Here is a 130,810-nt window from a genome sequence, read left to right as displayed (position 1 = left end):
GCATGCAGTGAGACAGAAATGCCTCCTCACTGTGGAGGGAACCCACCACTCACGTGACCTTGGACTTATCAGAAGGTAGTGGCACAACAGTTTCAAGGGCTGAAAGAAAAGAACTGTCGATCCCCAATGCTATGCATTGTGAAACTATCCTTCAGGAATGAAGGGGACATAAAGACAATCTCAGGTGAAGGAAAACTGAGAAGATTTATCACAAGCAGACCTACCCTTCACAGTACGGCCAAACTAACCCTAGGATGTACCCAAAAGCAGATTTTTTTTTAAGCCTTGAAAAGAACCACAAAGCTGAACCACAAAGTCATTTAATCAACTTCCAAAACATAGTTACACAGTCTTTAAAGAAAGGAAGCAGACTCTGTATACTTAACAATATAACTTTCCAGGGAATTCCCTGGAGGTTCAGTGGTTAGGACTCTGCGCTTTCACTGCCCAGGGTGCAGGTTCAGGCCCTGGTCGGGGATGTAAAATCCTGCTAGCTGCCTGGCATGAACAGAAAAACAAAACACAATATAACTTTCGTATAACCCAGTGTATGGTAAATCAAAAACAACCCTGCGGTCAGGTGGAAGAGCAGAGGTTAGTGCCTCCCTCAAAGACATAAGGGAGGGAGTGGTGGTGGCCCATCGCACCCCTGCTTAATACACCAGCCTGGCCCCTGCAAACACTGAGCGGATCAAGGGTGGTTGGTGGTGGAGGGCCTCAGACTTCACCCAGCGCTAAGTCCTGTCACAGCTGCTGTGAGGGATGCATATTTTTCCTAGAACAGAATCAGGCAGCCTTTGGTCATTTCTATGCAGCTGCGGATCTGGTAACTAAGAAGCAGTTCTTCACCTAGAATGGACTGCAGTACACGTTCATACTTTGCCCAGAGAGAAATTAACTCTCCCTCTTTCACAGCACAGTCCAAAGGGACCCTTGGCATCATGACACTGGGCATAACATCCCATTTGTCCACAACGTTGATGACATCTTGCTAATTGGACCTGATGGTTAGAGGGTGGAGAGTACTCTGGTATGTATTCCATATGGTGGGACATAAGGAAGGAAGGAAGGAAAAGAAAGAAAGAAAGAAAGGGAAATTCAAAGACTCAGAGCCTGCCAAAGCAGCAACCTTTATAGAGGGCCTATTCTCTGAGGGCTGCCAAGACATACCCTGTGTAGTAAATCACGTGCCGTTGCACCTCGCAACACCTAACACTGAGAAAGAGGCACAATTCTGGGTATGCATTCTCGGCTTGTGGAAGCAGCATATATCATCCTCGAGAAAACAAGTGCCTTCTCAGGTTACTGAGAAGCTTGCAAGTCTGAGTGGAGCCCCCAGGAAGGTGGGGCTCTGCAGTAGCTTCAGGCTGCAGTACCAGGACCCCGGGTATCCAGGTGTACCGGAGGCTGTGTGAATTCTCTGCTGAGCCCCCGTGTTAGAGGTGAGGTTTAGTTAGCCCTACGGGTTCATGTCACCACATCCACCACCTGCAACAGAGAGCTAGACGCCACTTAAAAAACTGCTCCTAAGGACTTCCCTGCTGTCGCAGTGGTTAAGAATCTGCCTGCCAATGCAGGGGACACAGGTTCGAGCCCTGATCCCAGAAGATCCTACATGCCATGGACCAACTACGCCCGTGCGCCACAACTACTGAGCCTGAGCTCTAGAGCCCACAAGCCACAACTACTGAAGCCCGTGCGCCACAACTACTGAAGCCTGTGCGCCTAGAGCCCGTGCTCTGCAACAAGAGAAGCCACCGAAATGAGAAGCCCGCGCACCACAACAAAGAGTAGACCCCACCCGCTGCAACTAGAGAAAGCCTGGACGCAGCAACAAAGACCCAACACAGCCAAAAATAAAATTAATTAAAACGAAAACTGCTCCTGGCAGGCTCCTGGTTCCCAACAGACACTGACTGACTGACAAAGAGACATCAAGTGTCTGTGCAGCTGAAACTTCCCATGATGAGCCAGGTGTTGTCATTCCCACCAAGTCATTGGGTTGCAACCCACTGTTGGATGAGTGGTAAACCTGGGGCCAGGAAGAGGTCCGCAGAACAAGGTAAGTCCCACAAAGGCAGGGGTTAGAGGCACAGGATACCTCCACGGCTACCTGTCACAGTGACACCCCTCCCTCAGCTGTCCTCTGCAGCTTTACGGCCTGGGTCACGTCTGGGCAGCGTCAGGTTTGGGGGTGGTGTTGCTCTAAGCCCTGTATCTGAAAGATACTGAGGGAAAATGCTTTCACAGGGCAGACATCTGGGTGATGAACAGGATACCTTTTGTGTGTGTGGAAAGAGAACAGGGTAGAGGGAAAGATGTACACAGACCCGGGGACGGGAGCAACCGCCCTGCCTAGACAGTCAGGAGAACTGAGCGGGAGGGGACAAGGATACCCAGGAAGGAGGAATGGGTACAGGAGTGGGCACGAGGCACGTGGTCTTTCAATGAGGTATTAACGTCCCCCCCAGAGCCTCACTGCAGACAGGGTCCTTAACAGCCAAGGGGACAGGACGCCTGGTTCAGTGGATGTTTGCCAGCCTCTGCCTCCTTGCTTACACACTGGGCCTTTGAAGGATGGCCGAGGACAGAGATGGAGGCTAGTCATCAGCCTGGAAGCAGGGACTGACTGCCATTCACCGAGAGCGATCTAACTACAGATACTGCTGAATGTCCATTGTGTCAGCAGAGGAAAGGAACACTTGAGTCCTTAACGTTGCATCATTTCTTATGGAAGCAAATCAGACACGTGGTGGCAGGTTGACTTCATCCTGGTGGAATGGACACTGGTTGAGCCTGGCTAGTATGCATGTGTATGTATACTGAGACATGAAATGTACCCCCTTTGTGCTGTTTGATCAGCTTTGGCAAATGTAGAAATTCACGTAGCAACTGTCACCACAATCAACATACTTCCCTGCTGGTCCAGTGGTTAAGACTTAGCCTTCCAATGCAGGGGGTGCGGGTTCGATCCCTGGTTGGGAGTTATGATCCCACATGCCTCGCGGCCAAAAAACCAAAACATAAAACAGAAGCAATATTGTAACAAATTCAATAAAGCCTTTAAAAAAAATCTTTGTCTAATCCAAGGTTGTGGAGATTTTCTTTAATGTCCCCTTTTAGATACTTTATGGTTTTGCTATTGCAATTAGATCTATGATCCATTTCATGTGAATTACTGTGTATGGTGTGAGGTAAAGGTGAAGCTTCATTTTTTCCAAATAAATATCCAGTTCTTCCAGAAACATTTGTTAAGAAGATTATCTTTTCCTCAAGGAAGTACTCTGTTCCTTCGTTAAAAATCAATTGATCATATACGTGTGTTTACTCCTGGAATCTCTGCTGTTTATTTTTTCCACCTATCCTTATGCAAATTCCACACCGTCCACTACATTTGTTCCTTCCATATTAAGTCTTGGAATAAGACATCCAATATTATTCCTTTTCTAAATTCTTGAGCTGTTATTGCTCTTACATATTTCTATTTTAGTATCAGCTTGTCAATTGCTACAAAAGCTAGTTCAGATTTTGACTGGTGTTTCTTTGAATACATATCAATTTAGAGAGAGCTGATATCTTAAAATATTGAGTCTTTCAATCAATAAATGCGGTATATCTTTCTTTGTTGTTCTTTAATTTCTCTTACCGACGTATTATAGTTCTTAGTCTTCAGATCTTACACATACTTATGTTTATTCCTACATGTTCATGGTTTTCGGTGCTATAGTAAAGAGTATTGTGTTTTAATTGTGCTTTCCAGTTGTCCTTTGTTAATTTGTAGAATGAAATCAATTGGTTTTTGAATATTGATCTTTTATCTTGAGACCTTGCTCCTTCACCTACTAGTTGTAGAAGCTCTTTTGTAGATTCCTTAGGAACTCCTCCATACAGGATCATGTAGATTGGGAATAAAGACAGTTTTATTCCTTCCATTTCAATCTGTAAGCTTCTTTTCCCTCTCACTTGTCTTACTGCACTGGCCAATTCTGAAGAGAAGTCATGAGAGCGTCACTGTCTGCTTCCCAACCACAGAGGGAAAGCATTTGGCATGACATTAGGTAAATGTAGACCCCAGACGCTCTTCATCCGATTAAGGAGGTTCCCTTCTATTCTATACAGCTGGGCATTTAATTAATTTTATCAAATCATTCTGTGCATGTACTTATATAATGATGTGGGTTTTCTTTGTTAGTCTATTAACATGATGGATTAACCTTACTGGTTTTCAAATATTGAACCAGCCTGGCATCTGAGGATAAATCACACTTGGTTATGACATGTTATCCTTTCCAGCTATGGTTGGCTTTCATATACCAATATGTTGGGGAGAAATTTTCTATGTTCTTGAGGGATATTGGTCTGCAGCTCTCTTTCCTTGTACTGTCTTTGCCTAATTTGAGTTTGGAGTAATGCTTACCTCATAAAATTGCTGCAAAGTGTTTCTCTACCTTCTATTTCCTGGAAGAGATTGTGTAAAACTGCATTATTTCTTCCCTAAATGTTTAGTAGTACATGCCAGTGAGGCCACGCTGGCCAGGAGTGCTCTTTGCTGGAGAGTTGTTTTAACTACAAATTCAATTTCTTTAATATTTTTAAAGAATATTCAGATTATTTCTCCTTAAGTGAGTTTTGGTAGTCTATGTCTCTCACGAGTTGTCAAAATTATGGGCACAGAATTGTAATATTTTCTTATTACCCTACTAATAGCAGTGGGGTTTGTAGTGATACCCTGTCATTCATTCCAAATATTGGCAAGTTGTGTCTTCCCTCTTTCTTCCATGATTTCTCTGACTAGTGGTTTGTCCATTTTATTGGCCTTTTTAAAGAATCGGCTTTGGCGTTCATTTATTTCTGTTATTGTTTTTCTGTTTTCAGTTTCATGTAGTTCTGTCCTTTAATATTTATTACGTTTACTTTGAGGTGAGCTTGCTCTTCTTTTTCTTGTGTCTTAAAATGAAAACTTAGCTTAGTGATTAGAAACCATTCTTTCTTTCTTTCTCTCTTTTTTTTTTGGCCTTGCCACAAGGCATGTGGGATCTTCGTTCCCCAACCAGGGATAGAACCCATGCCCCCTGCACTGGAAGCACAGAGTCTTAACCACTGGACCACCAGGGAAGTCCCAAAAACCATTCTTTTTTTAAATATGAGCACTTGCTGGTCTTACTTTCTTTCTAAACACTGCTTTAGCTGCATCTCACAAGGTTAGTGTATTTTCATTTTCATCCAGTTCAAAATATTTTCCAATTTTCCTTGAGTTCCTCACCATGGATGATTTAGAAGTGTGTTGTTTAATTTCCAAATAGCTGAAGATTTTCCAGATAGCTTTCTAATAATAGATTTTAACTTAAATTCCATTAGGGTCAGAAAGGAAGTGATGTATGATAGTAATTCTTTTAAATCTGTTAAGCTTTCTTTAATAGCCGAGGATGAAGACTACCTTGGCCAGTATCCCATGCACACTTGGAAAAGGTGTACTTTGCTGTTGGCTGAGTGTGCTCTGTGCGCCAGTTAGGTCAAGCTGGTTGATAGTATAGTCAAGGTTTTCTATATCCTTGCTGATTGGCCACCTATTTGCTCTATCACTCACCAAGAGAGGAGCCTCAAAGTCCCTGGCTATAACTGTTGATTTATCTACTTGTCCTTTCATTTCTGTCCGTCTTTGCTTTATACACCTTGGAGCTCTGTGGTTTTGTGCGCACACATTTGGGATTACTATGTCTTCTTGATGAATTGACCTTTTTATCTTTACCCCTGATAATTTTCTTGCTCTAAGGCCTCTGATACATTTTATTGTACTGTCTTGTACAGCACAGCCACCAAGGAAGGTAATGTCACTTCCTTGCTGTCCCAAAGATATCCAAGCCCTAATCCCTGCAACCTGTGAATATGTTACCTTACATAGCAAAAAGGGGCTTTGCAGAGGCGACTAAATTAAGAATTTTGAGATGGGACATTATCCTAGGTAATCTGGGTGAGCCCAGTGTATTCACAAGGCTTCTTGTAAGAGGGAGACAAAAGGATCAGAATCAGGGGTAGGACATGTGATAACAGGGGTTGGGGTGATGGAAGGAAGGGGCCACAAGGCAGGGGCTGCATGCAGGCAGCCCCTTGTAGCTGAAAAAGGCAAGGAAACAGATTCTCACCACAAAGCCACTAAGAGCAAGCAGCCCTGCTGACACCTCGACTTCAGCCCACTGAGACTGACTTTGTGTCTGTGGCCTCCAGAACAGTAAGACAACACATTTGTGTTGCTTAAAGCCACTAAGTTTGCGGTAATTTGTTACAACACCAATAGGAGACTAATGCAGCCACGTAAGCTTTCTTTTGATGAATGTTTGCATAATACCTTCTTTCATCCTATTAACCTATTTATACCACTTTTAACCTATTCATACCACTGTATTAAGTGAACCTCTTGAGGACTGCATATACTTGGGTCTTACTTGCTGTTAATCCAGTCTTACAATCTCTGCCATTTAATTGTGCTTTCACCATTTATATTTAATGTAATTACTGACAAGGTTATATTTACATTTTCCCTTTTATTGTTTGTCTTCTCTTTATCCCCTCTATTGTTTGCTCTTCAAGTTTCCCTTCCCTTCCTTCTGTTTGCTTTCTGGAGTATATTTTTAGTATTCCATTATATCTATTGATATTCCAACTGAAAATCTTCACGTTGTTTTTTTAGTGGCCGTTGCAGGCATTATAATACACACACCTAATTCCACAGAGTTAATATTTTAACTCTTCAGAAGAAACATAGGGGCCTTCCCTGGTGGTCCAGTGGCTAAGACTCCACGCTCCCAATGCAGGGGGCCCAGATTCGATCCCTGGTCAGGGAACTAGATCCCATATGCTGCAATTAAGAGTTTGCATGCCACTAAGAGTTTGCATGCCACAACTAAAGATCCCGCATGCCTCAATGAAGATCCCGTGTGCCGCAACTAAGACCCGGAGCACCCAAATAAATAAATAATTTTTTTTTTTTTTTAAAGAGAAACACAGAAACCTTATCACCATACAGGTCCTTTCACCCTCATTCCCCATCATGTTGTAGCTGTTATATGTATTCATCTATATATATTAAAAGCTCAACCAGACATCGTTATTTTTGCTTTCAACAGCCATACATATTTTAAAGAACTTAAGAGGAAACGAGAAAAATATGCTGTTACATTTACTTAGATATTTACCACCTTTTGCTCTTCCTTTATTGTTGAATTTCCAAGTTTCCCTCTAGAACTATTTCCTTTCTGCCTGAAGAACTTACCTTATCACTTTTTTTAGAGCAGTTCTGCAGGCAACACATTCTCTCAGTGTTCCTTCCTCTAAGAATGACTATTTTCCTTTCATTCCTGAAGAATATATCCAGAAGAAGTCCAGGTTAGCTCTTCTTGTTTTTCAGAACTATAAATCTGACCATAGTGGTCTCTGATGTGAAATCTGTAATCGTTCAAATCCTTTTTGCTCTGTATGGAACCTGACACTTTTCTCTGGATGCTTTCAAATTTTTTCCCACTGGTTTGATTATGATTGTGATGTGTAGACATCGTTTTTATTTTATTTTACTTTTTTATTGATGTACAGTTGATATACAATATTATATGTTACAAGTATACAATATAGTGATATACAATTTCTTTTTTTGTCAATCCCAAACTCCCTGACTATCCTTCCCCACCACCCTTACCCCTGGTAACCATAAGTTTATTCTCTGAGTCTGTTTCTATTTTGTAAATAAGCTCGTTTGTATCATTTTTTTAAGATTCCACATTCCACATTTCTTGCATTTTCGTCATTCCTTTTCCGAGATCCTGGATCATCTTCACTATCATTATTCTGAATTCTTTTTCTGGAAGGTTGCCTATCTCCAATTCACTTAGCTGGTTTTCTGGGGTTTTATCTTGTTCCTTCATCTGGGACATAATCCTCTGCCTTTTCATTTTTTCTGTCTTTCTGTGATTGTTGTCTTTGTTCTGCAGCCTGCAGGATTGTAGTTCTTCTTGCTTCTGCTGTGTGCCCTCATGGGCATCATTTTAAAACCTTATCCAATTTTTCATTTGTGGAGCATCTTGGACAAGTAAATGGATGACTTTCAACAAATCTGGGGACTTCCCTGGTTAAGAAGGACTTCCAGTGGTTAAGACTTCGTCTTCGCCAGGGGGTGCAGGTTCAACACCTGGTCAGGGAGCTAAGATCCCGCATGCTTCGGTGCCAAAAAATAAATAAGTAAATAAATAAATAAAGCAGAAGCAATATTATAACAAATTCAATAAAGACTTTTAAAAAGTGGTCCACATCAAAAAAAAATCTGTAAAATCGTCAGTATTTAGCTCCTCAAAAAAATTTTTTTGTTCATTGATATCATTCTCCTTTTGCTGGCAGAGCAATGATATAAATGGCCTCACAGATCCTGGGTGTTGTTCATTTTAAAAAATCTTTGCTTCCAACCTATGCTCTTACCCCATGCCTGGAGAAAGAATTCACAGAATGAGATGAAGAGTTCTGCCCAGGGGAGGAAGGGGCACTGAGGAGGCAGAACTGACTCAGGAAAAAGGGAGATGAAAAAAGATGGTGCTGAATTAGAGGCACAAGGAAGTCAGTGAAGGGAAGTGTTTGGGGAAAAGAAAATCCAGTCCCAGGTCAGGAGGCAGGGCTGTGCTTCACTCTAAAGAACGTGATCAGTCTTCCAAGCATCTCCCCATGTGTCCCTCTCTCCTGGGGTCACCCCACTTATGACCACCCCATTGGCTCCTCCAGGCAACCAAGGCAGAGAGTGGGAGCGCTTTCAGTTCCCCAGTCTCCTGCACTTCACATCCAACCACCAAATCCACACACTGTGCTCCTTGAGCTCTTCTTAACAATGTCCCTGATCCATCGCAAGGCTCAGGACATCTTGTCTGTTTCATCACATCAGCCTCCTTCCCGGTCCTCCAATCCAGGCTCCACTCCTTACTCCAGCTCATTGCTCTCACCACCTCCAAAGGACTCTTCCTATAACCGCATCGGATCTGAACCTGCCCTGCTCAAAACCCTTCCAACAGTTCCCACCTTCGAAACAAAGTCAAGGCGCATCATCTGATATTCCAGGCTGTGAACGATCAGCCCCAGCAAACGCCGCTCTCCCTCCCGAGCCAAACTCATCACACATAACCATGTCTCCCCCAAACACACACATACACAGAGCTACTGAACAATTCTGCACCTCCTCAGACTGCCCCCTTGGCCAGTGTGAACGGAGCCATGTCCTTTCCAACCTGCCAGACCAAGAAGCCTTCCTTTTTCATTCCACTCAACTATAAATATATGTTGTTATAAGTTCGTGTAAGGTTTATAGGAGAAAACCACATAAATGACTTAAAATACTGATCACCACATCATCCAGGAGAGAGATTAATGTTGGAATTTTACTATTAATAGAGTTAATTATCAATACAGCCCTCCTGCGTTACATTTTCTATATGGGGGTAATCTTTTGATAATAGAAATCTGTTCAAACTCTCTGCTGCTTAAAATCTTCCAATTGCTTTAAAGATAAATCCAAAATACTTACATGGCGCTCAAGAGCCTGTGTGGCAAGGCCCCAGCCCTCGCCTAATTGCTCTCAGTTCTGAGAACAGCTCAAGATCTTTCTGGTCAAGGATGCCTCCACCACCACCACCACCCCTGAGCTAACTACTGCTCATCAATCCACCAGAAGGACACCTCACAACCAGGACCCAGGCTTCATGGCGTCTACCTGTTAATGAAACTCATTGCTCCCCGTTTTCTTTTTTCTTCCAACTTGTAACAGTCTCACAAGACTATAACTGAATTGTTTGCCATGTAAATATTTGCAATGTCTGTTTTCAGTACCCTGGGCCCCATGAGTCCAGGAAAGGAATCTGTCGGCTTCACCAGTGAATCTCCAGTGTCTGGCACCATGACTGAACATGGTCATTGCTCAACAAATACTGCCTTACTGGACTAGCTGATGAAAGAAAGGAACAAAATTTGCATTTACAGAAGGTCAGGAAAGGGAAGTTACTTGCCCCAGATCACACAGCCTACGTAAGAGGCAGAGTAAGAATGGGAACAGGGGTCGGGGCCGCTCCTGGGCCCGCCTCTTCTAGCCTCGTGCTCTGGGATGTTATGTCACTCTCTGGATTTGGATTCGGCATGAGGAGGGAGGACAGGAAGGCAGAGTGGGGCAGGGGGATCTGGTGAGTCTCAGATCTGGCCTGAAACATCCCCAGAGACTGCTGTCTCCTCGGCCCCATGCTTCAGGGAGAGCAGAGGGAGGCTGATGAGGAACCCAAGACGTGTCACACAGAGCCTGCACCTTGTCAGCCCCCGCGTGTCTGTCTGTCCTGCTGGCTCTGTGGACTTTGTGAGACACCAGCACGGCTGGGGACCATGGGAGGCACAGCCACGACCCCGACCCTCACTGCCCTTCTCTGCCTCGGTGAGCTTTGGGGAAGGGAGCGGGGAGGGGGCCCCTCTCCTCCCAGGTCTGAAGCTGAGAGACCCCAGGTCTCAAGAGATCAGTGGGGGCAGAAATTGTGGGGGAGGAAGGATGTGCTCAGCCCCAGATCTGACCCCAGAACTCAGGGCCCAGACCAGGCCTGGAGCATCTATGATGTGTGCTGGGGGATGGGCGCTCACAGGGAACTCTCTCCCAGGGCTGAGTCAGGGCCCGTGGTAAGTGAGGCCCCCCGGACCTCCTGCTTCAACCCAACAACCCCCTGGTCATCTGGGGGGAACACAGCAGGTCTGAAATGATGCTGACCTGTCTGGGAGGGGCCTGGGGAATGACAGCTGGGGAAACTGACGGGAAAAGGGCACCCCTAACTCTTCAGGTCTGATCCCTTTCCAGGGGTCCTCCCCAAACCCTCCATCTGGGCTGACCCAGGTGTCGGTCACCAAGGGAAGCCCTGTGACCATCTTGTCTCCGGGATCTCTGAGGGCTGATGTCTACCGTCTGTATAGAGAGAGGCCCTCTGGACTCTGGGAGGCTAAGGCCCCACAGGACTCCAGTAACAAGGCCAGTTTCCCCTTTGAATCCTCGAGCTCAAGCACTGCAGGGCAGTACCAGTGTGTCTATCACAGCAGGAAAGACAGGTCAGAGTGGAGTGACCCCCTGCCCCTGGTGGGGACAGGTAGCAGGGAGAACCCGGGTCCCCTCCCACTGCAGCAGCGTCCTTACAGGCAGAGGGAGCAGAGTGTGGGCTCAGGGGCACGGACGTCTCCCCTCACAGCCCACACCTGCGGTGAGCGGGCTGAAGGCCCCCCTTTAACCCAGCCCCCTCCCCTCCCTCTCAGCCCAGCCGCGCCCTGTGGCGGCCTCAGGAGGGGGCGTGTCCCTGGCAGCTCACAGTTTGCAGCGGGCACTCTGCACCTGCTGAAGGAGGGCGGCGCCGACCCGCCCGACGCCGGACATCGAGGACCCATGGGAGGGGACAGGCCGTGTGCCCTGTGGGCCCCCTAAACTCCTCCCGTGGGGGAACCCGCGGATGCTATGATTCTCCCAGCTCCCTGCACATGTGTGGTCACACCCCAGTCACCCTCTGCATCGCCAGGTCACAGGTGAGGGCCCCCAGCCCCATCGTTTCCTGGACCCCTGACCTGAGCCTTGTGCCCAGTGAGCCCTGGGGTGATGGGGGGTCAGGGGCAGTGGCCTCCCGGGGCAGAACCACTGGCGGGAGGCCTGGGAGGGACCAGGAGAGCTCTCACTGCAGCCCCAGTGAGCAGTGTGGGGTGTGCGTCCCCCTCGGCGCCACTGTCCCTTCTCTGCAGGGGTGTACAAGGAGCCCTCGCTCTCAGCCTAGCCGGGCTCTCTCGTGTGCCGTGGAGACAGGCTGATGGCCGGTGAGCAGCCCCTGTCCTGCCCCACGTCCTGACTGTGCTGTCAGGGTGCTGGGCCCAGAGCCACCCCTGGTGGTGTTGGGGTCCTGGGAGGGGTCCTAGAGCAGTCTTGAGATAGGGCAGTGGTCCAGGGAGAGTGAGTGAGAAAAATGGAGCGGGTGCCGGGAGATAAGAGAGACCCACACAGAGGGGCTGAGAGCAGCTGAGAGGGGGTCACAGACAGGGTCCCTGGAGAGAGGATGGTGGTCCCTCAGCTCAGGGTCAAGGGTGTGTTGGGGGTGGCTCTGTACACATCACGACCTTCCTCGCCCCAGGAATGTACAGGAAACCCTCCCTCTTAGCCCAGCTGGGGGCCTCAGGAACCAGCAGAGAGAACGTTACCCTGCAGTGTGGCTCTGAGGTCTGGTCCGATCCCCTCCATCTGTCCAAGGAGGGGTCACTCACTCCTTCCCAGAACCTTCGTCTGCAGGACACGGCTCCACCCTTTCAGAACAACTTCACCTTGAGTCCTGTGACCTCAGCCCACAGTGGGACCTACACGTGCTACAGCTCACTCAGCACCTCCCCCTCCCTGAGGTCACAGCCCAGCGACCCCTGGAGCTCCTGCTCAGGTGAGGGACCCCAGCCCTGGCCCTCTGTGTCTTCCTGGTCAGTTCAGGGTCTTGTCCCCAGCTCTGGGCTGGGCTGGGAGTGAGGGGGTCACAGAAGGAGGAGAATCAACAGTAAAGGGATGGACAAGGCCAGAGCAACTCCCTTCCCTGCACCATCCTCATCCCTGGGGTCCAGACATGTTCCAGGTGGTAGGGAAGACTCGGGGCTGACCAGAAGGGGGAAAGATCAGAGCCCCCCCCCCGCATCTCCATCCTCCTCTGGTCCCCAATCCTCGTAGCCCCTCACCCTGAGAGAATGACACAAGAGCGGGTGGCTAGCAGTGGCCTCAGTCCCCAAGGGACCAAGATCACAGGCCCTGGCACAGCTTGTGTCCCAGCGGGCTGGGAGTCGGGCAGAGATGCGGGGAGACCAAAGGGCTCCCGGGGCTCTGCGGCTGGTGGATGAAGGGTGGGGGCTCATGGAGAGGGAGATGTCGGGGCCCATCCTGGGGCAGGAGCAGTGGGCTGTGTGGGGAGAAGCAGCCCCTGGCCCTCCCCTCCTGTCCTGACCCCCAGGAGGCTCTGAGGATCAGCTTCTCCCCTACAGTCAGGTGTGCAGACGGGTGAGTGAGGGTCTGTGTGTGGAGGTGGTGGTGGGAGGAGCTCAGTCTGGTCTTGGCTCAGCCACTTCCTGAGTTAATGGCCTGAGGAAAGTTCCTTCTTCTCACTGGGACCCACTTCCCTGACTGCAAAGGGCAAGACGTCTGCTCCCACACTGTGCAGGGGGATGGTGTCTGCGCCCTCCTGCTTGAAGTCAGGGGCTTCAGCCCTCCAACGAGCGGCCGTGGGGTCAGGGAAGGACAGGGCTTGGAAGTCACCGCTCTGCTACTTCCCGGGCTTGCGATCTTAGCTGAGTCATGTTCCTCGCAGAGTCCGAGGCTCACCTGCGTGGAGGAGCCCTCCTGCTTCCTCCCTCAATGGGGAGCCCTCAGCACAGGCCCTGTTTAGAGCTCAGGAAGGCCAGAGCCTCCCGCCTGCCCCTCCCAGACACACACACCCTTGTCCACTCGGGCCCCGCGGGGGGATGCCAGGCCTCTGCAGAGTGGGGACAGATCTGGGCTGGGCTGGCAGAGGAGTAGGGATTGGGTTTGAGGGACACGTCTCTGCACTGGTGTTCTGCCTGGAGGCGACAGCATTAAAAAAATAATTTAAAAAAACACAAGGGAGCCCACAGTCCTGGGTTCCAACCCCACCTCTGCCACATCCAGGCTGGGTGGCCTGAGGCATGTGCATTTCCTCTGTGCCTCAATCTCCTCATCTGTAAAGCGGGTGGGAGTGACAGTCACTGTTGCACGACTGTTGTGAAAGTTAGAGATGAATGCACAGACCCCAGCACGAGCCTGCACACAGTAGGCGCTCAATTAAATGGCATCTTGGGCTCACTCATGACATCACTGGTGCCCCAGGTCTCAAATGGTACCTGAACGTCCTGACTGGGGTCTCAGTGGCCTTCGTCCTGCTGCCCCTCGTCCTCCTCGTCCGACACCGGGGTCAGAGCAGACGCAGGAAGTCGGGTGAGTAGGGAACGGGCTAACCCAGGCCCCTGGAGGTGGTGGGCTTAGGGCACCAGCCAAAGGGAAACCTAAGAGACGGGTGAAATCAGGTTAGAAAACTCCTCCAGCATCTCCGAATGAGAAAATCTAAAGAGATTAAATACAAGTGTACACGTATTTTATTCTTTTGTTTTTTTAAACTTACGAAATGTTTGAAAACACATACAAGTTTCGTATTTTATAGTTTAGGTTTTTCTCTTGACTTCGTTATGGAGGTGGGAGGGGATTATAATCTTATCAGTTCGTAGGCCCTCGCGGATCTTACTGTAACCCTAGAGAAGGGCTCTGGGGTGGGTTGGAGGCCGATTCCCAACTTCCTGCAGCAGCTGCAGCATCAGTGCTCAAGGACAGAGGCCGGCAGAAGAGGCAAGACCTCTCCCAAAGACTCCCACCCCGGCCAGCCTGCGCGCAGCTCCCGCACTGCCCCTCACACTCCTCTCTCCCTGCCGAGCTCCAGCCCAGCTGCTGACGTCCAGGAGAGCTTGTGTAAGGGGAAGAGGGGCCATCCTGGGGGCAGGAGACAAGGCCAGACAATGTGGGTGGGCAGTGGACACCGGGGAGTGGTTGGAAAGGGTTCTGGGCTTGGGGATGTGAGAGCTCGAATCTGATACTGTGTGGTCTTGGCCACATCACTGACCCTCTCTGGACATCTGCTGTGTGAGATGTCAGGGAATCTCGGCAAGAGATGGGACCCCCTTGTTCTGTCCCCACCGGATGCTGTCGTGGAAGACACACATCCGGAGGACGGCAGGCAGCTGGTCAGGTCAGCTCCCCCAATCCTGACCAGGGCACCCACACCTCCTTGTTCAGACGTTAAATCCAGCGGACACTGAACCCTGACGCCTCTCAACTCCTGGCAGCCTCTCCCTTCTGGAAGGACCTGCCCTGTGGGCTGCTGCAACCCCACACCTGGTCTCCTCTGACCTTCAAGGTGTTGAATGCTCAGGTCGAGCTGGCAGGGCTGAAGGTTAGGGCTAAGAGTCTGTGCCCCCCACAAAGGGGCTAAAATCCTGGGGTTGCAGAGAGGCCCAGAGGGGATGCCTTCTAAACTCCAGAGGATTCTAAAATACTCGCTCGTCCCTTGGCTGCTCCAGGTTGGGTGATCCAGCAACGTGCGTTGGTTAACGGGTGAGGATCAGCTCCTGTTCACACTGGAGAACCCTAGCTCGCTCCCAGGCTGCAGCGGGGTCCCACTGTCCCTCCATGTTGATGACGCCACACCCAATTCCTATCTCCAGTCCTGCCCTCTCCCCTGCACCAAACTTACACAACGAATTTCAACTTCCTTCACTTCCCTCCTCCCTGAGGCTGAAAGCTACAGGGACTGAAGGAAGGCAAGATTCGGAGACCAGTGCTCACTGTCTCCAGCAGAGCCCTGATGACTGAGACCACCAAGGAGTGCCTCCTTTCCCTCCCGGGCCCCGAGGCTTCCCCCACCCAACCACCCTCCCTCCCTCTCCCCCACTCCAGGCCGCAGCATCTGAAGCTCCCCAGGATGTGACCTATGCCCAGCTGAACCACTCGACCCTCAGACGGGAGACTGCAACCCCTGCCCGCCCAGTCAGGGGAGCCCCCAGCAGAGCCCAGCGTGTATGATGCTCTCGCCGTCCGCTAGCCCAGGAAGGACCCAGACCCCACGCTCCAGGGACCCCCAGGAGCTGCCCCCATAAATGCTTATACCAAACTCCAGCCAGCCTGGAGTCCTCACACGAACCACCAGGAGCTTCTGAGACCTCCTGGAAGCCAACTGCTTCCAGAACTCCATGGACATCACAGCTGATTTTATGGTCCCTACCAAGGGTCCTGACCTCAAGGACCCTACTGCCATCAACACCTTGGGGTGAGGGAGGCCTACCACCCAGCCCAAGTAGCTGCGAGGACCTGGATTCTTCTGCAGGCTCCACAGACTTCGCGAAGAACCCTGAGCCCTGACTGTGAAGCTGGCTCTTACATCACACTTGCATAACACCCACAAACCCCCCCAGACCGGGACTAGTGTGCCCTGTGGCTGCAGCTGCTCAATGCCAAGTGTTCCTCATTTCCTGAGACCAAGCCCCTTCCTTCCCTGCCTGAGGTAGCTTCTCAAACAGAGGAAAGGGGAGCCCGCCTCCCTTGGGACCAAGAATATCATCAGAAACTCCAAATGCAGGGGGAGGGGCAGGGTTCCCCTAAATCCTCTGCCTGGAAATGACTCCTCGCCCCACATGCAAATGGGTGGCTGAGAATTTCCTTCTGGTTTTGCCTCAAAGAACCTTCCTCACACTACTACTGGTCTCCCTGCTGTGATAAGTGTAGAGACATTTGTTAGGACACCGTAGCCCAGCCCTAAGAGGAAAAGGACCACCATCTCGCAGGTGGTCTCAAGCACCTGAACAAAGCCGACCCGGCCCCTCTGTGCACGTGTGGAAACCCGCTGAAGGACGCAGCCTGCACTTCCCACCACAGAAGGCTTGTGTTCAGAGCACGGAGGAAAAGAGGCACACCAATGAACACCAGTTCTGAAGTGTGGATGTCGTTTTATTATCTGACTGGAAAACTAGACTCCATCAGCCCTGGCGGGCCCGGGTGGGCTCGGGTGGGCTCAATCCTCCTCCTCGTCATCGCCAGCTCCAGCCCCGCCCTGGCCCTTCTTGGCGTTCTTCCTCTTCACGCGGCCTGGGCGGCCGCCCCCGTACGGAGAACGGAGGGAGAAGTCGATGTGCTTCTGGGAGTCCAGGCGGACAATGAAGGACGGGATGTTCACCACCTGCTTGCGGACCCTGGAGGGGGACGGCAGGTGAGCAGGACAGGGAAGCAGGACGCTGCCCTCCTCTGCCTGTGCTTTGCAGCTGACAGGGCTGGTGCTATAGAGCTGCACTGACTCTGAAGCAATAAACGGGAAGGGCTCCTGATCCTAAAGAACTGCTGTGTGTTCCGGAGAGCTTTCAGGCATCACCTAATTCACACAAACGCATCCACCTTTACATTCACACCTCACAGAAGGGAGAGAGCAATTCAGCAGTAACCCACGAGGCCAGAGCGAATGAGGTGAGGTGGCAGCATATAAACCCAAGACCTGCTTTTCAAATACACAGCTGTGCCAGACACTTCAAATATTCCCAACTGTGTGTGTCACACACTGAGCTCTATTAGCAGGTGCAGTTTCACTGTCTTCGAAGCAGCAACCCGAAAGGACTGGGGTTGTTTCATTTCAGACAAGCAACGTTGAGAGGCTCCTGCCCATGGGTCACACGGCTAACGACAGGCTGCGGCAGAAATTCAGTATGCATGTATCCCACCCACTTACTACACAGCTCAACTGGGCCTCATGAACAGGGCCCAATTTACAAAGGGTAAACTGAGTACTCAGATAAAGACCCATCTGGCCTCTGGTCTTCACTGTGGCAGACCTTGGCCTGTGGTGAACTCACCAAATTAAGGCCGACAGGAGAGTGCACTGTGGTGATCAGGGCCTGGAGTGGCTCCACAAGGGCCCACTACACAGCCGAACCCACACAAGTCAGTTAGCCCCAATGACTCCTCGCAACTGGACACCAAGGGCTGTTACCTGTCCAGCTACCTGCACGCCTCGTAGAAGCCTTCGCAAGGTGTACGGCTCCAGCCGCAGTGACCCTTGCGCTGGGCTACGGGGGGGATGAGGCTGCCCCCAGCTCCCCCGTGAGCTGTTTGTAGGGGGTCAATCTGCACCCTCAAGGGGAGCTCACACCTTCATCACCTCCAAGGGCTGCACAGGAGATAGGGACAGCGGCTTAGTGAGGGCAACCATCAGAGGGGATGGGGTGGGGAAGGCTCAGGGAGCCCAGAGGTGGTACCTGATATGGCGCTGGCGGATCAGCACACGGGCGTGGTGGATGGACTTGGCCAGGCCCAGCTTGAAGACCTGGGTCTGCAGGCGTCTCTCCAAGAAATCCTCAATCTTCAGGCCCAAGATGTAATCCAGCTTCATCTTGCCCTCATCCAGCACCCCGATACGGACGAGTCGCCGCAGCAGGGCATTGCCTGGTAAGAGGGGAAAGAAGGCCTGCCTCAGCATTCTGGCCGACCTCAGACTTGTGGGTTCAAATCCTCCACCTCCAAATCATGGTGGTGGGACAAAGTAGGAAGTAAGAGCTAATTCTGATACAGGACTCAACATGCTATTACATGACTAACGGAATCCTCACACTACCCTAAGGCAGGTGGCTACACACAACTCTGCTCACCTGGAAAAGGAAGAACCTTCCAGAGTTGTTGGGAAGAGGAAACGAGACAACCCTCTTGAAAGGCTTAGCATTCATCTGCAAAAGTCTAAGTGCTGCTGTTCCTAAACTATTCCTCCCATAACACAGCAGGGCGGCTAAGAGCTAATATTCTAGAGTCAAGAAAGCCCTACTAATCAAATGAGGTTAAACCACCTTCCGTATCTATAATATTGGAACAGTATCAGAACCAATCTTATAGGCCTGAAAAAGACTGGGCATACATTTAAGCTGAGTACATGTCATCCATTCTATCATTCTGAGATTTTCTACTAAAAAGATGGTGTGGACCTAACAATGCCTGGCATAAAGTAATCCAGCAGAGGTCAGCTTCTACCTTTTACACAACTCTACTTTCAGGAGGCCTCGCTACTTCCTGTCCATGGGCATCCAAAGCTCCACTCAGGACAGCTCGTGGGATGCTGTGGGCAAACCCCTTCCCCCAGGCTCACACTCACTGAGCTCCTCATCACCACACAGGATTATCACTAACACACTGACACTGGGGGCAAAAGCACCATTACCACCCATCCCCTCCCTTGCCCCCAGGCAAAGCTTGAAGGAAAGATGGCTCACTGTGATGACAAAAGTCTTCCTAGTAGACCAGGAACCTACCAGACCAGAATCTAAATGCAGAAACATACTATATGTACTATATACCTTTCCCAACACCCCAGGTCATAATATGCACTGAATAAATGCTGAACACAAAACAAGGATATTCTCCCATTTACAACCGCATAAAAGATGAAAAGCCTACACAATGAAAAATATAAGGCACTGATGAAAAATATTTAAGACACAAATAAATGGAAAGATATAGTTAAAATGTCCACACTACCTAAAAGCAATATACAGATTCAATGCAATCCCTATCAAAATTCCAATGCCATTTTTCACAGAAAAAGAACAAAGAATCCTAAATTTTTATGGTACCACGAGACCCTGAATAGCTAAAGCCAATCTTAAGAACAAAGCTATATACATTACAAAGCTAGAGTAATCGAAACAGTATGATATTGGCATAAAAAACACATCAAGGGAACAGAATAAAGATCCCAGAAATAAACCCACACAAATTAATGGTCAATTTACAACAAAGGAGCCAGGAATATATAACGGGGAAAGAAAAGTCTCGTCAATAAATGGTGTCGGGAAAACTGGACAGTCACATGCAAGAATGAAACTGGACCCCTACCTTAACCTGTACACAAAAATTAACTCAAAATCGGGAATTCCCAGGCAGTCCAGTGGTTAGGACTGGGTGCTTTCACTGGCGTGGCCCAGGTTCCTCAATCCCTGGTCAGGGAACTAAGGTCCCACAAGCTGTGTGGTGGTGGTGCGGGTGTGTGGGGGGGAGAAACTCAAAATGGATTAAAGACTTGAATGTAAGACCTGAAGCCAGGAAACTCCTAGAAGAAAACATAGGCAGTAAGGTCCTTGACATATCTTGGAGATGATATTTTTGGATTTGACCCTAAAGCAAAGTCTACAAAAGCAAAAATCAGGGCTTCCCTGGTGGCGCAGTGGTTGAGAGTCCGCCTGCCGATGCAGGGGACGCGGGTTCGTGCCCCGGTCCGGGAGGATCCCACATGCCGCGGAGCGGCTGGGCCCGTGAGCCATGGCCGCTGAGCCTATGAGCCTACGCGTCCGGAGCACAGGCTCCGCAACGGGAGAGACCACAGCAGTGGGAGGCCCGCGTACCAAAAACAAACAAACAAACAAAAAAAAATCAACAAGTGGGACCACACCAAAAAAGCTTCTGCACAGCAAAAGAAATTAACGAAATGAAAAGGCAACATACAGAATGGGAGAAAATATTTGCAAATCATGTATCTAATAAGGGGTTAATACCCAAAATATGTAATGAACTCATACAACTTAAGAGCAGAAATGATGGACTTCCCTGGTGGCGCAGTGGTTAAGAATCCGCCTGCCAATGCAGGGGACACAGGTTCGAGCCCTGGTCCAGGAAGATCCCACACGCCACAACTAATCTGAGCAACTAAGCCCATGCGCCACAACTACTGAGCCTGCACTCTAGAGCCAGCGAGCCACAACTACTGAAGCCCAAGTGTCTAAAGCCCACGCTCCGCAACGAGAGGCCACCGCGATGAGAAGTTTGCGCCCCGCAATGAAGAGTAGCCTCTGCTCCCTGCAACTAGAGAAAGCCCACGAGCAGCAATGAAGACCCAACGCAGCCAAAACTAAATAAATCTATAAAAAATTATTTTAAAAACCCAAAAAAACAAACACCTCAATTAAAAATGGGAAGATGATCTGAATAGACGTTTTCCCAAAGACATACAGGTGGCCAAAAAGCACAAGAAAAGGTGCTCAACATCATTAATCATCAGGAAAATGCAACTCAAAAACACAATGAGACCTTAAAACTTCTCATCACAAGAAAAAGTTTTATAACTATAAAACTAAGTGTACCTGAAACTAATATAATAATGAATTATAAATTATACCTCAATTTAAAACAGACATGATATTCAAATAGTAATATAAAAACTTACTCAAAGGTAAACAAAAGTGAGTTTGGGATTATCTACCAGTTTGGACACTTCATGCCTTTTTGTCCTTACATTAGAAAATAGAAACCTGACAATAATTCAACCTGTATTACTTCAAAAGTATATTTCATATTTACTATTAAAACACCTACATCCTTAAACAATGGGGAGGGTCATCAATACAGGAAAAACCTTATGTGGTATGAAGACAAAAATAACACCCATAAACTGCATCTTCAACAGGATCATGTCCAACTACTAAAAATTGTTACATGGGCTCCATCTGGCCAAAGCATTAACAATCAATCAGTTTTCCTTTTTTTTAGACTAATTTTATCTATCTGTTTATCTATCTATCCATCTATTTACTTTTATTTGGTTGTGCCAGGTCTTAGTTGAGGCAGGCCGGCTCCTTAGCTGCAGCTCGAGGGCTCCTTAGTTGTGGCATGCAAACTCAGTCGCGGCATGCATGTGGGATCTAGTTCCCTGACCAGGGATCGAACCCAGGGCCCTGCATTGGGAGCGTGGAGTCTTAACCACTGGAAGCCCCCCAGAATCAGTTTTTTAAATGTAAAATCCAAACCAATAAATTTTTTAAAAATGTAAGCCAGTGGGCACCTCAGTGGCAAAGGGGCCCTTGTCACTATGGCATGCGGCAAGCCTGTAAGTGCCTTAGTTTCTAATGTGAAAAATGGATGTAATACCTGTCCTCCTTAAGCTGGTGTAAGGAAGGAGTTCACACCTGTAAGGGACTGAATGAACCAGTAAGTCTTTTTATCAGATGAGACTCTCACACCTTAGTGGGAAAGGCTGCAGGACGCCTGAGAGCTTGCAGGCTCCTCCTCCCCACCCCAGGAATCTAAAGAGCTTCATTCACTAGGAAGTGTGCTACCTGATGCTTCCCTCCTGCAACTTCCACCCTGGAAAACCAAATAATCCCCGGCCACTGGCCTCTCACACTGCCCTATGCCATCTCTTGGTCACATGACTGCTTATCACCTAAGTTTCTCTGTGATTATCTCTATCTTCAGCAAGCTCCCCCTGAGACCAGAACCAGCTTCGGTCTGTCCCCCAGACTCGGGGATAAAGTCCCACCCAATACCAGTGTCCACGGGGGAGATTCCTCAATTATCATGAGGCTGTCAAAGCAGTTTATGGGTCTAGGACAAATGAAAGTGATAAATGTGTGGTAGTTAGTTACACGCGCTCCAAGCCTTTCTCAGCCTCTAATATGGATGACCACTCATGCTTAACAGCGAGGAGTGTAACAGCACTTCCTTAGCCACAGTTTGGAGAAAAATCAGACTAGCAACCCTGATTGAGAATAAAAAGTGAGGTGCCCAAGGAAGCCTGGCGGGTTTCCCAGCCCCTCCTGCTTTTCACCAGAAATCAAGATTTCCCAGGGACAGGCCAAATGCAAGTTATCAAGATGACACCTAGGCCGTGGCCAGTTTTAGAGGCAACTAACTAAAAACAAGCTGTAGACACTCTGAGTAAACTTCATGTTGTGTAAGTTTTATCCCAATAAAAACTGTTACAAAAAAAAAACAAGAAAAAACAAGATACAGAACCACCTACAGCCAAATTCACATCTGTCAGAATCACAAACTGTATGTATGTATGTGTGTGTGTGTGTACATATGTATCTTCCACACCAGGATACAATGTAGAACACACTAACCAAGTCTACTGATTACATCTTACACTTAGACACTGTTTCAACTTTTGGTGATGTTCTCTAAGCTTCCCCTGGAATCCTCATTCCATTCCCATCGCTGAACTCACCTGAACTCTGGAGCCTGCCCTCCAGTCCCACCTATGGTGGGAGGCCTCTGACCATTTGCTCATTTGAAGAAGTATTATCAGTACCTGCTATGAGGCTGCTTGTGCAGATTAAATAATGTACACCAAGAGCTTAGAAAAAGGCATTCAGTGAGCTTTCTATAATACCAGCTATCTTAATATTTTTGCCACTTGACAATCTAAGAGGTCCTACCAAAATTTGATCATGTCAATCATTCCTTCCGAAAGCCCTCCATTAACTCTCCATCTCAAAGTAGAAATTTAGAACTTTAAGAGTCTAAAAGATGATAAATTCTGTCACGTGTACCTTACCACAATTTTTTTAGTCACTGTAATTACTATACGATCTGTACCCTCTCCAAAATCACCTGGAATGTTCTTCCCTGTGAAATCCACAGGGAAGAAATCCTGTGGATTTCTGAAATCCTGTTCAGACCTTGAGCAAATGTCCTTGACCACCACGTTAAAGCAGGCAAGTGTACGCAGTAAAGCTCGCTCCCTGCTAGAACCATCCGACATTTCAGAAATTTCAGTCTACTCCCACCCCCAGTAAACAAGACACATAAGCAGTACTGTTTTGCTACACTGTGTACAGCTAGAGCCAGGTGGCCAAGCTTGCTGAGCACTGTTAGTTCTAATCAAGAGGAAACTGAAGCCCAACGTTTCCCATACACACCTTCAAACAGACGCCGCGGGTCTTTCTCATCCAGCGTCAGCAGCTCCCGGGCAGCCTTGCGGATCTTGGCCAGGGTAAATTTGACCCTCCAGACCTCACGTTTGTTCCGGAGCCCATACTCGCCTGCAAAGAATGGGCGAACAAGTTCAGTCCCACGGACTAGTGAAAAGGATTGGTAGTTTCGGGGTACAGAAAATCTAAACAACGAACGATCCCGAATTTGGCGAAGAGGGAGGGGGACACACCGGAGGGATTCCAGTAGAATGAGCACGTGGGCAGCCTCACCCACGTGTTAGCTTCCCCGGCCCGGGAAGCAGAAACTCTGCATTAGTCACTCACCGATCAGCTTCAGCTCTTGGTCGAGGCGGGACTTCTCGAAGGGTCTCCGCGGGGTCACATAGGTTTTGCGACAAACCCAGCTCCGGGCCACCGGCATGCTGGCTCTACTTGCCCGTCTGTGCGGAATGGAGAGTGGACAGTGAGGACTCGGAACAGCGCCTGCGCAGTCCCACAACTCAGCTAGAACCTCGCGGCGCCCAGGAAAATATCGCGAGAACCGTCCCTCAAGCTTTTATAACCGATACCATTCCTACTACTCTACAACCACCTTCATCTCACCTGCATCTTCTTTAGCGAACTCATTAAAGCTCGGATGGTCCGCAAGACCCTACAACCCACACCCGGAATAAAGAACACAGCGCTACACCTCACCTTCCCGCCCGCTTCGGTAACCGAGAAAGAGGCGCACGCGTCCCCCGGTCGCGCTCTTATAGCAGCGCCGCCGTCTTGTGACGCCAGCACGCGCAGCGCCCGTCTGCACCAATCAGAAAAGACGTTGGCGGGCGGAAAAAGCAATAGAGACGAGAGGTTGGGCCAGAGCGGCGTGCTAAGTTGGGAGGACCCCGTCTGTAGCTGACAAGGTGTCGGAGCATCGTCAGGTGAGAAGTGAGGACTCCTCTCCGCCCTCGGGTGGTTACTTAAGTGCCGTCAGCTAGCCTCTGAGTCGCGGTATAAAGTTGGAGTATTCACCGCTACCGCCACTAGACTTCAGCCGGCTCCGTCTCTGTGAAAAGATCCCCAGACGGTTGGAGCTGTGCGAAATCAAAGCTCCTTCCAGAAGATAATGTTATATCCATGAATAATGAAAAAAATCATTTTTCATATCAGAATGTCAACCCGAAGCACAGCCAGAAGCCAGTCTGCCCTTTTGAACCCTAAAACAAATCTTCTACTCGTGAAGCTTTGAGCCTTAGGGGAACAGGGAAAAAAATAATAATAAAGTAGATCATTTCAGAGTGGTGCTCTGAAGAAAATAAATTACTGATAATGACTGAGGGAAAATGGTACTCCAGATAGGATGGTCAGGGAAGCCTCTTTAAGAAGGTGACTGACTTTTTTTTAACTTAAGACCCAATGATTAAAAGGCTTTGTGCCTCTTTATCAAAGACAGCAGTTTACATCCTGAGGTTTCCTTTGGGTTTCCAGAACAGGGAAAATGTTCTGACACCTCTTGTTATAAACCTGGAGCAAGTTATACATTGTTTTTTGATCTCCTCAGCCAACATCTTCCTCTCAGGATTATTTCCTCTAGTCCTTTCCTCTCTGGGATAATCCCATTCACACCAATGACTGACTTTATCGCTGTTAGATAATATTTAATGAACACTCTAAATGTGCTAGGCTTTGGGCTAAACACCTTATGGGTTTTTTGTTTGTTTGTTTTTGTTTTGTTTTGTTTTTAATTCGTGTGACCCATGATTTCCATTACTAAAAATAGTAACAGGTAACATTCTGGAATATTTACTATGTATCAGGCCCTGTTCTCAGAACTTTACATATGTTAACTTACTTAATACATATTTAAGGAGGACTCTCAGAGAAGTTGCCCTCCCTGATAGTAATACTTTTATAGATGCTTGCTTAAGGAGCACTAATACTATTATCCTATTTTATAGAGGCAGATACTGAGGCACCAAAAAGTGGTTACAGAACTTGCCCAAGACTGCACAAAGTGGAAATAAATTAAGACTGACCGGATGAGAACAAGCAAAGGCTATCTATTCAGCGTAAGGGAGTCAGTCACCATCACTCATGTTTTGGCAGAGACTCAAAGGCAGGCAGAGGTGTGGGAAAGCTATATAGCAGAAAAAAAGGAAAGGCTTCAGGTGTCCCAGATTGGAGGCTGTCGTCATGGAGAAGCTAGACATGGGCAGACTAGAAGTTAGGTACCCTATGCGATTGGTTGGGGTACATATTTGGCTTTCTTTTCTTGGTCCTAAATTGGAAGTGGGGCCAAAATTAGTAGAGTTGTGAATTACTAATCAAGTCCTGGCCCTTTTGGACCTATTGTTGTAGGGGTTATTATTTGGCCCCTTGGATTGTTACTTCCTACAAGCCTGCCTTATAGCAGCCTGGCTTCCTGAGCTGTTTTTGTTTATTGAAGTATAGTTGATTTACAATATTGTGTTAGTTTCACTTGTACAGCAAAGTGATTGAGTTATAAATATATATTTTTTTCAGATTCTTTTCCATTATAGGTTATTACAAGATATTGAATATATTTCCCTGTGCTATACAGGAAATCCTTATTTTTTAATCCATTTTACGTATAGTAGTGTGTATATGTTAATCCCAAACTCCTAATTTATCATTCCTCCCCCACATTGTCCCCTTTGGTGACCATAAGTTTGTCTTCTATGTCTGTGAATCTGTTTCTGTTTTGCAAATAAGTTCATTTCGTATCATTTTTTCAGATTCCACATATAAGTGATATCATAGAATACTTGTCTTTCTCTGTCTGACTTACTTCACTTAGTAGTATGAAAATCTCTATGTCTATGTTGCTGTAAATGGCAATATTTCATTCTTTTTTATGGCTGAGTAACATTCCATTGTATATATACACCACATCTTCTTTATCCATTCATCTGTTGATGGACATTTAGGTTGCTTCCATGTCCTGGCTATTGTAAATAGTGCTGCAATGGACATTGGGGTGCGTGTATCTTTTCGAAGTATGGTTTTCCCTGGATATGTGCCCAGGAGTGGGATTGCTGGATCATATGATAATTCTATTTTTAGTTTTTGAAGGAACCTCCATACTGTTCTCCATAGTGGCTGCACCAATTTACATTCCCACCAAGAGTGTAGGAGGGTTCCCTTTTCTTCACACCCTCTCCAGCATGTATTATTTGTAGACTTTTTGATGATGGCCATTCTGACCAGTGCTGAGCTGTTTATTACAGATAAGGGGTCTGGCTTTCTGGGCAGGCTGCTGCAGGCTGTGGATCAGAGTTCTGTTTTCATATATGATCTGGCCATTGTCTATTTGTATATTCAGTCTCTCAGCAACTAGAAGTCAGGCCAGCATTGCAGCTGGGACAGTCTGGCTCCATAGCCCATGCTCTTCACCGCTGTTTTATGCAGCTGCTGTCCAGCAGACTCAGCAGTCAGTATTCCCTCCTCAGAGCAACAGTCCCACTCAATCCTTTCCTTTATGACATCACCCTGCTCTATCCAGATGCTTAGGTTCAAATTCAGCAATCCTCAATTACTAGCTCTAATACCTCAGACAAGTTTCTCAGTCATTCTGTGCCTCAGCTTCCCCATCTATAAAATGGGGGTGGCGACCGCACCCACCTCATAGGGTTATCATAAGGATGAAATGATGCAATCTATGCAAATTGCTTAGGATAGTGCTTGGCACCAAGAAAGCACTCAGCGTTAGCTACCGTTATCATTATTATTCTCTCATTGTATTTCTGTATCTGTCAAACTACCTTGCTCTTTCTTGTTTTCTTGTTTACAAGTTAGCTCCCAGACAAAAAAGTTATAGGAGGGCAGGGACTTCCCTGGTGGTGCAGTGGTTAAGACTCCACACTTCCAATTCAGGGGGCCTGGGTTCGATCCCTGGTCAGGGAACTAGATCCCACGTGCATGATGCAACTAAGAGTTCGCATGCCACAACTAAGGAGCCAGCAAGCTGCAACTAAGGAGCCCGCCCGACGCAACCAAATAAATATTTTTAAAAATTTTTAAAAATAAAATTTTTTAAAAAGTCTATAGGAGGGCAGAGACCTCATCTTTCCTGTTTTTCAGTGTCTTAGCACAGGCTTAACATATAAGCTGACAGTCAAAACATTGTTAAATGTATGAATAACTTAACTATACATGCATCATTGGTGTTTCAGAGTTTCCAACAACCCCCTCCTCAGGTTCGATTCATTTGCTAGAGCAGCTTACAGAACTGAGAAACACCTTACTTACTAAAATTAGAGGTTTATTATAAAAGGATATAACCCATGAACATCCAGATGGAAGAGATGCACAGGGCAATGTATAGGGAAAGGGTGATGACCTTCCCCACTCATCATTGCTTTAATTTGCATTCCTTGATGACAGATGATGTGGAACATCTTTTCACGTGCGTATTAGCATCTTTTTATATTCTTTGGTGAGGTATCTGTTAAGGTCTCTGGTCCATTTTTTTAATCAGGTTGTTTTCTTATTGTTGACTTTGAAGAGTTCTTTGTATATTTTGGATAACAATCCTGTATCAGATGTGTCTTTTGCAATATTTTCTCACGGAAGTTTTTTAATTTTAACGAAGTCCAGCATATCTATTTTTTCTTTCACAGATCATGCCTTTTAGTGCCGTATCTAAAATGTCATTGATGGTACTTCCCTGGTGGCACAGTGGTAAAGAATCTGCCTGCCAATGCAGGGGACACTGGTTCCAGCCCTAGTCTGGGAAGATCCCACATGCTGAGGAGCAACTAAGCCCTTGTGCCACAACTACCGAGACTGCGCTCTAGAGCCTGTAAGCCACAACTACTGAGCCTGCGTGCCACAACTACTGAAGCCCCCCCCCCCCGCCTAGAGCCCGTGCTCTGCAACGAGAAGCCACTGCAATGAGAAGCCCACTCGCCGCAACTAGAGAAAGCCCACACGCAGCAACGAAGACCCAACGCAACCAAAAATAAAAATAAATAAATGTATTAAAAAAGTAATAAATAAATAAAGTAAAATGTCATCGCCATACCCAAGGTCATCTAGGTTTTCTCCTATGTTATCTACCTGGAGTTCTATAGTTTTGCATTTTTACATTTAGGTCGATGATCCATTTTGAGTTAATTTTTGTAAAGGGTGTAAAGTCTGTATCTGGATTTTTTCTTTTTTGCATGTGGAGGCCCTCAGAATAGTTTTTTTTTTTTTTTTTTTTGCGGTACGCGGGCCTCTCACTGTTGTGGCCTCTCCCGTTGCGGAGCACAGGCTCCGGACACACAGGCTAAGCGGCCATGGCTCACAGGCCCAGCCGCTCCATGGCAAGTGGGATCTTCCCGGACCAGGGCACGGACCCGTGTCCCCTGCATCGGCAGGCGGACTCTCAACCACTGCGCCACCAGGGGAGCCCAGAATGGTTTTTAATGAGGAACTTTTGAGAGGGAAGACTCAGGACGCAGGTACTGAGTCATCAAAGTACCTTGTTGTAGAGAGAAGAGAGGTATTGGAGAAATTACAAAACAAGCAAAAGTATAGAGTGTTAGCCAGGCAGGAGTTAGTATCCTAGTTTAAATTAAAATCTAAGCTTAGGGAATTCCCTGGAGGTCCAGTGGTTAAGACTCCGTGCTTCCACTGCAGGGAGTGCGGGTTCTATCCCTGTTTGGGGAACTAGGATCCCACATGCCACACGGTGCGGCCAAAAATAAATAAATAATCTAAGCTTGCAGGACATCAAGAGTCTATCAAGTTTATTCACCAAATAGGGCAAGAAAGAAAGAAGAAATTGGGGGAGGGGTAGAAATTGAGAACCAGAGGTGGAGACTTTCAGCCCCAGAATTTTCACCATGTGACTGTATTACTGTAACGAAATCTATGTGACCAAACAAAGCTACACATTTAAAAAATCAAGATATAGGAGCTTCCCTGGTGGCCCAGTGGTTAAGAATCTGCCTGCCAGTGCAGGGGACACGGGTTCGGGCCCTGGTCCGGGAAGATCCCACATGCCGCGGAGCAACTAAACCCGTGCGTCACAACTACTGAAGCCCACGCTCCTAGAGCCCATGCTCCACAACAAGAGAAGTCACCCCAATGAGAAGCCCGCGCACCGCAACGAAGAGTAGCCCCCGCTCGCCGCAACTAGAGAAAGCCCATGCACAGCAATAAAGACCCAATGCAGCCAAAAATAAATAAATTTATTTAAAAAAAAAAAAGACTTTGCCTTCTAATGCAGGGGGCACGGGTTTGATCCCTGGTTGGGAAGCTAAGATCCCACATTACTCACGGCCAAAAAACCAACACATAAAACAGAAGCAGTATTATAGCAAATTTAATAAAGACTTTAAAAATGGCTCCCCTGGTCCAGGAACTAAGATCCCACATGCTGTGGGGCTAACCAAACCCGCATGCTGCAACTAGTGAGTCCATGGGCCACCACTAGAGGGCCAGAGCGCCGCAACTACAGAGCCCCTGCGCTCTGGAGCCCACATGCCACAACGAAAGGATCCCGCATGCCGCAACTAAGACCCAACGCAACCAAAAATAAATAAATATTAAAGATAATAATAACGTTTAAAAAACTGTTTTAAATAAATAAAAATGGTCCACGTCTAGAAAGTCTAGAAAAAAATCAATGTATAAATATTGGAAGCTGGTACTGGTAACGTTCTAGTGATTTCTTAAGCAGAAAGGCGCTATATAGATCGTTTTACAAATGCATATTTCATACGTATGTGTTTTAGCTTTTGTAAAAAATTGTGGAATAGAACATACACTTAAAGGAGGATCTAGAATACAAATGTATGGTATGAAAAGTAATTCTCAGGGCTTCCCTGGTGGCGCAGTGGTTGAGAGTCTGCCTGCCGATGCAGGGGACGCGGGTTCGTGCCCCGGTCCGGGAAGATCCCACATGCCGCGGAGCGGCTGGGCCCGTGAGCCATGGCCGCTGAGCTTACGCGTCCGGAGCCTGTGCTCTGCAACGGGAGAGGCCACAACAGAGAGAGGCCCACGTACCGCAAAAAAAAAAGTAATTCTCCAAACACCTGAATAACACCATCCAAGGCAAGAAAAAGACCACCCCTGACATTCCCCTCCCTACTCCAAAAGGCTATCCTAAAACTGCAACACTCGCTTCCTTCTTTTCTTGTGTTATTTTTATTTATGCCTTTGCATGCATCTGAAATGTCTTGTAAAAATGTTTTCAAAAGGAAGTTTAGTGCAGTGGAAGAGCTCAAAATTCGGTGTCAGAAAGACCAAGTTTGGGAATCCCCTGGCGGTCCAGTAGTTAGGACTCCGCGCTTTCACTGCTGAGGGCCCAGGGTTCAATCCCTGGTCGGGGAACTAGGATCCCACAAGATGCGCAGTGCAGCCAAATAAATAAATCAATCAATTAAAAAAGAAAAACCAGGTTTTAAATCCCAGCCCTGCTCCCTACTAGATGTGTGACCTCAGACAAGTCATTTCCCCTCCTCCAGGCCTTTTCCTCATCTGTACAAGCAGACACAAATGGCCACATTTCCCAGGACTGTCATAAGGATTCAAATCACAAACTCCACATTTATTCAACAAGTTTATTGAGACCTTTTGGGACCTAAGCCCTGTAGGAAACAGAGATGAATCAGCTTTCACACTCAAGAAACTCACAGTTGGAAATAGGTAACTATAAAAACAACACAGCCACTAAGTGCTTTGAATCAGGGGGGACATGAGAAGGACGTAGTGTTTATAAATCTGGAATCAAAAACTAACTGCCGAGAGAGGCAGGAGGGTGGTCGAGCCTCCCACTCGGAGATGAGCTTGGGACCATCTAGAAAGGCTCTTGCCAAGGACACAGGCACGTGCCCACAGGTCTCTGGAGTTCACTGCAGGCTGGCCCACTGCAGGGATGTGTAGACCACCTTACCATCAGGCTGCGGAGAGCAAAGCAGCAGTGTCTTTCTGACACTGGTGCCGAGGCGGCCAGCAGAAACCAGGTCCTGGAGTGGGATGGGGTCCCCGGGAGCCCAGCACTGAGCGATGTAGTGAGCATGGAAACGGAGCGGGTCGCCTGGGTGAAGGAGAGAGGCAGGTAGCACTTTCCAGTGGCAGGGAGCTGGAAGACACTGGGATGTCCACACAGAGGACATGGGGATGGTTCCAGCTATCACTACCAGTATTTTAAAAGACACCCCTGGACCTTGGAGGTGGGGCAAGTTGACACACATGTATAGCATAAGCTTATTTAAAAAAACAAAAATGAAAACAAATAATTGAATACATCGTTGTCAGTCAAAGCCATGAGGAACTCAAAAGGGTATCATGTAAATATCCAATGAGAAGTGACTCTAACAGACTAAAAGAAGTAAGAAAACAATTTACAATAGGATGGCGTAATAAAATAGATAGAAGAAAGGAGGCAACAAAATTCTTCTGAAAAGGGCCAGAGAGTAAATATTTTCAGTTTCTGTGGGCCATGCTGCCAACATTCAAATCTGCCACTCTAGCACCATAGCAGCCACAGAGCATATGTAAACAAATGGACAAGGCTGTGTTCCAATAAAACTTTGTTTAAAAAAAACCAGTCAGTGGGCCAGATTTGACCTGGGGCTATAGTTTGCCCCCCGATTAGATGAATGCTTTCAAGTAAAGTAGGACCCTGAGTAGGGCACTTTCCAGAAAACTAAGTAACAGGTAACGTAAATCTAAAAGAGCAAAGCTTCCAGCAATTCTACTCCTGGGTATTTATCTGAAAAAAATGAAAACACTAATTTGAAAAGATACACACACCTCTATGTTTACTGCAGCATTATTTACAATAGCCAAGATATGGAAGCAACCTAAATGCCCATCAATAGATGAATGAATAAAGAAGATGTGGTATTTATACACACACACACACACACACACACACACACACACACACACACGCACACATATACACATACAACGGAATACTACTCAGCCATAAAAAAGAATGAAATCTTGGGATTTTTGACAACTTGGATGGACCTCTATCAGCATAATAGAGGGTATTATGCTAAGTGAAATAAACTAGAAAAAGACAAATACTGTATGATTTTATTTATATGTGGAATCTAAAAAACAAAACAAATGAATAGACATAACTAAACAAAAACAGAGTCATAGATACAGAGAAGAAACAGGTGGTTGTCAGAGGGGAGGAGGGCTGGGGGAGGAAATAGGAAGATTAAGGAGTTCAAACTTTCAGTTACAGAATAAATGACTCACAGGTAAGAAATGTACAGTGTGGGAAATATAGTTAATAATTATATAATGTCTTTGTATGGTGACAAATGGTAACTAGACTTATGGTGCTCGTTTTGAAATGTATAGAAATATAAAATCACTATATTGCATACCAGGAACTTACACAGTACCATAGGTCAATTATACTTCAAAAATAAACAAAGACATAGAAAAAGATCAGATTTGTGGTTACCAGCAGCAGAGGATGGAGGGAGGGGGAATTGGATGAAGGTAGTCAAAAGGTACAAACTTGCAGTTATAAGATAAATAAGTACTAGGGACGTAATGTACAACAGGATAAATATAATTAACACTGCTGTTCATTATATATAAACATTGTTAAGAGAGCAAATAAATCCTAAGGCTTCTCATCAGAAGGAAAAACTTTTTTTTTCTATTTCTTTAATTTTGTGTCTGTATGAAATGATGGATGTTCACTAAACTTACTGTAGTCAACATTTCATGATGTGTATAAGTCAAATCATTATGCTGTACCCCTTAAACTTATAGAGTGCTGTATGTCAATTATGTCTCAATAAAACGGAGGGAAAAAATAAATAAATAAAAGAGCAAGGCTATAAGACCTTCCATCTGAGGGGATGTCATAGCAACTATAAATCAAGGCCCTCCCTGGCAGCTGGGTTTCCAGCAAGAACCTCTCCAGGAGCCAGGCACCTCTCTGGTTGTTATGACACCTCAGTCAACTGAGAAAGGAGCATCAAAATGCTTGAGAAGTTACCCCAAAATTGTTTTCCAAGAAACTTAGCATCTTTTAACCTCCGGAAGATTTAGAGTTAGACGTAGAAATATGTATTTAAGAGATTCAGACCTTGAATACTAATCTTCAGGAGACAAAGATTTTATGTATATTTGATACATTGAGTATATATTGTTTTAGAAATATTGACCTATTACAAGTAACAGGTCAGCCTTGTGGTTTAGTTTCAAATGTGTGATTGAGTGATTGATTTAAACTTATTTTAATCTGAAGTTTTAGTAAGTCTATTAACAGTGTAAGAATATAAACTTAAAAATCACCCCAGTTATAACTTATTAGACTTAAGTTATTGGCAAGATTCATAACCAGAAAGCTGCAGAACTTAAAAAATATATATATTAAATTTTAAAATGCAGTTTATAATGTTTGAAACTACTTAATTCCTTTTGTAAATGGGATCAAACATGAATTAATGGTCCCCTTAAAATCTGGTAGATTGAAAAAATTAAGTTTTATAAATTGAACTGAAAGCTTAGAAAAAACCTAGAAATTAGCATTTGTGTGTTTAGTCAGTTGAATATTCATTTGCAAAACCAAAATAATCTTTTTTTTTTTTTTAGCATACAAAAATCATCCCCAAAAAACAGTAGCAAAGTAATTAAACCATGGTTACTTATAGAGAATGGGGCAGGGAAACTGTTCTCAGCTCCTAAATCAGTCAGTTAAATTTTAGTCTGAGAAGAGAATAAGCCTGTCAACTCATCTGCAGGGAACTTAGCGGACAGTCTCCAATGAATGGCTAAGATCTGACTACTTATCAGGCAGTTCTATTTGTTCTTAAGGAGAACAAACAGAGTGATTTTCTGCACTTTTTTTTTAACCTTTAAGTTACACAATAAATTCAAAAATTAACTGATTCATCAAAAGTCCCCCTTACCTATTCCTGATGCAGATTCCCTCCCAGAACTATTAACTATTTGTCTTTGGGCTGGAGCAAATCCTTTCAAGCTTTTTTCCCACTTGCTTGATAGGATTCTCTGGCTACTTAGTACTACACTTTAAGTTCTTTTCATATTCTTTCACTAGAGCCACAATTTTTAAGACTACTTAAATAATTTGTCTGTAACTGCATAACAGTATAAAATATGATTTACTTTTTACTATACATGTTTTTTTATGAGCTGTTCTTTTTTTTTGCCCCCTTTTTTCATTTACTAAACTGCCCTTCAAATGAGCACGGATTCCCAAGTGTTTCCTGTCCTTCCATGGTTTCAGAGGCTGAGAAAATGAAACCAAAAAAAGAAAAGAAAAATGCAGAATGTAGTGGGATTGTGAAGAAATGAGTGGCAATCAGAGGTCCCAACACAAACTCACCGGGATAGACCAGGAAGTCGCCCCCGAACTTGCCAGCCGCACTGAGGAAGAAGCCTCGCTCCCACAGGTCTCTGTAGATGCTGTAGCGAAGCTCGTGGGCAGGACGGCCAGCGTGGGGCCAGTCTTTGGACTGGACACGCCAGTCCAGGGGCCTAGCCTTGATGGGCCGAGGCCTAGCAGTGGCCAGCTGGATGAGCAGAGCAGACCTGGGCAAAGGAGCCACCCCATTTGAAGGCCCTGGCTGGGGAGAGGAGGAGCCTGGTGGTGGGGGGGATCCAAGAGAGTTTGGTGAATCCAAGGGGCAAGGTTTTCCCAGCCCCAGGGAGAACCAGCCGTAGATTCCCTGCCAAAATTCCCAAAGATCTCTTCCCTCCTTCCCCTGGTCCCTGGACTCCAACTCCCACCTTCACCCGCTTCCTCATGCTCTCCAGCAGCCTGGCCAGCACTGGCCTCATTCTCTTCTGCAGCTTGGTTCCCACCGGCCTCCTGGCTCCCGCTGGTCCCTGATTTCTGTTCCAGCTTCTGCTTCTTCGCAGCCTGGCCCTCTGCAATCTTCTCTAAGAGCTCCTGACGACGGGTCTCACGGGCCTCAGCTGCCAGAGCACTTTGCTCCTGGAAGCCCTGTTCTTGCTGGCGCTTGAAGGATGCCAATGCCTGAGAAGTAAACTTAGCTGTAATCTCAGGATTCAGGCATGCCCTGCCTTAGGAAGCTAGGAATCCTGACTCCCTGGCGCCTCCCAACCTCGGGGCGCGAACCCGGGGATCCCAGTATCCTACTCTCACAGTATTCCAGAATCCAGGACTCCTAGACCCCTCCCACTTCAGGGACCTGTTGTCCCCAGCCTCTTCTCCCGCAGGCGTCCCCAGCCTCTTCTCCCGCAGGCGCCCCCAACCTGCCCCCTTACCAGGCTGTGCTGGCGGGGATCCGGGCGCGGGGCGCTGACTAGGGTCACCGCGCCGATCTCTGCCAGCAGCCGCGCCTCTTCGGGCATCAGCAGCAGCGGGAGGCCCAGGCGCGAGTTCTGGCGGGGTCCGCGGGGCAGGGCGCCGACCGTGCGGCCCCCTACTCCCAGGCGCTCCCGCAGCGCCTGCACCGCCTCGGCCCCCCAAACCAGGGAGCGGCCGTTCGCCACCTCCACCACCAGCATCCTCCTGCGGGAGGCCAGGGGCACAGCAGTCACCCACAGAGCTGCACTTCTCTCGCCGCCCGATTCGCGCCGCGGGGAGGGCTCCCACCGCCTGGCGGGGGAGGGGGGGAGACGGTCTCGGCGAAGCCCCGCCCCTGAGTCTCGGGGGTCGGAGCCTCGCTCAGTGCCGCGTTCGCCACCTGCTGAGCGGGAGGGCCAGGCTCCGCCGCCTGGGCGCGGGACTCCGCCCTCGGGCGATCCCGCCAGGCCCCGGGGCTGACAGACGAGGCCCCGCCCCGAACCGAGCCGCGGGGCCCCGCTGGGGCGTCTCGGACCCCGCGGTCAACATTCTGGTCTGGGCCAACACTGCCATGCCGGCCCACGCGCCTCGGAGCAAAGCCTGCCCCAGCACGGGCCACGCCCCCTTCGAAAGATCCATTTCGGCGTCGCCCTTCGGGTGTCCCCGTCAGGTGTCGGGACCTCCAGAGGCCAAAGCCCCGCTGAGGCCACGCCCTCTTCGGGTTGCTCGGGACTTGGCTCCCCCCCTTTCCGAACCCCCGGGGTTCGGCCTCAGGTCCCCTTGCTCTGAGTCGGGCTCCTAGAATACGAAGCCCCGCCCCCGCCCGAGCGTGACCGGTCCGTAAGTTCGGGAGTCCTCGGCTCAGCCGAACCGCAGCACCGCCCCCTCCCGAACATAAGGGGTTCAGCGTTCGGGCGTCCTCGGCTCCAGTCAATCACATAGCCTGAGGCCCCACCCCCTCCGGCCGCCTGAGCTCCCCTAGTTGGAGCTCCTGCCCCACGTTCGAACCCCACAGCCGGAAGCCCGGTCCCCTGAACACCCGCCGTCTGTTCTCCGTTCGGGCGGGCTCACCCCACTCGTGAGCGCTCCCTTCAGAATGTGGCACAGTCCTCTGATAGAACCAGCTAGTCACCTCGTAAACACCAGCTCGCAGTCCCGGCGGAGCCACCCCCTTACGTAGCGCGCCACGCGCTGCTTCCTCCACCCCCCCATGCCTACCCCCTGCGTCGATTTCGTCATGCCGCCACCTCAGCGGAGCGGGAAGTCTGGGACCCGCCCCGCAGGGCCGTATCCCTGCCTTCCCCCTAAAGTGAAACCCCCTTGAGCCCGCCCCTCGAAGCGCACCTCCCTCCTCGGTTCCGGGACTTGGAAATGGGAGGCTCCTTACGCTGGACCCGACCCCTTGGCACCACGGCCCGGGGCCCCGCGGGGCCCCGCCCCCTTCAGGCCGGGACGCTGTTTGCCACGCCCCCTTGGAATACTCCTGAGCCCCGCCTCTTTCGTGTTGCCTAAACCCGTGGCTCCGCCTCCCTCCTAAACATGAGACTCCGCCTTTCAGCCACCCAGGGTCACTTGTATCCGGACTACCTCCGAAGGGAGCAGACGCTGTGGCCCCTCCACATCCGGCCGAAGCTCTTGGCTCCGCCTACATCCGAACAGAGACCTTCAGTAATCGACTACCTCCGAAGAAAACCGAAGCTTGTGGCCCCGCCTCCAAACCGCCTCCAGACTCCGTCCCAAGGAACCTGAAGCGGAGGCTCCACCTCATTCCGAACGCTGAGCTCCAGGCCCCGCCTCTCTCCCAGGTTCGGTCGCTTCCCTCCGTGTCCGAAGCTTCTGGCCCCACCGCTTTCCGAGCCCGAAGCCCCGCCCCTTTGCATGCTCGCAGCTCGGTAGAACCGAGTCCGTGTCCAGCTGCCGACTCGGGCTCCCTGCGCCCAGTCCGGGCTCCTTCCCTGCTCAGCCCGGAGCCTGCCGGGCGCTGCACAGCCGGCCCCGGACCGCGCAGCCCAGCCGGCGCCCCGAAAGAGGCTGGGGACGCGGAGGCGTGCTGGGCGGGGTAGGCGTGGCGGACCCGCGGTAGCCCGCGGGCCAGGACTGCTCGGCTGTTTCCTGCCCGGCGGGCGGCGCGGAGCCGCGGGCCCAGGTGGGTCCGCCACGCCTGGGCCGGGGTGCGGTGGGCGCGGAGTGCGGAGGCGCCCCGGAGACCGGGAGGGGTCTGGACAGTGTGGGGTCGCTGCGGATCGGCGAGCTGATGAGGTGCGGGGGCGGTGCCGGGAGCGCGGCCGAGCTCCCGGGTGGCGTAACCGCCTGTGGCTTTGCCCGGAGCGGATCTGACCCCGCGCTTGGTGCGCGCAACGGGAGTGGGGCTCGGGAGCGGGCCCGCTCTCTGGGTTTCAGACGGGAGAAGGAACCGGAGCTCCGAAAGAGGTGGAGGCTGGAGGCCTGGGCTCCTCTGAGGCCCTCTCGGAGAGGGGCAGGGGAACTGGAGAGAAGGGTTCTCAAAGAGGGAGAGGCTGGGGGATAAGAAGAGAGGAGCTGGATTGCTGGATACTCGAAGGAGGAGGGGGCCGGGAGGTTTGGATTCCTGGGTTCTCAAAGGAGAAGAGAGCTGGGGGCCTGCGTTCTCAAAAGAGGGGTTCTGTGGGTGGCTTCCTGTATCCTCGAAGGAGGAAGGGCCTGGAGGTCGGGATTCCTGTGTTGTCAGAGGAGAGGAGCTGAGGGTAGGACTCCCTGATCCTCGACAACTGGGGACTGGGGGGGGGGGTGGATCCTTGAATCCTCGAAGGGGGAGGGGCTGGGGGCCCGGACTCCTGGGTTCTCACTGGGAACCTCTGCCCCTCCCCCAGAACATGTCGCCTGAAGAATGGACATATCTAGTGGTTCTTCTTATCTCTATCCCCATCGGCTTCCTCTTTAAGAAGGCTGGTGAGTCAGGTTCCCTCCCCAGTGGAAAATAAACGGGGGGGGGGCCCGGGCTGGGGACCCCTGGAAGGTTCCACGCTTATGCTGTGCCTTCTCCCTGCAGGACCTGGGCTGAAGAGATGGGGGGCAGCAGCTGTGGGCCTAGGGCTCACCTTGTTCACCTGTGGTCCCCACACTTTGCATTCTCTGGTCACCATCCTTGGGACGTGGGCGCTCATTCAGGCCCAGCCCTGGTGAGGATTTGGTGGGGGGAGGAGGGGGAGATGGAGGGGATGGAGGAAGCGACCTGTTTCCCCTTGGGGTCTTTCTCTGTCTCCATCTCCGGATGTCTCTTGTTTATCTCTAGATTCTCTGTCATTTGTCTGGTCTGTTTTTCTTCCTCTCCTGCCTTTTTCTGGGTCTTTGTCCCTGTGTGTTTGTCCTGGTCCTTTACATCCATGTCGTGGATTCAGGAGAGAGGAGGACGTTACTAGTCTGCTGGCCCTGCCACCGTTGGTATTGGTATTCTCTCTCTCTCTCTCTCTCTCTCTGTTTCTCCCTCCCTCTTTCTCTCTCCACCTCCCCTCTCTCCCTCTCCCTTCCTCCTCCCTCCCTCCCTCCCAGAAAAAATGGAGGATTGAAGGGTCTTCACCCTGAAGCCTCTCTTAACCCCCTTCTCATTTTCTTCTCTGTTGCTGCACATTTCTGTGTGGCTGTTTCAGTCATGCTCATTCCATACCCCCCGCCCCTCATTTTCTGTCTCTGAAGGTGGGGAGGTGGGGAAGGATTTGTAGCTGGAATCTAGGGGCGGCTGAGGCAAGATGTCCTGCACCCCTGCACCTAGCACAGCATGCCTCTTGCCTTTGCCCAGCTCCTGCCACGCCCTGGCCCTAGCCTGGACCTTCTCATATCTGCTCTTCTTCCGAGCGCTCAGCCTGCTGGGCCTGCCCACTCCCACACCCTTCACCAATGCCGTCCAGCTGCTGCTGACACTGAAGGTCAGACTCCCCTCCAGCCCTCGCTGTATGCCAGTTAACCACCCCAACTTTACCTTCTCCTCCCAGCCACTCCCGTGGGAGGCAGAGGAAGGGGGATGGTCTCTCCCACACACCCCGCCGGGGGCGGGGCTTCACCTCTCAGCTCTTCCCCGAGGTAAAGAAGTATCCAAAGTTACGTAACTGTGGGTGCCCTGTGGTGGCTGAGCTAAAGTGCATCTTTGTAGCAAGCCATTTTGCAAAGGACAGCCAGCTCTGGGGAGGTAGCACTTAGTTAAGGACACAAAACCAGGACACCACGTCCGGCTCTCCATGACCTGGGAAGATGGGTGAAAACAGATTCCCAGGCCCCACCCCCGGCGGGAACGTAAAGTCGTGCGTTCCTACTATGTGCTACGTATCAGTGAACAGAACGGTCATGTGAGGTGGTGAATGAGGTTTCCTCAGCATCCTGTGTTCCCAGCGGGAGCTGGAGAAAGAGCCTTTCAGGACATAGGGACCAGCGTGTGTGGAAGGGGGCAGGCTGAGTCCCATCAGCAGTGGACGAGCCACATGGACCGTCCATCAGGAGTGGGAAAGAGCACAGGCAGCCCAGGCCAAACCATGCAGGGCCCCGTTGGCTAAGGTGAGGGGTCCCGACTTCTTCCTGCGAGGGCCCAAGATCCACTGCAAGAGGTTTTTTGATTTGTTGCCAGAAGAGGTGGTGTGACCAGATTCACAGGTTTAAACATCCTTCCTCCCGATGCTGCGTGAGTTGAAGCAGAAAGGGCAAGATGGGGTGACGTGGGACTCTTTTATCAAAGTCCAGCTGACAAACAGTGGTGGCTTGATGCAGGCCTGTGGGGAGGTCAGTCAGGGCCCCACCAGGAAGCCCGGCATTTAGGAGAAATTGAGGGCAGGATGGGGAGAGGTCCTGGGCCCCAGGGCACGAGAGGAGGGGCAGGTAGTGGAGCTGGGAAGGAAAAAGACTTGGGTAGAGCCCCCCAATTCAAGAAGGTTATCAAGGGTCACGGCCAGCCCAAGGTGATCTTATCAATACAAGGGAATATAAACCCAAGCCTCACTCCTGCCTTCCTCCATCTCTGCCTGGGGCTCTGTGCCAACTAAACCCAGGGGGAAGCTGGGAGACACAGGCCTGTGGAAGTTGAGCTGGCCTGGGGTCGGTGCGGAGAAGGGTAGAGAGCAGATCTGAAGAAGGAGCCCGAACATATTCAGCCCAGTGGTGGAGGCAGAGCGAGAGGGACAGACTCCAGAGACTTAAGGGATTCGATTCGGGGAGTGAGGAAGGTTTCCAGCCTAAGCAATTAATTGGATGGTGGTGGTATTTGCTGATGGCAGAGACTAGGAGAAGACCCACTTTGGGGAGAGGCTAATACCGTGTTCTACCTTGGATGTGTTCAAGATACCAAGTATTAATGACAAGAGGTAGCTTTTTTCTTTTTTTTTTTGATCTCACCACATGGCTTGTGGGATCTTAGTTCCCCGACCAGGGATCATCAAACCTGGGCCCCAGCAGTGAAAGCGCGCGTCCTAACCCCTGGACCGCCAGGGAATTCCCTAGAGGCAGCTTGATGACCAGGCTTGGGGCTTGGAGGAGAAGTCCCACCGGGTTACACTGTGGGTGGTATCTGAAGTCACAAACTGCAGGAGAACCCAGAAAGATGGAACTCAGAGAAGAAAGACAGAGGGGTCCAGGAGTGAGCCCTGCGAGAGTCACCAAGAAGCCCTTACTCACGACTAGATGCCCAGAGCTGCCCGTGGAGTAGAGCCTCAGCGCCCATCTGCGCGGGGCTGCAGCAGCTGTTGGCTGCCCAGAGAGGTAGTGAAAGGGAGGTGGGTGAGAGGAAGCCCGGGTCTGACCTGTCCTTCCCTACACCCCTTCCTCCCAGCTGGTGAGTCTGGCCAGTGAAGTACAGGACCTGCACGTGGCCCAGAGGAAGGAAATGGCCTCAGGCTTCAGCAAGGGGCCCAGCCTGGGGCTGCTGCCTGACGTTCCCTCTCTGATGGAGACGCTCAGCTACAGCTACTGCTACGTGGGAATCATGACAGGTGAGCGTGCCCGCCCCGCAGGCCTGCCTCCGCAGCTCCTCACCCTCTGTCTCCATCCTCTGCCTGGAGTTTGGTGCCTGTTCCATGTTCCCACATTCCATTCCAGCATCTGCTGCTCTGAGGGTGAGCATCTATGCCCGAGTCCATGTCTGACTCTCCCGCCTGGTCCCAGGGCCCCTCCAGAGTAGAGAGAGACTGTTCTCAGCCTCAGTGATTCCTTATAACTTTTGGGGAGCAAACAGGAGATAAAGGAGAAAGATCTACATCACCCTAACATAACGAGCATTCACAGGTTATGATCCCAGTTTTAGTTTCAGAAAATATTTTTCACTAATGTTGACCTCTTAGAAGGTGTTCATTTTCATAGCAACTGTATTGAGCTATGATTACCACATTCACCTACTTGTAACCACATCCAGCTTGCTGGGTTTTAGTCTGTTCACAGAGTTGTGCAACCATCACTGCCATGTAACTTCGTCAAACCCTGTACAAAGAGCCGTCGTCTCTCAAACCTCCGTCCGCCCCCATTCCCTGGAAACCACTAATTGACTTTCTATCTCTACATATCTGCCTATCCTGAACGTTTATAAGTGGAATCATACAGTGTGTGGTCTTCTGTGACGTGTAAGACGTTTAACACTTCTGTTAACCCCACTCTGCTCCCTCCCTAGGCCAAGAACAGTCTCCTCTTTTCCAACACTGCCCCTCTGCAGCCCCTCCCTGCTCAGTGGCCAGAGGGGTCTCATGAAAAGGCATAATGATAATCCAGCGCTTCCCTGGTGGGAGAGCCAATACTGGTTTCCTGGCGCTTAGAACAAAACTCAAAGTCCTCATCAGATCCCCCAAGGGTCCCGCCCCTGCCACCCTCTCATTTCTTCTCACACCACTCTTCCTCTGCACATGCACTGCTGCACTTCCTGTCACTCCTTCATACCCAGCTCACCCCCAACCCCATCCCTCCAGGTCCGGTCTGTCTGTCTGCATCTGTCTCCGTGTATCCATACCCCTCATTCTCAGGCTCTGTGTCCCTTTCCATAAGTGTCTGTCCTTCTATTTCCTGCCGAGTCCCTTGTCCTCCCCTTTCTCCGCTTCCTTGTCCCTTTCTCTCTGGGTTTCATACCCCCACTCCCCTCTCTGCTTCTCTCTCTCCTTCCTCTCTCCCTGGTCCACCTCAGCTCCCGAATCTCTGGTCCATCTTCCCCGTCCCCCAACCCCGCCCCGAGACTGGAGCTCTCCCCGCCCCCCACGTGTACCGTGTCTGACCAGCTGCCCTGCCTCCCGCCGCAGGCCCGTTCTTCCGCTACCGCACGTACCTGGACTGGCTGGAGCAGCCCTTCCCCGGGGCCGTGCCCAGCCTGCGGCCCCTGCTGCGGCGCGCCTGGCCGGCCCCGCTCTTCGGCCTGCTCTTCCTGCTCTCCTCCCACCTGTTCCCGCTGGAGGCCGTGCGTGAGGACGCCTTCTACGCCCGCCCGCTGCCCGCCCGCCTCTTCTACATGATCCCCGTCTTCTTCGCCTTCCGCATGCGCTTCTACGTGGCCTGGATTGCCGCCGAGTGCGGCTGCATTGCCGCCGGCTTCGGGGCCTACCCCGTGGCCGCCAAAGCCCGGGCCGGGGGCGGCCCCACCCTCCAATGCCCACCCCCCAGCAGGTCAGGCGGCGGGAGGGAGGTGTCCCAAGACCCGGCAGGCCCAATCACCGCGGGCTGGCCCTGCCCCTAGCAGGGAGGATAGCGGGGAGCAGGGGGGGGCAGGTCTCCCACCTGTTGTCAGCAGAGTGTCGCCCTCAGCCACCACAGCCCGCCTTCCCCTGTCCTAAGGAAACAGTAGTCCTGATACGTACGGATTGCCCCCTGTTGCTAGCGCTTGTCCCCCCTTGGGATGGTGAATTGCTCTCTGTTGCTAGGAAAAGGAAGGTGTTACAGCAATCACACGCTGTCCCTCTGTTGCCGTGGAAGCGACACCCCAGTAACCCAGTTGTTCCTGGTTGCTCAGGGTGCCATCGTTGGGCAGTGAGGAGTAGCCCTTTGTTGCTAGGGAGAACATTCCCTAGCAACAGCACTGCCCCTTCCTGCCAGAAAGCTGCTCTTTGTTGCTACGGAAACGGCATCCCCTAAACTGCCCCTTTGTTGCTGGGAGCGAGCACGCCCCTCCCCATGGGATGTCGTCACATAACAGCCTGCTGTTGCCCTCTTTTTCTATGGAAATGGCATCCTTGACCGTGCTGTCCTCTAGCAGAGGGGAAACCATTCCTAGCAACTGCAAGTCGCCTTCCTACTGTTGCCCAGGAAATCCCCTGGTAACTATCAATTAACCTTGTTGCTGGCAAAACTAGCCCCCAGCTCCTTCATCACTAGATAAGTCACACAGCTAGTAACTACAGACCCTTGTTGCTAAGGATATGTTGCTCCTGTGTTACTAGGGAAATGGCACTCCTAGCAACCAGGAATGGCCTGTCCCTCTGTCCCTAGCGGTCATGGTCAGCTTTCAGGCTGGGGCTGGGAAAGCAGCCCTTTGGTGTAAATTCTGAGCTACTCCTTCTTACAAGGGTTGGGCAATCCCCTAGTAGTCACAAAGTGCCACCCATTGCAGGGGAGGTGGCCCCCCCGCAGAGTTCCTGCCACTGCCATAGGAGAAGGTATCCCCCAGAAGATGCCAAGCAGGAATTGAAGGCTTTTCTAAACCTTCTGGGCCCCGCCCCTAATGGATGACCCCCTTCCGTTATCGGAAGCTGCCAACGGTTCAGGTGGGCCGAGGATATCCCCCACTTCTGGGGGGGGTTGGCACCAGTGACCCAGGAACCACTGTATTACTGGAGATGACCCTTATAGAACAATCCTGGGGACCAATAGCCAGAGAAGGCCCCTTCAGGAAGCTTTTCTAAACATCCTAGGCCTTGTTGCTAAGGAATGCCCTTTCCCTAGCAACAGAGACCATCAAGGTGTCAGGCGGGCCTAAAACATCTCCCTAGCAACCACGGACCACCTCATTGTTAGGGATGCTGCTTCCCTAACAACCGAAGTGTCCAACAATTTAGGATGGACTACTTGGAGGCTTCTCTGAATATGCTGAGCTTGGTTGCTAAGGAATGGCCTTTCCCTAGCATCTGAGACCATTGGCAGGTCAGGTTGCTAAGGACTCATAGCTTAGCAACCGTGGCCCTTCCAGACTTTTCCTGGCTGTTGCAGGCCCCCTTACCAAAGAGGAGAACCCTATTGCTGATGAACTGTGCACTTCCCAAAAACGCTCAGTCTAGGCTACCCTCCCCTGTTGCCCTAGCAAACGTGATAGCCAGAGAACTGTTGCCTGGCCAGGATCCCCTCCTTAGCATCCGGGGCTGGGACAGTAGCCAGAGTCAGGAGGGGGCCTGGCTGAGCTGCATGTCTGTCCCCCACCCTCATCCTCCCCCCCCCACCCCCCCAGTCCGGAGAAAGCGGCTTCCACGGAGTACGACTATGAGACCATCCGCAACATCGATTGCTATGGCACAGACTTCTGCGTGCGCGTGCGGGATGGCATGCGGTACTGGAACATGACGGTGCAGTGGTGGCTGGCGCAGTACATCTACAAGAGCGCGCCCGCGCGCTCCTACGTCTTCAGGTGAGCCCAACTGTCTCGGAGGACGGCACAGAAGTACATCTCCCAGCTGCCCCTGGGGTCGCCTGCGTCTTCCCCTGCTGGGCCTCCACCCCTGAGGGTCATGGGAGTTGTAGTTTCTTGAGCCTTGCTCTGGCTCTGATTTGCGTTATTCCGGGGTCAATTCTTCCTCCTCTCTGGGCTTCCGTTTCTACCTCCTTAAAGTCAGCCCCGCTCCACAAACGCAGTCCTGTGGACTCAGTAGCTAGACTTTCCGGAATCTTAACCCTGCCAGTTACTAAGAAACCTTAAGGAGTTAGTTGACCCCTGTTTCCTCAACTTTTTTAATTTCAAAAATTCCCATACATGCTTTTTTTTTTTAAATTCCAAATGCTTACTTTAATTACCCTTGACTAAACCTCAAGAGATACAGCCATTTACTTGGAGCCCAGCAAGATAAATTGCTTCAGCATACTGCGAGAGGAAGCCATTGAAATAATCACTCTGCTTTGTAAACCTTTATGTAACTTCTGGCTAGTAAACATAAAAATTTAAAGAAACTGTGGGAGCAGGGGCCCCACCCAAACATGGAGTGTAGAAATAAAAGAGGAAAAGGCAATCTCTTTCCCAAAAGCAAAATCAAACACAGTTAACAATCCCCTAGCTCTTAAAGTTACCTCTTCTTTTTTTTCTTAACATCTTTATTGAAGTATAATTGCTTTACAATGGTGTGTTAGTTTCTGCTGTATAACAAAGTGAATCAGCTATACATATACATATATCCCCCTATCTCTTCCCTCTTGTGCCTCCCTCCCACCCTCCCCATATATGCATTTTTCCCCAGTTTTTTAAAATTGAAGTATAGTTGATTTACAATGATGTATTAGTTTCAGGTGTACAGCAAAGTGATTCATTTTTTTTATATATATACACACACACACACACACACACACACACACACACATATTAATTCTTTTATTTTTTTTTTGGTCTCACTGAGCAGCTTGTGGGATCTTAGTTCCCCCACCAGGATTTGAACCCTGCCCTGGCAGTGAAAGCGCAGAGTCCTAATCACTGGGCCACCAGTGTTTGCCTATCTATTCTTTTGCAGATTCTTTTCCCTTATAGGGTACTACAGAATATTTAGTATAGTTCCCTGTGCTATACAGTAGGTCCTGGTTGGTTATCTATTTTTTATATAGTAGTGTATATATGTTAATCACAAACTCCTAATTTATTCCCCCCCGAACCCAGTTTCCTCAGCTCTTAAATGGGGGTAAGGCTGTTACCTGTTTCATAGGTTGATGTGAGGAATAAGTGAGACAAAGTGTGAAACGCACTTAACGTGAGGCCTGATTAGCTTGTATTATCCTCCCTCATCTGATATTTCTTGAGTGGAGACTTTCTGTAAAGATAAGATAAACTTATCTTTACAACCTTAGGAAGTAGGAGCTCTCATCATCCCCATTTTACAGATGAAGAGACCCAGGATCCGAGGTCTGATCTTAGGCAGCCTGCCGAGTGTCACCAGAGGAGGTCAGGATACATCATGACACGTTCTTATAGTGAAGAAGTCAGTCATGGTGCCTCTGGAGCTAGACTTCCCGGGGTGTGTGATCTGATTTATGATTTAAAGATCTGCTCCGACCTTGTGTGGGAACGGGCTGAGGTGGGGGAGGGGATCAGGCCATAAAGCAGGGACTGGCCCGGTGGGCATTGATGGTATCCTAGAGTAGGGACCAGTGGCCTAGAAGTGGATTCATTTGAGAGGTGGAGGTGGGAAACAGCCCGATGCCCAGGTGATGGGTTGTGCGTGATGGTAGGGCACAGAAGGGCTGTTTCCTGAGGAGGGGAAACTGGGCAGAAGGAAGTTTCAGGAGTGGGTAGGATGAGGAAGGTAGACTTGGGTTTAGTCTCCCTGACTTTGAGGTGACTGTTAGATTTCCAGCCGGGGTTGTTGGCTAGGCAGTTAGTTGTGTGATTCTGGTGCGTAATGCAAGGGTTGGTGTAAGAAGTGGACACGTGAGCGTCAGCAGGTGTGGATGATGCTTAAAGCTCTGGGGCTGAGCCTCAGGTCGAAGCACAGAGTGCGCCTTCGTTTAGACCAGGGATTCTCCATGGGGGGGGAGCAATTGTGCTGCACCCCCAGGGGGCACTGGCAATGTCTGGAGACGCTTTTGTCACGATGGGGATGTGCTACTGGCATCTAGTGGGTGGAGGCCAGAGATGCGCTTAAACACTCTGCGCTGCACAGGACAGCACTCCACCTCCCCCCACTCCCCCCGCCCCCGAGAAATGATCCTGCCCCAGGTGTCTGTAGTGCCAAGATTGAGAAACCCTGGTGTAGACTAGGGACCAGGAGGAAGAGCCAGCACAGATGCAGCCAGTGGCGTAGGGGGACAATCGGCAAAGTATTCATTCCCAGAAGGAAGCCGAGAGAAGGAACGAGGAGGGGATTGTGCGTCTGCAGGTGCCAGGAGCTTCAGTGCGCTGAAGGCGAGTGTGACCACTGGGTGGGGCGTGATGGGAGGAAGCCCCCCGCAACTTTGACCGGAGGAGAGTGGAGGGCTGAAGTGAAAGCTGGATTGGAGAGGGTTCAAGAGAGGACGGAAGGGGGAGCCTAGACGATTCTTTGGAGAGTGTTCACTGTGGGGGGCAGGGGGGCAGCGAAGCAGGGACAGAAGAGTAGGTGGCGGAACGGCCAAGAGCTCAGGTGTGCACACGTGGAGGTTACAGATGCCGGGCTTGCGCTGATGTGTGTCCTACCGTCAACTGCTTTCAGTTCTGCCGACCCAGAGCATTCTCTCTCCACCAGAGGTAGAAAAGAAAGAAAACAGTTTTGTGGACTTCCCCAGCGCTCCAGTGGTTAAGACTCCGTGTTGCCACTGCCGGGGGCGTGGGTTCGATCCCTGTTCTGGGAACTATTATCCTGCATGTCTCGCGGCGTGGCCAAAAAATAGGAAAAAAAAAAACAACAGTTATTGAATAAGCATTAAACCAGATTTCGAGGCATGGCTCAAGTAACCCACTGCTGAGATTACCAAGATTACCAAAAAAGCTCAGCCTTTTTTTTTTTTAACAGTTCATCCATCCATTTTATTTATTTATTTATTTTTTTAATTGGGGTATAGTTGATTTACAGTGTTGTGTTAGTTTCAGGTGTACCGCAAAGTGAATCTGTTATACATATATCCACTCTTTTTTTAGCTTCTTTTCCCAAATAGGCCATTACAGAGTACTGAGTAGAATCCCCTATGCTATACAGTAGGTCCTTATTAGTTGTCTGGAAATCTCACCCTTTTTGTCTTCTCCGTCGCCACTTAGAGCCCTTTACGTAGCATGTTCTCAAGAGACACCATAACTGGCCCTCATGCCGGAGGACTCCACAAGCACTTTGCGTGCTCTCATGTTCATCCCAAGTTCACCTGGTGATTGGGGTAGCCACCCGTGCCAGTTAAGTGTCTTTATCTGAAGGAAGAATCTGAAGAAACTCCTATCTCTATGGCCAGCAGGTGTTTACAGCTCGGAGCTGGTACCTAGGATAAACCCTCAGAGCTGCAGGGAGACAGGCTCTATCTCCCTCCACACCTAGGCTTCAAAGAGATGGCTCCCAGGCCCTCGAGAAGAACATTCCTGACTGTAACACTTTCTAGAGGCCTACTTTACCATTTCAGAGATTTCCATCTGTATCCAAAGGATAACGGAAAGATGCTGAAACAGGTTTTCCAAGGAAATGGCCTAAGAAAAGAGAAGGAGGAAAAGATCTTCCCTGTTGGCAACAGGGAAAATTCAACCTTTTTATGGACCCTTACACCCTCTGCCCTCACCCCCCCACCCCACCCCCCCCGGAAAGGGTGGTCAGTGTCATTCTGTCATTAGGTTATTTTTGCAGTTTTAACACCCTGATGTACCAGAGGGAAAACTTGATGCCCATGGGCAGGAACTCAGGCCACAGTCCTTGGCAAACCTGCTCTGATTTGTGGGTTCTCTGTGGAAGTGGGGATCAGAGCCTAAATTTGTGGGTCTTCAGGGGATAGCATTTGGAGTCCTTAAGGAGAAGGGACCATGGCTGGAGATTTCTGAGTCTTCACGGGTCATGATTTATCTTCCTGGATCCTCAAAGAGGAAGTGGCTGGGGACCTGACTCCTGGGTCCTGAGGGAAGGTAGTGTTGGGAGGGGGTTTCTGAGGAGCGAGTAGAGAGTCCCGGGCCTGAGGGAGGAGGGGCTGGGGGCCTGGGCCCCCGGGTCTCAGGGAAGGGGGCAGGGGGCCTGCACTCTGGGTCCTGATTCCTAGCCCCTCCCCCAGGAGCGCCTGGACCATGTTACTGAGCGCCTACTGGCACGGCCTGCACCCTGGCTACTACCTGAGCTTCCTGACCATCCCGCTATGCCTGGCAGCTGAGGGCCGGCTGGAGTCGGCCTTTCGGGGGCGGCTCAGCCCCAGGGGCCAGAAAGCCTGGGACTGGGTGCACTGGTTCCTGAAGATGCGGGCCTATGACTACATGTGCATGGGCTTTGTGCTGCTCTCGCTGGGCGAAACCCTGCGGTACTGGGCCTCCATCTACTTCTGCATCCACGTCCTGGCCCTGGTGGCCCTCGGGCTGGGGCTGGCTCTAGGTGGGGGCAGCCCCAGCCGGCGGAAGACCGCGCCCCCCGCCACCAGCCTTGCCTCAGGAAAGCTTCGGGAGGAGTAAGCTGTCACGACGCTCCCTCTGCCGTCGGTCCAGCCGCCAAGCTTCGGCCTGGGAATTCTGTGAAGCCTGCTGCTGTCTCCTTTCCCAGAAAGAGTCCTGAATATGGCAGGGGGCCTGGAGAGGATTCCCGCTTCCCCAGCTCAGCACCGCGCCTGGAAGAGCCTCTGCCCTGAGGGCCCCAGATGATCAGTTTTCCCTCCTGTAAAAATCAAGATATGGTCCAGACAAGAATCTCCCTTTGTCCCTGCCCAGTGCCAGGTATTCAGAGAGAGCTGCGTTTTCCCCCAACAGCAGGGGCCGATGGGCGACCTGGTTTCTTGGGCAAATTTCCCTTCTTTGGCTCCAGCGTGGGGTTAGGAGCTTCAGGGCAGGCTCTGGGATTGGGGGACCTCTTTCTGGTCGCTTCCATTCTTGTCTCAGTAGGCCAGTACGGAGTAAAGCCCTCTTGGAACGGAGAAGCTGAGGCGCATGTGTGCAGGCCTTTGGACTATGGTTCTCATAGGTTCCATCTGAGCCACCTAAGGGTCTCAGCGCTCCTGTCACCCTCTTGTCATCCTTTGACCTAAGAGGCTCAGAATGTGTAAATCTCTCCTAATAAAGTGTCACACAAGGACTCTACGCGGGAATGTCTGTGGGTGATCAATGCGGGGGGACTCGTACCACCGCATCCCTCTGTGATGTGCCACCACCCATCCTCCCGGGAGCCACACAGGCATCTGTGGACTTCAGCTCCCAGGAGACCTTTCGGAGCAGAGGCCCTGATAGTTTATGGGAAGTGCCGGGTATTTCCTCCGGGCCACCTGGCGGCCAGGTATGCCCCTGTCTCAGACTCCTCCCTCACCTGGGGCAGTCCCTGCTCTGCTGGCCCTAGAGACGGGAACAGATCCGCGGCTGGGACCATTGAAGAGAGCCCGATGTGGGAACCGGAGGCCTGGGCCTCCTCTGGGGGATGGCCGGCACCCCGGGAGACCAGAACAGGTAGGGGAGCCCGAGGAAGGTCAGGTCCCACTCCCCTGGTCGGCAGAAGTCCTGAGGGAGACGGAGAACGGAGGTCTGCCTCCTGGGACCCCAGGGCCGAAGGGGGAGGGGCTTCGGCTCCCGGGTCTCTGGGGGAGAGGGGACCCAGAGGCTGGGACTTCTGGGTCCTGGGGAGGATTCTGGAGACCCGGAGTCTTGGAGGAGGAGAGGGCTAGGGGCTGGAATATCTGAGGCTATCTGAGGAATGAGAGGGGCCCGGATCACAACCTGAATTAGACGGAAAAGGAAGTTGAGCGGACTCCTCAGCCCTGGGGCAGGGGGGGCCTGGAGGGGCCACACTTGGGTGCCTGGCAGGGTTATGGGGCTGGTGTCTGGGACCGGGGATTCCAAACTCCTGGATCTGACGGGGGAGGGGCTGGGGGCCTGGACCCCTGGGTCTGAGGGGGGAGGGCTGGGGGCCTGGACCCCTGGGTCTGAGGGGGGAGGGCTGGGGGCCCAGATCCCTGGGTCTGAGGGCGGAGGGCTGGGGTCCCAGACCCCTGGGTCTGACGGGGGACGGGCTGGGGGCCTGGATCCTGGGTCTGATGGGGGAGGGCTGGGGGCCCGGATCCCTGGGTCTGAGGGGGTAGGGCTGGGGGCCCGGATCCTGGGTCTGAGGGGGGAGGGGCTGGGGGCCTGGATCCTGGGTCTGAGGGGGGAGGGGTCGGGGGTCTGGATCCTGGGTCTGAGGGAGGAGGGGCCGGGGGCCTGGACGCCTGGACTCTCCCAGCCGCCTGTCCTCCTGCCCCAGGTCCATCGCTGTCCTCTGTGCTTAATGAGCTCCCCAGTGCTGCTACCCTTCGGTACCGAGGCCCTGGGGTGCTGCCCTGGGGGGCCCTGGAGGAGGAGGAGGACGGACAGAGGAGCATCCAGTCCGTTGCAGAAGCCACACAAAAGGAGCTGCAGGAGCCTGGCCCTTCCCGGGAACTGCCGTGGCCCATGCAGGCCAGACGGGCACACAGGTGAGGCCCACCTCCCACTTCCCAGCCAGGTGTGGACCATCCTCCCACTTGTTGGAGGCTCTGTCTCCATCTCACTCTGTCCTTCTGTCGGTCCTTGCCTCTCTCAGAGCTGCCTCTGGGTTCCTTTTTCTCCAGTCTGTGTTTGTGCTTCTCTGATTCCAAGGAGTCCTGCCTCCAGGATTCTTTCTCCTCTTTCTCTCCCAAGTTCTCGTCTCTTGTGTCTTCTGTCCCTCCAAGGCTGTCTGCCTCTATTTCTCTCTGGGTGTCTGAAACAGTCAGGTTTTTTTCCTCTCTGCTTTATGTCTGCTCTGCCTCCCCCTCTCCAAAGCCTATCACTCTTTGATTTCTTTCTTGCCTCTCTCCCGCTACATAATTTACAGTACCCAGTGAAAGCTGGAAATGCTGGGTCTCCTGTTCCACAATTAGTACTCATCTTAAGACGGCAACAGCACAGCATTCAAACAGCACAGCAAGTGGGACGCCCTTCCGAGAACGGGGTCCTGTGTGACTCTTCAGGGAGCCCTTGAAAACTGACCCTTTTCCTTACATAATCCTGACACCGATTCCGATATGTGGAGAATTTTCCCCACACCAAGCAACGCTCTGACACTAGCTTGGTGTCCAACAGCTCAACTCAATTCTGACGCTATCTACCTGGAGATATAACCTCATTAACATAAAAAAACGCACCTTTATCACTGTCACCACTTAGGAAATTCAAGGATTTAGGAACTGTGTGCCAGAAACAGGACAAAGACCGAATATATACTTCTTTTTTAAAAAGTTTTTTCCAGTTTTATTTAGATACAGTTGACATACAGCATCGTGCAAGTTTAAGGTGTACAATGTGTTGATTTGATATATATATATATATATATTTTTTTTTTTTTTTTTGGCGGTACGCGGGCCTCTCACTGTTGTGGCCTCTCCCGTTGCGGAGCACAGGCTCCGGACGCGCAGGCTCAGCGGCCACGGCTCACGGGCCCAGCCGCTCCACGGCATGTGGGATCTTCTGTGCCACCAGGGAAGCCCTGTACTTATATTGATATATTGCAAAATGATTACCCCAGTAGTGCTAGCTAACATCTCCATCACGTCAAATAATTACTGTTTCTTTTCAGTGGTCAGAACATTGACTGTCTACTCTCCTAGCAAGCTTCAAGTGTACAACACAGTATTATGAGCTACAATCACCATGCTGTACCTTAAATCCCCGGAATTTATTCATCTTATAACTGGAAGTTTGTTCTCTTTGACCAACGTCTCCATTTCCCTACCCTACCCCCACAGCCCCTGGTAAACACCATCCTATGCTCTTTTGAGTTTGGTTTGTTTGTTTGTTTTAATTTTTATTTATTTATTTTTTTGAGTTCGGTTTTTTTAGATTCCAATATATATTGCTTATTATAAATCACAATATCACACCTACCTTTCTTCTTTTTTTTTTTCATTTTTTACTTTATGATGGTATTTGCTGACAGAAAAGTGCATGAAACATCATGTAGAAACTTAAAGAGTTTTCCCAAAGTGAGGGTCCAGGTAAACGCCACCTAGGGCACCCCCGCTTTCTTCTTCCCAGACTTTCACTGAGGATCATTCCTTGCTTTTCTTCGTAGCGTTGCCACCTGTGTGCGCAGCCCTGAAGAGAAGAGTTTAACAGTGTTTGCTCTGTGCCTTTGTGTAAATCGAACTCTGCAGTCTATTTTCTGTCTTCCTATGCCGAGCATTAGGCGTGTTTCTTTTCATTGCTATGGAGTACCCGTGTTAGGAATGTATTTCAACTAACTTCCTGGTTCAAGGATTGGGTTGTTTCTACATGTGGGTGGTTTCCATTTGGGGCCGCTAGGCCCCTCCTTTTCTGTGTCTGACTCTGTTTCGCTCCCAGACAGGGCCTTGCCAGGAACCAAGTGGCTCAGGGCTCGGGGTCCAGGGCCACCCACTGGACTCTTCTGCTTCGGAGGTCCAAGGAGAAGGTGCGGGAAGGCCTGCGCTCCGTGCAGCCCTGGGATTGGACGCTGAAGAGGATTGGGGGTACGGTGGGCTTTGGTCTGGCATCTTGGGACGGGACTGGACTCCTGGGTCTGAGGGCTGAGGGGCTGGGGGCCTGGACCCCTGGGCCTGAGTGGGGAGGGGCTGGGGGCTGAACTCCCAGGTCTGAGGGAGGAGGGGCTGGGGGCTGGACCCCTGGGTCTGAGGGAGGAGGAGTCTGGGGGCTGGACCCCTGGGCCTGAGGGGGGAGGGGCTGGACCCCTGGGCCTGAGGGAGGAGGGGTCTGGGGGCTGGACCCCTGGGCCTGAGGGAGGAGGGGCTGGGGGCTGGACTCCCGGGTCTGAGGGAGGAGGGGTCTGGGACCAGAAAGGAGCCCGCGGCCTGTCTGCTGCCCCCTGCAGGCCAGTTTGGCGCCGGCACCGAGTCCTACTTCTCCCTGCTGCGCTTCCTGCTGCTTCTCAACGTGCTGGCCTCCGTGCTTACAGCCTGCATGATTCTGCTGCCCACCTGGTTGGAAGGGGCTCCCCCTGGTCCCCCTGCCCCTAACGCCTCCTCACCCTGCGGCTCCTACATGCCCGGCTCTCAGAGCCTGGTCACCTTCTCCAGCCATCTCTTCAATTTCCTCTCCGGAGAGGTGCGTGCCTGGGTCCCTGGGAAGCCCCCGCTCTGAGCCTTGGTGCCCTCAGGGACCCCCGACCCTGCTGGCCCAGCCCCGTGGTGACCCCTGCCCTGCCTTTCCTCCCCCAGGGTTTTCTAGAATGGTCTCCTCTCTTCTATGGGTTCTACCCGCCCCGCCCACACCTGGCCATCACCTACCTGTGCTCCACCTTTGCCATTTGCCTCCTCTACCTGCTGCTCATCCTGCACCGGTCAGTGACACCCCTACACCCAGGCCCCCCAGACCATAGGGGAGTAGCAGTGATAGATGCCCTCCTCCAGAATCCCGAGGCTTGCTCTGTGGTCCCTTTCTCTCCGTTTGAGTTGCAATCGAATTTTAAAATGCTTCATGATTGCTGCAGGCCAGGGCTAAAGATGAGAAGTTTCTCCCTCCTGTGACTTACAGTGTAGTGGGGAAGGTAAGATATTAAGCAAGCAAGTTAATTACATCTTTTCTGGAGGGGAGAATGCTAAACCAATAGAGGTCATTCATTCACTCATGCAACAGATATTTATTGAGCAGATACTATGGGCCGGGCATTGTTCTAGGCAGCTGGCAAAAAAGAACGAACAAACAAAAATCCAACAGTCTGGTCCCGGGGGAGCTGACATTTTAACAGGAGAGACCAGCGATAAGCAATAAGCCCTAATAAGTGGATTGCATGGCTTGTTAGAGGGTGATCGGGTACAGGCAGAGCAGGTGAGGGGGACTGACAGTGATACTGGGCCAGGTTGCTGTTTTGTTTTGTTTTGTTTTCCCCGCACCACACAGCTTGTGGGATCTTAGTTCCCTGACCAGGGACTGAACCCGGGCCCCAGCAGTGAAAGTATTGAGTCCTAACCACTAGACCGCCAGGGAACTCCCCAGGCTGTTGCGGGCTTTTTGTTTTTACTTTTTTGTGTGTTTATTTTTTGCAGCATTTATTCCCGGGCCATAAGTTTTTGTTTCGTCCGTTTCTTCTGGGACAGGTTTTTCTTCTGGGCAACCTCCTCGTCTGGTTTAGGAACAATCTGTCCTTTTTCAGTAAGGTTCATCTCAATGTGGCAGGGAGAGCTCATGTGTGGGTTGAGCCGACCGCGAGCTCTGTAAGTTCTGCGCTGCATCTTGGGGGCTCTGTTCACCTGGATGTGCTCAGTGACCAGAGAATCTACATCTAAGCCCTTAAGCTCAGCATTACTCTCTGCATTTTTGAGCATGCGCAGTGAAAATTCAGCACTCTTTTTGCGTCACCGACCCTGCGTCCAGCTCCGCTGTTTGGCCTGGGGACACCTACCAACTCCACCATTGTAACGACGGAATGGCACACATTGCTTTTTCTGTTTTTTTCTTTAAACATCTTTATTGGAGTATAATTGCTTTACCATGTTGTGTTAGTTTCTGCTGTATAACAAAGTGAATCAGCATCATCAAAAAATCCGCATTGCTCCTTTCAAGTGACATCCTTCAGATACTTGGCGGCTTTTCGGATCTGCATACCCTTGATGGCCTGGGCAGTTTCACAAGTGTTCTTAAAGTGAACACAAAGATTTGAACCTCTTGACTTGCATGATTTTGGGGGGTTTTCTGGGTCAAGTGAATAGCGAACCATTTCTAGAGGTCACCTCAGGCCACTTACCGGAAAGAGGCCAGGCTGTTGTTTTTGTGTGTGTGTTTTGTTGTTTTTAATTTATTTATTTTTGGCTGTGTTGGGTCTTCGTTGCTGCGCGCCGGCTCCCTCTAGCTGCGGCGAGCGGGGGCTACTCTTTGTTGTTGTGCGCAGCTTCTCATTGCGGTGCTTCTCTTGTTGCAGAGCACGGGCTCTAGGCGCGCGGGCTTCAGTAGTTGTGGCTTGTGGGCTCAGTAGTTGTGGCGCACGGGCTTAGTTGCTACGCAGCATGTGGGATCTTCCCGGACCAGGGCTCGAACCCGTGTCCCCTGCATTGGCAGGCGGATTCTTAACCACTGCACCACTAGGGAAGCCCCTAGGCTGCTGTTTTAATAGGGCGTCTGGGAAGCTTCATTGAGGACATGGTGTTTAAGCAAAGATATTGAGAAAGTGAGGGATTTGGTCACTCAGATACCTGGAGAAAGGAATTCCAGGCAGAGGGTGCAGCTGGAGCAAGGGAGGAGCAGGGCTGGCGTGTTTCAGGGTGCACAAGGAGGCCTGTGGGGCTGGATCAGAGAGAGGCGGGGGGGCGAGTAGACAGCGGGGAGCAGTAGGGGATGGGCCCACATTCCGTAAAGAATTGGGATTCTTTCTGAGATGGGACTCATTGCAGGTGCCTGAGCAGATCACCCTGATCTGATTTAGGTTTTAAAAGAAAAGAATCTGTGGCTCTATGGAAGAGAGGGGAGCTGGGGAGAGGAAAAGGGAGGGAGAGAGCTTAAGGGCAAGGCGGCAGCAAGTAGAATAGTTACGAGATTATTGCAATCAATTGCAAAAATCACCAAGAGAGGTGGCTTGGACCAGGGTGGTGACAAGTGGTCAGTTTTGAGTTTAGTTTTTTTTTTTTTCATTGAATTTCTCTTTTCCCCCAGCTTTATTGAGATATAATTGACACATAACATTGTGTAGGTTGATGGCGTACACTGTGTTGATTCGATGCCTTTATATATTGCAATACGATTACCACCATAGGTTAGCTAACACCTCCATCAAGTCAGTTACCATTTCTTTTTTTGGTGAGAACACTTAAGATCTACTTTCTTAGCAACTTTCAAGTATATAATGCAGCACTGTTAACGACAGGCAGAATATTGTACATTAGATCCCCAGAACTTACTCATTTTATAACTGGATGTTGGTACCCTTTGACCCACATCTCCCCAGTTCCTGCACCCCCCGCCCCAGCCCTGGTAACTACTGTTCTAATCTGTTTCTATGTGTTTGGCTTTTTTAGGTTCCACATATAAGTGATATCTCATACAGTATTTGTCTTTCTCTGTCTGACTTATCTCACTTAGCATAATGCCCTCAAGGTCCATCCCTGTTGTCTCAAATGGCAAGATTTCCTTCTTTTTCATGGCTGAATAATATTCCATTGTGTGTATATAAAAAATATATCATCTGTTGACAGACACTTAGGTTGTTTCCATATCTTGACTACTGTGAATGATGCTGCAGTGAACGTGCAGGGGCAGATATCACTTTGAGATCCTGTTTTCATTCTCTTTGGATAAATACCCAGAAGTGGGATTGCTGGATCATATGGTAGTTCTGCTTTTAATTTTTCTGAGGAAACTCCATACTGTTTTTTCCTTAGTGTCTGAATCAGTTTACATTCCCGTTATCAGTGCACAAGGCACAAGGGTTCCTGTTTTTCCACATCCTCTCCAACATCTGTATCTCTTACCTTCTTGGTGACAGGCTTTCTTTTTTTTTTAATTAATTAATATTTTATTTTTGGCTGCGTTGGGTCTTCGTAGCTGCATGCGGGCTTTCTCTAGTTGCGGTGAGGGCGGCTACTCTTCATCGCAGTGCGCAGGCTTCTCATTGCGGTGGCTTCTCTTGTTGCGGAGCACGGGCTCTAGGCATGCAAGCTTCAGTAGTTGTGGCGCATGGGCTCAGCAGTTGTGGCACGCAGGCTTAGTTGCTCCATGGGATCTTCCTGGACCAGGGCTCGAACCCGTGTCCCCTGAATTGGTAGGCGGATTCTTAACCACTGCGCCACCAGGGAAGTCCGGTGACAGTCTTTCTGACAGGTGTGAGGTGATAGCTCATGATTTGGATTTGCATTTCCCGGATGATTAGTGACATTGAGCACCTTTTTATATACCTGTCGGCCATCTGCTTGTCTTCTTTGAAAAAATGTCTATTCTATTGCTCTGCCCATTTTTTAATGGGGTTGTTTGGGCTGGTTGGTTGGTTGGTGTTTTGTTTTGTTTTTTTGCTATTGAGTTCTATGAATTCTTTCTATATTTTAGATATTAACCCTTTATCAGATGGATGATATGCAAGTATTTTCTCTTGTTCTGTAGGTTGCCTCTTCCTTTTCTGGATTGTTTCTTTTGCTGTGTAAGCTTCTTAGTGGCCCCATTTATTAATTTTTCCTTTGGTTACTTGTGCTTTTGGTGTCACGTCCAAAAGAACGTTGCTCAGACCAACGTCAAGGAGATTTTCTTCTGTTTTCTTCTAGGAGTTTTTCAGTTCCAGGTCTTATGCTTAAGTATTAAATCTGTTTAGAGTTAATTTTTGTGAATGGTTTAAGGTTGGGGTCTAATGTCAGTCTTCTGCATGTGGATATCCAGTTTTCCCAACACCATTTATGGAAGAGACTATCCTTTCCTCACTGAGTGTGTGGGCTTCCTTGTCAAATATTAGTTGACCATATATATTTCTCATTAAAAATAAAAAAATCACAGGGAATTCCCTGGTGGTCCAGTGGTTAGGATGCTGTGCTTTCACTGCTGGGGCCTGGGTTCAATCCCTGGTCGGGGAACTAAGATCCTGAAAGCTGCATGGCATGACAACACACACACACACACAGAAAAATGGACAAACGAAAGTATAGATCTTGGTACATTTCCCATCCACATCTAGAACATGACTAGCTTCCAGAAGCTCCTCAATATCTCTTCAGCTTACTGCATCCCCCACCCCCGTGCCCAACCACCATTGTTTCTATTGACACTATAGCTTGCCTTTGGCCCGTTTGTTCTTTATATAAAGGGAGAGTGTATATATGTTAAGAGGAAAGCCCACAGGATTCTCTAATAATTGCATGTGGGGTGTGGTGAATGATGGAAGTTAAGAATGACTCCAGGTGTTTGCTGTCAGTTGAGATGGGGAGGGCTGTAGAAAGAACAGGTTTTGTTGGGGAATATCCGGGGTGCAGTTTTGGACCAGTTGATTCTGGGATGCCTTTTGGACTGATGAGGGAATATTGAGTAGGCAGTTGCATACGTGGGAGTCTGGACTGAAGTTACAAACCTGAGACTCACTGGCATTCAGGCAAGCCTGGGAGATCCCAAAGGGAAGGGACTGGGATCAAGAAAGAAACCAAGAACTTAAAAAAAAAAGGGGGGGGGGCTTCCCTGGTGGCGCAGTGGTTGACAGTCCGCCTGCCGATGCAGGGGACGCAGGTTCGTGCCCGGTCCGAGAAGATCCCACATGCCGCGGAGCGGCTGGGCCCGTGAGCCATGGCCGCTGAGCCTGCGCGTCCGGAGCCTGTGCTCCTCAACAGGAGAGGCCACAACAGTGAGAGGCCCGCGTACCACAAAAAAAAAAAAAAAAAAAAAAAGGAGTGTTTCCTAAATGCCAGGCACCGTGACAGGGCCCAGGAACACCAGATGGGGGTCCCCCTACCTTTATACAGCTTACAGTCGAGTAGGGGAGATAAATTTCGAGATAAGACTGTTAAATAAACAAGCAAGTCAGCAATTTGAGTTTGGGAGCTGTACTATATAGAAAACAAATGGTGGATACGATAGAGCAGGGATCGGCACAATTTTTGTTTCTGATAAAAAAATGAAGGTAGGAAATATTTTCATCTTTGCAGGCCATGTGGTCTCTGTCTCAACTAGAGTCTGCCGGGCCAAAGCCGCTGTGGACAGGAGGAAAATGAGTGCGTGTGGCTGTGTGCCAATCAAACTGTATTTACAAAAACAGGATTTGGTCCCAGGGCTGTAGTTTGCTGCCCCCCTGTGATAGAGAATAGTGGGCGGGGACCCTCATTAGATGGAGTGGTCAGTAAAGAACTCTCTGAGGAAGTGACCTGTAGAGGAAGACAGGAATGGTGGGAGGGAGCCAGCCAGGTGAACAGCCAAGACACCAGCATTGCAGACAGAGGGGACCGTGAGTGCAAAGGCCCTGTGGTGGAAAGAGGTTGGGAAATGAAAGGTGAGGAGGAGGTTGGGGGGGTGGACAGGATTTGAGCTTGGAGAAGTAGGTGGGGGCCAGATCAGGGGGGCTATGCTATGAAGGAGCCTAGGACTCAAGAACAAGGAGAAGCTGTGACTTCCCTGGTGGTCCAGTGGTTAAGACTCTGCGCTTCCTTCCACTGCAGGGGGCGCGGGTTCCACCCCTGGTCAGGGAACTAAGATTCCACATGCCAAAAAACAAAGAGAAGCTGCGGAATAGGTTTTAAGTGGGAATGCCATCGGAGCCGCGTAAAAGGAAGGCTCTACTAGCTCGGGAGCGGAGACCGGGCACACGTGTTAGCAGGGAGAGCAGGTGGGAGGCCTCTGGGCCCACTTGAGAGGCGATGGGGGCCAGAGCCGGGGCGGCGAAGGGGGGTGTGGAGCCTTCCTGCTCAGTTTTCTGTTTCTCTCCTTTTCTCTGGTTTTCTACCCCCTCCCTGGGTCTTTGTCTCCCTCTCTCCAGTCCCTTTACCTGCCCCCTCCTTTTCTGAGTCTCTGGACTCCCCGCCCCCCCCCCCCGCCTTTCTCCATCTCTTTTTCTCTGAGTCTCTGTCCCCTTTTCTTGAAATCTCTGCCCCCCTTTGGGGGTCTCAGTCTTCCCTCTAAATCTCTCTCTCCCCAGAGTCTCTGTTCTCTTCTCTCTGGAGAGCTGTCCTTATCTCTTAGGTTTCTGTCTTATCTTTTTGGGTGTCTGGCCTCCTCTGGGCCTCTCTCAATCTCTTTCTTGGTCTTTGGCGACAATGACTGTATGTGTCTCCGCCAGGTAGCAGCCTCCAAATGCCCAAGGTCTTAGAGTTCATTTTCCCTGTTTGCCCCAAAAGGGGAGAAGGGTACCCCCCCGCTTGTGGCTGTCCTGCTACACCCCGTCTCTCGGATCTCCCCTCTCTTAGCTCGGTGTCTGGGCTGAAGCAGACGCTGTTGGCTGAGTCAGGGGCCGTGACCAGCTACAGCCACCGCGTGTTCTCCGCCTGGGACTTTGGCCTCAGCGGGGAGGTCCACGTGCGGCTGCGCCAGCGCAACATCCTATTTGAGTTGCAGGTGCGCTTAGGGGTGGGGGAGCCTACAACCAAATGTCACCCGAGGGGGCGGGGTTGAGAGAATGGGCGGGGCCTAGACCAGGGACCGGGCCTCCAGAGAGATGCTGGGCGGAGCTTTCTTCTAAGGAGGCGGGCCTTGGGGGAAAGGGGCCAAGGCCACTACATGGATGCCTGAAGTCAAAGGGTGCAGGAAAAAGCTAGCAGCAGGAAAGGGGCGGTACCTAAAGCTCCTCGGTTCAAAGGTAAGGGAAGGGTGTGGCCAGAAAGGGCTTGATAAAGTAGCACTGTAACTCCAAAGCACCAGGCATGAGTGCTGGGCGGGTCCTGGGAGGAGCTGGACGTGTTGGGTGGGGCCTTGGGGGCGGAGCCAGATCTCAATTGTCACCTGGAGGGCCCTGGATGGGCTGAGATAAGGATTATAGATGTTCTTGGAGGGGCGGTGCTGCCTCGGTTCACGTTGAGCCTGGGCTCTGGACCACAGGCTGCACCTAGGGTAATGGAACCCAAGTGGACGTCTCTTCCGGCCTTAGGTGGAGCTGGAGGAAGCAGCGGTGCGGCGCCAGGCTGCGGTGCGGACGCTGGGCCAACAAGCCAGGGTGTGGTCGGTGCGGTTGCTGCTCAACATGGCGGTGTTGGCACTCCTGGGGGCAGCCTTCTACGGCGTCTACTGGGCCACAGGGGCCACTGTGGAGCTGCAGGTGTGGAGGGCCCCGGCGGAGGAAAGGGCCTGGAACCTACATTTCCAGGGGTGGAGGAGACTGAGGCCTATTCCTGGAATCTCAGAGAGGAGGGATTGGTGTGTGTGGGGGGATTATGTTTGGACTTCAGGGTGATGAAGGAGGAAGAGGCTGGTGGAGGACGTTAAGCATGGCTCCTGCAGGACCCCAGAGCCTCTTCTCTTGGTCCACCCTCCCTCCTAGGAGATGTCTTTTATCCAGGGAATGCCACTGGTGGATTCCTATCCAGGGAAGCTCGTGGTGGATTACCTTCCGTCCATCTTCATCTCCGGGGTCAACTTCGTGCTGCCACCGGTGTTCAAGCTCATTGCCCCACTGGAGGGCTACACCAGGAGCCGCCAGATCGTTTTTATCCTGCTCAGGTTCTGGACTCCTGGGGTGGGCTGGGGATGATGGTGGGCTGGTCGGGGGACATTGGTTGTAGCAAATAAGAGACTGAAATCGTCAGGATATGGGATCCAGTGGGATCTGAATTCAAATACCGACTCTTCCTGTCACTGAGCCTCAGTTTTCTTCATCTGGGAAATGGGGAGAATTGTGAGCACGCTCCACACAGGAGAGTCCAGGCACGTGGTGGGCACTTGGTCAGTGCTGATTCCCTTTCTCTCTCTTCCCCTTGCCAGGACAGTGTTTCTCCGCCTGACCTCCCTGCTGGTCCTGCTCATCTCTCTCTGGAATCAGATCACTTGCGGGGGAGATGCGGACGCTGAGGAGTGCAAAACCTGTGGCTACAATTACGAAGAACTTCCGGTGAGGATGAGGGGTGGGGGAGGGGACGGACTCCTGGGTCCTTGAAGGAAAGGAGGAGCCCGGTGGGTCCGGACCCCTGGCTTGGGAGGAAAGGGGAGCTTGGGGTGCTAGAATACCTTCCCCTTGAGGACAGGGGTATGGATTTAAAAAAAAACTAAAGGCCCCCAGAGAAAGTATTGATAGAATCTCATAGCTTGCAGTTTGGAGACTCAGACGTTCGGGTCTACAGGTGTCTGGGTCCTGAGGTCTTTATGACCCGTTCTTCCTTCCTCAGTGCTGGGAGACTCGCCTGGGACAGGAGATGTACAAACTCCTGCTGTTTGATCTCCTGACCGGCCTGGCAGTCACGCTGCTCATCAAGTTTCCTCGGAAGTGAGAGTCCCGCCCCTTGCTGTGGTCCCGCCCAGCACCCAGTTTTCTCTTTCGCCCCGCCCCTTTCTAGCCCTGCCTCTGACTGCCCTGCCCGCAGACCCCGCCCCTCCACGAGTTTGGTAGTCACTTCCCTGCGGCCCTGTCCCTACTGCCATGATCGCCTCTACGCCTCAAGCCCCGCCCTCTAGACACACCCCCTCCAGAACCTTGAAGGCTCCGCCCCAGCCCCAGATATGCTCACTTCCGATTGGTGGGCGGGACGGTGAAGGCGGGGAAACCCGTGGCCGGCCTGCCTCTGATTCGGCCCGGCCTCACCCCGCCCCTCAGGCTGCTGTGTGGCCTCTGTCCCGGGGCGCTGGGTCGTTTTGCGGGGACCCTGGAGTTCCAGGTGCCTGACGAAGTGCTGGGGCTCATCTACGCACAGACAGTGGTCTGGGTGGGGAGTTTTTTCTGCCCTTTACTGCCTTTGCTCAACACGGCCAAGTTCCTGCTGCTTTTCTATTTGAAGAAGGTGAGGGGTGGGGAGCACCCTTGGGTCTGAAGCGGGAGGTATTGGGGCTTGGGCTTCTGGGTCCTGGGGGGAGGAGGGGACTGAGGGATGTGACTACTGGGTCCTGTAGGGGGAGGATGCCAGGGTCGTGGACTACTAGATCCTGACGGAGGATGGGTCTGGAGGACAGATTCCTGGATGTGGGAGAAGGAGGAGTCCAGGGCATCCCAACTTTTAGGTCTGAGGGAAGCGGGGACACGGACTCCTGTGTCTGATAGTGGAAAAGAACTGGGGCTCCTGGATCCTGACCGAGGAGAAGAGGCCAGGGACCAGGGCTCCTGGATGGTGGAGAAGGAGAGTCTGGGGCTCAGATTCCCTCATCCCCCCCCCCCCCACCAGATCACCCTCTTCTCCACCTGCTCCCCGGCCTCCCGCACCTTTCGGGCCTCCACTGTGAACTTCTTCTTCCCCCTGGTCCTTCTCCTGGGTCTGGCCATCTCCACCGTTCCTGTGCTTTATAGCATCTTCCTGTAAGTGTGAGAGGCACCTGCCCCTCTCTCCCTCCCTCCTTCCTCCTTTCTCCAGGGTTCTGACTTTTGGCCATCCTTGAGCTCTGCCTGTCTTTGACTTCAGGATCCCACCTTCTAAGCTGTGTGGTCCATTCCGGGGGCAGTCGTCCATCTGGGCCGAGATCCCCGAGTCTATTTGCAAGCTCCCTCAGACTGCCCAGAAATTTCTCTTCTTCCTGGGGACCCAGGCTTTTGCTGTGCCCCTTCTGCTGATCTCCAGGTGAGAGCCCTAGACGCCTGGGTCTGAGTTTGAATGTCTGACCTGGGGTCTCGCTGCCTGCTTCCAAGAAAGAAGGGGGCTGGGGGCCCAGACTCTTGGGTCTGAGGAAAGGAGGGGGCTGGGATACTAGACTTCTTGAGTCTGAAGGAGGAGGTCCAGACTCCTGATTACTAAAGAGCCCTACGTTGAAGATATTCTAAGGGCGTTTGGGGAGTAGCTTCCATTCCGTCTCTTCTAGCATCCTGATGGCGTATACCGTGGCCCTGGCTAACTCATACGGACGCCTCATCTCTGAACTCAAACGCCAGATAGAGACGGTGAGCCAGGCCCGGTCCCTGGGAAGGGGTCCTGGGGAATATGGAAAGGGACACGGGTGGAGAGAAGATCTGTCTTATCTCCACCTCTCTTTACCCTTTACCTCAGGAGGCGCAGAATAAAGTCTTCCTGGCACAGCGCGCTGTGGCGCTGAGCTCGGCCAACAGAGCTCTTTGACCTGTCCAGCCTGGCTCAGGGTGACCTCCCACTTTCAGACCCAGACCTGCCCTCAGATCCTTTGTAAGCCTCGGCCACATCATTTGGAAAATAAGCGAACTGGAGAAGACTCCATGCTTTTCCAGCCCTGGGATTCACTGCTAAGTCCCTGACTCTCCAGTGAACCTCTTTCTAGTACCAATAAACACAGCTGAGGCTGCTGAGTGCTTTTTGAAACTCGCGTCCAGAAGGCGGGGCAAGGCATCAGCGGGACATAAACCAATCAAATGTGTTTACCTGTGGGTCGGCGCGGCGGGCTCTTCCGCGAGAGGACCTGGCGGGAGTGCCAGCCAATCAGAGGCCGCGTTCAGTAGCGTCCGGGCGGGGACACTTGTGATTGACTCAGAATCTTGATAAGAGGCGGTCGCTAGGCGACACCACGCGCAATTCCGAGCAATGGGAGGTGGGCGTCTCAGCCAATCAACTTTCGCTACAGACCCAGAGGGGCGTGCCAAATAGTCCAGGACCAATCCGTGGCCGAGACAGGGAGGGGCCATCCTCTCGCCAATCTGAAGTGCTAGAAGGCGGGCCTGCCAGTCCGTGGACAGCTACGGCGCCATGAATATCTTACCCAAGAAGAGCTGGCACGTCCGGAACAAGGACAATGTCGCCCGCGTGCGGCGTGACGAGGCCCAAGCCCGGGAGGAGGAGAAAGAGCGTGAGCGGAGGGTGCTGCTCGCTCAGCAAGAGGTAAGCTCCCAGTCCGGCCGGGCGGAGCGCCCAGGCGCCTCGGGAGGGACCGGAAGTGGGGCGGCGCGCAGGCGCAATGCACACCGTGCGGAATTAGGGGCCAGGCTCCCTGGAAGCGTGTGCGGTCTTTTGCGTATCCCACCTCGAGCTCTCCCAGGTCTTGGTTCTTCCCACTCCTAGAGTAGGAGCTCATGAATAAACGAAGCCCTGGACAATTCACGGAAACTCGGACCACTTTTTAGTTTACCTGCACAAACTCCCTATTTAGTAAGCGCCTACTCTATGCTCGCCCCGTGCAGAGCGCTTGACTTGCCAAATCTCTCAAGCACTGTTCGTTCTTAGAGAGGCTGTCATTTCCATTGTGCAGAGAAGTGAGATGGCTTCAGAGAGGAAGACACAGCGAAATGACAGTGGAACAAGCCAGTTCCGCTCTGTCGGGCGAGCCTTTTGCCTGCACCGCTGCCCACACACAAACACTACAGGCTCTCTTTATAACTCCTAACCTGTTTGGTATATACCTAGCTTCCTGTCCTTTGGCTAATCTGATTGTCAACACTGGCTGGGAGGTAGTCAGGGTTTCTAAAATTCACATTTACCAGTAGAAATTGCAAATCAACTGGGGATAGTGACATGGAGCCCTGCCTGGAATTCAGATCACCTGTCCTAATACACGAATTGGCTGCCTTCGTAGCTGTTTTTACTGTGTCACTCGAGATTGGGAACCCCCCTGGTTTACTGTTTGAAAGGTAGCTTACAAACCCAGGCGTTGCCTCATTCCCCCACCCTCTCCGCAGGCTGGGATAGGTGCCTCTTCTGGGCTCCCAGTGCCCCTGCTCCCTTTCTTTACAGCCCCCAGCACCACGGCCTGTGGTTTTCTGTGGTCGGCACCAGGCTCACAGTTCCTTGAGTCACATCTAGGTTCTGAATGTTCTGCCTATACCTTTCTTTTCCCCCAGGCCCGCACAGAATTCCTACGGAAGAAAGCCAGGCATCAGAACTCACTACCTGCGGCTGAAGCAGCAGCACCAGGAGCCCCAAGCAGTTCTGGCCCTGTGGATCTGTTTCGAGAGCTGCTGGAAGAAGGGAAGGGGGTGAGCAGAGGCAATAAAGAGTATGAGGAAGAGAAGCGACGAGAGAAAGTAAGTCGGTCTTGCCCTCTTCGTCAGAGTCATGGATGGAGCTGGGGGAAGGGGAGCACCTTGCCCGTCAGGTGTGACTAAGGAGTGTTTAGGGATATGGTGGGGATTAAACAAGCTAATGTAGGGAACTCAGAACCGTACCAAAACATAGCACTTAAGAGGTGTTGGTTATTGCCGGCAGCTAGGTACAGACCTCTCAGGTCTCTCACCTGCTGTCCAGAGCCTATAGATATTTGGGAAGTGTTAAGGGGCTTTTAAATGTAGATCAGATCCTGTCAGTCACCTGCTCTCAGGGACTTCCCATCAAACTCTGAACTTGCCTCCTCCCCCCACCTCAGTCATTCCTCTTCCTTGCTTGCTTCTCTCAGGTTTTTCTTCAGTTGTCTCCCCAAAGATGCCTGCCTTTGAACCCTAACCTAAACCAGCTCCACCCTGTCCCCTCCTTCCTGTGCTTTTTGTTTCTGAAGCTGCCATTGTGCCCATTGTGCCCCCGGAGCAGGAGCCCCACACGTACTGGTCTGTTGTGTCCCCAGCACCTGGCAGAGTTGGCTCATGACAGGCCTGTTGGCTCAATGTCTGGTTCTGCCTCGGGAACCTTGGGTGTCCCTGGGTTCCCCAAGGGGAGACACACTTGACATTCTCACTTCCACATTTTGTCTTCCTCAGGAGATGCAAGAGAAGGCTCTGGGCATCCTGACGTACCTGGGCCAGAGTGCAGCGGAAGCCCAGACTCAGCTCCCTTGGTACCAGCTCCCCCCAAGTCGGGGCGGTCCCCCGTCTGGTCCAGGACCAGATGAGAAGATCAAGAACCGCCTGGACCCTCTGGGGGAGATGCAGAAACATTTGGGGAAGAAGAGAAAGCACAGTGGTGACAATGGCAGTCACAGCAGAAAGGAAAAGGAGGGACCTGAGAAACGACCCAAAGAGTAAGGAGCCTGGGCCTTGGGGGTTGGCCATGGCCATGCGGGCACCATGGAAGCTCTCTCTGGTTGGGACGGGAGGGCTCTGGGGTCTGGATACGTGTTCTCAACACGTGGTCCAGGGACCCCGGGGGTCCTGACACCCCTTCACGGGGTCTGCGAAGTCAAGCCTATTTTCATAACATCATTTAACTTTTTAACTCTCGTTCTCGGGGTCCCCAGAGGCTACATGATATGAGACGACACCACTGATGTGGCTGGTGGAACATTCGCTTAAGATTTCTCATTTTGTATATGCAAGATATTGACAGATAAAATCCACTGAAACAAAGCTCTCTGAGGTTCAGTTTTTGAGACCAGAGTGTGAGAACCACGGGGCTAGAATAAAAGCAGGTTTGTGTCCCTAGGATGCAGACCCCTGAGTGTAGATCGGGTATACCGACCCGTCTCCTTTCTCCCACAGATGAGGGAATGGGGAGGGCCAGGTTGTGCTCAGTGCCATACAGCCGCTTAGTGGTGGAGGGGCACCCACCTGTAGAGGTGGTGAGGCCAGCTTCAGGGTCCCAGCACCAGTCTGCTTCCCTCCCAGGTGGCAGCTCCCTCCCAGAGGACAATGGGGGAGGGCGGGGCCTCCTGGGACTACCAGCTTTCTGAACCGACTCTCATCTCCTCCCAGACCCCCGTCCCTGGACCAGCTTCGAGCTGAACGTCTCCAGCGGGAAGCGGCCGAGAGGGCTCGGGCACAGGCCCTGCTGGCCCGGATTGGAGGCACGCCAGCCCAGGAGGATCAGCCAGAAGAGGTGGACGATCGGCGGAGGCGGTACAACTCCCAGTTCAACCCCCAGCTGGCCCGGCGCCCCCGCCAGCAGGAACGCCCCCTGGCTCACTGACTCAGGGGGTACAGGAGAGGCCGCTGCTGCCAGCCGTCATATAAAACTATTTATTCATAAATATTTTCCAAAATGAAAATAGGTTTACCAAAAAAAGTCCCTCACTGGGGAGGGGAGGAGGGGGCAGCCCTCGCCCCCGGGCCCCCAGGGTGGGGCTGAGAGAAAGAGAAAGCCTCCCAGCCCCCTCCCTGCTTCCTGGGGGAGGGGGCTGCCCTATGGCCTGGGGCCTCCCCCCAGTCTTCCAGGGCAGGGCCCTCACCTGGGCAGGGGGATCAGCATGCGGGGGGAGGGAAGGGTGGAGGGAGGGGCCGGTGTCACTGGAGGTCCCGGTCCTCCAGGTAGCGGTACTCAAAGGTGAAGCCTTCCTTCTTCCGCTGGCCCCACTTCTCGTAGTCAAAGTAGATGTAGGTGCCCTGGCCGGGGGAGAAGGCGGTCAGTGAGTGGACGAGGTGGTCGGGGGAGCTGGCAGAGGGACAGGTCTTAGGGCCATGGAGGAGCCAGGCACCAGGCCAACTGCCCTGCATGCACACGCCATCTCACTCCACCCTCACAAGGCTCTTCTCAGGTGGGAAACGTCATCACTCCTGCTTCAGAGGAAGCAGAGGGAGGCGCAGGGAGGTCACATGCCAGAGCCGGGCCTCGACCCCGGGCACGTGTGCCAAACATCCTATTGCTTCTCTCGATGGCTTTGGCTTTCCAAGCACTGATCGAGTGCTGAGTACGTGATGTATGTCCTAGGGTTTAGTCTTCACAAAGCCCCTGAGGCCATGGGACAGGCTTGGAGTCTACATACATCCAGGCACGCTGCCAGGACAGACGTCTTACTGGCAACAGCGGTGGTGTGGGAACTTCTGAAGGACTGATGCCTGGAAATACACTAACTTAGAGGATTACTTTGGACCAAACCGGGAGGGAACAGGATGTCTGTAGTTAGTGTCCAAGATGACACAGTGGGAATGGGGCCGGGTTCTGAATGAATGGTGGAAATGCTTCAAAGAACCTGAAGGAATGGAGGGGAGGAAGTTCCCTGAGGACAAGGCCCTTGTTCAGTGCTTGGCATCAGGTAAAGATTTGGTGGAAAAAAACCACTGTGGAACATACCAACTAAAAGTTGAAATAAAGTCCAGTACGCCCATGACACTACATAGCAGGCACCATTTAGTACTTACACGTCATTAACTCATTTAATCCTCATAACAACTGCATAAAGGTAGGTGCTGTTACCCCGTTTTTACAGATAAGGAAATAGAGACAGATGTTCAAGTGAATTGTCCACGGTCACCAGCTAGAGCTGGGTTCCAAACCAGGTAGTCTGGCTCCAGAGTGTTTTGCAAGTGGGAGGTCCCAATCAATCAATTACGAGAACAACAAAAGAGCTTCCCCATCCGTGTTTGCTGAGCCCCTCTGCTGGGTGCTGGGGACTGTCAAGGTCCCCGAGCAGTGCAGCCCATGGTCTTGGGTGGGAGACACCACATCCCCCCACCGTGCCAGAGGAGGGGCGGAGGCACAGGCTGTGTGTGTGCCTGGGGAAGGCTCCTCTGAGGAAGGACATGGAGGCTGGGACCTCTGGGGTGACCGCGAGCTGGCCAGTGAGGAAGAGGACAGTGTCCCAGGCAAGGCAGATGGCCTGAGGGACCGAGCTGGCTGAAGGTGGTGGCAAAGGGAGCGGGCAGCAGGGCTGCCAGTCTGCGTGTGGAGTGGGGACTCTACCCGGACTCAGCCAGTGGGACCAGAGTGGACAGGGCACAGGGAGGGGCCCTCACCTGCTCGAACTCGTCAGTGATGGTCTTGGGCTCCTCGTGCCTCTGGAACCACATCATGTACTTGGTGTGGAATCGCCATGACTGCTTCTTTAGGGCCTTGGCTGCCAAGTACTGTGCCTTAGTGCCCTGAGGAAGGAAGCATGGAACGGGGGATCAGGGGGCCTCGCAACTGGGTGGGGGCCAGGTGGACGGGGCAGGGCGACAGGGCTGACCCCAGGCCCCGCCACAGACCGAGGTTGGGCCGGACAATCCAAGTACGGATGGGCTGGGGCACAAGACGTACCAATGCTGGTCAGGAGAAGGAAAATGAGACGGGAGGTGGAAATTGCTTTCAGAGAAGCTTTGAGAAGGAAGAGAAACTAATCGTGATGAGAGCTGAGAGGAGGCAGTTTAGAAACTTTCTCAAGGCTGGATGAGGGAGGGGGTCACTGGTGACACACTGGGTTACGCAGAGGTTGGACAGTTCCCTAGCGGGTCCCCAGGGAGGCCCGGGTACGTGCCAGCGAGCAGCGTGCTGGCACAGTGAGAGTTATCGGGACGGGCACTGTGGGGCTGGGCTCCCTGGGTGCTGCGCTAGACCAACCCAGCCCTCAGCCTCAACTGACCTGACACCTCAGCACTGGAGTGGGGACAGAGAGGGGTCTGGTTGGGGGGGGGGGGGGCAGGACTGGGGGAGGGGGAGGGGTGCGGTCCCGGTGGCCGCAGTGGGGCACCCACCTCACCCCTCCAGCCCGAGGGGGGACGGCGGCGGTGGCGGCGAAGCCGGGGGGCCCGAGGCTGCCCCGGGGGCCCTGCTGTACCTCCAGATAGTAGAAGATGAAGAAGAGCGTCTCGGTCGACAGCCGCTGGTAGAACTCCACAGTGTCCGAGTGCGGGGGCGGCATCTGGTGGTGGTAGGGGGGCGTCGGGCAGGGGTTCCGGGGGAGGTACTGCCTGTGGGGGGACAGGATGGTCAGTGCCGGTGCGCGGCAGCCCCCGGCCTCCCTGCCTTCTCTCCTCTCGTGGATCAAAGGGAGCGTCTCAGGCACCACATCACCCAGCATTACCACCTCAGTCCCTGTGTCCTGTGGGGAGCCTAGGTCAAGGCTCCCTCGGATTCAGGGGCCCCGTACCCACCCCACGTGGCCCCTCACCGGATGCGCTCAGAGTCTGAGGGGTGGGGCATGTGATGCCAGGCGGCCTCTTCCATGGCCTGCTGGTAGAGCTGCTCCTTGGTGAGGGGCACAGGCCCCAGGGGACACACACCCAGCGACAGCGGTATGTTCACCTCCGACAGCTGCAGGGCCGGCTGGGCCGAGGCCGGGGGAGCTGACGTGCTGCTCAGGATGATGTCTGCGGGGAGGGGAGGGCAGAGGTGGGGCCGGCGAGCGGTGAGGCTGGTGCATCCGGCCCCTCCTGGACGGCCCGCCCCACCCCTGGAAGCTCACCTCGCTCAGTCAGGTGCAGCGTGGGGACGGGGTCCTCGATGCCAGAGCTGATGGCTGCCCGCTCCGCCATGGACTTCAAAGAGCTCAGAGGCTCAGGGGCCTGGGGAGGGAAGAGGTGCCTGGCCTGAGGTCCAGGGCCGAGGGCTGGCACTGGGTCCTCGTGGGCCCCGGCACCCTCGCCTGCTCCGGTGGGGCTTCAGCTAAGCCAAGGCCGTTAGTGTAAGAGCACGTCCACTGCAGCACCTAACAGCGGGGAGAAAACCTGGACACGACCAAGTGTCCACTGACAGAGGGGTGCCTAGCACGTGTGGACCCTGCTGTGCAGCCCCGTGACAGTAACACACCAGCGGAGAGCCCGCGCGCCACCGCCGTCACAGAACCGGCAGCAGCGCCCACTTGTCTGCACGCCTACACGCTGGGAGGAGCCCGCCCACTGCCGGCTGCCCCACGTGCGTCACTAAGACCCCCTGCCCCTCTCCGCGGCCACCGGCCACCGCTGGCCACTGGCAGTTGCCTTCCACTCCTCTCGCCACCCCACTCCCCACACCCTTCAGTCACCGAGGTCTCTCTTCCCTCGGAGGCACCTGCACTGCCGCCCCACACCGTCCTGGTCTCACAGGCCCCCGAGGGACCTTTCCAGCCATGTCTTTCTCTGTCATTTTTCTACTCAAAACCTTTCCACCACTCTCCCAGTAATTTAAAAAAAAAAATGTTGTGGACCTGTTTTGAGAATTTCAAGGCTCATTTCTTCCCCCAGAAAAATGCATACACTGAACTTCCTGTCCGTTGTATTTCTAAACTTTGGGTGCTCACTGGGAGCCAGAAACTCTCCTGAGAGCTTTATGAGGACTATTCCCAAGCATCCTATCACATTTGAGGAGTGACTGCAATTACTTTCATTTTCCAGATGAAGGCAGGTACAGGAGGCAATGCAGGGCTTGGACCCCGACAGTGGGGCCCTCCTCACCCTGCCTCCTGCGGAAGTGAAGTTAAGACACACTGGCCCAGGGACTTCCCTGGTAGTCCAGTGGTTAGGATTCCACACTTTCACTGCGGAGGGCCTGGGTTCAATCCCTGGTCAGGGAACTAAGACCCTGCAAGAAGTGTGGTGCGGCCAAAAATAAAAAAAACCCAAAATAAACCCCGAAACACACTGCCCCAGATGGTCACCTCACGTCCTGCTGCTGCCCTTTCAGACTCTGGCCCTGCAGCCAGCCTGCACCCCGTTCCTCTCGCCTCCGCTGAACCCTGCTTCCCAGCCTTCTAACTACAGCTCTGGCATCAGCCCCCCATAGAACTCCAGCCCGGGGGGGGTGGGGCGCTTCTCCCTGTCAGCCCCGCCTGCCACTGTGACCCCACACGACCTGACCCTGGTTCCACCTCACAAACGTTGCTGGGCTGCCTCCCCAGGTTAAGTCAGATACGCACGTGGGTCCACAGCACCCCGGCCCCCACCCCACCCAGACATGCACGCCATACAGTCCCACTCTGCTCCCTGTACGGAAGGTGGGAAGTGGCTACATTTAGCCAGCACAAAGTGGCTCAGAGCAGACGTCAAGTGTTTTCTGGACTTAAATGTTTTTGTAGAAGGCAAGAGGGTGGTAAGCTCTGGATGGTGGGTCATGTGAAGTAATACGTCTTATGGGGAGAAATGACCGAGGGCTGGAAGGAGGGCGATGACAGTGGACACCCGGGGAGCGAGCAAGCAAGTACAATCAGGAGCAAGGAAAGTACCCAGAGGGACAGAGACCCAGGTGGGGGTGGCAGAGAAGCCCGGAGATGATGTGAGCGCGCAGGTGTGCCAGGCGAGAGAAGCCAGAGCGACACAGCGAGGGCTGGAGGTGGAGATGGCAGGTAGAGACCTGTAGCCAGGGGACAGCGACCATCTGCAGTGGAGACACAGGGCCAGGACAGAAAGGCTCGGGGCCCGCCGGGGATGTGCGGGGCCCACCTTGATCTCCGGGGCAGCGCTGAACTGTGGAGGTCCATTGAGCAGGGCGCCGGCTGCCTTGGCCTCGCTGAAGCTGGGTGTCGGGGAGCTGGGAGGGTTCACAGGTAGTGGCACCAGGAGACTGGGTCCCCCCGAGTTGTTCCCTGAGCCTGGGGCCACGCCCCCAGCCCCCGTTGGGGCTGTCGCATTGGGTTCCTTCCTGGGGAGGGGTACAAAGGGTTGGAGGCTCAGAGGAGGGTCCCCAAAGGCGGGACGGACAAGAAGACTTGGGTGATCGGGGAAAGGAGTCAAAAAGGGAGAACGCACAGAACATGGGGCCAGCTGAGGGACGCAGACAGGAGAGAAGCTCTCTGGGCGAAGGGAGAACCCCACCCCTTGCCATCACTTCCCAGTAAAGAAGGGCTGCGGATGTGGGAACAAGCATTCTCAGGACGCTCCCAGAGACCACACGCCTAAACGTTCTCTAGGAAGCAGGTGGGACCACTTCTTACACGGAGTGGCCCGTGGAGAAAGGGGTGGGAAAGAGCCACACAACAGAGCAGCCCACCTAGAGCCCAGGGGTGAGGCACCCGGGGAGGAGGGAGGGAGGGAGGGATCCAGGGGGTCTTCCCCATTCCCACAGAGGACGCTGCGCTCTCTCTTGAGCCACTCTTCTGGGAAATGGTCTGACCTACGATCTGGAGGGGTGGCTGGGGAGAGGACGGACTGGGACCCTTCACTGTAAGAAGTGGACGCTGAGCCCCTGACGGAGTGAGGAAGGCCCTGGGGCAGGACACAGAAAAGGGAGGAGGCGGCAGGGCACGAGACTCCTGCAGGAAAGGGAGAGCCAGAGCGTTCCAACGGGTCCCCGGGGGGCTCTGAGAACAATCCCACTTAGGCGAGGAATGTTCTAGGGCAGAGCTGGGGGACACACGTATACGATACCCCAGCTGGGAAGAAGTCGGGACTCAGCACCTAAGCGGGTGGGAGAGAGCTCTGGGGGAAGTCCCCACTGGCAAGGGCAGGGCCCGGATCTGCACCATGTGGCAACCGTGTGGGCGGCCCCGTGCCTCCTCGTGCCAAAGGCTGCCTGTCCCCAGCCCTGCCCGAGGCCGGACACTCACGAGGTGCTGGGAGGTGGGTTGTGGGGGCCAGACGGGGGGCCCAGGGCCTGGCTGTTGGCACTGCTGCCCCCGCCGCTGCTGAGAGCCACCTCTGCCGGGCTGTCTGCCACTACTGAGCTGTAACCTGGGGGAAGGAAGAGGGGCTGAAAGGGGCCTGCGGCAGCCACCCCAGGACCCCCCACCCGGCCGCCTCCCACTTACTGGTGGCGCCGTTCTGCTTGCCTCCGCCTCCGCCTCCGCCGGGCTGCACGCTGGGGGGCCGGGGCTGCGCGGGGCTGGGCCCACTGGAAGCTGGCGGGGCCACAGCCTGGGCGTAGGGGGCGGGCGTGCCCGAGCTGTGGCTGGGAGCTGGGCTGGCCTTGGCGCCCAGGGCGCTTGGGGGTGCTGCCGGGGCAGGGGCCCCGTTGTTGCCAGGGGCAGTGCTCAGGGCAGAGGCGGCGGGCGGGGGGCCGGAGGGGTAGCTTGGCGGCACAGCTGGGGACTGAGGGTGCTGGCTGCTGTGGACAGGCTTGGAGCCGTTTTTGGCTGGAGACTGCAGGTGGAAGGGAGGAGAGGGTCAGGACACAGTGGGCCGCAGGTCTCGCCAGCCTCCCGCACACCCCTCCCCGGAACAAGGCTCCATCCTCGGTGCTGGCCTTGCTGCCCCTCCCTGGGGACCCAGATGACCCCCATTCGCCCTCATGGCTTCAACCTCCACCTTCATGCGCACAACACTCGTGCATTTCTAGCCTGCATCCAGCTTGCCATGTCCTGCCTGGACATCCCCACGATGTCCCACAGGGATCTGAGACACCACTTGGGTGTAAGAGAAACCCATCCACCTGATGACAGGGCAGTAGTGGGAAACACATCAATGTCCTCAGTATGAGGTTAGCTGGACCCAGCCAGAAGTCCAAGGGGAGAAGAGAGGACAGCTGAAAATAGGATAGTAATTCTGAATGTCACTTAAAGGGTTCCAAAAGCAACTCAAGGGGCCGTTAATGACCAATACCCCACAAAGCACGTGGGGTAACGTGCGCCTGACAGCCCGCGGCTGAGCTGCTGACCACCCCTCTCAAGCCTACCCGGCAGCCGTCCTCGCCGCTTCCTGGACCCACCCTGAGGCCCCACGGGCACCTCACGCTCACTCCGCACCAAGCAGGACTTGCGATCAACTCCTTCCCGACACCACGCATGGTCACCCAGGTCCCACACCAGCCTCATCAACTCTGCCCTCAGGCTCTCCCTCGGGACCAGCCCTCCGACAAGCCCACAGAGGGGTTTCAGGCTCACTTTCCTCCTGCCTAAAGATAGCATTCCGGTGCAGCAGCATTTCCTAAAGTGTGCTGCTGCCCTGGGACACGTGAGCAGAATCCACAGGGTGCACTAAGGAGAAAAAACTCTCGGAGGCACTTCCCCTCTTGGAAACTTGTGATGTACACCATCTGCGCAGCCAAGGCCCAGAAAGCGCCCAAGAAAAGAAACCTATGTGGTTTTTGACCTATCATTTCTGGGGCTTGCTGGGCCCTTTCAGAGCTGGTCCACCCGGTGTGGGCCCCCCAGCCCGACAATCTAAGGTCCTGCGCTCGCGGTCAGCCCAGTGGACCTGGCTGGGCTCACCTCTCCACACTTCCACGTCCACCACGACTGGCCTATGTCTCCTGTCGCTGCCCCACACGGGAATGTATCTTCCTCTAATGCCCAGGGCAGACGCCCTTCCCAAGAAGCATCTCCCAACCACAGCACCAGCCACGCACCTGTCTGCCTGCCCATCAGTACTGCAGGCCTCCCTCAGGGCAGCCTGACCCACCGCGTCCCCAAAGCCCAGCATGGGGGCCACACTCAGGCCTCAGTAAGCCTCTGGAAACCAGCGAAGGAGCAAGTGCTGGGCCCATCAACGTCCGACGCCCATCGTACCCACCTGGCTGATTTCACTATCCGTCGAGCGTCCCCTCTTCTTGTCATCTTCAGAGTTTTCCTGAGGTTTGAGAGGTGCAGTCAGAAACCTGTGTGTCTCTAGGGACCCGACAGAGACACCAATCTCCGAACCCCCGGATCTGAACCCAGCTGACCTACCTTCCAGACCCAGAGCTGTTCAAGCCCCTATGACCTTCATCTCACTGGGGAACCTACCTAAACCCTGCCCCTTAGGGTGCTTGTCTTCTGGGGGCCAGCACCACGCGCCAGGCTCTTAAGGGTCCAGGAACCTGCTCTCCTTCGAGTATCCAACCCTCCATCCCTTCCCAGGTGTCCAGTGCCCAGGCTCCTCGGCACCCCAGGCACCAGCCTCCCTCCTCCACACTCAGGACCCACGTGTGGCCCTAACCGCCCTACCGGCAATCTACAGCCCTTGGGGCCCAGACCCTGGATACCGAGGTTCCCCTCCTGCAGGACATTTCCTCAGCCCCCGGCCCCTGTGCCCTCCGTGGAGACTCAGACCCACAGGCCTCACCGTGGTGCAGTTGGCCGGGCTGGGCGGGATGGGCGAGCTGGAGGTGGTCGAAGTGGGCGTGCTGCTTGACTGGTTGAAGATCTCATCCTCCATGTGACTGTGGCTGGGCGGGGAGGTGGCGACCAGCGCCTGTGCTGTGGGGGCGTGGAGGCTGTATGAGCTGGTGGGGACGCCTTCCCCCAGGCCTCCACCGCCCTTCACCCGCAGGCCAAGCCCGGGCCTCACGAATGTCCTCGAGGTCCAGGTCGTCGTAGAGGAACTCGTTCTCCTCGAAGTCGGGGTCCTGGGACGAGTCCACGTAGTACTCGACGTCGTCCTTGATCTTGCGGATGGCGTCCACGAGGATGGAGTCATTGTCCAGCATGCGCAGGATGGTCTCCAGCATGCGCACGTGGTAGCGGTGCTTCTCGATATGCCGCTTCAGGCCCTCGATCCGGTCCTGCTTCTGCTGGCGAGCCCAGGGCCAGGCTCAGGGGCTGCAGGGCCTGCCCTGCCCCTCCTGCCCCCACAGAACCCGTCCTCAGTCCCTGTCCCTGGTGGAGACCCAGAGGCCCCACTCCAGCCCCTCCGGGGTCTGCCCGCCTTGACCCCTCAGGGATCCCGCAGCTCCTCCCACCCCGACATCCCTGGAAACTGCTGAAGGAGCCAGGGATCCCGGCGTCTCCCCTACAACGTGGCCCGATCTGCACCCCGCCTGACCGTCCAGCCCACCCACCAGCTCCGACCACCTTCTGGAATACAGGAGCACAGCCGCCCCTGTCTTGCTCTAACAGTAATAATGGCAATCCCCGTTTGGGGGAAGCTTGTTGTTTACAACTCTGAGCATCTGTCACCACCATGACCCCCACCCCCAACCACGTGTCCCTAAGAGGAAGCCCAGATTCAGAGGCCTGTCTCCTAGGCTCCCTCCCAAGGCCCCACTCCCTTTAGGATTTGACATCCTAGCCCCAGTTCCAAATCCCTCCTGCCTGCAAGGACCTCCCTCCAAGCCCACGGTTCCAGACCCCTCAGTCTCAGACACCCAACTCTGGCACACCGCCGCCCCCAGCTTCCCGAAGAGCCAGCTCTCTGTCCCCCGTACTTCCTGGGTCAATACGCAGAGAGAGTCTGCAGCCCTAGGAACTCGGACCCTACAACCCTGGCTTTCTGCAATCTGGGTCCTGAGCCCTGACTTTGTCTCAGACCACTCTTCTCCTCAGCCTCAATGAGCCGCTCCTCCATGCCCCGCCTTGTCCACACCTGCTGTCCTCTCCTTAGGACCCGGGCCCTCTAGGTGCTGTGAGGCCGCAGCCACAGCTCCTCAACCTCCCCGCCCTGGGCAGCCCTCGGGTCTCACACTTACTCTGCGACCCAAGCAGAGCTCAGCATCTTCCCCCAAAGGGCTCCTCTTCTTGTCGGCTCCAATGTTTACCCAGACACCCAGGTGGGACCCTGGAGTCTGCCTCATCTGTTCCCTGCACGCCCCACCCTCCAGTCAGCTGCTAAGCCCTCCCCATCCTACCCCTTGACCCCCTAATCCTAGCTGCCAGCCCTGTCTGCCTCAGGAGCCCAGGCCCCGACTCCCGCAGCCCGGAAAGCCGGCCTCTCCTGATCGCCAGCCCATCTCTGTCCTCTGGGCACAGGGGCCCCCCACTCACATCCTTGTCGCCCTTCTTCTTGCGTGTTTGCACCGACAGTGACTCCACTTCACTCTCAAACTGGTCCACCTGCATGTTTAGGGTGTCGATGGTATTCTGAGGGTGGGAGGGGAAAGGCAAGCGGTCAGCCAGAGTCCTCTCATACAGCCAGGGTCCGGGCCCCAGGTCACCTCCTCCTCTACCCTGACTCACCGTGAGCCACTGGCCGACCTCCTCCTTTTCCTTCTGGGCAGGGTCCACCTTCTGTGCCAGGCCCAGGCCCTCCTTGCTATAGGCTTTGGTCTTGGTCTCTCGCTCCACAACTTTGAACCGTTCCATTTGCTGTGGAGAGCAGAGTTGGAAGGGGGATCCCAAAGGTGGGAGAGCAGCTGACTCAGGGCCAGTGGACACTCAAACCGGAGCCCCACTCTCAGGTTCCCAGCCCTTTGCCTCCCACCTTCCCCAGGTACAGAGACCTCACTCTTCTCAGGACCTCTGGGGACCCAGGAATCCGACCACCCACCTCTCAGGTAGCAGACTCTGGGCTCCTACCGTCTCAATGAGCTTGCGGTTGTCTATAAGCTGCCTCTTGTCCTTGATCTCATTGGATGCTACCCAAGTCTTGATCTGGTCCCTCAGCCGCTGGAGGTGGGAACAGCAGGACACTCAGGACCCGGGCGCCGAGGCCCCCGCCCCCTCCTCTCCCTGTTCCCCCCGCCCTCAGGACACAGGAGTCCGGGCCCCCAGCCCCCTCACTTGAAGCTTCTTAATCTCCTTCTTTAGATCAGCCTCATACTTTTCTTTCTGGTTCGCGTTGGCTGCATTGTGGAGCTGAGGGATGGAGAGAATCCAGGAGTTTGTGTGGTGCTGGCTGCCCTACTGCCCACTCCAGTGGTAAAACTCCAGTCTCTCTCTGCGGGCTGGGGACTCTGGGGACAACCCCCCCAGGACCAATCCATCTCAGAGCTGCTTCTCTGAGGTCCTTGGCACCTGGACATGCAGGCCCTCTCCCTGGTTGACACTCAGGAACTCCTCAACTTTGTTCTGTTCTCTCCTCCCTAGAAACCCACCCAGATTTTTAGGGGCCAGCCCCTGTACCTTCTGCCAAATATCTTCAAACTGCTCCACGCCCTCGGACACCTTCTTGAGGCAGCGATCAATCTCACCTGGCCAGGGAGGAAGGCAGGCTGTTAGCATCCTGCCAAGGCAGCAGGGATCCAAAGAGGAGTTCCGAGGAGAGTGAGCACGTGGCCACACAGGCAGCAGGCAGTGGACCTAGTACCTTGGAGTTTGCGCTTGTCCGCCATCTTCCCTGCCCTACAGACGCACTCTCTTCATACTCTCTTGGAGAAGGACGCTGCTGGGAGAGATTGGGAAGGAATACACATTTACTCCCTGGCTGGTCCAAACCCAGAGACATGAACGAGGTTGGGAACAGGGTGCATGGGATGGAAAGGGGAAGATGCATTTACTATCTGATGACAGGGACTGGGCCCAGTTCTCCTTTTGCTGCCTTGACTGCCCAGCACAGGGTCTGGTCCAGAGAAGGACTCTGGAAGTTTGCTGAAAGAAGGAAATAGATATACTTTTTGGGACTTCCCTGGTGGCACAGTGGTTGAGAACCCACCTGCCAATGCAGGGGACACGGGTTCGAGCCCTGGTCCAGGAAGATCCCACATGCCGCAGAGCAACTAAGCCCGTGCGCCACAACTACTGAGCCTGCACTCTAGAGCCCACGTGCCTAGAGCCCGTGCTCCGCAACAAGAGAAGCCACCGCAGTGAGAAGCCCACGCACTGAAATGAAGAGTAACCCCTGCTCGCCACAACTAGAGAAAAAGCCCGCGCGCAGCAAGGAAGACCCACCACGGCCAAAAATAAATACATACATAAATAAACAAATAAGATATACTTTTTGTGTGCCTCTGACCCAGGAAGTGGAAAACTCCTAGAGCATGGAGCACTTTCTCCCCAGATGATACTCAAAAGGATTTTTTAGAGCAGAAAAATGTCATGCAGCACACAGCTGCCTGCTAGGGACAAAGGCCTTAGACCTGGAGACCACAATTCCCATAGAGAAGTCAAGCACACAGGTGACCAGAAGCCTAACACAGGGAGAGGTTACTCCTCAGACAAGTCAGGAGACAAAGAATTTTGCATCCCATGGAGAAGGGCATGATACCATTTATATGTGTATCAGTTGTAAGGAACAAAGGGGAAGTGCAGTGGGGGGACACGGAAGATGCCTACAACTGTGAAAGCTAAACCCACCCACACAGACATGGGTGGATCCCAAGTAGAAGAGGGCTTTAGACCTCTGACAAGTTTATTCCAGAGAAGGATCCTTAAACCAAAGGAGATAATACTCCTAACCCAAAGAGGGTAATGCCAAAAAGGGTTACAGGTTTGGGGGCAGAACGCATCACTCGAGAGAAGAGCAGGAGAAGAGAGGACTCTTACGAAGATGAGAGGATGAAAGGGAACCTGAACTGGGAGGGAGCTATCGGCACACACGAAGGAATTGCATGTCAAGTGCACTACTGGTAATGTAGACTCAGGGAAACATAAACCCTCAGACAAGCACCCAATACTTAGAGACACTGGCACCTCCATCCTAAAGGAAGTTACATGCAACCCAGAGGGGACTGAGGTCAAAGGGCAGTCACCAGAAGCTTTCGCCAGGGCCCGACACCAAGACCAGGAGAGATGGGGAGCCTTGGGGAGGAAGAGCTATGCCTGTGCTGCAGGAGGTCCCCACTCCCAGCGAGGGGGCCTCTACTGAAAAGCATGGCTTCCTGAGACCTGGGGAGTGCCCACTCAACAGGCCTAAGGCAGGGTGCCCCAGAGCAGCCCCAACTGCCCAGGCAGAAAGAGCCCTACACGGAGGACTCAGAGCCTTAACCCAGAGAGAAGTCACAGCAAGAGGGCCCCCACCCACTGGGAAGGGAACGCAAAGAAGAGTCCGGCCCAACAGAACCTTCCACAGTGACAGAAAATTTCTGTATCTGTGCCACTGAACGCTCGACAGCTCCAAACGGGCTAGTGCAACACAGAATGGAATGAAAAATTTTTCTGCTAACTAGTTAAAATTTAAATCACACGTGGCTAGCAACTACCGGTGGCACAGGGTATCAGAGAGCACGCCTTAGAACCAGAAGCCCACGTGACGGGGCTGGCCCTCAACCTCAGAGCAGCGTCCTCCACAGGGACCCACTTGCATGATGGCAGACCTCTGACTTGGGGGAGCATGGATCTCCCCCGTACAGGAGCAAGCAAGAGGAATGGCAGCACCCTTGGCCCAGGGCTGGCTGGCATGCCAAGGTGGGGCCCAATCCCAACACGGGAAACTCCAGCTCCAGGAAGGCGAAGCCGCCAGAAAAAGGATTCAGGAGAGAGTTGCACAGAAGGGACTCAAACTGAGGTGGGGCAAGAGCCTTTGACCTGGGAGCTCACACAAGGGCCTGGACCCCAACACTGAGGTGTGCAGGAGAGTTTTTGCTCCAACACCCCAACGCTGAAAAGCCTCTTACTGCCCAGGGGTGGGGGGTGGGTACAGGAAGCTTAGACAGGCGCTTATGCTCCCGGCCTCTGTCCCAGGAGCCCAATGCTGGGGCACGGTCGGGTGGTCCAGCCCAAAGGGACAGGACGCCCAGTTTACACCCCTAAACAAGGCACTGCACGCTTTAGGGAGGGGAGGCTTTCTCCAGGTCCCCACACTGAGTGGGCTGGGACACCCAGCCCAGCTGAGGAGTTGATACCCTGCAGAGGGGGCAACAGACGGTGGCAGCAGGAAGTCCTGAAGGAGTCGGAAGCAAGGTGCCAAGGGAACAAGAGCCCCAGCCGGGAGAGTGGGGTTTCAGACAGAACCTCAAAGTGGGCAACAGCTGAGACCAGGAGACCTGCCCCGAGGAAGGCAGCTCCTCCAGAGAAGGGCAAGTACGCCAGGCTCTCCACAGAAAAACCCCACAGCAAAAGGGTGCCTGTACCTTAGATCCCCAGCAAAGGACCAGAAAGGAAGCTGGGGCCTGAGTCCTGAAGTAGAGATGCCCCCACAGAAGAGTCCCATGCTTAGAGGGCTGGGAGCCCCAGCGCTCTGGGAGGGTCCACCAAGATGCTCCAGGGAAGGTAACCATGGCAGGCCCACTCTGAGACAGGCAGGCATCTCAGGGAGAGGACCTGGTGTCCTCACCGCATGGAGTCTCAAACGGCACCGAGGAATCTGGGAACCTTGGCCCCGGAGACTTAACCAAAAGACTCTGTCCGAGAAGGCACATCCCCACGAGTAAGGAGCCTACACTGAGCGGGTGGGTAGGCTGAGCCGTGGGCCAGACCCACAAGAGCCAACACCATAAAGTGAGGGGCTGAAAGTAACAAAGAGCCCCCAACGGCACCTCAGGGGAGACAACACTGCCACACGGAGCGGCCTGGTGAGGAGTGGGCCAGGAGGAGCAGAAAGCTTAGTCCTGGGGAACCAAGCCAAGCGGTCCCCGATCCTGGGGCTGTCACGTGCCGATACACAGCAGCCGTGTACCGTGGGGAGAGGAGATCGGGCCTGCTGGGAAGTGACGCTGGAAGGCCATCCTGAACTTGGGAGGCTGCTGACGCTGCCACACAGAGATCTGAGAGGCCGGAAGGTGGATGTATTAGGTCCTGGGGCGGAGGGAGTTATCTCCCCACGCGAGGCCCAGTACCAAGGGTGGGGGACTGGAAATCCCACCTTGGAAAGGTTACACCAGAGGAATCTTTAGTCCTGGGGAAGGTGACAACAGTGGGGTCGCCCCCTCAAGTCTCGGGGATCTCACACCCCCACGTCAAGGAACCTGTGCCTCAGGAGAGGGCAGAAACCTAGTCCCACCCAGTGGGACATCACAAGCAGGGGCTGAAGCATTAGCCCTGGGCATCAACACCTGAGAGGGTCCTTAGTCCCACAGGAGGGGACACACAGAAAGGCAGAGACACCTCAAATCCAAGAGTGGCCAATACAGGCAGGAACCTTACCCCTGGAGGAGGCAACACTGAGAGGCTCCTCGTCTTGGAAAAAGGCACCACTCCAGCCCCAAAACCCCACACCTCACAGTACAAGAACCTCAAATCTAAGAAGTCTTACACTCCTAGGGGGTTCTAGCAGGGTGGGCATGGGTAGGGATGAGCCCTGGTTCTACGACTGTTACACCAAGAGGGTTCTCTAGTGCCGGGAAGCTCACACACCCACAATGAGGAGCCCTAGAGGAGCACCGAGGGGGTGGGATCCTTGACCCCTGGAAAGACGATACCCCAGTGGAGGAACTGATGTGAATACAGATAGAAGCCTCAGACTGAGGGAAGCGACAGCCTACACGCTGAGGGCAGTGGCGGCAGGTGTCAAAAAAAACAGTACCGAAAGGACAGGAGCATCAACCTCGGGGGAGGTGACAGCCCCTGAGCTAACAGGCAGGTCCTGCTTAGACACAGGGGTGCTGGCGCTGCCCACAACAGGAGATCATTAACAACGTGGAGAAAGCAGGAACCTGGGAGGTACCACCAAGAGAGAACCAGGTACCTGAGACCCAGGGGAGCTCAAGAGCCCCACCAAAAGGACCCCGAGGCAGGAGTGACATCGAGAGGAAGCCCACACCGGGAGGGAGGTGGGCAGAGTCTGGATCCAGGCAGAGCTCACAACCAACAAGCCAGAGCTCACATCCAACAAGCCAGAGACCGATACCCAGACCCAAGAAGTAAGAGCGCAGGCCTGAGCGGGTGACGCCGAGAACAATCCTGACTCTCCAAGGAGTAAGGCCTGGGCTGTGGGATGTGGAAGCCTTAGACCTGGGGAACTTTTCACTACAGAGGCGTAAACTTGGGCTGAGGCTCCAACTCCTGGAGGTGGCATCTTCACTCCAGGGGAGTTCATCCCCCACCCCATCCCCAAAGAGGAGAGTAGCGCCCACGGTGGGAGGGGAGCGGAGAGAGGAGCGCTGGCCCCGGGAAGGCTGACCCCCTCTCGCCACGGGGGTCCTCAACCAGGGGACTCGCAGCCCCACACCCACGCGGAGGGGGCAGCCTCGCCCGGAGACCGCTCCCCAGCACAGGGGCTGCTGCCGAGGGGAGCAGGCACCTGAGCCCCGAGAGGGCGGGCACCTGCGGCCAAGGCGCCTCCATCCTTCCAGCTCCTCCCGACGCGGAGGGGGGCGGGCACCTCGCACCCTCACACCCCACGGGGGCTCGACGCGGACGCCGCGCGGGGCCGGGGTCGCGGGAGGACCCCCGGGCGCCGCCGAGGGGCGTGGAGGAGGGAGCGGGGGCGGGGGAGCCGCGCACCGCCGGGCCGACGGCGAGCGCCGGGGCCGCGCGGTGGCGGGGGCGCCGCGCCGGGGGCGGCCATATCGCGACAGGCGGCGGGGTCGCAGGGGCGGGAGGCGGCGGGGAAGGCGGCCGACGGCGCCGGGGGAGGAGGGGAAGGGGTCCGGCCCAGTCGAGCCTGACGCTCTCACCACAGGAGCTGGCGCCGCCGCTGAGGAGCGTATCGCGACAGGCGGGGGAGGCGAGCGCCCGCCGCCTTTTTCTCGCGCCCCGGGCCCGGGCGCTATCGCGATAGCGGCGCGAAGCGGAAGTGGGGTGGGGGGAAGTGGGCCCGGGGTTGTTCTGACGACGGGGGTCGGGGCTCAAGGGAGGCCGCGGCGTCTGCCGATGGCTCCGCGGAAGCTGACCGGGCCCGGTCCAAGATGGCGGCGGCGGAGGAGGCCTCCCCTCCTCTCTTCTCGTCTCTGGCGCCGACCCGCCCCCGAGCCCCGAATATAGGCCTGTCATTGCTCCGGCCGCACGTCGCTCTTGCCCCTCGGACGCGCTCTATTGGTTCTTGGCGGGGATGCGGCCGGCCCCCTCTCTCCGATTGGACAATCTCTCCAAGGCGCGGCGTTCGATTGGCCTCCTGCGCGGGCTGCTAGGATTGGCTCAGGTTTTCTTCCCCGCTCCTCCGCCTCCTCCCGCCTCGGGGCACAACACGCCAGCGCGAGGACTCGTGCGTCAATCCAGAGACCTGTGTCGTGCTGATTGGATACACCCGCCCCCTTTCTCTTAAACCAATTGGTCGGAGGGAGGAGCTAGGCTGATCAGGGGCGGGAAGTCGTCCGTCAAGTTTGGAGCCGTTTTCAATTGGCCGTGGGGGGACATTCTGCCCTGAAGTCATTGGCTAGTCCAGGAAGTGGGTGGGGAAAGCGAAGGAAGGCATGGAGAGTGGGCGATAGAGGCCGCGTACCTAATGGGAGAAAGACAGGTGCCTTCAAAGCGGGGGCCGGGCTGAAGTCATCTGCCAATGAAGACAGCCCCTGGGCTGGTAGGGAGGAGCCGGGAAAGAGGGTCCAGCCCTCTTCTTCGTTGGCCCTGTTATCGTTCCTCCCAGAGTGTCCAATAGTTTGGCGAGTGGGCGGTAACCGCTCCTAAGGCGTGTGAAACGGGGCGTAGCAGGCAGGCTTGGAACCTGGGAGCATCCTTCCACCTCCCTTGGGTCCTGGCCGGGCAGGCCTGTCCCTGTCTGTGAGCTGCACAGTCTTCAAGTGCCTGTATTTGGCATATCTTTGAGACACAGAGGAAGGGAGAAAAGGAAGGAAGCAGGAGACGATGCCCCAAGTCACTGGCATCACGCATAGCTGAATTGGTTGGGAAGCGCCATGGAGGCATGGAGTATTTGTCCTGCTTCTGTGTGGTTACATGACCGTGGGACAGTAATTCTCCTCTGCACCTCCATTTCCCTGGTGTTGTGAGGACGCCGCAGAAGGTACAGATGAGAGTCCCTGTTCCCCTCCCACGGCTGCCTCCTAACACCTACTGGTCCTTCAGATCTCAGCTCAGTGGTCTTTTCTAGCGGGAAAACTTCCCTGACCTCCCGTGCTGAGTGCTCACGTGAGCCCTGTTCATTCGGATTTACTTTTGCACGTATACTGTCATTTTCTTAATTATTTGAATCTCCCCCTCCGGATTTTTGCATCCCCAGCGCTTAGCAGCAAGAAGCACTCAGTAATCGTTTGCTGAATGAGTACCTGGATGAACACGGGGAATGACTTGTGGTTAAAACTTGCTAGGCACTGGTGCTCTGGCAAACCAGGAGGCATTTGCCCTGGGTCACACAGTCAAGATGAAGTCATTTCTGCCCATCTCCTCTAGGTGGAGGAAAGTAAGATAAATCCAAGGGAAATGCAAGTGAGAACTGCATCAGAATCGCCTGTGGCAAGGCAGGCAATGCTTGTAAAAACGCAGTGCTCTTAGGCCCACACAGATCTGGGAAGTGAAGCCTAGGGATCTGTATTTTTACAAACTTCCTGGGTGATCATTAGAGGTCTTTTTTTTTTTTTAATATTTATTTATTTATTTGGTTGCACCAGGTCTTAGTTGCGGCAGGCGGTCTCCTTAGTTGCGGCTCGCCAGCTGCTGAGTTGTGGCATGTGAACTCTTAGTTGCGGCACGCACGTGGGATCTAGTTCCCTGACAAGGGATCGAACTCAGGCCCCCTGCATTGGGAGTGTGGAGTCTTAACCACTGCACCACCAGGGAAGTTCCTCGTTAGAGTTTAAGAAATATTGATCCAGAAGACCCTTGTTATTTAAAGTGTGGTCCCTGTTGTAAATCAACTACTTCCCCTAAAACAAACAAACAAAAACAACAAAGTGTGTTCCCTGGATGGAGCAGGGCCTTTGAGGTTTCTCAGGAATCACCTGGGGATTTGTCAAATGCAGATTCTGACTCAGGAGGTCCCAGATCCTGCTTTTCTAACAGATTACCAGGCAGTGCTGCCAGTCCACACTTTTGAGTAGCAGGGGTCCAGAGCAGTGGTTCTCAAATTTGACTGCATGTGTGAATCACCTGGGGGCTTAAAAAAAATCCAGATACCCAGGCCTTGCCCTAGACTGATTAAATAAGGGTTTCTCAGGATGGGAACCAGACATTAGTAATGCAAATTCCTGAGATGATTCCAACATGCCACTAATCTGATAAGAGGATTTTCTAGAGCAGTGGTTTTCAAAGTGTGGTCCCTGCATCAGCAGCATAAACACCACCTGCGAAGTTGTTAGAAAGTCACGTTTTTGAGCCCCACCGTAGACCAACTGAATCGGAAACCTGGGCCCTGTAACCCGTTTTAACAGTCCTTCCAGGCAATTCTGAGGCATATGAAACTTGGAGAAACTCTAAGAGTATTCGGGACTGCAGGGCCAGGTGACTCAGATTCCTTCTTGAGATTCTTCACACCTCCTTGCCCCCTCCACCGTTCGATTCAGTCTGGCCAGGGGAGATGGGGACTCTGAAGAGCTGTGGACAGACGGCCCTTCCCTGGCACCCCCAGAGACAGAGATCAGCAAAGGTCATCACTTTTAAGCAAGGCTGATCTAAAGTTCAGGGATAAATCTGGGGAAACAGTTATGTGACCTGGAGTAATCTGGCCTTTGGAAAGAACCTCCCCGGTGTGCAGACTCTTTCATGTGAGGGAGGGGAGAGATTCAGAGAGGGCCTCTGAGGTCCAGAGACAGAGCCCTGGGCTGAGGGAGGGACTGGGGACCGGAGACACACACAGAGCCCCTAGTGGTGATGGGGGAGTCCCAGAGAGAGGAACAGAAAGAGAGAGATCTCAGATAGGACCCAGTGAGGCAGAAAGAGACCCAGGGAGAAAGCTCGAGCTAGAGAGGCATCACTCCCCCGGGGCTGGTCCTCCTGGGTAATTAAGAGAAGTGCTGACCGTTCAGGTAAGTGAGCAGCTGTGAAGCCCATCTCCCAGCATGGGGTAGGCTACCCCTGGCGGCACGGTGCTCTCTTTACCAGGCAGGAACTTTCATAGCACTGAGTCCCTGCCAGGCCTGGGCACCTGTCTGCTCCACCCTGCCGGGGCTTGGCACACCAGGGTGGGAGGGGGAGTCCTCAGCAAACACTGGACAGAATAACAGAAGTGCCCGGTCGTGGGGCCCTGACGCTGAGCCCAGTGCTAAGTGCTTCCTGGGCATCTTTTACGTCCTCACAGGTGCGCCTGGTGGTTGAAGTGTGGAGGCTTGGAAGGCGGCAGAGGCCAACTGCATGAGATGCCACGACCACCCAGGGCGGCCTGCATTGAAAGCTGGGGCGTCAGAATGACCGGGGTTCTCTAAGGGGCCTGGAGATGGAGAGGGCTCTTCTCTTCCCGGGACTGCACGATGAGGAGGTGACAGGCCCGGGGTTGGATCCAGATTCCAGGGAGCCCAAGCTCTGTCCCCCCAAACCCCGTAGCTCCTCAAATCGCCCGGGTGTTCGACAAACGATCACTCGCCAAGGACAGATCCTGATAATGTGCTTTTAATTGCACTTATTCCAAAGGTATTTCCTTTCCCGGTTAAAATAAAAAAGACGCGTGATGAAGGCTGGCTGTGTGAGTGGGGCAGCGATCTCTGTGCTCCAGGGCCGGGCCTTCTCCCATGCCTCGCCGGACAGTCCCAGCACCGACCGGCACGGGGCGGCTCTCCTTGCCGGAACCTCCCAGCCCCATCCTGACCCCGATCCCTTCAGAGAGGTGGGGCCTCTGTGTCCCTTCAGCGGGAGAAGGCCCAGGGCACCGCCCCTCAGGTGGACATGATGCCGCTTTTCTCACCCTTGACCTTGAGGAACTCGGCCATGCTGGAGAAATACTTCTGGTTGGCCTCAGCCACCTTCTTCTCCGCTGCTTGTGGGTTCACAATCTCCAGGCCCTGGGCAGGTGAGGGAGATGGGATGGGGTGGGGAGACGGGCCTGGGCCCTAACAATGCCCCCCGCCCAGCTCCCCCAGCTCCCAGTGAAGGAATCATGAAATGTCAGGGGCCCACGGGCCCTTCCCAGTGGTCCTTGGGCTCTGGGCAAACATGTGGACAGTTTGCCAGCCCCCAAATCTCCCCCACCTTGGGAGATTCTGACTCTGTGGGCTGGGGGGTGGGGGAAGAGGGGAGGATCTGGGCATCTGAATTTTTAGCAGGTTCCCCAGGAGACTTTAAAAACACCACCGTTGGAGAACAGCTGATCCTGTTCGGTTCCTGAATAAGGAAACTGAGTCCCAGAAGTAAGTGGCTTGCCTGCAGTCCCAGCACAAATTGCACCAACCCCACCAAGGATTTAACGACCAGCCCTGGGGACCCGACGCGTGGCAGGCATTGTTGTGAATGTTCTACACACGGTGACTCTCATCTTCTCGCTGAGGCCTCCCCTGGAGGCTCCCCATCTCCCTTAGTCCTTTCAGTCTCCAGCACTGTCCACCTTCCAGTACACTATGTATCTTAGTTATCTGTCCCCCTGCCACCCCCTAAGCTCTGGGAGGGCAAAACTTCCTGTCTCTGTTTTGTGGCTTTGTCCCGGCACCTGCAACAGCGCTCGGAATTTAGCAGGCACTCAGCAGACACCTGCTGATGGAGGGAATGAGCTGGTGCTCCTCAGATCCCGAGGGCCACACCAGCGCTATTTGGTGGGTGAATAAACCGAGGCACGGACCCGACAGGGGAGTGACCTGCCCTGGCTCCATCCTGTGCTCTGGTGGTTGGCTGGGGTCCCGACTGCCCAGCCCACCTACCTAGGACCTTTCCTGCGCGGGGCCCTGAGGTGGCCCCAGCCACCGGATCTTGGAAGGTGGGGACCCAGAGCCTCAGGGAGGGACTGAGCCTGCTCGAGGTCATAGAGACCAACTGGTCCCTGGTAACTTCACCGAGTGCAGGGAACCCAGATACGCCCTTCAGGGGCTTCATCGGTGCCCACTCCCCCCACGGCAGCCCCGAGAGGGGCCCTGTCGTGTGCTCATTATGCAGGCGAGGCAGCTGAAGCCCAGGAGGGGAAGGGGGTTTCCCTGGGCCTCCTGACCCAAGGGGGGCCGGTACCTGGAGTGGGGTGAAGGCCACGCTGGAAGCAGTCCCCGAGGAGCGGTCGCGGATGGTGGACTTGCCGCCGTACACCACGCTCTGCTTCTGCAGGGTCCGCTGTGGGGAGGGCCGGGGAGGTGCAGACTGTGGCTGGGGCCCAGCGCCCGAGCCCGCAGCCCCTCACCCTCAGCCCCCGCCCCAGCCCGCGGCCGTACCTGCAGCGTCTTGGAGATCCTGGCTTTGGTGGCCTCGTTCACCTGTGTCTGCCGCACCCGCCCGCTGCCCGACTTGCCCAGGTGGCCCAGGCTGAAGCCCAGGTCCTCCTGGTAGGCGTCCTCCTCGATCTGGTGGGAGGGAAAGGCGTCGGGTGCCAGCTGCCTCCTCAGTCAGCTAGAGGCCCACGCACCCACCCCATCGGCCGGCCCTATTCAGGCGCCTACTGGGCCCCGAGTGCAGTGAGCCTTGCTGGGGCCCCAGCAAGGAAGTCAGGTCCCGTTACTGCTCCCTGAGCTCACAGCTGAGAGGGGCCGTGCGTGTGCGTGTGTGTGTGTGTGTGTGTGTGTGTGGTGTAAGAACTGAAATGGGTTTCACTGATGAAAGGGCATCTGAGCTAGTTCTTGCAGGATCAGTAGGGTGAGGCTCGGGTAACCAGAGCCTGGCAGGGGTGGAGCCTGGGGAAGGGCATGTGTGCGGGGCGTGGGGGGACACGAGACTGGGAGGCCTGCAGGGGTCTGATCCTGAACAGCCTCCAGTGCCTGGGTGGATGGGAAGCCTCGGGGCGAGGGGAGCCGGTGCCGGGTGGATGGGGTGGGGAGAGACTGGAGGCCGGGGTGGGGGGACCAGGGAGGAGGCTAAGGTGTTGTCCCAGATCTGGGGGTGGGGGGCATGGCCACAGGTGGAGAGGAAGGAATGCAGCAGGGAGTGGGGGCAGAGCAGGGTGGGGTCTGACCTCCCCGAAGCTCATGCGGTTGGCCTGCTTCCGGATCTCAGTCAGCCCCAGCCGCTCCTTCATCTTGCGGTACCTGGGGACAGGGCAGGGGGTCAGCTGGGAGGGTGCAAGCCTCTTCCCTTCCCATTCCGTCCCGGCCCGACTGGTCCCCGGGCGCCACCTGCGGCCGCCTCTCTTCTTACGCTGCCCGTCGAGGGGTGCAGGCAGCGGCTTCACCTGCTTCACGGGCGGCGGCTCCTGCCACTTGTCGAACTTGCGCTCGATCTCATCCTTCAGCTCGTAGCCCACCTGGGGAGGACGGGCTGGGGGTCCTGCAGCTGCTCCCTCGGGCCTGTCCTGTCCGCCCGTCCCCCTCGTTCCCACGCGGCCCTGGAGGACCTTGACCCTCTGGGCTCTGCGGGTTTAAGTCGCACCTACCACGCGATGCTCCCACACTGTATCGCAGGCTCAGCCCTCTCCTCTCAATGCTGCGCCCCACAGGCAATGGAGCAGACAGAGCTCCCGCGCCCACTCCCCGCCCCAGCTCTCCTCAGGTCAGTAAGTGTCGATGCCCTGGAGTCGGCCACACCCCGAGAGTCCCGCCAGGCTCTCCCTTCAGGAAGGACCCCAAATCGGCCCCCTTTCAGCACCCCCACTGAGGCCAAGCTCTCCCCAGGGTGCGAGAGGCTGCACGTGATCTGCCCCCATCCCGCCAGCCTCCTCTCCCTGGAGCTCGCTGTGCTCCAGCCTCAGGGCCTGTGCACCGACTGTTCCCTCTGCTTGAGACACCCTTCCCCCCAGCATCTACGGGACTCGCCTGCTAACTGCACTCAGGTCTATGTTAAACCCTCGCCTCCTCGGAGGAGCCCTCCCCGAGCTCCAGGTTACTCAGTCTCGCCTCCCTCGCCACCCCCAGTGCCCCGCGTCTGTCTTCCCAGGCTTTACTCAGCGCCGCTGGACGCACCGCAGACCTGCCGCTTGTGTCTTCTCGGCCTGCCCCCAGCCAAAATGGAGATGGCATGGAGGCAGGGCTTTTGTCTGTGTGGTTCACTGCTGTACCCCCAGCATCCAAGCCAGTGGTCAGAGAGAGACTGAACCCCTGAACCCACGGTGCCAGGGTGGGTGCTTGGAAAACAATAATGCACAAGACAGAAAACATCTACTCTCCCAGAACAAGTCCGCCAAGGCACGCAGGTTGATGGAATAATTACGTGAACAATGACAGTTCTGGTAGAGGGGACAGATCCTGGTGCAGTAGGCAAATAAATACCTCCCCCTCCTCCAAAGGTGTCCACAACCAACTCTATGGTCCCTGCGAATGTGTCACTTTACCTGACAAAAGGGACTTTGCAGATGTGACTGGGTTAAGGATCTGGAAACGGGGAGAGGGTGCCTTAGATGATCAGTGTGGACCCAGTGTAATCACTGGGTCCTTAAAAGAGTCAAAGGAGATGTGGAGACAGAAGCAGAGTCAGAGAGAGCTGGGAAGATGCTACGCTGGCTTTGAAGATGGAGGAAGGGGCCACAAGCCACGGGACGCGGGCGGCCTGTGGAAGCTGCAAGAGGCAGCGGAGCCATCCTCCCCTTGAGCCTCCGGAAGGAATGAACCCTGCCAACCCCTTGATTTCAGGCCAGGGAAGCCGCCGTGGTCTTCTGACCTACCGAACTCAAAGACAGTAACCCTGTGTTGCTTTAGGCCACTAAGCTTGTGGTTAATCTGTCACAGCAGCAGCAACGGGAAACTCGTACAGAAGGGGGAGGGGACGCTGGCCTCGGTAGGGGCCACAACCAACACCCCCGCCTCTGCCCTGTTAGGACAGCGCTCGCTGTGCTGGGTCCTCTATTGACAGCTCTCCCTGAGACAGACCACATACCACCCGGACAGACGCCGCCCGCCCCTCACCTTCCCCTCCGTGCTCTCATGGAAACTGTCCACTCGGGCTGCCAGCGTGCACTTGGCAGCCACCAGCCGGGCCGCCTTCCGCCGGAGATCCTGCAGTCATGGACAGGAAGGCAGAGTCAGTGTGCAGATGCAATCAGATGGCAGCGTTTCCACAACTCTAGCCCCCGTCTCCATTTCTGCCTGTCAGCATTTCACCTTTACCGCTATTGCCTTACTGTAATAACGTGTTACAGTAACAAATCATCATTGTCGGTGATAACGATAACCTACTTCCCCGTTTGCACAGAAGGCTGAATCGCATTACAACAGACGGAAGATTATCAAATACGGAGAAAATACCTACATTAAAATTTAAAACATCCATCTGTGTATCACCAAAAATGGTGTCATGTGCCACAAAAGGTAGGGGCCGGGTTCTGAGAAACACCACGATGGTACCTGTAACACCCACAGCCCCAAGTCTTGGTGACCAGTAGTAATGGTAATGGTAGCAATAATAATAAAGAGAAGAATAACAGTAATAATAATAACATAGTAAGCCAGCAGCAGCTAGGCGTAGAGGGGAATTTAACCCTGTCCTGAGAAGTCTGGCCTTGGCCCTGGCTCCTGGGTGGTGATCTGTGCTGGCAGGGGCCTGGGTAAGCCAGGGAACAGCGCTGTGACTTAGGGTGGGGTCTCTGAGTCACGGGGTCCCAGCCATGTCTGTGCCCCCGAGCCTCGGCAGAGACTGAGCCCCGAGGACCCTGCCCTCGTGCCTCCCCTCGGCCAGCGTTACTCTGGGTGCGCTCACTGTGATAAACCGTAGCCCTGGGTGGATCGGCTCAAGGTGAGCTCTCTGAGTCCTTCTAGTGGCCACTGAACCTGACCGTGGTCTTGGGAACCCCGAACTCACAAGCTTAACGCTTCCGCTGCTTTGTACGTGCGAGGCCTGATGTCAAGGCGTTTCGTACGAGTGAGTCCTCATCTCGACCCCATGAAGCAGGTTCAGTTCACCCCACTTACACACGGGGAGCCTGAGGGGGATCAGAACTCCAGCCTGGCCTGTCAGCTCCAGCGTCCTTGTTCGTACACCCTGCGCGGCCCGTCCTCCAGGGTCCTGACCCCTGGCGTCAGCAGAGACCCCTGGGACCCGAGGAGCAGCAGGGGGAGGGGGTGCCCTTTGGGGCACAGCATAAGGTTCCAAGGGGGTGGGACTCACCGGGGGCAGGGACTGCACGATGTCGCTGTGGTAGATGTAGCCAGTGTGGGGCAGCACTGAGGTGGATGAGAAGCCGGACAGCGTCTTGCGCTGGGCCCCGAGCAGCATGATGTTGCAGGCGGGCATCTTGGAGAGGTTGGTCAGGCCGCCGGCCACCCCTGCAGCGGGACAGAGGGAGGGAGGGGCTCAGAAGGACCGGGGGGATTTGTCTGGGGCTCGCCGTGCGCTGCACCTTCACAGGAGTTTCTGGTTGGAGCCCCGAGGCGGCCCCGCCAAGGAGGGCCGACGTGTCCCGCCTCCGAGAGGGGTTTGGAGGAGGCTCAGAGAGGTGAAGCAACTTGCTAGAGTGCACAGTGAGCAGACTGGCTCAACAGGAACCTGACCCAAGTCTGCGAAGCCACACAGGCCCTGCTCCGGCCTCAGAGTGGTTTTCACCGCGCTGTGGGCTCGCAACAACAGGGCCTGGGTGTGAATCACCTCTGGGTTCCCTTGAGCGTGTCTGCGGGCATGGGGGAGGGGAAGAGGAGCTGCAGGTAAATACTGTAAGTAGTTCTACCTCTGAGGTGGGATTGCTGTGTGCGGGGCCCTGTGCTGGGCGCTTTCAAGGATTAGGTAAATGGTCTCATCACACACACGAGTCCTTGAAACAAGCCTCCAACACCCGTGCGGGAGCAGAACAGCCCCCATGGTCACTGACATCACCATCCCCGGAACCTGCGACTACAGTGCCACATGCAGCCAAAGGGACTCTGCAGATACGGGCAAGTTAAGGACCCCGAGAAGGGGAGATTATCCTGGAGGATCCTGGTGGGCTCAATGTAATCACGAGGGTCCTCAAAAGTGGGAGAGAAAAGCAAAGTCAGAGTGGCACGAGAGGAGACTTTCAAGACAGAGGAAGGAGCCACAAGCCAAGGGATGCAGGTGCCCCTGGAAGCTGGAAAAGGCAGGGAACGGCTTCCTCCCCTGACCCACCATAGAGGACCACAGCCCTGCCGACACTTTCATTCTAGCCCCGTGAGGCCCACGGTGGACTTCTGACCTCCACAGCTGTCAGATGATAAACTGCATCGTTCAAGCCTCTTGGTTCGTGGTCATTTGTTACAGCAGTCACAGGAAACTAGCACAACCCCCAATCGCCACTAGGGAAACTGAGGCACGTGACACCGTTTGCCCAAAGACATGAGGTCAGCGAGGGGGGAAGCAGGATCCACACCCGAGCTTGTCCTTCCCCGACACCACTGCTTCTACCTGCAACTCTGCACACACCTGCCCCCAAGACTGTGTTCTGCGCTGAACTGTGTCCCCCCGCCGAGTTCACACATTGAAGTCCTAGCCCTCCCCTCCCCACACCTCAGAATGTGACTGTATTTGGAGACAGGGTCTTTAAAGAGGTGATCAGGGACTTCCCTGGTGGCGCAGTGGTTAAGACTCAGCACTCCCAATGCAGGGGGCCCAGGTTCGATCCCTGATCAGGGAACTAGATCCCACATGCAAGCTGCAACTAAGGAGCTGGCGAGCCGCAACTAAGGAGCCCGCCTGCCACAACTAAGGAGCCCGCCTGCCACAACTAAGACCCAGCACGACCAAATTAAAAAAAACAAAACAAAACAGGTGATCAAGGTGAAATGAGGTCACAGGATGGGCCCTAATCCAATAGGACTGGTGCCCTTACGAGAGGAGACTAGGACACAGTCCCACATGGAGGGAAGACCACATGAGGACGTAGTGAAAAGGTGGCCGTCTACACACCAAGGAGAGAGGCTCTCAGAAGGAACCAGCCCTGCTGACACCTGATCTCAGTCTCCCAGCCTCCAGACTGTGAGAGGATAAACCTCAGTTGTTGAAGCCCCCCAGTCTATGGTACTTTGTTACAGCAGCCTGAACTGACGAATACGGCTGCTTTATCCAACTCCCCGGGGAAATGTTTCTCGGTTGAAGGGGCCAGGAGCCTGAGGGGGCACTCTGAGGCCGCAGAGAGCCCCCGAGGAGGAAGGCACCCACTGCCAGGACCAGTGCCCCCGTCTTGTGGAGATACTGAGGCTCAGAGAGCTGACTTTACTTCTGCCAGGCGGCCCTGTGGGCCCACGGCAGAGCTGGGAGCTGCTGCGACGCCCAGCATTTCCACCAGCCACGCCGCCTCTCCCCTTTGCGGCTTGTCTGGCCCCAGCTCTGCTGGGGATGCGGGCGCTGACCAGGCTCAGGGCCCCCATCCTTTCTCCATGTCTGTGTGAAGAGCAAGCTGGCCGACCTCTGTGGTCTCCAGGAGAGATGAGAGGGTGGGGGCGAGGGGACACGGTCCTGGGGCCCCAGGGCCAAATCCCCATTTTACAGAAGAGGAACAGACTTGCCCAAGGTCACATGGCCCGCGGGGCCGTCACTGCGTGGGGACGGGCCTCACCCATGATCTTGGCGGCGGTGGACGCCCCGATGATGATGGAGAGGTTGGGCGCGATGAAGGACATGCGCGACTCCACGTACTCGTAGATTCGGTGCTTGGAGGCGTTGAGCTCCAGCGCCATGTCACAGGCCTCCTCCAGCCGTTCCAGCTCCTCCTCCGACAGCTGCTGCCTGCGGGGGGGGGGGCGAGGTGGGGGTGAGGCTGGGACGGACCCGATCTTCGAGCTTCAGCATGTCCCGTCTGCGTGGCCCGAGAGCCCGCGTCCTCCCAGCTGCGTGTGTGTGCGCACACGTGTGTGCAGCTTCACCACAGGTACTGCTCCTGCCGGCCCTGAGGCCTGGAAGCCAGGGCTGCCGGGAACCAGTCCGCGGTGCCACCGCACTGCCCCGTCCTGTCTCCGTCTGTGGGAGGCGCCCCTGCCCAGGCCATGCCAGAGCTGGGCCTCTGCAGGCGCTCCCTCTTCCTGAAACGCTCTCCCGCTGAGGCCCCCCACACCCTGCAGGCCTCAGCCCTGCTGGCCACCCCGGCCCACCACCCTGCCGCTTCCCTCGGAGCACGGTCACCGCTGCGATCAACCATTCCAGAGCTCTGCTCTGCGGTGACAAATGGCCCCTTCTCCTAGGCGCAGCACGGACGCCAGAGGGGCAGGTGGAGAGCCGGCATTCACCCTAGCAAGGGGATGACACGCCAGAGACGGACACTTCTAATTACGGGCCTGCCCCTTGCTTCACCCTCGAAACCCTGGGCGAGGCTGGCTTCTCATGCCCGGGGAGCCCCGAGCCCAGCACGGTGCCTGGCTTGCGAGCTGAAGTGCCCTATCCCCCTGAGACTGACAGCCATGCCGCTGGCCCAGACCGCCGTGCACCATCAGAGGGGCCCCTGTGCACACCCCTGGGTGGTGGAGGCAGTGACGCTGACGACCATGATAGTGGCATTGGTCAGGATCTGCTGCAGGTTCTCGTTGTTCTTGCACTTGTCCAGGCTGTTGCCCAGCTCCTGGGGGGCGAGAGGGCAGGACAGGGGCCTGGGACTCAGGAAGCTCCAGAACCTCTCGTGCTCCTGCACCCACCCCATCTGTACCCGGGGCACTCCCCTGCCTCCCCCCACTCCTGGCAACTCCGCTGCTCAAAGGATCTGCACCGTCTGCCCCGTGCGGGCTGACCCGGAAGCAGAGCTGAGCAGACGGGCCACCCAGGGAAGACCCGCTGCCGCCACAGGCCTGCAGCCCATGGCCACTCAGAGTGCGGGTCTGACCGCGTCACTTCCCTGGGTGGGCATCCCCTGCCACCGCCCCCATCCGCCCCTGGACTCATGGGGGGCCCTGCGCACTGGTGAGCCCGCCTTCACTTTCCCTTAAGACCCAGGGCCTCTGCAATCCGCCTCCTCGCCTCCTCTCGTTCCCAGAATGCTCCAGGGCCTGTTGCCGTCTCGGGGTCTTGGCACTTAGGACTGCTTCCCCGAGTCTCATCCCGTCTCCAGCCCAAGGCTGAGCGAGGGGAGCCTTCCCCTTAAACCTGGGGGTCCGAGAGCAGGGCCCCGCCGCCCCTTCACATTAGTGGCCGTCGGGGAGCCCACTTCTTCTCATTTACCTTGACGGTGCGGATGTAATCAAGTGCATTGGGGACCAGAGACTCCAGTTCGGGGAATCGCTTCGAGTACTTATCCCGGATGAACTTATGGATGATGTCTAAGGGGGACAGGGCGGAGAGGAGCCCAATGAGGGGCAGGCAGACTCTGCTGGCTCTCCCAGTACCCATTTCCCCTTCTTCCTTCAGTAGCAAAACCCCTAATTATAGCTGGGCTCACGGACACACAGCACAAAGCTACATTTCCCGGCTGCCCTTATGGCTGGATGCAGCCATGGGAGTTAGTTCTGATCTACAAGATGTGAGCTGAAGTCACATGTGCAACTTGCAGGCCACTCCCTCAAAGGAAAAAAATGTGCCCTCCTCTTCTCTCCCATCTTTTTGCTGATGAGGATGTGGAGGTGATGGCTGGAGGTGGGCAGTCACCTTGTACCATGAAACAGATGGCAGATCAATGAGACAGAAAGAGCCTGGACTCCTCATCCAGACTTTCATATGAGAGGAAAATATGCTTCCTTCTCACGTAACCACTTGTTACAGCAGCTGAACCTGGATTCCAGCTGATACAGGGGCTTGGGGGCAGGACCCTGGGAAAGGCCAGCAGGGAAGACGGCCTGTGATCCTGCCTGCCCCTCCCTTGAGGATGGGAGGAGGCTGTGGGGGACACCGGGCAGGGCTGTCTCTGCTTGCCCTTCCCGGCACTCACTCAGCTCGTTCTCGATCTCCACCGTCAGGTTGTTGGCGTCCACAATGACCCGGTACTCGGGGGCCGCCTCCACTGGTCCCATCACTGTGAGGATGAGAAAGAGCCTGGTGTGGGTGTGTGTCTATGCACCCACCCCGTTCCAGATCCCACAGCTCAGGGAGACTGGGGATGCAGCTGGAGAGGAGCAGGGAGGGGCTGAAGAGGAAACTGGGGGGCAGGTTTGCATATCTGCAAACCTCCCATCTCTCCCTCCAGGCCAGTCTAGACTTGACCCCATCTCGCCCTGGACCGAAACCCTCCTGGGCTCACCACACCCTTAGACTAACAGCCCAGCTACCCAGAGTGATGTTTGAGGCCTCCCGAAAGGCTGGAAGCTCTGCAAGGACAAGTACTGGGTCTGTTTCCTGTGGCTGCACCCCGATGCGCCTGGCCCACTGCAGTCGCTCCGTGGACACTTGCTGACTCAGTGACTCCAGTCTGGTCTCTGCACCTTCCTGGCCCCATCCTCTCATCACACCCCCGCTTTGTTTCATTCCAGCCATTAAAGGACTGATTACAGTGCCCTGAACACTTGGCCTGCTTCACTCTTCTCTTGGCCTTTGAATATGCTGTTCCCTCTCCCTGGTACATCCCTTCCTCGTGTCTGTTTCTGGAAAACCCTTCAAGCACTAATAATAACAACGATAATGACAATGATGACAGTATTATCACGAGCAACTGACACAGACACGACTTACTGGCCATACGACACTGTTATAAGTGCCTTACGGGCATTAACTTATTTTATCCACAACCAGCCAGGGAGGTTGGTGTTAAATCAGGCCAACGTTGCAGAGAAAGAAACGGAGGGACTCGGCCTGATGGCACAGAGCCAGCAGATGGCAGCGCTGAGATCTGACTCCCGAGTCTGCGCTCCGAATCCTGATGCTCAAATGCCTCCACGTCCTCAAGGCTCACAAGGCGCCTAAGAACCCCTCCCGCACCTTTCAGGAGGGGTCAGCTGTCTCTCTGTGCTCTGCCACACTCCTGCCACATCCATTAGACACCGTCACCACCCAGGTTGAGGTGTTTCATGTACACCTTCCCCACCAGACATGGGGTGTGATTGGGTCTGACTTAAAATCCCCGAGCCTGGCCCACACCAGGAAATGTCACTTTTATGATTCCCCATGACTCCCTGGCCTGGCATTTGAAACCCCGCAGGGTCTGGTGCCCTGCCAGCCTCCCCACCACTATGGATGTCCAAGGTTTTGCAGGTGCAGCTCTCTTTCCCTGGGCGCACCCCCCCCGCCACCCCATTCTTAGCCTGTCATGTGTATTCATGCTTCAAAGTCCAGCTGAGACATCAGTTCTTCCCTGACCGTGGCAGGGTCAGCCAGCTCCTCCTGTGGCTCCCGAGTGTCCTGGGCTCCCTCCACCCCAGCAGGCGCCGCCCACCAGTAACTGCTCCGCCAGCCCCTGAGCGTTCTGAGAGCAGAGGCCCACACAGGCCTGGCCCGCAGGGCGCCTCACGAAAACTTTAAAGAAAGTTTTAAAGGTTTCAAGTTTAATCCTCATGGTGCAGTGGTTAAGAATCCACCTGCCAATGCAGGGGACACGGGTTCCAGCCCTGGTCCAGGAAGATCCCTCACGTCGTGGAGCAACAAAGCCCGTGCGCCACAACTACTGAACCTGCGCTCTAGAGCCCGCGAGCTACAGCTACTGAGCCCGTGTGCCACAACTACTTAAGCCCGCGTGCCTAGAGCCTGTGCTCCACAACAAGAGAAGCCACCGCAATGAGAAGCCCGCGCACCGCAACTAGAGAGAAAGCCTGCGCACAGCAACAAAGACCGAACGCAGCCGACAAGTTAATTAATTAATTAATTTTTTAAAAAAGAAACGATGGAGCAAGTAAGTCTCCCTGAAACTCTGCTCTGACTATACCATTCCTGTGCCAAAAAGCTTCCCTTGGCTTCCCACTGCCTAGGAATTCAAATCAAGAGCCACAGCTTTCCAAGAAAAACAGGGGTGATGACAGCACTGTCCTCTTAGAGCTGGTCTGAACACTCAAGAGACAACCCAGCTTTGCCCAGAGTTAGAAGTGAGGAGAGATTTTAATAACTTTTATGGATATTTTTTTATATTTTCATGGTTACTTTCTATTTAACAAATGACACCAGTTTTCCATCCACAGTAGCAATATCTTTCCTTCTTGCGTAAACTGAAGGAAAAAGTATGTGGATTTAAAAATGTGAAATAGGGCTTCCCTGGTGGCGCAGTGGTTGAGAGTCTGCCTGCCGATGCAGGGGACAGGGGTTCGTGCCCCGGTCCGGGAAGATCCCACATGCCGCGGAGCGGCTGGGCCCCTGAGCCATGGCCGCTGAGCCTGCACGTCCGGAGCCTGTGCTCCGCAGCGGAAGAGGCCACAGCAGTGAGAGGCCCATGTACCGCAAAAAAAAAAAAAAAGTGAAATAATAAGTGTTTTACAGGTGTGGCAAAACTCTATAACTGATCACGTTATCAGTAAAGTTTGGGAAGCCTTGAGATAAATCCTATCACAATTAGCCAGCGCTCAGCACAGAGCAAGGACTTAAGAAGTGTCAGCTTTAGGGGCTTCCCTGGTGGTCCAGTGGTTAGGACTCTGCGCTTCCACTGCAGGGGGCCTGGGTCTGATGCCTGGCTGGGGAATTAAGATCCTGTATGCTGTGCAGCACGGGCAAAAAAGAAAAAAGAAAACTTAGAAAGAACTTACCAGCTTTGGAATGCAGTACACTCTTAGGAGAGAAGGGGACTGGGCTGGGATGGAAGAGAAGAAGAGGGCTCTGGCAAAGGGTGACGGGAAGGGCCAACTTCCAAAGTCACCAGCAGCAAAAGAGCCAAGGGCCCTGGCCGGAGCAGAGCCGGGGCGGGCGAGGGCGAGGGCGACGGGGAGGAAGAAGTACCTTCCGAAGCTTTGGCCTGCTTGCTGATATACTCCTCAATCTTCAGCATGATCTCAGCGAACTGTCCGGGGAGGAGCGGAGAGTCAGAAGCCGGGACTCTCCAGGCAAAGGAGCTGCTGCCCGTGTCACCCCCCAGGAGCTCCTCTCACCATCTTGCTGTCCCACAGCTTGGCGATGCTCTTGACCGAATCTCCGGAAAGATCCAGCTGGGTCTCCTCCTGCACATCCTCGATCGCCGGCTCCTCCTCTTCCTCCCCGTAGCTTCCTCCTTCCTCCTCTTCTGCCGCCTCCTCGAGGTCAGCTAGCAGCTCGTCGGCCAGAGACATCCCGAGGCCTGCGGGCAGGGTGAGCGGGATTCCCACTCATTACTGGGACAGGCCTCCCCTGCCAGGTGGCCCTGGTCCTTCTTGATCAACCTCACCAGCATGCAGGCTCCACAAGGACAGGTACACTCTTCTGCTTTTTTCTCTAGCTCCTAACTGCGCCTGACACATAACAGATGCTCAGGAAACGCCTGCTGAATGAATCCATGAACCCACTTCCCAGAACCAGATGGTCTCCAGTCATAAGTCACACTACCCACCCTTCTCACCTTCACTTCACTGGACAGGACACTGCACACCCCTCACACCACCACTTCGCTAAGACTTAAAAGATACATCCCCTCCCTTGATAAGACCTCTCCTCACATCCTTTCCTTCCCCCCACCAGCAGAGGCCCCTCCCCACCAACTGTTGGGCCCCAAATGGGTGACAGACACCCTGATCTCCTCAGCCATCAGGACAACCAGGCAGGGCCTAAAATGTCTAGAGCCTCCAGGCCAATCACCTCGGGCTATGAGCAGCTCCTACCCCCAGGTGCTGTACAAATATTAGTATTTTCGGTGAATCCCACACAGTGGAAAAGGCTGCAAAGGCTGCGAAGCACTACTCTACAAGGTACAATCCCCACCACTCTGTCCTCCCCAGTGCTTTTTTTTTATTATTAAAATAAGAAATGCTCCCTCTTCCTGTTCTCCTCTTTCAATAAGACAAATGTAGGGGGAAGGGGGGGAGAAATAAATGTGAGACTGGGATGGACATATACACACTACTATGTATAAAATAGATAACTAATAAGAACCTGCTGTATAGCAAAGGGACCTCTATCCAATACTCTGTAAGGACCTATATGGAAAAACAATCTAAAAAAGAGCGAATATATATATATGTATAACTGATTCAGTTTGCCATACAGCAGAAAGTAACACAGCATTGAAGACCAACTACACTCCAATAAAAATTTAAAAAAAAAAGACAAATGCAACATGTACACACTACTATATAAAAAACAGATAACCAATAAGTACCTATTGTACAGCACAGGGAACTATACCCAGTGCTTTGTAATAACCTACAAGGGAAAAGAGTCTGAAAGAGAACAGATAGGTATATACGTATATGTATAACCGAATCACTTTGCTGCGTACCTGAAACTAACACAACATTGTAAACCAACTATACTTCAATAAAAAAATGAAATTAAAAAAGAACTTAAAAAACAGGGGAATTCCCTGACGGCCCAGCGGTTAGGACTTGGTGCTTTCGCTACTGTGGCCCCGGGTTCAATCCCTGGTTGGGGAATTAAGATCCTGCAAGCTGCGTGGTGCAGCCAAAAGAATAAAGAAATAAAATAAAATTTACAGAAAGACAAACGGAGGCTGCAAACCTCCATGTCCCCAGAGGCTAAGTGGGTGACATAAGTGAGAAGCAGGCTGGGGGTTGGGCAACTGGGGAAGTGGAGCCTGGAGAGCGAGGGAATCATGCCTGATGTGAGAGCTCAGCTGACGCGACGCTTCAGACACGCCCTGCCAGTGGGAACACGGGCTCCATGTTGCCAGGTTTTCTAATTTTTTTCAAGAAAAGTAAGAGAGTCAGAATTTTTATGTGTAACCTCCCAGTCTGAAAAGTTTCTTTTTAAGTGGCTAATTTAAACAGACCACCATGGCAAAGGCCAAACTAAACGACTACAGGAAAGATCTGGCCCTTGAGCTGCCGGTTTAGGACCCCTGGATGTTCGGTGTCTCTGAGCTCAGTCTCCCCTCATACCCTCCTTTCTCCCTAAGATGCAATGTCCCCTTTATACTCACTTCTCTTTATAAGACACAGCTTTTCCTTGTAAACGCACCCATGTTATCTCACACACATCTTTCTCTAAAACTCTCGTTACTCTTGCTTTCTCTGAATAAGAGGAACTTGTCCTTTATTGGACATGATCTGCTCTCCATACATTAGACTCAAGTATCTCTTCTTATCCTCTCTTCTCTGTTTCCCCACTAAACTGTAAGCAAAACCAGGGGTGGTTATCTGTCCGTTCACCGTTATATCTCCACCATCTAGCAGAATCTCTAGCACGTTGTAGGTATACAAGAAATATTGGGCAAATGAATGAATGAACTTTATTTAATCTTTATACCAACCACATTATAGTTCCCTTTCTCCGGCTCTCTGGATATATTATTTTTTCATCCCAAAGGTAAGGGCACAAACATTATTTCTTGCAGCGTGGGTTATCTCTGACCCTGAGACTAGATGCTATCTTGCTGTTATACATCCTATGAACCCTTCAGTTCACTTCAACACTTGAGATTCTCTAAATTTCTAACATTTTGTTTAATGTCCATCTTCCCCATTAAGCTTAAATTTGTAAGGAAAGAGGGACCGTGTCCATTTTGTTCATTGCACACTATTTCCATCGCCCAGCGCAGCACGTGGCACGGATTAGGTACCACGACTTCGCTTGATGCCAGCCAACCTCTCCAGCCTCAGCCCCCGCCACTATTCCCCATGCCCCTGAATCCTTCTCACACTTTTTTCGCTTACCAACTTCTTCCCCTCACTTTAGGTCTTCATTTCCTCCCTTTTTACCAGCTCAACACCTCTTCATCCTTCAGTTCTCATATTCCAGCTCCCTGACCCACGCACCCCACTCTAGAGTAGATAAGTTGCTTGGTGATATACACCCCGCACGCCCTGTGTGTACCCTAAAGCACTTCACACATTTGTGGTTAAGTAATTACTTGATTAAGCCTGTCTCCCCAGGCACCATGCAAAGCGCTAATAGGGCCGGGGACGATTTTTTGCTGCCGCTATATCCCCAGAGCCTTAACAATGTAGGAGCATTTGAGACCTTTGGTTAGTCGGTCTACGAAGGCCCGCCTTTCTCCTTACACACTTCCTCTCCCAGACCCAGGAAGCCAACCTCCCGCCCTTCCCTCGTCTCCATCACACTCACCTCTACTCTTCTCGCACGACGGTTTCTAAGAAATTAGCTTCCCAGCAGCGGTCGACGCTCACTGATGACGTTTCAACCATGCGCCGTCGTCGAAGCAAAGCTGCGCTCTGATTGGCCCCTGCACCGCGTCTTTCCTGGCTGCGTTTGGAACAACAACTTTATTAGCACCTGCCGCTAGGCGGAGAAGGGATGATCCGGAGAGAAGAGGCGCTTTATCCGGCTCACGCCCGTTGTGGACTGAGCCTGATAAGCGGAGAATCGCCATAATCTGACGACAGGGTGTCAAGACAAGAATAAAGTCGAGGGCAACTCAGACCACTGGTGGAGGAGTTCGACGAGAAAGCAAGGCTTTCAGCCAGGAGTCGAGGTGGAGGTGGAGGGGTTGGGGAGCGGAGCCGGAAATAGGAAACTACAGCTCCCAGAAGGCGTAGCGGCAAAGGTCCCGGATGCTGGGGTCGTGAAGCCTGATGGGAAAGGTAGTTTTGCGAGCGACTTAACCTAGAGGTTAGCGAGGTTGGAAGTTCTGAGGCCCGGGGCCCCCGGAGTCGGAGAGAGATGGAACTGGAGCAGAGAGAAGGGTGAGTGGATTTGGGGAAAACTACGAATCCCAAAAGACATTGCGGCTGCATAAGAGCGGTCTTCTGCGCGGAGGACTGACGGGGATTGCAGTTCCTGCAACTCCTTTGGCTTATAACTCTTGTAGGGACTGGGGTCCGTACTCGAGCATCCTGGGGGAAAAGGCTACGGGTCTAGACTCCTGGATCTGACAGGCGAGGCGGTTGGAGGTCAGGACTCCTGGGTCTGAGTGAGGGCTTGGGGGGCTTGAACTCCCCGTGGAACTCGGGGAAGAAGGGGCTGGAAGTCTGGACTCCTTGATACTGGGAAGCGGGTGCTGGGGCCCTGGACTCCTGGATCCTGGGAGGAAGGGGTCGGGGCTCGAACTCTTCTGGATCCTGGGAATGGTGGGCTGGGGGCCTCGGACTCCTGCATCAGAGAGAGGAGGGGTCTGGGAGTTGGGCTTCTGGTCTGTGGGAGGAGGGACTAAGGGCTAGGTATTCAGGGTCCCTGAACCCACTGACCCTACAGGACCATGGCAGCTGTGGGCTTTGAAGAGTTCTCAGCGCCGCCAGGCTCAGAGTTGGCGCTGCCTCCTTTGTTCGGTGGTCACATCCTGGAGAGCGAGCTTGAGACAGAAGTGGAGTTTGTGTCTGGGGGTCTGGGTGGCTCCGGGCTCCGGGAGCGAGATGAAGAGGAAGAGGCAGCCCGGGGCCGGCGGCGGCGCCAGCGGGAACTAAACCGCAGGAAGTACCAGGCGCTAGGTCGACGCTGCCGGGAGATCGAGCAGGTAGGTGAGTGTGGATTCCCCTCTTTTGGGGTCCCCTGGCCTCTATTACCAATCCTTCCCAGTCTCTGCCTGTCTAGATGCCCAGCCTTCCTTGTCCGGCTGAATGAATTTTCCATTCACTTATTCATTCATTATTAATTTATTTAGCACCTATTATATGTCAGGCACTGTGCAAGGCACCTTGGAGAGATGTCTCCTCTAGGAGCATCATCTGACAACCCAGATCAGCTCACTGATGTTTCACAGGTGCCTCTCTTGCTGCCCACCTATCAAACTTTTCAAATCTCCCATACCCTTGACATCATTCGCTCCTGTCCTGTGTCCTGCCTCTCAGATCTCTCTGGGGTCCTTCTCCTCCCCTCCATCCCCACGCCTCTGCCCAGCCTCAGGTTCTTTCTGCTGAATCACTGCATTAGCCTCCTTGGTGAGAATGAGGATGGAGCAGTAAGCAGGGCCCAGATCTTCAAAGGCCACAAACACCAGAGCCAGAGCTTTGGATTTTTTTTTTTTTTTTTTTTTTTTTGAGAGTGATGGGGAGCTATCAAAAGGTTTCAAACAGGGGAGGGACAGGGTCAGTGCTTGAAAGACTCTCTGAATTTGGCTGGACTCTTTTGCTAGGGCCGCTGTATCAAGAACCACAAACGGATGGCTAAGTAATAGAAATGTACTGCCTCACGGTTCTGGAGACTAGAAGTCTGGGATCAAGGTGTCAGCGGGGTTGGTTCATCCGGAGGGCTGTGAGGGAGAATCTGTTATCTGTTCTAGGCATCCTCCCTAGCTTCTGGTGGTTTGCTGGAGATCTTTTGTGTTCCTTGCTTGTAGATCTCTGCTTTCATCTTCCCGTGCTTGTGTGTGTGTGTATATCCCAATTTCTTTTAGTAAGGATGCCACCAGTCATATTGGGTTAAGGCCAATCACCTCATTTAACTTGATTACCTTTGTGAAGACCCTGTGTCCAAATACGGTCACATTCTGAGGCACTGGGAGTTAGGACTCCAACACACCTTTTTTGGGGGGACACCATCCAACCTGTAACAACGCTGGTGGGGGAGTTCTGGAAGGGGGCTGGTGTAGTGGCCCAGGCAGGAGAGGAGAAGGCTTGAGCTAGGGTAGAAGTCAAGGAGAGGGAGAGAGAGAGACGACTTAGAGAACTAATAAGGAGGTGAGGTTTGAATCAAGTCTTAGATTAAGTAGGAACACGTCAAGCTGGAGGGAAAGGTACGTTTAGGACTCTGTGTGGCGTAGGGCTTACTCAGGATTGGAGAGCTGTCTGGTCTGATGGGGACGCTGGGGAGGGGACTCGAATGCCAGGCTGAGGGCAGTGGGCTTGGAGCAGGTCAGCTCCAGGCATTGAAGTATATTCCCCTGAAGCTGCACAGAGGCTGCACCTATGCATACCCTGTGGCCAGCTGTCCCAGTCCTCCCTACGGACCCAGCAGACAGACATACAGACACACACCTGATGACAGTTAACCTGATGACGTCCCTAGCAGTACTGTTTGGTGTTTTTTGTTTTGGTTTGTTTGTTTGTGTGGCCTGTGGGATCTGAGTTCCCCAACCAGGGATCAAACTTGCGTCCCCTGCAGTGGGAGCGTGGAGTCTTAACCGCTGGACCACCAGGGAAGTCCCTGCAGCACTCTGTAATATGGTTTTATGTACGTGTTAATATAAACTTACATAATATACATAAACCAGATACTATGTATCTTTTACCAGGTAGCTTTTGCCTCCGCTTCATCCTTCAGCTCACCCCAACCTCTCTTCTCTCCATGACCACTCCTCTCTCTTCTCCCCCCACCACCCCGTGATTTCACGACTCCTCACGTCACTGTGTGTTCACAGGGTCTGACAGCAAGGGTGGTGCTGTCAGAGCAAGCACTCTCACCTGTGAGCACCCACTGCGTGCCAGGCCTGCTCTGGGGGCTTTACGCAGGGACATCTGGGAACTCTTTCAGCGCCCCCCAAGCAGCAGGCATCCTGAGCCCTTTTTAACAGATGGATGCTGGGGTCCAAAGAGACTCAACCATTTGCTCAAATGGAGTTGCATTTGAGCCTCTGCTCTTAGCTCCCCCGTCCCCCGCCAGGAATACGTTGTTATTATTCTCCTTTTACCAGTGCAGAAACCTGAGGCTCAGAGAAGTTAAGTAACTTGCCCAAGGTCACAGAGCTGAGAAGTGGCAGGCTGGGATTCAAACCCAGGTCTTTCTGACGCAGGAGCAGAACATACTCCTTCACGCTTGGGCACACATCTCCTCTGATGACCTTAACTAAAGCGGCCACCTCCTGCCCTTATCTCCAGCATATCTACCAGTTTGGTGTCCTTCAAGCACTTTATCACTAGGTGAAGTCATTTGTTTAACAGTATTTAGGGAGCACCCCCTCTGCCAGGGTCTGCTCAAGGCACCGGGGACAGAGGCACAAATCCTGGTCCTTTGGGGCTTCTGTTCTGTTGGGGGAGACGGAGAGTGAGAACACTGCATAGAGAGAGAGGCTATAGGCGATGGAAAAGTGGAGCTGAGGGGGCGGGGGGGGGGGACGCTCTGGTGTGGGAAGTGGGGGAGGGGCTGCTGCAATTAACGAGAGGTCTGAGCAGGTAGCCTTTGAGTGCAGCCTTTGAGAGAGCTAGGCAGGCACCTGGGGAAGAGCACGTGGAAAGCCCCCAGGACAGGACGGTGTCAGGGGACTCAAGCGTGAGCTTGGAGGCCAGTGTGAGCAGCGTGGATGAGGGAGAGAAGCAAGAGAGGCAGTGAGGAGGGGGAAGGAGCAGGCCCTGGGGGCCCCGGGATGGCCCTGGGCCAGTCGCCCTCCAGCTGGGCCCCATTCACCACGTGTTGAGCATGCGGAGTCCGGCTGACCTGTGTTTTCTCCCACCTCCCCGCAGGTGAACGAGCGGGTCCTGAACAGGCTCCATCAGGTACAGAGGATAACTCGGAGACTCCAGCAGGAGCGGAGGTAACCCCTTGCACACCTGCTCTGGGCCTGCATCGCTTGCCTCTGCTCCCCAACCCCTGTCACCACCACCTTGGGCCTTGGAAGGAAGCTGAGCCCTGGGCCTTGGGGGAGAGGTGTGCTCCCTTTGTATGGAGTGCAGCGGAAGGCAGGAGACCAGACTTAGGGCCACAGACTCAGCTTCGAGCGCCGTTCTGCTGTGTGACTCAGGGCAAGCCACGTCCCCTCTCTGAGCCCCAGTTCCCCGTCAACTAAGGGTTAACACTGAGATCACAAGGCTGCTGAGGGTTAAATGGGAGCCCACAGGGGACGAGCTCAGCTGAGCCTCCCGCCTCGGATCACCGCAACCCGGATGGGGAGTGAGCTCTGGGGCCGGCCCGCCACTCCACTGGGTCCCCACCTCCCTGAAACGTGGAGAACAGGCCTCATGACAGAGTCTCCATGATGCCGAGACCCCTGGTCAGTCCCCAGCCCTCCACTTACCTGACCCAGTGGATACACCCTCTTCTTTGAAGCACTTTCTTGGCCAGGTCACTCATCTGCCTCAGTTTCCCCTCCTCCCGGCCGTTGATTCTTGCCTCTTTGCTGGTTCATTCACTTCCCCAAACCCTGAACCTGCAGTAGCCAGGGCTCAGCTCCTGGGTCCTCCTCTTGTCCACACCTGTGCTGTCCAGGATGCCAGCTGCAGGTGGTGACTTTATTTTACATTGAAGTGGAATTTTAACATTCATTAAAATAAATTTCAATTCATTCAAATGAAATTGAAAATTCAGTTCCTCAGTGGTCACAGGCCAAGTTTATTAAGACGCAGTGAAATTGGAAATTCACTCCCTCAGTTGCACGAGCCTCATTTCATGTGCTTGGTAGCCACGTGGTTCGATTTTCATCTGAATTAACTAAAATCAAGCGAAATTTAAAATTTCCATTCCTCAGTCACTCTCGCCACGTGGCAGACGCTCAAGGATGGTGACAGATGATCAGTGGCTTCCGTGGTGGATAGCACAGAGAGGACACCTGATACCTACTTGTAGAATAAGAGACTGTGCGCGTGAAACGCTCCACCCAGGCGCTGGCTTACGGGGACCATCTAATCAGAGCTTAAAACAAACAAAAAACCGAAAAGCTTTTAGAAGCAGGCGTGGGGAAGAGAAGGCAGCATCACCAGTGAGAGTGCTCCGGGCCCGCCTCCCAGGGAGTAATGAAAATAATAACTTACGTTTGACCGTTTACAAGCCGAGTACTGCAGAGCTGTCATCAAGCTGCAGTGTCGTGGTCAGCGGGCCGCCCAGTGGGGTTGTCACCTCCAGATTACAGAACAGGAGCGGAGGTGCAGGTCACCTGGTCCTGCCCAGAGCCCCACTGGCTGTCTCAAGTGCTTGCCACCCGGGTGTCTCAGACCTTCTGGGTCCAGGACAGCCTTGGCTTCAGTCAGAGCTGGGCTGTCGTGGGCCCCCTTCCTAACCGCCAGCAGATAAAGCTGCCCCCCCGGCGGCTTCTCTCCGGCCGCAGGTTCCTCATGAGAGTGCTGGACTCCTACGGTGATGACTACCGCGCCAGCCAGTTCACCATCGTGCTGGAGGTGAGTGCGATGCGGTCACGGGTGGGCTGGGAGAAGCGGGAGCCCAGGACGCAGCCTTCACGCGCCCACCTCCGTCTGCCAGGACGAGGGCAGCCAGGGCACAGACGCCCCCACCCCAGGCAACGCCGAGAACGAGCCTCCAGAGAAAGAGGGGCTGTCCCCGCCTAGAAGGACGCCTGCACCCCCAGAACCTGGCAGCCCGGCCCCTGGCGAGGGGCCCAGCGGGCGGAAGAGGCGGCGAGCACCCCGGGACGGCCGCCGAGTGGGAGCTGCGCTGACTCCAGAACTGGCCCCGGTGCAGGTGGGGGCAGCCTGGAGTCCAGGGGTCCGCAGGGCGGGACTGAGGCTCCGGGGCTTCCCTGCTGCGCTGCGGGGGGGCGGGGCCGGGCCCTGCAAGGCTGGGAGAGCTGGAAGGCTTGGACAGGGCTGGTGTTGGCCGGGGAAGGAGAAAGCATTGTAAGACGCCAGGCAAGGGGCTTGCGTGGAGGCAAGGAAGATGTGGAGGCAGCTCTGGGGAGAAGAAAAGATAACCGGGGAGGGTCGGCGGCAGAGGAGGGAGAGAAGGCAGGGGAGGGCGGTGACACTGCACGGGATGCCGGGACTTCTGGTGAGGTGCACAGAGGACGCCGTCTGGCCTGGGAAAGAACAGCGAGGCCGGGGCCCTTCTCACGCCTGTTCTCATCTCCCCCAGATTAAGGTCGAGGAAGACTTCGGCTTTGAAGCGGACGAGGCCCTAGACTCCAGCTGGGTTTCTCGGGGGCCGGACAAGCTGCTGCCCTACCCCACCCTAGCCAGCCCCGCCTTTGACTGACCCCACCCCCACCCCAGTAAACCAGCCCCTACACTCGCCTCGGGCCGCTGTCCACTGCTTCCACCTGCAGCCGCACACACTCAGACGCTGGGTGTGGTTTTCACATTTTTATTGGGGGCCGTCAGGGAGGGGGCCTCTCCCTGTCAATGGAGGAGCTCACAGTTTCTTCAGCCACTCCAGGCTTGGGCCCTGGGGGTCCTGCGGGTGGCTGGGCACATCAGGCATGTTCCCATCGTCTCGGAGGGGCACTGTGGGACAGGAGGGTGGGCCACTGAGACGAGCAGATCGCTGGGGGCCCATAGAAAAGGGCTGGCCTGTCAGCTTACTTTCAAAGAGGGAAACGGGACCCCGGGGAGAGAGAAGAGAGAGTAAGGATCAGAAAATCAGAGATGCAGGGAAGTGGGGAGATAGAGACCTAGAGACATGGGAAACCAGAACGATGGATACAGAAAGGAGACCCAGAGAAAGACCCAACAGACACAAGGAAGCAGAACAGAGACCTGGAGAGGTGGAGACCCAGGAAGACAAAACTCCAGAAAGCAACAGAGATTGCGAACCCGGACAAGGACAGAAATCTGGAACCATGACAGAAACTCAAAGTGCAAAAACAGACAAAGCGAATTTTACGGCATGTGGATTATATCTGTTGAAGGAAAAAAAGAGAGTCCAGACTGCACTGCAGAATCTTGGATCCCTGCAGAGGAAAGACCTGCCCATCATCATTCCACTCCCAGCTCAGCAAGGTCCAAGGCTGCTGCCCTGGCTCCCACTCACCTGGGTAGTTGTAGGGTGTGGCCTCATTGATCATGATGGAGTACTTGACGTAGGGGCTGAGGGCAGGTAGAATTATAGCTGCGGAGAGACACAGGGGTGAGGCCCAGGGGAAGGAGGTGGCGGCGGGGACCGTAGCTGAGCCTTTTCAAGATGGGGGTCAAGTGCATGTGGGGAGGGGAGGAGGGGGGTCCAGCGCCTCCAGGAGGCCCCTTGGCACCCTGGGAGCACCGTACATCAGCAGAAGGGTTTATAAGACTTTTTTTTTTTTTGGAAGTGAGGGTGGAAGCCAAGCATCCAGAGACTTGTGGGATCTAGAAGACACAGGAAGGAAGAAAGGGTTGGTCACAGGATGAGCGCATTTGAGTCATGGAGCACATTAAGGGGTGTGGGTCGGGGGTGTCCTGAGAACGTTCCAGAGAAATCATGAACTGTTACAAACTGAGGAGAAGGTTTTGTACAAAAAACAGTCATTGTGAAATTACAGTCTACCTGGGGTAGGAGCAGGGAGTCATGGCGGGTGGGGCAGGGCATGTAAAGGAATATTCTGGGTCAGTGCTGTCCGACATAAATATGAGAGACATGTATGTAATTTTTCATTTTCTAATAGCCACATAAAAGTTAAAACATACAGGGATTCCCTGGTGGCGCAGTGGTTAAGAATCCGCCTGCCAATGCAGGGGACGTGGGTTCGAGCCCTGGTCCGGGAAGACCCTACATGCTGCAGAGCAACTAAGCCCGTGTGCCACAACTACTGAGCCTGCGAGCCACAACTACTGAGCCTGCGAGCCACAACTACTGAGCCTGCGAGCCACAACTACTGAGCCCTCGTGCCGTAACTACTGAAGCCCGCGCGCCCAGAGCCCGTGCTCTGCAACAAGAGAAGCCACCGCAATGAGAAGCCGGCGCACCACAACAAAGAGTAGACCCCGCTCGCCGCAACTAGAGAAGAGCTGCGTGCAGCAACAAAGACCCAAAGCAGCCAAAAGTAAATAAATAAATTTATAAAAAAAAGTTAAAACATACAAATTAAAAGATAAATTTAACCTGGTATACCCAAGGCATTTCAACATATCCTCGGCATAAAAGACATTGATATTTTATATACGCTTTGTTATACAAAGTCTTTGAAATCTCGTGTATGCTTTACATCGGGGTAACATATACCATCTCAATTCATACTGGCCCCATTTCAAGTGCTCAGTGGCCCGTGCGACCCGTGGCTGCCGTGTGGGACAACTGTGTTCTAGAACCTCACTCAGTGTGTGGCCTGCCAACCAGCAGTATTGACAAGACCTGGGAACGTGTTAGAAATGCAGCATCCCCAGACCCACCCCAGACCTACGGAAACAGAACCTGTATTTCACCGAGACCCACAGCATTACCTTGAAATCTGAGTAGCCCAGTTCTACAGCTGAGGTTCTCAATCGCAGAAGCACGTAAGAATCACTGGGGGATTTTCACAAGACACAAGATTCCCTAGCCCCACCTCCACCCCACCCAATTCAATTCAGAATCTGGTGGGGGGGCGATGAGGGTGAAAGGGGAGGATAAGGACATTACTTTTCATTTATTATTATTTTTTTTTAGCTATTATAATGCACAGCTAGGGTTGACAACCTCTTCTTTGAAGGGATTCCGGACCTCTTGGGTGGGTGTGTACGGGGTGGGGAGCGATGGGGTAGTGGAGGAGTCATAATACTAGGGGTGGGGGGGGTTGGCATACAAGTGGGGACACGGAACGTTGAGGACGGCGGTCGGGCCTCGGGGATACAGGATGGAACGATGGTGGGGGGGGGCGATGGAGCACTGGTGAGGGGCAGTGGGACCTCTAGGGGGTGGAGGAGATAAAGCCGGGACGCCGATTGGGGGTGATGCACTTTCGCGCCTGGGGCACTCACGCACCGAGACCCCCGATGGTGAGGGATGCCACTAGCACCGGCTCCTTGGCCCAGACATTCCTGAGAAAGGCGGCGATTCCTGGAAGGGTGGGCGAGAAGGGTCACCCCTGCAGGTGATGCCCCCGGTGACCTCTACCCCTCTCGCGCCACCCCCGCCCTGGAGGAGCTCCCTCGTGACCTCTGCGCCCCCCTCCGGCCCGGACCCCACCGCCTCCACGGGGGCTCCGTCTTGCCCTACCCCTGGCACCACCCGGGGTTCCCGGTACCATCCCCGCGCGCTGACAGAACCCGCACTTACTCCCGGCCATCTTGGTCTCGGCAACGGCGGCGGCGGCTGCGGCGGCGAGGGCGCGGAGCACTCTGGGACTTGTGGTCCCTGGGCACGGCCTCCGCAGTCGGAGTCCGCGCGTGCTCATTGGCGCAGAACAGCAATCCCAGACGGCGGCGGGGGTGCGGAGCACTCTGGGAGTTGTGGTCCTGGCCCGCTAGCCTCCACGGGCTAAATCCGCGCGTGCGCACTGGCGCAGAACAGCGGTCCTAGACGATGGCTGCGGGGAAAAGAGGTGATGCTGCAGATATAAGCGCAAACCTGTCTTGGCGCACCTGCCGCCGCTCTCTTTTTTTCTCTCCGCCTAGAAAGTCGTTCCAGAGGAGTAACTTTCAGTCCTCCTACTGCGGCCCAGCTAAGGCGGAATGCATCAGTCCTCATTTTATAGTTTACTTATGAGAGCCCATTTTACAGATGGGCAAACGGAGGCTGGGAGAGGACGAATCACCAATTTGAGGTATCAGCTTAAAATCAGTTCGTCCTGCAAGCCCTAAGTCTCATCCCAGAAGGGTTAGGGACCTTCTGTATACTCTCACAGTGCCCTATGTGACCTCCGTCATAGCGTACATCATTTTGTTCTGTTTTGTTTTAACTAACCTGGTCGGAATCTGCCTTTCCATCAGGCTGGGAGCTACTTGAGCACTGTAATGGGGTCTGACTCCCTTCTGTGCCCCTTTCCCCCAACCGTGTAGCACAGGGTCTGGCACATAATAGGTGCTAATTTTTTTTTCCAAAGTTTAATGAACAGAACAGTTATGACTGCGCCCTCTCCCAACTTTTTCCACAGCACCATGGGGCTGTGACACAGTCACCCAGGGGCCCCCACCTCGCTCCTTCCTTCCTTCAATAGGGCTCTGGCTTCCTGATGTTGCCTCATTTCCTGGTAGGGGGGAGGGCACAGCCAAGCCCTGGCTCCTGTTCCTGCTCCAGCCGAGAACTGCCCACCATGGCCCTGGTGATGAATCTGCAGCTGCTGACTCTCTGTGAGACACCCCACCCCCTTCTCCCTGGGCCCCTGGCTGGGCTGGGGTCTCCCTGAGGGCAGGTGCAGGGTGATCAGGAGGCACGAGCTGAGGGTTTGGAATTCTAGGCCAGAATAACAGGACTGGGGCTCAGACCCCTGGGTCCTAAGGCAAGAGGACCCAGGGGTCCTGAATTCCTGGGTTCCTGGAAGAGGAGGAAGTTGGGGGCAGGATTCTCTAGATCTTGAAGCAGGAGAGGGCTAGGGATCTGAATTCCTGGAGACAGAGAACCTATGGTCCTAGATCTTGATGTGGGAGGGAGATGGAGAAGCCAAGACACCTGGGAAAGAAGGAAACTGGGGGCCCAGACTCCTGCAGCCCAGAGAGGAGAAACTGGGGGCTCAGATTATTATCTCCTCGAAACGGTGGGATCCAAGGGCCTGAACTCTTGGGTGTAGAGGCAAGATGGGCTTGGGTCCAGACTTTTGGGCTCTTGAATAAGTGGGGACTGGAAGTCTGAATTTATGGCTACTGAGGAGAAAGTATGGGCAAGATTTCTGTTTCCCAGAGGATAGAGGGCCTGGGGACTTAGATTCCTGGGTGCTCAATGAGGTGGGGCCGGGAGCAACCGAAGGCTTTGACAAGACCAAACCCCTTCGACCTTCTATAGGGCTGGTGTGTCACGCAGACATCACTCCAACTGGTGAGTAACACTCTGCACCCATTCTCCTGTGTGTTGCTGACACCCCACTTCCAACGACTCAGATTTTATTTTGGTGCCTCCCCTCCCCCCAGATTTCCTTACTTCCCTCCCCCTTCCTTTATTTCTTTCCCTCCTTCCTTCCTCATTCATTTTAGTGACCAGTATAGGTAAGTAGTGAAGATCATGAACTTTGGAGTTAAAGAGACCTAAGCTGGAACCCCGGTTTCACCATCGTATTCATTTATGACCTTGAACAAACCACTGAATGCTGAGACTCAGCTTATTTCTCTGTAAAATGGGCTGTTGTGAGGATTTAATAAAATCACATGCATAAAACCCTTGGCTCAGAGCTTGGCGAAGTGCAGGGCTCGAGAAATAGGATCTCCGGCAATGCCTATTATTCCCCTTTGGAAAGTAGGGTCCTCCACCCTGAAACAGCGCTGGGTTTCTTTCCAGGGTTTCTGATGGGTGAGACCTCTTCTTCCTCTCAATTTCCCTCCATTACACTCCAACTTCAAATAAGAATCACCTGGAGAACCATTACTACCTTAGCTATCAATTTATTTTAATTATTTTTTAAATGTTAAAGCTAACATATATTCATGGTTTTAAAAATTATTATCAAGGGACATATAACAACCTCCTTCTTCCCCTTCCTCATCTTCCTTAAATAATCTCTGAATCCTTATAAAAAATTTCCATGCTTTCAAACACACGTATGTATTTTTGTACTTCTTTTTCTCCCAAAGCAAAACTGATATTTCGTGACTCACATGGTTCTGCATCTTACATTTTTCACTTTGCAATCTCTCTTGGAGACATTTCCATGTCATTAGAGCTAGCTCCACCTTTTTCTCTCTTTTTTAAAGCTGCTGTCTAGCATTTGCCATTGTACGGCTGGATTCTAGTTTACTTGGTCCTCCTGATGCATATTTAGGTTGTTTCCAACCTTTCCCCTCACAATCACTTTTAGATGAGGAAGAGAACGGGGAATCTTACCACCTCGAGCACTTGCAAAGTGATTCACGGGTTTTGACACAGCGTGTCCTTTGTTCGTCACCCATAAATTCTCGGTTTCCAAGATGTCTGTATGGAGATGCGATGCATCTGGTACAGCCTCTCTTTTCTGTTTTCTCTTGTCTGCTTCACTCTACTCAGCCTTCAGGTCTCAGGTTAGATGCTGTTTCCTCTGCAGACCCTTGCCTGACCCATCTGTGCTCCCACAGTGCCTTGTCATACCGTGATTATTTATCACGCTCTGTATTAACTCTCTCTCCCAGACTAGACCACACGCTCCTGCCAAGAGGGACCAGGTCATTTTATCTCCACATCTCCAGGGCCTGGCACATAGGCGGGCTCAGGAAACACGCACATTCTGACTGGATGACTCTCCATGCTGAGGGCTACGTAAGCAGGCTCCGTATGTGTACCCTTTTATGGTGGGCAGAATAATGGTCGCTCGAACATCTGGTATCCCAGTTCCCGGAACCTGTGACTATGGTATACATGGCAAAAGGGACTTAACAGGTGTGATTTAATTAGGAATCATGATATCGGGAGATTATCCTGGATAATTTGGGTGGATGCCACATAATAATTTTAAGAGGGAGGCAAGGGGGTCAGAGTTTGAGAAGGCAATGTGGAGATGGAAGCAGAGGTCAGCGTGATGCAGGACCACAAGCCAAGGGATGCAGGCCCCTCTAGAAGCTGGAAAAGACAGGGAATTGGATTCTCTGCTAGAGACTCCAGAAGCAACACAGCCTGCCGACCTGTTTTGGACTTCTGACCTCCTGCACGGAAAAATAAAACATTTATGTTGCCTTACGCCACTTAGTTTGTGAGAGTTTGTTACCACAGCAATAGAAACATGAACGCTATTAGATACTTTTGTCTACTCTTGTCCCCGCGCTGGCTTCCCCCAAGGTCTCATTCATCTGCTTATTGCACATTTATCTAATGGCCACCACGAGCAAGGTGCTGTGCTAGGTGCTGGAATTACATGGGGAGTAACAGCAGACATGAACTCTACTCTCTTGAAGCTCACAGAGAAATTTATACTCACCGTCTTGATTAGGGGGCACTTTAACCTGCCGTGACAAATCCCCAAGAAAAAGCTATCTATAATTTTATTTCTCTCTCACTTAACAGTACATAATCGAACAGTCTAGAGCTGTTTATCAACATTTTTGCTTTTATCAACATGTAGCTTTCATATGTAGTTCAGAGCCAGCAAGAAAGGAAAAGGAGGGAGGGAAGGAGAGAGGGAGAGAGAGACAGAGGGAGAGAGAGACAGAGAGACAGAGAGACAGAGAGAGACAGAGAGAGAGACAGAGAGAGAGAGAGAGAGAGAGAGAGAGAGGGCTCATACAATTATTTTTAAGAGCAGCACCCAGATTTTGAACATGTCTCTGACCAGAACTTACAGGCCAGGTCTAGCTGCAAAAGTGTCTGGGGAGGTGCGGGCATACAGGCTCTAGAGAGCGCCCTTCTAAAAATGGGAGGGGTTTTCTGTTACTTAAAGGAAGAAGGGAAATTTGGCTGCTGGGAAACCGTTAGCCGTCTTCACCATTACAACTATAGCAAAAAGAAGAGGGAGTTTCGCAAGGAAGATTTGATCTCATCCTTGAGATCTCTGAAGAAGTGATGTGAGATCTGAAAGACGAGCAGATGTTAACTAGGGGTCTGGAAGGGTGTTCTAAGCAGAGGGAACAGCATGTGCAAAGGTCCTGTGGAGGAAGCAAGGTGTGGTAAGGGACTGAAAGTCCTGTCCTACTGCCACCTTGTGGTCGCATCTTTTTCCTTGATCGGCACTGAAATCCCTGAACTCACTACAGGCACATAATAGGGCTGCACCTGAAAGATGGTCAATGTGGCTGAAACAGATAGCATAAGGTGAGAGAAAATGCAGTAGAGGTAAAGCTGGAGTGTCAAGCTGACCTATGCTCAACTTTGTAAGTTATAATGATGTTTGTTTTTCAAAGGGAGATCTGACAAACATGGCCCTGGCTGTCATGGAGATTAGAATCTAGGAAGGATTTTCTAGAAAAGTTCTTAGATGAACTTCTCTTTCTAAGCCTGCATCTTCCTTATCATGCATTAAATATTTATTTATTTTCCTTCTCTCCAAGGGAAATATGGGAATAAAACATTGTGAACACTTCCCAAATAAGTCCCATTAAAATTAGCATGCCCCTCCCTTATGTTCACAGCAGCACTATTTACAGTAGCCAAGACATGGAAGCAACCTAAATGTCCATCAACAGATGAATGGGTAAAGAAGATGTGGTATATATAGACAATGGAAGATTACTCAGCCATTAAAAAAATGAAATACTGCCATTTTCAGCAACATGAATGGACCTAGAGATTATCATGCTAAGTGAAGTTAGAAAGAGAAAGACAAATACCTTATGATATCACTTATATGGAATCTAAAATATGATACAAATGAACTTATTTACAAAACAGAAACAGATTCACAGACATAGAGAACAGACTTGTGGTTGCCAAGGGGAAGGGGATGGGGGAGGGATGGACTGGGAGTTTGGGATTAGCAGATGCAAACTATTATATGTAGGATAGATAAACAACAGGGTTCTACTGTGTAGCACAGGGAACTATATTCAATACCCTATGATAAAGCATAATGGAAAAGAATATGACAAAGAATGTATCTATATGTATAACTGAGTCACTTTGCTGTACGGAAGAAATTAACAAGACATGATAAATCAACTATACTTCAATTTAAAAAAATCAGCATGCCCCTTTCTTAGAAAGACAACATGGTAGTCACTTCTGTTGTTTGCCAATGTTGGGGAGGGGGAAATTTCCCCCTCTACCCCTTGAGTTCTTGTGGCTGGACTAGTAATAACATTGACACAAGACAGACTAACAGTAAGACAGGTAACCAACCAGGACCTACCGCACAGCACAGGGAACTCTACTCAATATTCTGTAATAACATATATGGGAAAAGAATCGGAAAAAGAATGGATATATGTATATGTATAACTGAATCACTTTGCTGTACACCTGAAACTAACACAACATTGTAAATCAACTATACTTAAAAACAAAAAACAAAAAACAACCCAAGGACTTCCCTGGTGGTCCAGTGGTTAAGACCCCTCGATCCCAATGCAGGGAGCCCGGGTTCGATCCCTGGTCGGGGAACTAGATCCCACATGCATGCCACAACGAAGATCCCGCGTGCTGCGACGAAGACCCGGTGTCGCCAAATAAATAAATTTTAAAAATTAAAATAAAATGATGCTCAGAGAGTGAACAAAAGCAGGCAGCTTTTATATTTTTTTACACAATAAATTTGTGAGGATTTGACAGGACAAAAAACTTAGATGTGGATGCTTAATTAGTAAGGAATTTAATGCAAAGTTTGGGCTTGGGTAGTAACTTTAATTCAAAACCATCAATATGCCATTGAAGCACATTTTGGGGTGGCCTGCCTTTTGACCGAACACCAAGGATCTCCAAATGATCCCCATTTGGGACACTAGTATATAAATGAGCCAAAGAAGGCCTCTGTATATGCGTGTACTTCTTCACAGCAGGCTGAGATCCGTTAGCTCAAAAGCCCATTGGCGCCAAACTCAAAGTTTTACACATGCAATTGTTTAAAATATAGACCCAAGAAGCAGATTTTTAACTAGTTAGAGCCTGCCTGCTTTGCATACCCCAAGAAATTGCAGCCAGCGTCTGCTAGCCATAGGTAAACCCTGCACAACCACAAGACCCCAAACTGCTGCTGTGGGCTGGAGCTCTCTGACCCGAGGCTCCCTGCCTCTGCAGGGGAACAACAGCGCCTAGACCCAGAAGCCTCCTCTTCAATAGCCCTCTTGTTCCCTAGCCCACCTCCCCTTCTGGGTAGCAGCCCCCAGCCCTTTGCCTTTGGCAGGTTTCAAGCAGCGAGGACCCTTCTCACGTGCAAACCTGTCCAAACAGCCTCCAAAAGAAAATTCCTTGTGTGCTACTGCCCCCTTGTGGTCATATATTTTTCCTTGCTCGGCGCCAAAATCCCTGACCTCATTAAGGGGCCAATACGACGGCATTCGCGGGCTTTGTTGTCTGTCCTGGACGATGAGTCGTGGATGGCAGTGGCGAGCGTCACTCTGTTCCCAGCTCTCTGTTCCACCTGACACAGTGACCAGCAATGCTTGAGAAGACATTCTGGCCTCTCCATCAGTCTGGGTACCTGAGCGAGAGAAGGAACAGCGACCCCTGCCGGCTGTCTCCACTATGGGCTACCTGCCCCGCCTGGCTCCAGGCACCTCTAAGAGCCAATCAACGTTACCGTCTTTTTTTTTTTTTTTGCCTTGCTGCGTGGCTAGGGATTGAACCTGGACCATGGCAGTGAAATCCCCGAGTCCTAAGCACTGGACCGCTAGGGAATTCCCAATGTTACCGTCTTTTTGTGCACCTGTTTCAGTCAATTAGGACTTTTATAACAAAATACCCTAGACTGGGTGGCTTGAACAACAGAAACTTATTACTCACAGTCTGGAGGCTGTGAAGTCTGAGACCAGAGTGCAAAGAATGGTTTTGGTGACAGCCCTCCCCTGGCTTGCAGAGAGCTGCAGAGAGGGGGAGAGGAAGAGAGAGAAAGAGAGAGAGAGAGAGGGAGGGAGAGAGAGATCTCACCTCTCTCATTACAAGGGCACTAATCCCATCATGGGGGCTCCACCCTCATGACCTCATCCTAATTACCTCCTAAAGGCCCCATAATACCAGCACATCTAGAGCTAGGGCTTCAACATAAGAATTCGGGGGAGACACAGACAGCCTCATGACAGCTTGCGTCTGGAGATCTTGTATCCATTGCTTATATCTAAAGAAGTATGGAAAGTTCATGCCATGGTAAGGGGGTGGTTCTTCTATGGCATCCTGGAAACTTTTCACATATTCATTTAGTCAGAGGCTTGAACTGTAGCCAATCTGAGTCTTGGCAGAAAGCTTAAAAAAAAAAAAAAAAAGCTTATGATCCTCCTGGAACATGAGAAAATGAGAGGCTTGTGAGCAGCTGCTATCTCCCATCTCCCACTCACTTCTTTTTTTTTTTTTTTGGCTGCACCGCGTGGCTCAGCTCCCCAACCAGGGATTGAACACAGGCCACAGCAGTGAAAGCCCAGAATCCTAATCACTAGGCCACCGGGAACTCCCGCCTACTCACCTTTTTATCTTCCCTGGAGGCTTTCATGAGACAGTTTCTCATCGCTTCCTGGGTTCTGATGAGATGTCTTTCTGCCCAGTGCCCCTCAGATTGGAGCTGCAGAATATAAAAATGCTTAGCTGTAGTCTAGAGTTGACTCTTATACTAGACTAAAAAGGTATGTGGCCTTTGCTCCTGGCTGCTGGCACAGACCTCCTACAACCCTCATAATTTCCTGAGTGAGGGTGGTGGGAGTGCCTTGTGTTCTAATGAGGCCACTCTCGGCGGGTCTCTAGGGGCTGGTCATCAGAAAGACCAAGTCTTGATTAGAAGCGTGGAACTTTCATCACCACCCCCAACTTCCAGAGAGGGGAGAGGGGCTGGAGATTGAGTTAATCACCAATGGCCAATAGTTTAATCAATCATGTCTATGTAACGGAACCTTCATAAAAACCCCTAAACAAAGGATGAAGATCTTTCTGAGTCATAAAACTGATTTAAGGAATCTGGTTAGATAAAGTGCCGAGTTGAAAGCATTCCCAAGAACATCAATCTCGTTTTCTGGTGGAATGTGGAGAATTACATGAGTATTCATAACTCTTACCGAATTGTTCTCTTCTCTGTTGAAATAAGTTCACACACAAGAAGTGGTATTTGAACAAAAGGGTCTCATAAGAATCTCAAGATTTAAAAAAAATCACTGCCACATCTTTTGAAAATAACTTTCCAGGAAACACCTGTAATTATAATTGGTTTTCCTCCTTGATAATTTGTTGCCTTGTTGATTTTTCTATGTTCCTAAATGGTAAGACAAGACCTATCAAGACAACAGAGCCTCAGGACTATTTTTGCTCTTCTTCCAAAAGAAGGATGGAAAAAACAATAAAAACCTGTGATTTGCTTGGTTTCTCATTTTAACGAAAGATTGAGAATTTCTTTTTATTTAAATTAGCATATCTATCAAATGCAGTTTGTAGACTTGTAGTTTAAAGATTTGGATCCTGATTTTTTTTTAAAAAAAACTGGAGATTTCTGAGATCATTGGGGAAATTTGAATACTATCTGAATATCAGATAGTATCAAGGAAGTACTGTTGGTTTTCCTAGTGTGATACTGCTGTGCTGGTTATATATTTTTTTAAAAAGATTCTCATCTAATAAAGACATCTGTGTACTAAAATATTTTGGGATTAAAAAGATGAATTTAAAAACTAAAAGCTCTTCCACTGGAGGAAAAAAAAAGGATAAGTTCACAAGAAAAATCACTCAATAAAATTTACCTATTACTTTAATAACTACTATTATAATTATAGCATATCAGGCATAAGCACAATTCTGGTCCACGTCCCTCCACCCTCGAAGGCAACCATAGCTTGGTCCATTTCTGAACATAAAGGTGCAAAACTGGATCTGGGATCATTTTCCCAGACACTTTTGGGGTTTTAGTTTGAGGTCCCCAAATCATTCCCTGTCTTTTCTCCATTATCAGGAGATCTATGGTTGTCAACTTATGGTAAAGAAGGAAGCAATAAAACACTAGTCAGGGGCTTCCCTGGTGGTGCAGTGGTTGAGAATCCGTCTGCCAATGCAGGGGACACGGGTTCGAGCCCTGGTCTAGGAAGATCCCACATGCCATAGAGCAACTAAGCCTGTGCGCCACAACTACTGAAGCCTGCGTGCCCTAGAGCCCATGCTCCACAACAAAAGAAGCCAACGCAATGAGAAGCCCACGCACTGCAACGCGGGGGCTACTCTTTGGTGCAGTGCATGGGCTTCTCACGGCAGTGCCTTCTCTTGTTGCGGAGCACGGGCTCTAGGCACATGGGCTTCAGTAGTTGTGGCACATAGGCTCAGTAGTTGTGGTGCACAGGCTTATCTGCTCCGCGGCATGTGGAATATTCCCAGACCAGGGATCGAACCTGTGTCCCCTGCATTGGGAGCACAGACTCTTAACCCCTGCGCCACCAGGGAAGTCCCACAGGTGGGCTTCTTAGTTGCGGCTCCAGGGCTCCTTAACATGGCTCGCTGGCTCCTTAGTTGAGGCACTTGGGCTCCTTAGTTGTGGCATGTGAACTCTTAGTTGCGGCACGCATGTGGGATCTAATTCCCTGGCCAGGGATCAAACCCGGGCCCTCAGCATTGGGAGCATGGAGCCTTATCCACTGGACTGCCAGGGAAGTCCCAACATAACACTATTATATATAAAATAAACAACAAGGTCATACTGTATAGCACAGGGAACTATATTCAGTATCTTGTAATAACTTATAATGGAAAAGAATAATTCATAAGAACCTGTTGTATAACACAGGGAACTCTACTCAATACTCTGTAATGACCTATATGGGAAAAGAATCTAAAAAAGGGTGGATACATGTATATGTATAACTGATTCACTTTGCTGTACAGCAGAAACTAACACAACATTGTAAATCAACTATACTCCAATAAAAAATTTTTTAAAACTATAATGGAAAAGAATATGAAAAAATGTGTGTGTGTGTGTATATATATGTATGTATGTATAACTGAATCACTTTGCTGTACACCCGAAAGTAACACAACATTGTAAATCAACTATACTTCAATTTAAAAAATGTTTTTTTAAAAGGTATGGATTGGACACTAGTACCCAGCTGTGCTCTTCTTCTATGTGATCAAGACAGAGAACTGAGAAGAGAATGACTTTCTCACACAGATTCAAGGTTTTGAATCTCATGTCACTGTACGAACCTAAAGTCATTTTCCATCTCTTAGAAAAATCCTGCAGAAGCAGTACTTGTCCTTGTTCTGCATTTGAGGAGCCTGAGATGGACAGCTGACGTGACGTGCCAAGCGCACTCAGCTACTCAGTGGAGAAGCGGAATTCAAATTCTGGTCTGTGCAGTTCCCAAGACCCTGATTTTCCACTGAGCCATACTAGGAAATTTAAAAGGTCTTAGTTTGGGGTAGAAAACTGTGGAGTGTGAATGAAAGGTGTAGGGGTTGGGAAAAGCTCAAGAAGATAAGTGAACAGTGAATCCAGTGACCTTCGTAGGTGTTGGCAATCTCTTTATGTAAAGGGCCAGAAAGTCAGGGAGGCTCAGTGGGCCACAGGGTCTCTGTTGCAACTTCCCAACGCCTGTTAGAATTGGGAGGGGGGATGAGGTGGGGGGGCATCAAAAAGACAAGAGAGGGGAATTCCCTGGTGGTCCAGTGGTTAGGGCTCCGAGCTTCCACTGCAGGGGGCATGGGTCATGGGTTCCATCCCTGGTTGGGGAACTAAGATCCCTCAAGCCAAGCAGTGTGGGAAAAAAAAAAAAAAAGTAAAAGTAAAAGAAAACAAAGATAAGAGATATAGTGTTGGTGGAGGTGCAGAAAAGGGAACCCTCATGCACCGCTGGTGGGCATGTAAATTGGGGCAACTGTTAACAGAAACAGTATGGAGGTTCCTCAAAAAATGAAAACTAGAACCACCATAGGATCCAGCAACCCTACTTCTGGCTTCAATAGTGTATATGTGTCAACCCTACTTCTGGCTTCAATAGTGTATATGTGTCAATCCTAGTCTCCCAGTTCCTCCCACCCCACACCTTTCCCCCTTGGTATCCATACATTTGTTCTCTACGTCTGCGTCTCTATGTCTGCTTTGCAAATAAAGTCATCTATACCATTTTTCTAGATTCCATATACATGTGTTAATATATGATATTTGTTTTTCTCTTTCTCTGTATGACACTCTCTAGGTCCATCCACGTCTCTACAAATAACCCAGTTTTGTTCCTTTTATGGCTGAGTAATATTCCATTGTATGTATGTACCACACCTTCTTTATCCATTCCTCTGTTGATGGAAGTTTAGGTTGCCTCCATGTCCTGGCTATTGTAAATAGGAATTTCAATTTTAGATTTTTGAGACTTACTTTGGGGCACCAAGGAGATTACTCCTGGCCAGTTGTAATGTCAGAGATACATTTAGACTATTCTATGAGAGCAGAAAGAAATATCTCAGGGCAGAAGACTGTGTTTACAGCAGCTAGATGTCCTTTCACAGGGTGAGGGTCTCCCCACCTCTTTTCCCCCCTCTTCAGTTGATGTGGGTAGTTATGGTCTTGGAAGGAGACTGCAACACATGGCAAGGAATTGGGGGAATCACTGTGATTCCTGGAGCTTCAATAATCTTTGCAAACGACTCTCTTCACATACGGCTTCAACTCAGTCAGTCAACACGTATTTACTGAACATTTGCCAAAATCTAGGCACTTTCTAAACACTGAGGATGTAGTCCCTGCCCTCAAGGGGCTTAATTTCTAGACTCCAGATACCTTTTTTTTTTAATTGGAGAAGAGTTGCTTTATAATGTTGTTAGTTTCTGCTGTTCAGCAAAGTGAATCAGCTGTATGTGTACATATCCCCTCCTTTTTGGATTTCCTTCCCATTTAGGTCACCACAGAGTATTGAGTAGAGTTCCCTGTGCTATACAGTAGTTTCTCATTAGTTATCTATTTTATACATAGTAGTGTATACATGTGAATCCCAATCTCCCAATTCATCCCATCACCCCCTTCTCCCCTTGGTGTCCATACGTTTGTTCTCTCTGTCTGTGTCTCTATTTTTACTTTGCAAATAGGTTCATGTGTACCATTTTTCTAGATTCCACCTATATGTGTCAATATATTTGTTTTTCTCTTTCTGACTTACTTCACTCTGTATGACAGTCTCTAGGTCCATCCATGTCTCTGCAAATGGCATGATTTCATTCCTTCTTATGGCTGAGTAATATTCCATTGTATATATGTACCACATCTTCTTTATCCATTCATCTGTTGATGGACACTTAGGTTGCTTCCATGTCCTGGCTACTGTAAATAGTGCTGCAGTGAACACTGGGGTGATGCGTCTTTTGGAATTCTGGTTTTCTCTGGGTGTGTGCCCAGGAGTGGCTCTAGATATCTTATGATTTCAAGAGCATCAGGAATAATAGGTGTCATCAAACCCTAAGTGCTTCTTCCCCAACCAAGTGGTTTTTGTCATCACTGATGTCTCTAGAAGCCAGGCACCAGGGGAGGGGAGGGGTACTATACTTTCTACAGTGTTGACACACTCAGGACACACCATGGGTGACACACTTGGGTGACAAAGAAGATCAGGAGTGAAGTCTAGTGCCTCTTGTCCTCTCCCCGACCATGAAATCTAGAGATGACATCACAGGATAGTATAGAAGAATAAGATGGATAAAGATGGGTGGTGGGGAGAAATGGGTGGGTTCTGGGGCAAAATGGCAGGACCATTCAACATCCAGGGGCATTGTGCTGTGTGTACCACCAGACAAGAGCCCCCTTCTTGGCCTCACAACCCAGTGATCACCTTGAGATTTGGGTGGCGGGTAAGGTTTTGCATGATTTGAGGACTTTTTTTTTTTTAATTTATGTGATTGACTAGTCATCCCCTGACTCTCATTTCTACATCACTTGCACTATCTCCTCTTTTTAACATCTTTGCTTTCTTAACTTCTTACTCCTTTGCTTTTTTTTGATATAAATTTATTTATTTTATTTATTTTTGGCTGCATTGGGTCTTTGTTGCTGTGCACAGGCTTTCTCTAGTTGCAGTGAGCAGGGGCTACTCTTCGTTGCCGTGCACAGGCTTCTCACTGCGGTGGCTTCTCTTGTTGTGGAGCACGGGCTGTAGGCGCACGGGTTCAGTAGTTGTGGCTCGCGGGCTCTAGAGCGCAGGCTCAGTAGTTGTGGCGCACGAGCTTAGTTACTCCACGGCATGTGGGATCTTCCTGGAGCAGGGCTCGAACCCATGTCCCCTGCATTGGCAGGCGGATTCTTAACCACTGAGCCATCAGGGAAGTCCCCCCATGTCTATTTTAGATTGCATTTTTTCTCTTCAATTATATCCCCCTTTTAACATGTATTTGAAATCATCATAGATTCACAGGAAGCTGGAAAAATAGTTCAGATACTTAATGATCCATTATTCACCCGTAACAATAAAAAATCCAAGAAGTTGACGTTAGGCAGATGACATGATACTCTATATAGAAAACCCTAAAGACTCCACACAAAAACTATTAGAACTAATAAATGAATTCACCAAAGAGGTGAAAGAATCAATGAATTAGCCAAAGAGGTGAAAGACCTATACTCTGAAAACTATAAAACGCTGATGAAGGAAACTGAAGATGCTTTGAAAGGATGGAAAGATATCACATGCTCTTGGATTAGAAGTATTAATAGTCAAAATGGCTATACTACCCAAAGCAATCTACAGATTTAATGCAATCCCTATCAAAATACCCATGACATTTCTCAGGATCTAGAACAAACACTCCTAAAATTCATATGGAACCTCAAAAGACCCCAAATTTGTAAAGCAAGCTTGAGAAAAAAGAACTAAGCTGGAGGAGAAAAGAATAAAGCTGGAGAAAAAAGAACAAACCCTTGCAGACTTCAGACTATACGACAAAGCTACAGTAATCAAAAGAGCATGGTACCAGCACAAAAACAGCCACATAGATTAATGTAACAGAATAGAGAGCCCAGAAATAAACCTGCACATTTATGGTCAATTAATTTATGACAAAGGAGGCCATATACAATGGAGAAAAGACAGTTTCTTCAATAAGTGGTGCTGGGAAAACTGGACAGCTACATGTAAAATAATGAGATTAGAACATTTCTAGGGAGCTATATTCCACATCCTGTGATAAGCCATAATGGAAAAGAATATTAAAAAAATGTATATAGGTATATAACTGAGTCACTTGCCTGCACAGCAGAGATTGGCATAACATTGTAAACCAACTAGACTTCAATAGGGACTTCCCCAGTGACACAGTGGATAAGAATCAGCCTGCCAATGCAGGGGACACGGGTTTGAGTCCTGGTCCAGGAAGATCCCACATGCCACACAGCAACTAAGCCCATGCACCACAACTACTGAGCCTGCACTCTAGAGCCTGCGAGCCACAACTACTGAGCCCATGAGTCACAACTACTTAAGTCTGTGCGCCTAGAGCCCGTGCTCCGCAACAAGAGAAGGCACCACGATGAGAAGCCCGCTCACCGCACCTAGAGAAAAGCCTGCCTGCAGCAATGAAGACCCAACGTAGCCAAAAATAAATAAATAAATTTATTTTTTAAAAAAAAAGACTCTGTAAAAAGAAATCCTTGGGGCTGGATTTGTCAATTCTGTGCACTGGAGTTTTTAACTGTGAGAAATAAGTATTTGTTGGTTAAGCCACCCTGTCTATGGTATTCTTTTAGAGCAACCTGAGCTGACAAAGACACATACAAATGCAGCTGTACATGCGACAGGGGAGGAATGTGTGTTTTCCCTTTTCCATTGGATTTTTTAAAAAAATTAAAGTGGATCCCCACTTGAGGATTCCCCTTACTGGGCTGTGGGAACCCCCAAAGGCTCAAGTGCTAAGCATACTCCTACCCCACTCTGCTGCCATCCCCCGACCTTTTTTTCTCTGCCAACTTTTTTTTAATGCACACGCTCCCAACCTTAGCAGCAGGTCAGCTCTGCTAAGAGAAACCAAAAACTTGTGCTACAGTGCCACCTTCTGGAACATGAAAGAAAGGCTCCCAAATATCAATCTCTTGAACTGTTAGAATCAAAGTAAACAAAGCCTTGGAGGTGACGACAGCTTCATGGTGGTGTGAGATGCTCCCTTTGTCTCTCCCCTTCAACCTCAACCAGTAAAACATCCGTAACTCAATA

At 52.6% G+C, this 130,810-nt stretch overlaps 9 protein-coding genes and 1 pseudogene across 19 annotated transcripts; 4 read left to right on the top strand and 6 right to left on the bottom strand.

The window, feature by feature from the left end:
• Positions 1-16,543: 16,543 nt before the first annotated feature.
• RPS9 (ribosomal protein S9) lies at positions 16,544-24,042 on the bottom strand. Of its 2 annotated transcripts, none has more exons than XM_079906977.1 (5): positions 23,995-24,042; positions 23,623-23,738; positions 23,284-23,406; positions 17,860-18,046; positions 16,544-16,806 (listed from the first exon to the last, which is right to left on the bottom strand). In XM_079906977.1, the coding sequence occupies exons 2-5, from the start codon at positions 23,717-23,719 to the stop codon at positions 16,629-16,631; spliced, it is 585 nt and encodes a 194-aa protein (XP_079763103.1). In that variant the 5' UTR covers positions 23,720-23,738; positions 23,995-24,042; the 3' UTR covers positions 16,544-16,628. The 2 variants fall into 2 exon arrangements, with proteins under 2 accessions (XP_079763103.1, XP_079763104.1); XM_079906978.1 differs by having other exon boundaries at positions 23,902-24,012.
• A 109-nt stretch (positions 24,043-24,151) lies between these two features.
• TSEN34 (tRNA splicing endonuclease subunit 34) lies at positions 24,152-37,023 on the bottom strand. 5 transcript variants are annotated; one of them, XM_079906939.1, is made up of 5 exons: positions 36,890-37,023; positions 35,524-35,770; positions 35,023-35,272; positions 34,619-34,876; positions 30,868-31,327 (listed from the first exon to the last, which is right to left on the bottom strand). In XM_079906939.1, exons 2-5 carry the CDS (start codon positions 35,764-35,766, stop codon positions 31,140-31,142), a joined length of 939 nt encoding a protein of 312 aa, XP_079763065.1. In that variant the 5' UTR covers positions 35,767-35,770; positions 36,890-37,023; the 3' UTR covers positions 30,868-31,139. The 5 variants fall into 5 exon arrangements, with proteins under 5 accessions (XP_079763068.1, XP_079763065.1, XP_079763067.1 ...); XM_079906941.1 differs by lacking the exon at positions 36,890-37,023 and adding an exon at positions 36,764-36,774; XM_079906938.1 differs by lacking the exon at positions 36,890-37,023 and adding an exon at positions 36,617-36,737.
• Positions 37,024-37,366: 343 nt separating this feature from the next.
• On the top strand, positions 37,367-50,368 carry MBOAT7 (membrane bound acylglycerophosphatidylinositol O-acyltransferase MBOAT7). The gene is made up of 8 exons (XM_079906924.1): positions 37,367-37,691; positions 38,395-38,473; positions 38,574-38,703; positions 39,321-39,447; positions 41,334-41,493; positions 42,781-43,141; positions 44,913-45,089; positions 49,373-50,368. The coding sequence occupies exons 2-8, from the start codon at positions 38,398-38,400 to the stop codon at positions 49,758-49,760; spliced, it is 1,419 nt and encodes a 472-aa protein (XP_079763050.1). The 5' UTR covers positions 37,367-37,691; positions 38,395-38,397; the 3' UTR covers positions 49,761-50,368.
• Positions 50,369-50,385: 17 nt separating this feature from the next.
• On the top strand, positions 50,386-65,107 carry TMC4 (transmembrane channel like 4; the record flags this gene model as incomplete). The annotated part of the gene is made up of 16 exons (XM_079906674.1): positions 50,386-50,395; positions 50,589-50,738; positions 51,529-51,739; positions 53,625-53,770; positions 54,130-54,362; positions 54,476-54,597; positions 61,115-61,262; positions 61,792-61,959; positions 62,182-62,360; positions 62,622-62,748; positions 63,023-63,120; positions 63,448-63,631; positions 64,010-64,140; positions 64,244-64,399; positions 64,638-64,716; positions 64,823-65,107. The coding sequence occupies 16 exons, from the start codon at positions 50,386-50,388 to the stop codon at positions 64,889-64,891; spliced, it is 2,211 nt and encodes a 736-aa protein (XP_079762800.1). The 3' UTR covers positions 64,892-65,107.
• On the bottom strand, positions 55,295-56,067 carry LOC307179093 (large ribosomal subunit protein uL22-like; annotated as a pseudogene). Its single transcript has 2 exons — positions 55,825-56,067; positions 55,295-55,702 (listed from the first exon to the last, which is right to left on the bottom strand). The product of its transcript is annotated as a large ribosomal subunit protein uL22-like (transcript).
• Positions 65,108-65,459: 352 nt separating the features above from the next.
• On the top strand, positions 65,460-68,610 carry LENG1 (leukocyte receptor cluster member 1). Its single transcript, XM_079906950.1, has 4 exons — positions 65,460-65,620; positions 66,577-66,759; positions 67,426-67,685; positions 68,356-68,610. Exons 1-4 carry the CDS (start codon positions 65,489-65,491, stop codon positions 68,567-68,569), a joined length of 789 nt encoding a protein of 262 aa, XP_079763076.1. The 5' UTR covers positions 65,460-65,488; the 3' UTR covers positions 68,570-68,610.
• Positions 68,606-85,748, bottom strand: CNOT3 (CCR4-NOT transcription complex subunit 3). 3 transcript variants are annotated; one of them, XM_079906916.1, is made up of 18 exons: positions 85,328-85,748; positions 80,143-80,217; positions 79,959-80,026; positions 79,617-79,691; positions 79,413-79,502; positions 79,074-79,202; positions 78,882-78,977; positions 77,470-77,692; positions 77,245-77,378; positions 76,714-76,770; positions 75,015-75,345; positions 74,814-74,937; positions 73,711-73,909; positions 71,760-71,859; positions 71,466-71,664; positions 71,133-71,265; positions 70,333-70,458; positions 68,606-68,982 (listed from the first exon to the last, which is right to left on the bottom strand). In XM_079906916.1, the coding sequence occupies exons 2-18, from the start codon at positions 80,165-80,167 to the stop codon at positions 68,884-68,886; spliced, it is 2,208 nt and encodes a 735-aa protein (XP_079763042.1). In that variant the 5' UTR covers positions 80,168-80,217; positions 85,328-85,748; the 3' UTR covers positions 68,606-68,883. The 3 variants fall into 3 exon arrangements, with proteins under 3 accessions (XP_079763042.1, XP_079763043.1, XP_079763044.1); XM_079906917.1 differs by having other exon boundaries at positions 77,470-77,689; XM_079906918.1 differs by lacking the exons at positions 68,606-68,982; positions 70,333-70,458; positions 71,133-71,265 and having other exon boundaries at positions 71,448-71,664.
• A 3,368-nt stretch (positions 85,749-89,116) lies between these two features.
• PRPF31 (pre-mRNA processing factor 31) lies at positions 89,117-105,682 on the bottom strand. The gene is made up of 14 exons (XM_079906923.1): positions 105,582-105,682; positions 102,458-102,642; positions 102,309-102,369; positions 99,388-99,471; positions 98,685-98,782; positions 97,985-98,091; positions 97,096-97,265; positions 94,698-94,855; positions 93,500-93,589; positions 91,778-91,905; positions 91,618-91,690; positions 90,884-91,012; positions 90,687-90,785; positions 89,117-89,536 (listed from the first exon to the last, which is right to left on the bottom strand). The coding sequence occupies exons 2-14, from the start codon at positions 102,632-102,634 to the stop codon at positions 89,411-89,413; spliced, it is 1,500 nt and encodes a 499-aa protein (XP_079763049.1). The 5' UTR covers positions 102,635-102,642; positions 105,582-105,682; the 3' UTR covers positions 89,117-89,410.
• A 26-nt stretch (positions 105,683-105,708) lies between these two features.
• Positions 105,709-112,303, top strand: TFPT (TCF3 fusion partner). Of its 3 annotated transcripts, none has more exons than XM_079906948.1 (6): positions 105,709-106,159; positions 106,668-106,926; positions 109,808-109,878; positions 111,385-111,454; positions 111,537-111,755; positions 112,146-112,303. In XM_079906948.1, exons 1-6 carry the CDS (start codon positions 106,137-106,139, stop codon positions 112,263-112,265), a joined length of 762 nt encoding a protein of 253 aa, XP_079763074.1. In that variant the 5' UTR covers positions 105,709-106,136; the 3' UTR covers positions 112,266-112,303. The 3 variants fall into 3 exon arrangements, with proteins under 3 accessions (XP_079763074.1, XP_079763072.1, XP_079763073.1); XM_079906947.1 differs by lacking the exon at positions 112,146-112,303 and adding an exon at positions 106,285-106,366 and having other exon boundaries at positions 106,121-106,159; positions 111,537-112,106; XM_079906946.1 differs by lacking the exon at positions 112,146-112,303 and having other exon boundaries at positions 106,025-106,159; positions 111,537-112,106.
• A 57-nt stretch (positions 112,304-112,360) lies between these two features.
• Positions 112,361-115,277, bottom strand: NDUFA3 (NADH:ubiquinone oxidoreductase subunit A3). Its single transcript, XM_079906983.1, has 4 exons — positions 115,236-115,277; positions 114,942-115,016; positions 113,040-113,117; positions 112,361-112,513 (listed from the first exon to the last, which is right to left on the bottom strand). Exons 1-4 carry the CDS (start codon positions 115,243-115,245, stop codon positions 112,422-112,424), a joined length of 255 nt encoding a protein of 84 aa, XP_079763109.1. The 5' UTR covers positions 115,246-115,277; the 3' UTR covers positions 112,361-112,421.
• Positions 115,278-130,810: the final 15,533 nt, after the last annotated feature.

This window comes from Stenella coeruleoalba, assembly GCF_951394435.1.
Source record: "Stenella coeruleoalba genome assembly, chromosome: 20".
NCBI lineage: Eukaryota > Metazoa > Chordata > Mammalia > Artiodactyla > Delphinidae > Stenella > Stenella coeruleoalba.
The sequence above is the reverse complement of the archived record's forward strand: the minus strand, read 5'-3'. Positions and strand labels throughout refer to the sequence as shown.

Bases quoted from the DNA above. Each gene is read 5' to 3' on its own strand.
- TFPT (XM_079906946.1), top strand. From the start codon at position 106,137: ATGGAACTGGAGCAGAGAGAAGG. The intron at 106,927-109,807 runs GTAGGTGAGTGT...ACCTCCCCGCAG, and splicing joins GCTGCCGGGAGATCGAGCAG to GTGAACGAGCGGGTCCTGAA. The intron at 109,879-111,384 runs GTAACCCCTTGC...CTCCGGCCGCAG, and splicing joins AGACTCCAGCAGGAGCGGAG to GTTCCTCATGAGAGTGCTGG.
- PRPF31 (XM_079906923.1), bottom strand. From the start codon at position 102,634: ATGTCTCTGGCCGACGAGCTGCTAGCTGACCTCGAGGAGGCGGCAGAA. The intron at 93,590-94,697 runs GTGAGTCCCACC...CCATGACTGCAG, and splicing joins TCGTGCAGTCCCTGCCCCCG to GATCTCCGGCGGAAGGCGGC. The intron at 91,906-93,499 runs GTGAGGGGCGGG...CGTCCTCCCCAG, and splicing joins ATGAGAGCACGGAGGGGAAG to GTGGGCTACGAGCTGAAGGA.
- MBOAT7 (XM_079906924.1), top strand. From the start codon at position 38,398: ATGTCGCCTGAAGAATGGACATATCTAGTGGTTCTTCTTATCTCTATC. The intron at 38,704-39,320 runs GTGAGGATTTGG...GCCTTTGCCCAG, and splicing joins CTCATTCAGGCCCAGCCCTG to CTCCTGCCACGCCCTGGCCC. The intron at 39,448-41,333 runs GTCAGACTCCCC...CCTTCCTCCCAG, and splicing joins AGCTGCTGCTGACACTGAAG to CTGGTGAGTCTGGCCAGTGA.
- TSEN34 (XM_079906939.1), bottom strand. From the start codon at position 35,766: ATGCTGGTGGTGGAGGTGGCGAACGGCCGCTCCCTGGTTTGGGGGGCC. The intron at 35,273-35,523 runs GTAAGGGGGCAG...TTTACTTCTCAG, and splicing joins ATCCCCGCCAGCACAGCCTG to GCATTGGCATCCTTCAAGCG. The intron at 31,328-34,618 runs GTGAGTTTGTGT...TCCTTCACCCAG, and splicing joins CGACTTCCTGGTCTATCCCG to GCGACCCGCTCCGTTTCCAT.
- NDUFA3 (XM_079906983.1), bottom strand. The intron at 113,118-114,941 runs GTGCGTGAGTGC...GTCTCTCCGCAG, and splicing joins CCTCACCATCGGGGGTCTCG to CTATAATTCTACCTGCCCTC. The intron at 112,514-113,039 runs GTGAGTGGGAGC...CCTGTCCCACAG, and splicing joins CACACCCTACAACTACCCAG to TGCCCCTCCGAGACGATGGG.
- RPS9 (XM_079906977.1), bottom strand. From the start codon at position 23,719: ATGCCGGTGGCCCGGAGCTGGGTTTGTCGCAAAACCTATGTGACCCCG. The intron at 23,407-23,622 runs GTGAGTGACTAA...CATTCTTTGCAG, and splicing joins CCAAGAGCTGAAGCTGATCG to GCGAGTATGGGCTCCGGAAC. The intron at 16,807-17,859 runs GTACCACCTCTG...GTCCCCCTCCAG, and splicing joins ATCCGCCAGCGCCATATCAG to GGTCCGCAAGCAGGTGGTGA.
- LENG1 (XM_079906950.1), top strand. From the start codon at position 65,489: ATGAATATCTTACCCAAGAAGAGCTGGCACGTCCGGAACAAGGACAAT. The intron at 66,760-67,425 runs GTAAGTCGGTCT...TGTCTTCCTCAG, and splicing joins AAGAGAAGCGACGAGAGAAA to GAGATGCAAGAGAAGGCTCT. The intron at 67,686-68,355 runs GTAAGGAGCCTG...ATCTCCTCCCAG, and splicing joins CCTGAGAAACGACCCAAAGA to ACCCCCGTCCCTGGACCAGC.
- CNOT3 (XM_079906916.1), bottom strand. From the start codon at position 80,167: ATGGCGGACAAGCGCAAACTCCAAG. The intron at 75,346-76,713 runs GTGGGTACGATG...TTCCACCTGCAG, and splicing joins CGGATAGTGAAATCAGCCAG to TCTCCAGCCAAAAACGGCTC. The intron at 70,459-71,132 runs GTACAGCAGGGC...TTCCTTCCTCAG, and splicing joins TCATCTTCTACTATCTGGAG to GGCACTAAGGCACAGTACTT.